We start from the raw sequence: 125000 nt of genomic DNA, 5'->3' as shown, positions 1-125000 counted from the left end.
GAAGGTAAATGACGTTAATTTTTGAGTGTCTTTTAATACTGTGTAAGCATACATATTAACACATGTGCAATTAAACGTGTGCATTTACGGGATGATTTCTCAGGCTTAAAAGCTCGCCTTTTCTCAAACGCGGGAACAAAGGTAAATGACGTTAATTTTTGAGTGTCTTTTAATACTGTGTAAGCATACATATTAACACATGTGCAATTAAACGTGTGCATTTACGGGGTAATTTCTCAGGCTTAAAAGCTCGCCTTTTATTAAAAAAGTAAATGCTAACTGTTTTCATTCTGAAGGGCACAAACCACGTTGGATTTTGTAATGATTGTTGATTAGTAAGGTCTATTAAGGGATACTTACAGAATGATTAGTAATGCCTGTGAATGCCGATGCAAGTAGGAGAATGGGCGTGAACTAAAGAACGATTAGTAACTTGTACAGTAAATGTCTCTAAAGTCTGTCTATTAAAAAGTTATTATATCTTTCAATACTGTGTATTGATTAAACTACGAACCTAACAAGATCACTACATGGTGTCAGAAGTGGCGGATTGGAAGAGGAATCTGAAGAAGAGGTTCAGCTTTTGAACGAGTCGCGTGTCTGTGAGTAACCCGAAAAAAACGTAATCAGAAAGCGCTAAGACGTTCTAGCAAAAGAGAAAAAAAAATATGTTAGGATTACAGCCCCCACCAAATCTCCAGTTAAAGGGAAATGTAGCTGAAAATTGGAAAAGATTTAAACAGAGATTCGAGTTGTATTTTGCTGCGATTGAAGCAGATAGGAAAAGTGAAAAAATGAAAGCGTCTATGCTTCTACATGTAATTGGTGAAAAGGCGCTAGAGGTGTATAACAATTTTCAGTTTGAAGAAGATGGGGACAATATGAAATTGAACAAAATAGTTGAAAAATTCGAAACGTATTGCAACCCAAAGCGCAATGTGACGTTTGAGCGGCACAAGTTTTTTTAAATGTTTCCAGAAAAGCGGAGAAACAATAGACAAGTATGTGACGGAATTGCGTAATAGGAGCTGTTCTAAGAAGAAACCGTCAAGACATCAAAGGACCAATAACCTCTAATCAGAACACTAACACCAGCGAAACAAATATTAACGAGAAAACAAGTATAAATCAGGAAAGAACATTTCAACTGCAAACACAATTAATCAGAATATCAAAATGTCAAGTAAAACCACCAGAACGACTCATTGAGACATGTTGAGGATTAAAGGAACATTTTCAATTAAGAAATGCTGAATTCCTTTAACAGTTGTGCTTTTTATACATAGTTTGAATGCTGGATGTATGCCTGAAATGTTCTGGATAGTTCAGTTGTTTGAAGTGATAAAGAATTAAACGTGTGCATTTACGGAGTGATTTCTCAGACTTAAAACCTCACTTTTTATTAAAAAGTTAAATGCAAACTGTTTTCATTCTGAAGGGCACAAACCACGTTAGATTTCAGCCATTAAACGCGCAAAAATGTCGGTACACCAGATAAATAAGCGCAACATATTATCAGTTGTATTGCATGCTTACAATACATATAGAAATGTGTTAATCGTTAACTAATAGTATGGGATGGTGTTTTTCAACTCGCGCCTTGATTTAAACGATTGCATGTCTTGGTGGGTTTGCATAGCTTATTGTCAATATCTTTAAACCTCTTTTTAAGACTTATTGACTGAAACGGGCTTTCATGAAAAAACTTAGGGCTTTGCTACATGATACACCCTCCACAAGTTAAGGAAGTACAAATAAAAGGTATATATTTCTGTTTTATTTAAACCTTTTAAGTTCGTATGCATAGCCCCATTTGGCTGTTTTAGGTTTTTTTTTTTTCTTCAGTAATATTTAATCTCCTTAAAGAAAAACAACATATGCATTTTAGTTTTTTTTGTATCTCTTTAGTAATATTTTAGTGTAAAAGGATAACGAGTATTTAAACCTTTTATGTTACTTTATAGTTATTTTACACAATGTTGAAAAATTAATAAGAAAGCTACATATTTTGGCAGCTGCTGCTTTTTTTTTCAATGAAATGAAAAAAGCTCTCCAAGAGAAATCCTCAATGAAGAAGAAACAGTTTGCACTATCTAAAAAGGAGAAACCCTCATTTATAAAGGTTTGCTGCAGATGACTTAACTGAAAATAAATGAATAGTTCCTATGTGTATTATACATATTTATCTATTTGACTTATGCCTTTATTCCAGCAACTTGCAACATCTAAGGTACAATTTGTTACATTACTTTGGTTTTTTGCAGCACAGGCAGGTGAAGTGACTTCCTCAGGGTCACACAGTGGTGTCAATACCAGGATTTGAACTGACAAGCTCCGGGTTTGCTGAAATATTACTGAAGAATGAAAAAAAATGAAAACGGGCAAATGGGGCTATGCATACAAACGTCCATCCATTCATTATCCAACCCGCTATATCCTAAATACATGAGCCAATCCCTGCCAACACAGGGCACAAGGCAGGAAACAAACCCCGGGCAAGGTGCCAGCCCACCGCAGGGCACACACACCCACACACACCCACACACCAGGGACAATTTAGAATCGCCAATGCACCTAACCTGTATGTCTTTGGACTGTGGGAGTAAACCAGAGTACCCGGAGGAAACCCAGACAGACACGTGGAGAACATTCAAACTCCACACAGGGAAGCGAACCCGGGTCTCCTAACTGGCACCTTTCACTGCATCAAAACACTGCCCGCATACAAACTTAAAACGTTTAAATAAAACAGAAATATATACCTTTATTTTTACTTCCTTAACTTGTGGAGGGTGTATCCTGTAGCAAAGCCCGAAGTTTTTTCATGAAAGCCCCTTTCAGTCAATAAGCCTTAAAAACAGGTGTAAAGCTAAACTTGCAGCACCACTATTCAATTACACTTGCCTAATGCCTCTCCTAAGGGGACATACTGTGGGATTTGGGCATCCGTCAAAGCACCAATCACAGGCCCGATTAGAAAGCGGGAAGCTGTGATTTGTCGTCTCCCTCCCATGTAACAATCACAGCCCGTGTTACAACGCACTATGTATGTATGTATATATGTGTGTTTATGTATGTGTGTATATGTATGTGTATATATATGTTGATATGTGTATATATATATATATATATATATATATATATATATGTATATATATGTGGATGTGTATATGTATATATATATATGTATATGTAGATATGTATATATGTACTGTATATGTATATATATGTTTACATAACCTCTTTAACACACTACTTCTCCGCTGCGAAGCGCGGGTATTTTGCTAGTATATGTATATACAGTACATGTAGATGTGTATATGTATATATATATATATATATATGTATATATGTGTATATGTACATATGTATATATATGTATATATGTATGTGTATATATATGTTTATGTGTGTGTGTATATTATATATATATATATATATGACAGCAACACTCATAACAGTGACAACACAATTACATATATATATATGTAGATATGTATATATATATATATATATATATGTCAATGTATTTTTGTATGTATGTCTAGATATATATATATATGTATATATATATGTGGATGTGTATATGTATATATATATATATGTACATATGTGTATATGTAGATATGTATATATGTACAGTATATACAGTAATCCCTCGCTATATCGCGCTTCGCCTTTCGCGGCTTCACTCCATCGCGAATTTTATATGTAAGCATATTTAAATATATATCGCGGATTTTTCGCTGCTTCGCGGGTTTCTGCCGACAATGGGTCTTTTAATTTCTGGTACATGCTTCCTCAGTTGGTTTGCCCAGTTGATTTCATACAAGGGACGCTATTGGCAGATGGCTGAGAAGCTACCCAGCTTATTTTTCTCTTTCTCTTGAGCTGACTTTCTCTGATCCTGACGTAGGGGGATTGAGCAGGGGGGCTGTTCGCACACCTAGACGATACGGACGCTCGTCTAAAGATGCTGAAAGATTATCTTCACGTTGCTATCTTTTGTGCAGCTGCTTCCTGAAATGACAAGCTGCACAGTGCTTCGCATACTTAAAAGCTCGAAGGGCACGTATTGATTTTTCACTGTTTTGTTTTTCTTTGGCTCTCTCTCTCTCTCTCTCTCTCTCTCCCTGCTCCTAACGGAGGGGGTGTGAGCTGCCGCCTTCAACAGTTTTGTGCCGCGGTGCTTCGCATACTTAAAAGCAAACAGCCCTATTGATTTGTTTGCTTTCCTGTGTCTTTCTGACAGACTCTGCTCCTGACGCGCACTCCTTTGAAGAGGAAAATATGTTTGCATTCTTTTAATTGTGAGACGGAACTGTCATCTCTGTCTTGTCATGGAGCACAGTTTAAACTTTTGAAAAAGAGACAAATGTTTGTTTGCAGTGTTTGAATAACGTTCCTGTCTCTCTACAACCTCCTGTGTTTCTGCGCAAATCTGTGACCCAAGCATGACAATATAAAAATAACCATATAAACATATGGTTTCTACTTCGCGGATTTTCTTATTTCGCGGGTGGCTCTGGAACGCAATCCCCGCGATGGAGAAGGGATTACTGTATATGTATGTGTATGTATGTATGTGTATATGTATATATGTATATGTGTGTGTATGTATGTGTGTATATGTATATGTATACGCGCAACCCCCGCGATGGAGGAGGAATTACTGTATATGTTTATGTGTGTGTATGTGTGTGTGTATAGCAACACTCATAACAATGACAACACAATTACATTGACAATCATGTTACGTTATTTTTAAAATGTTTGCTTTTCTTTTTCATAACCTCTTTAACACACTACTTCTCCGCTGCGAAGCGCGGGTATTTTGCTAGTATATATATATATATATATATATACAGTATATATATACATATCTACATATATATACACATATATATACATATCTAGATATATATCTATACTAATAAAAGGCAAAGCCCTCACTGACTCAGTCACTCACTCACTCACTCACTGACTGACTGACTGACTCACTCATCACTAATTCTCCAACTTCCCGTGTAGGTGGAAGGCTGAAATTTGGCAGGCTCATTCCTTACAGCTTACTTACAAAAGTTAGGCAGGTTTCATTTCGAAATTCTACGCGTAATGGTCATAACTGGAACCTCTTTTTTGTCCATATACTGTAATAGAGTGCACCTCGATGGCCGTGGGAGGCGGACTTGCGTATCGTGTCATCACGCCACCCACATAATCACGTGAACCGACTGTGAACAAAGTACGTACAAAACAAGGAAGAGCCCCAAAGAGCGCTGAAGAAAACATTCATTACACAATTGAGAAGGCAGCGAAACAATAAGAAGCGAGCAAGTGACGCATACAAGCATATTCATAAGTGCAGCTACTGCGGAAACAAAGCACGGTGTAAACCGTAAGTTTAAATTAAGTTTATAGAAACGCTCCCGCTACCGTTTGCAATACCATATTCGCGACATACAAGTTTAATGAGAAGACACGAGGTATAAATGAGACTTTGGATCACTTTGTAACAGAGTTAAAATTGCTGTAGCGAGAAACTTTTATGTGCCGGGTCTTAGCTAACATTAAATTAAGCCGTGGACATCGCAACATCACACAAGAGAGCGGCTCACGTGAACTGACTGAACTTTGAGGCAAGATTGCTTTTCTCCTGTACAACTATACGTTGCATTCTCAACAGTAAGCTTGCACAGCTTGGTCATATTACAACCGGAGAGCTGAACTGACAACGTGGTATACAAACAGAACTATAACAATCGTAATAAATGAACAAAAAAACAGCGGAGAACCCGTGGATTAAATAAAAAGGCTGCTTCCATGGCGAAGCAAGGAAAAAGGAAGACCTTATATAGCGTTCGTTTATAAAACAGCGGAAAAGCTGTGTAAAGGCTGCTTCACAAAAAAACAGCAGAGCGCCTTATATGAGCAGGCAGTCAGCTAAAGAAGGGAATCAATAAATAACTATAATTGTAATAAACGAACAAAAAATAGCGGAGAATCCGCGGACTACATAAAGGAAATGGGTACCTGAACAGAAAAGTGAGTCTCAAATAGCTACACAATAACTATTACAATCGTAATAAACGAACAATAAAAGAATACAGAACCGCTAAGCAAGGAGAAAGGACGGCCTTATATGGCGTTCGTTTATAAAACAGCGGAGAGGCTGTGTAAAGGCAGCTTCACAAAAAAACAGATCCTTAACAAATTGTTATTGGTATATTTTCCCTCAATTTAAAAAGGTTTTCTTTTCTTCTTAATAAAAATTTAAAAGCAGTACTTCAGCACTGTGAAGCGCGGGGATTTGGATATAAGAAAAGCAATCTTGCCTGAAATCAATGGCAACCTTTTGTAGGTCTATGAACTTAATTTAAACTTTAGGTTTACACGGTACTTTGTTTCCGAAGTACCTGCACTCATGAATATGTCTGTATGCATCAGTCGCTTCTTTTCCTACATTATCAATTGTGTAATGTGTTTTTTGAACAGGTTTGATTCATCGAAGTGATCACTCGTGCTGCGTTCAGTCAGTTCACGTGAGCCGCTCTCTTGTGTGATGTTGCGATGTCCACGGCTTTATTTAATGTTAGCTAAGACCCGGCACTTAAAAGTTTCTCGCTACAGCAATTTTAACTCCGTTACAAAGTGATCCAAAGTCTCGTTTATACCTCGTGTCTTCTCATTAAACTTGTATGTCGCGAATATGGTATTGCAAACGGCAGTGGGAGCGTTTCTATAAACTTAATTTAAACTTACAGTTTATACAGTGCTGTGTTTCCGCAGTAGCTGCACTTATGAATATGCTTGTATGCGTCACTCGCTCGCTTCTTATTGTTTCGCTGCCTTCTCAATTGTGTAATGAATGTTTTCTTCAGCGCTCTTTGGGGCTCTTCCTTGTTTTGTACGTACTGCGTTAACAGTTCACATGATTACGTGGGTGGCGTGATGACGCGATACGCAAATCCGCCTCCCACGGCCATCGAGGTGCACTCTATTACAGTATATGGACAAAAAAGAGGTTCCAGTTATGACCATTACGCGTAGAATTTCGAAATGAAACCTGCCTAACTTTTGTAAGTAAGCTGTAAGGAATGAACCTGCCAAACTATAATCGTTTCAGCCTTCCACCTACACGGGAAGTTGGAAAATTAGTGATGAGTGAGTGGATGAGTGAGTGGATGAGTGGATGAGTGAGTGAGTGAGTGAGTGAGTGAGTGAGTGAGTGAGTGAGTGAGTGAGTGAGTGAGTGAGTGAGGGCTTTGCCTTTTATTAGTATAGATAAACAAGCAAACCATTATCAGCTTCAGGGTGCTGAAGTTATTTTGTGTTATTTTATTAATTATTGGAATCATAAGTGGGCCTGAGATCTTAATGTACACTGTGGTTTGTAGGTGTTGATAAGTTCAGATAAATAAGCAGGGTCTTGGCTCTTTAAGGCTTTATATTTTAAAAGGAGAATTTTAAAATCTATCTAAAACTTAACTGGGATGCAGTGTACGGACTTGAGAACTGGAATTATGTGTTTGTATTTTCTTGTTTATATCATAAGTTTTGCAGCAGCATTTTGTGTTAACTGAAAGCTGCGTAAAGAACAATTTAAATGTTCAGTGAATAATGCACTGCAGTAGTAAATCCTACTAGATCCTGCTTATTTGAAAAATATTTTACATTTACATTCTTTTTAAGATAAAAAAACATTTTTGGACAGCTTTATGATTTGTGTGTTTCAAAAGACATGTCACAGATAACACCTAAATTGAGTGCTGATTCAGTAAAATTAAAGATAAGTCCAACCATTTTAAAATTTGACAGAATGTTGTTGCAGTCAGAATCATATCCCCCAGTAAATACCATTTCTACTTTTATTATATTATAGAGACAAAGAGTTCTCATCCATCCACTCCTTTACATCACTGACAGAACTGCTTTAAAGAAAGATATAATTGAGTATCATCTGCATATGAGTGAAATAAAGATTATGTGTTCCAATGATAGCTCCCAGTGCAAGCATGTAAATTGAAAACAATAAAGGTCTGAGTAGTGAGCCCTGCGGGACACCATATTTAACATCTTAGAAAAATGTACAAGTGCTGTACTGAAACTGAAGTAGAGTACTGAAATTGATTAAATAGATATAAACTAAACAAGACAAGCACAGTGCCTGTGGCTCTAATGTAATTTTCCAACCTTTGTAATAAAATTGAGTGGTAAACAGTATCAAACACTGTACTTAAATCTAACAATATAATTACTGTGGAATTTCTTTCATCCAAGGATAACAGTATGTGCAACATGTGTTAATGCTGTGTCAGACTGGAATTTCTCAAATACTGGATATGTAAGGAGAAACTGAAGCTGTTTCGAAACTGAAGTATTTTAGAGAGAAATAGCACATTTGACATGAGTCTATACTTATTAAGTGTATGTGAGCCTCTCTCTGACCTTTAAAGTAATGGTCTGATAACTGACATTTTCACTTTAGTAGGAACTGTACCATTCAGTAATAAACTATTGATTATGGAAAAAAATCAGTACTTCCAAAATATCCATTGAGCTTTTTACAATTTTAGTTGGGACTGAGTCTTTGGAACAAGGTGTAGGTTTCATTTTAGAAATTGAAGTTATGACTTCATGTTCTGTGACCATATTAAAATTGCTAATGTGGTGTGTGCAAAGCAAGCTAGGGTTTGCTAATTAAGTTTGCAAGGGTTGATGAAATCTGGACTCACATTCTTCTTTCTCATTAAAGAAGCTCATAAAGTAATGCATTGCAAATTTTTGTAGGTATTTCGCACTGTACTTCAGAATTACCCTTTGTTATCCACTGTTTCACACAGTACATGAGGATTATTACTGTTGTTATCTGTTAATCTAGAATAGTAGTCTGAGCAGGCTATAAAGAAAGCTTTTTTAGACTTTTTCACACTACCTATCCATGCAGTTTGGAAGACCTGCAGATTTTTTGCTCTCCATCTTTACTCCAGTTTTCAACATTTTAATTTAAGAGCTTGTGTACTCTCACTAGATAAATACAAGTTTCTAGGCAATTTAACCACTTTTGTTTTAATGGGCGCTACTGTATCCAAAGCCTCTTTCAAAGTCACATTATAATTCAATGTTAGCTGATCCAAATTGTTTTCCACAATTATACTCAAGTTTCTCAAAATATCTAAAATTGTTGATGCAGAGTTATAATCTAGAAGTCCCACTGTCCTTGTTTTAATCTGTGATTGAACTGGTAAAGACAAAACCAAATCCAATATAATTAGGTAGTGATAATTTGGCAAAACACTATGATCATAGTTTATAGGTAAATCAGATAAAATGCTGCCAAATTCTGTCATGAATAATGAATATGGCACTGGTGGTCTGTATACTAGTATTACAACAGTGCTGGAATCTGTTTTAAAATCTCTACCAAGTGCCTCAAAGAATAAATTTCATGTAACTTTTTAGAAGTGGATTGCCGTTAATCACAGAATTATCTCAAGACCACCAACTCGACCAGTATGTCTTCATTAATGAAGGAATGTATAACTGTTTGGTGATGCCTCAGTTAAGGGAATAGTGTCAAATTTACTAAACCAGGTTTCACTGGGAAGACACAACTGAGATTTTGTACCTAATATAATATCATTAATCAAAACAGCTTTATTTCCTTGACTGTGAGTGTCTAGTAAGCAGTACTTTAAGCAGCAAAGATGTGTTTGTACTGGTGTTATATTTTCTGTTTTCATTCAAATTAAATTACCAATACAGATACTTCTAATTGGAGGATCTGATTTGAACTCTTGGCCTAATTATGCCCTTTATTATTTGGTTATCAATTGATTTAAATTTTGTGTTAACACTAAATTTATCAGATTCCCCACAACAAGGATTCTGAGTAGCATCTGCAGGATTGTAACAGGATTGTAACAGGTGGAATAAAACAACAGCCTGTGATTTAAGATCACAAGACTCCTGCTTGGATTGTGCTCTAATTAGTCAGCCAGGCAGTTATGCTTCCACATTTTGTGATAAAACAAAAGATCTACTCCAGGATTGATGAAACCTGTCTCTCTTGAAAAGTCCAGGGGCCTCATGTATAAATGGTGCATATGCACAAAAATGTTGCTTACGCCCGTTTCCACGCTGAAATTGCGATGTATAAAACTTGGCGTAAAGCCACTCACATTTTCACGCTAGCTTAAACCCTGGCGTACACAAGTTTTCCGCTCGGTTTTGCAAACTGGCGACACCCAGCGTCAAAGCAGTGCTTTTGTTCCAGTGTGGTTTCCCTTTCTTTTTTAGATCCACATCCCTGACGTGACTTTATCATATACATTGAAATTGACCGCATATAAACTATTCCAAATACCACAGCTGCTTTAGCGTTGTTACTCTCACTGCACCTTCTTCTTCTTCTTTTTCTTCTTCTTCCTTCAGCTGCTCCCGTTAGGGGTTGCCACGGCAGATCATCTTTTTCCATATTACTCTCACTGCACCACTCAGAGTATTTATATCACTGTATCTGAGTGTGGAATCACAACTCTACAGCAGCTGATTGGAAAGAGAATTATCGGTATACAGCATCAAGCAAACTGCCTCAGTCATGCTGCCTATTTGAACTGCTCCCATACAGGAAACACTTCAGAGCCTTTCCTGTACTGACCTTGCAGTTCAAAAACAGTTTCATCCCAAGAACTATAAACGCAATCAATCAGTCCATCAAGTGCTCCTTGTAGAACTGTTTGTACTTATTAATACAATTACCTCACTGTAAACTTGCAATATAGTTATAATATTGCACAACCTGAGCCACTTTAGAGCATATTTACATGACGATATCATTTTTAAGGTGAAATGTAGCAAAATATGTTTATTACATTATACAGATAAAATGTTAACATCATTTAAATAATCTATATTGTTAATAATTAAACATGTGAGGACACGGTGTCATAGCGCTAGCAAGGAGCTGGTGCCCCATTCAAGGATTGTTCCTGCCTTGTGCTGTATTCTTGCTGGGGCTGGCGCGATACTGGAAGGACAGATGGATAGAATAATTAAACATGTACTACAAAGATATTTCAATGTTCCTTAAAAGTTTTGAAGAATCTGAGTTCTAAGCTTATAGATGGCTTAACGTCTATTACTGAGCTGATTGTGTGGTGATTGGGTATTTGGAGAAAGAAAAGGAAGGACAGGAATTGGGGGTTAGTACATTTGAAAGAGACAGTACTGCTGCAATAAATTATTTTATTGAATGTCACGCACGGCGCAACAAGCATCTTGCAGGAGGCAGGAACAATCTGTGGACGGGGCGCCAGCTCATCACTATCACTGTGCCACCGTGTTCCCATGTGTAATAACATGCTTTAATTCCTATCATCATTAAAATGATATCAAGTATATATCTCAGTATTTAAATTATTCAGAGAGCTGTAATATCACGTATGTAATGGATTCTGTGTCCTGTCAGAGGAAGAGACAGCCCGTTTAAGAAGCATGTAGTGATTCACACACATAGAGGACATAGAAGAACACATAAAAAACAAAGCATTTAACGTGCTACTTTAGTTACGATGGGATTTGAGAAACTAGTAAATTAAACGATTTTAAGATGAAGTTTATGATGTTGTACGTTAATGACAAAATAAACTATGTGATTAAAGTGGAATTTCAAGATTAAAGTTGACATTTCAAGCTTTTTTCCCCACTGTGTGCTTTTTTTTTTTCTCTGTACCCTAATAAGCTTTCATATGACACTCAGACGGTGGGCTACGACTTGCCTTTTCATGGCGACTTTGATATCTGACAACTTCTTTTTTATTTTGGGCACTGTGCGACTTTGTGAACTTGAGCTTTCGAGTTTCTCCGACACTCTATGTCACTCGATCAACTTCCTTCTGTTGTTTATACCACTGTTTAAACCAACAAATAGTACATTTTTTCTTGCCTCCACTTGGTATTCACTGAAATTCTTCTATTTTCCCCCGTGCTTTTGCCATTGCCTTTTCACAGAACGCTGAGTTTAAGGGCTATTTATATTGATTTGCATATTCAAAGAGGTGTAATTCTGGGAGGAGTTGGGGAGTGGCAGCAGACACATGCACGTTTGTTACTTTTCACATTGACCGGGATCTATGGAGCGGAAGAACGTGGAGTCTGGCGAATGCACAGATTAATGCATCTGGATTTTTTTGTGCGTATGCACATTTCCGCTTTCTTCTGTATGCCATGTTTTAGTGTGAATTGTACCCACTGCGTTATGCATGAGGCCCCAGGCCTTTCCAAAAAAAACCATCCCAATTATTCACAAAGGCTATGCTTTTATATGTACAGCAGGTTTCTAACCAGCTGTCTAGGGAACGCAATATGATATTAATCACATTCCCTATATACAATCTTAGTAGGGGGCCATTTTCTTTTAGCTTTGGTGTATAAAGATATGACATACCTCTTTAATACTTCATACTGCTGCAAATTGATATCATTAGAACTGACATGTAGTCGTCAAGTAGCTTCAGTCTCACAATACATATCCCAATTTATGTGAGAAATTTCAATTTGGTTTCCACATCGGCCACAGTCCAGAAACATCACAAACACATGTAAACAACATTCTAATATCTTGTGATGAAGGAAGTTACACAATATTTATATTGTTAGATTCAAGCACAGTGTTTGACACCATTGACCATTTTATTCTATTAAAATTAAATTATTCTGGGACATTAAATTAGACTCTCAGGCACTGTCCTTGTCTGGTTTAATTCATAATTATCAAATTGATTTCAGTATGTACAGAAATGTGCAGACAGTACTCCATCATTACGCTCAGAAGTCCCACAGGGCTCAGTACTTGGACCTTTCCTGTTTTCACTTTAAATGCCTCCACTGGGAACTCACTTCGCTCACCCAGAGGTTGTTATTTTCATGGGAATTGTTACATATGCATTATTTTCACTTTAACTTTAAAACTTTTGTAAAAACAATACTTGTCCTTTATTTCTGGGCCCGGGCTTAGTTAAATCACTTACTCGCAGGACATATAATGCTGCTCACGTTGTGAAGGGGTGGCGGCTGAATGCAAGCTAAGGAGAAAGCGGTTGGATCAGCTGCTGTCTTTCCACTGCTGCTGCTGCTGGCGAGCTGCGTATTCTGTTTGTCACGCTGCGCATCGATCATTTAAAAGCCTGTATAGCAGCTTTCCTTTTTCCACCTTGTGTCTCTGCTGGTCACATTGTGAAGGGGGGGGGGGTTTATGTGTTAGGGGCTTAACGCACACTAAGGAGAAGTGGTCGGAACATCTGCTGGCTTGCTACTGCTGGCGAGCTGCACGTTTTGTTTGTCGCTTGTCGTTGTTTTAAGAGCTGGGAGCACATGAAGTGTGTCTTCCAAAGGCATTCCAACAACTGCTAGGTTAGATGTTCGTGAACTTGTTTTGAATGTTGTCTCACTGCCTTCTCTTGCGGGACGTCAAATTGTCTTCCGAGAAGATCATGTCTCGTCTCCCTAGTCTCCCTCCTAAGATTTTTTTTTTTATAATATATATATATATATATATATATATATATATATATATACAGTGATCCCTCGCTATATCGCGCTTCGCCTTTCGCGGCTTCACTCCATCGCGGATTTTATATGTAAGCATATTTAAATATATATCGCGGATTTTTCGCTGCTTCGCGGGTTTCTGCGGACAATAGGTCTTTTAATTTCTGGTACATGCTTCCTCAGTTGGTTTGCCCAGTTGATTTCATTGGCAGATGGCTGAGAAGCTATCCAGCTTACTTTCTCTCTTCCTCTCTCTCTCTCTCTCTTGCGCTGACGTAGGGGGGTGTGAGCAGGGGGGCTGTGTGCAGCTGCTTCCTGAAGGACAGGCTGCACGGAGCTTCGCATACTTAAAAGCTCAAAGGGCACGTATTGATTTTTTTTATCTGTCTCTCGCTATCTCTCTCTCTCTCTCTCTCTCTCTCTCTCTCTCTTCCTGCTCCTGACAGAGGGGGTGTGAGCTGCCGCCTTCAACAGCTTTGTACCGGCGGTGCTTCGCATACTTAAAAGCCAAAAAGCCGTATTGATTTTTTTTTTGACTGCTTGCTTTGCACTCCTTTGAAAAGGAAGATATGTTTGCATTCTTTTAATTGTGAGACAGAACTGTCATCTCTGTCTTGTCATGGAGCACAGTTTAAACTTTTGAAAAAGAGACAAATGTTTGTTTGCAGTGTTTGAATAACGTTCCTGTCTCTCTACAACCTCCTGTGTTTCTGCGCAAATCTGTGACCCAAGCATGACATTCTAAAAATAACCATATAAACATATGGTTTCTACTTCGCGGATTTTCCTACTTCGCGGGTGGCTCTGGAACGCAACCCCCGCGATGGAGGAGGGATTACTGTATATATATTTATTTGCACACACGTGTGTTTAGGAGACAACTAAAGGGCTTAAATATATGTGATTCCATGCCAGACCAGGGGGTGGCGAAGTGCAGTAATTTTCCCCCTCGATCGTTTGCAGACCATTCTAGGGAAATCCCACCTGGCTCTGGGGCAGCCAATGACGTCACTTCCGGTTCCGGTATTGATGACATCACTTCCTCCACTGGCCTTTAAAACTGCCATCTTGTCTCAAGAGAATCAGTTCTGTTTTGGACTACTCAGTTGTATGAACATGACTTTCATTTTGAATCAGTTTTGCAGCCGGGAACAATTATACAGGTGGCTGCCCCAAACCTTCTCAATGTCTTATGGTCATTTTTGTGACAATATATATATATATATATATATATATATATATATATATATATATATATATATATATATATATATACACACACACACACTTATATACACTCATACAATCAGGTTGGGACTATATATATATATACAGTGGAACCTTTAGATACGAGTTTAATTCGTTCCAGCACTGAGCTTGTATAGCGAATTTCTCGTATCTAGAACAAACGTCCCCATTGAAAATAATGGAAATCCAGTTAATCCGTTCTGCATCCCAAATATATTAACATAAAAATCAATTTTCCTAACAAATAACACTGATAAATTATATATACTGTAGTCTACCTTTAATAAATAACACTGGTAAATAATATAACTGATTATTAAAAGAATCAAAACAGGTGTCCAAAGTGCAGTAGAGCATTCAATAAATCTTTAATCCTTAAAACAGTTGTGAAGTGGAGGTTTAAAGTACATAAGAATAACAATCCTTTAACACGAGGTTAAAACGTCAACAGGAAGCAGTCTTCAAAAAGCAGATGACAATCCCCGGTGCTTCTTCTCTGTTAGCGTCTCACCTGCTTCTCCCATGCGGGCTCTGCAACAGGCGAGACACTTAATGCAGCTGACCTTCTCTACACCGTCCTGCTTCAGCTGTTTGGCTCGCCTGTTCAGCTACACGCGAGCCTATACTCGCTCGCTCTCTCGCACCGACTTCCTACTGCTGCGGATTCCTGCCTCCTCCTGCAACCTCCGTTCTCTCTCCTCTCCTCTCTTTTCTTTTACTTCTTCTCCCCCTTAACCGGCTCGCGCTTCTCTATATATGCGGGGAAGACATGGCAGCTGCTAGGGTTACCACTTTTAATACAAAAAAATAAGGGACGCATACGTATTGATTCAAAATGGGATGCGCAATTTCATTCTCAAATACTGGACGATTCCGTATTTTAAAGGACGGGTGGCAACCCTGCCCAGCCCATCAGCCACAGGACAAATCATGGATGTGGGCAGTTTCCCACCTGTGCACTTAGGTGAGAAACGCAGACACCGCAGATCGCCCTGCGGCTCGCTACAGCTACCACGCCCCCTCGCTAAGCCGCAAGCTATACCCACAGCCTGGCTCGTGGCTCGTTACGTGAGCCAATGCTCGTATTTAGATCTGAATTTTTCGCTCATACTTTCCTCGTATTTTGAATTTCTCGTATACAGAGGTGATCGTATCTCGAGGTTCCACTGTATATATATATATATATATATTGTGAGCTGGGGGGCTGATTGCACCCCTAGAGAATACAGACGCTCCTAGGAAAACCCCTGAAAAATGTTGACAGACTACCTTCACATTGCTCCTTACCTTTCTGGCGGCTCTGTCGCGGTACTCTGCTTACTTAAAAAGCCTGTACGGACTCTTGTCAGATTGAAAAATTGATTGTTTTGCTTCTCCCTCTCTCTCTCTTAGACATTTCCTGCTCCTGACGCATACTCCTTTGAAGAAGAAGATACCTTTGCATACTTTTAATTGAGAGAAGGAACTGTCATCTCTGTCCTGTCAAGGAGCACGTCAAAAACCTTTAAAAAGAGACAAATGTTTTTTTGCAGTGTTTGAATAAAATTCCTGTCTCTTCAACCTCCTCTGTTTCTGTGCAATTCTGTGACTTAAGCGTGACAAGATTATAATATATATATATATATATATATATATATATATATATATATATATATATATATACAGAGAAAGAGAGAGAGAGAGAGAGTATTATTCGTAGTCTCAGATGTTGTTTCTAGGTGACTTCTAAGCCGTGACAGTATGTACATACTAGTTTTTCCTTCACTACAAGGCTGAACAATGAAACCCTACATACAAGTCCCCACCAAGCTTTCATGATCATATATGTCAGAACAGAGTAGAACCTATTTTCTAATTTTCATAGTGTTTTGGGCCTGCAGGTGACAAAAATTCTATCTATAAATTTTCTATGACTGATGTAGCTTTAGAGATCAAAATGGGCACTCATATATATATATGTCATTTAATCTCTTCATCTCCAAAGTAATTCTATTGGCACATTAAGTCTTTGTTACACAGAAAAGTTTCATTATGCTATAAAACATATCTACCAAGGTGTAAGTTTCTTGTAGACTGATCTGGGTTTTCCTTCAGGAATTCCCTCTGGATTACTACATTCATTTTACTCTCCACCCTCTCAAGGCTTTCAGAGCCTGTCGCATAACCTCTTAGCATAAACCTTCTCTTCTACCATTTAACACTCTTTGCAAGCAATGCATCTTCACTGTGTCCATCCCAGATGCTGACTCTATACCTAGGACAAGAAACCTTTACATTACTTAACTCAGCTGCATTGTCTTAACAATTACTGTTTATTTACAGCAATTAAAGTACCCATTAGTCATTTGTTCTTTCCCAAATTATCATTTTGTTACAGATTTTCTGTTCTTAATATGAACAATGTCTCACAACACGTCAGTGCTCGACTACCCCTGGCTGTCAAATAATGGGTAATATAAAGTCATTTTTTCCATAATTTTAGTGAACAAGAATAGACCTTTGCTCAAACACTCTACCCTAATTATCCTGAAAGAACTACAGGGAGAATATGTCATCCAGATGGAGATAATTATAATGAAGAACATATTAAAGGCCCAGGTGTCCTTAGAGAGATGGTGGCACAGGAGGAAATTCCAGAGCAGACAGGCAGAGATAGTTGAAAGAGTGCAGTGTCCAGGTGCATCAATCATAGATTGGGACGTGTCAAATTGTTTTCAGGTTCCCGATGCACTAAAAGTTTCACTTATTAAACTATTAGTAAGAAAGTCAGACTTAGACCCTTACTTAATAAATTATAGACCCATTTCAAATTTCCCCTCTCTCTCTAAGATATTTGAAAAGTAGTCGCTAATCAGCTTCAGTCTCACCTTACACATCACATTTCAGTGAAGAACGGGACTGAGCTGCCTTGAAAGCTTGCATATAGTAATCTGTTCAGTTAGCCAATAAAAGGTGTCATTTTACTTCACTTCTCTTTGCATCCATAATGACTAACACGGTACTACACAGGCTGGAAAATGATATTGTGCTTACAGACAACATCCTTGCTTGGTTTAGCTCTTATTATAAAAATCAATTCAAGAACGTACTGAAATGTGCTGACAGTACAGCATCATTATACACGGAAGTGAGATATGATGTCCCACAGGGCTCAGTACTGGGAACCCTTTACTGATTTCACTTTACATGCTACCATTGGGAACTATCACTAGAAATCAGAACGTTAATTTTCACTCATATACACATGACACCTAGTCATACTTCTCTTTTAGACCAATTAATGTTTCTCTGATGTTGTCCTTAATTACATGTGTTAGCGAGTTAAAGGAGTAGATGGATGAGAACTACTTGTCTTTGAACATGGATAAAAGAGAAATGTTATTCTTGCATTTTGCCTTGATAGTTGTTGCAGCACTCTGTGCTTCCACATGGTGAGGAGTGCTACGCAAGAACAAAGTAGTTTGTAATTTTGTATTGTATTTCTGAGGAGGCAATAATAGACTGGCCATCTTGCTCTCTGAAGAGGATTACTTGAATTTTATATATTGTATTTACCACAATTTTTGACACTCATTGTGTGCCCAACCTATCTGGAAGGGAGTTTTTTTCTTGTCTTCTTAGGGACAGCTGGAAGACTGTCGAAAAAATTCTGTTAAAGCCCATTGAGACATTCCTTGTGTGATTTTAGGCTATACAAAAAATTGTTGCTGTTGTCCTTGTGAAGCTGGACATAATCCCTGAAGTGATAGGAAGGCATGAAGGATCCCAACAGGTCACCTAAAAAACAGTCTCCAGAAAGAGAGAGGTTGTGATAATTGGGGACATACATAAGGCAGGCTGTCAGTTCTCCAATCCAAATTTAAAAAGTTAGGTGCCAGGCTGAGGAACAGAACTGACAAAGTAGTCTCTGAAGTTCTCCCTATGCCATGCGCCAATCCAGGATATACTGAGGAGATTAAAAGGCTTAACATGTGACTTAAATCTTTGTGCAGGATAGAAGGATATACGTTTATGGTCTTTTGGAAGAAATAGAACCTGTTCCATCATTACATTTGAACCGGTGGTACACCAATGTGTTGGGGAAACATACGAGTAGGTTTGTCGAGGATTGTTTAAACTAGGGGGTCAGGAAATTTATGACGGGCCAAGTTTTGAGCTATACATGAACAAACAAATAAATATGCATAATAACAAATTCAAACTCAAAGTTTTAGTGCAAAAGTAAAATAAGTAACACATTAAAAACAGTTCGTCTTAAAGTTAGATGTATCAAGAATAAAACAAGTGAGTTGGAGTTTTATATTGCTTAGCATAATTATGATATTATGACAATATGAAAAAAAACTGTCCAAATAACAAAGATGGAGAGAACTATATGTGACAAGAGGTCTGTTGCGAAGCAGGATTTTAAGAGTCCTGGAGTGTGTAGACTCTGAATAGGTGCAGGTGCAAGTGTTTGCATGCACATACCCCTCCCGGGTAATTGGGATGCTTGGTTGATCGCACATTTATGTGTAAATGTGAGTGGGTCAGTCAGGTGCCTCATGCACACCTCGGAGTAGGTGGAAGATAGCACCTGCACCCAATCAGGCAGCATAAAAGGAAGCTACACATTAGAAAGGGGTGAACAAAAAAAAAATCATAAATAATGATGTCCTGGGTATGACGTTAAACTGCATCAGGTCTTGCAAGTGGTCCTTCAGCTTGCAGGGAAATCATGAGGGTTGGTGGCAGGATTGGCACTCCAGCCACCGTAAAAAAAACTTCACAAAGCTCCGAGACTACAGAAAGGCGTCATTTTTGCTCTCCGCAGGAGTAGCTCTGCTGCAGCTGCCCATAGGAAGGCTGCTCGCATCATGAAGGGAATGGGGAAAAGCCTCGGGAGACCCATCCCCGGAAGAGTTGAAATCGTTGGAGAGCCAATAGCGTCAGGTCTGTTGGGGATCAAAACTGGTGTGGTGCTGAGGCATCACCCGCTGCACGGCAGCACTCAGGTCCCAATTTGAGGCGGCCCATATGTGTGGGCGCATGGAACATCTTGTCTCTCCGGCAAGATGATCATCTTCCTCTGCTGTTGGAGTAGCTGCGTAAACGCATTTCAGTGGCGGCACTCTCTGAGGTGCGCAGACTGGGGACTGGCCAGATCTCTGTAGGTGGATACACCTTTTATTGGTCTGGTCGGTCTGATGGCTGTCATACTCGGGGAGCAGCTGTTGCTGTAGTGGATTGGCTTCTTCCGATTGTGTCCGATGTCACTCCTTTCAACAAGTGTATTATGAGACTCAGATTACGGCACTCTCTGGGTGCCTTGTCTGTTGTCTCAGTGTATGCCCCGACCGCGGTGAGTGATGTCTCAGTGAGGGAGACATTTTATTCACAGCTTCGCTCGGTGGTTGATGGGTGCCCACGAGGTGACACTCCTCTGGTCATGAGTGACTTCAATGCAGCCACTGGCACTGACAGGGCTGGCTATGAGGATTGTCTCTGTCCCCATGAGTCTGGTGACTGTGGTGAAAGTGGCTCCATGTTCCTTGACTTTGCAAAAGGTCAGGGGCTGTGAATCGCTGGATCCTGGTTCCAGCGCCCTGAACCGCATTGTTGGACTTGGTACTCCAATACTGGTGGTGCGGTGAAGGAGATCGATCACATCATCGTGGGCAGACGCTGGAGGCTCTTGCAAAACTGCAGGGTCTATAGAAGTGCCCAGTTTGTGAATTCTGACCACAGACTTGTTGTTGCAACTCTTAGGATCCAGCTTAGGTCCAGTAGGTTACCACCTACTAAAATGAGCCTGGACTTGGCCAGACTCCAAGATCAGACTGTTTCTAATGAGTCTGCATGTAGTTTGTATGAGGAACTTTCAGATTTGGGTACAACTGCTGATCCTAATGTAATGTGGGAGACCTTCCGTGACAAGACCCTGAAGGTTGCTGAGGGTTGTGTTGGTGTTACCGGTGTTCCCAGAAGGAGGTGTGTTACCTCACAGGGCACCCTGAATAACATTGAGAGGAATCGCAGCGAAAGGCTCAATGGCAACTCTGGTCTGTACCGGGAACTGAGAAGGATGGCTGCGAGGGCTCTGAGGGCAGATAAAGAGGCGTTTGTTAGAGGAATCTGTGAGCAAGTGACAGACCATCTGTGGTCTAGCAACCCCACGTCCTGCTTACAGAGGAATCGAAGCATTATGCACATCTGAATCTGTTCCTCGGAGAGTCACAGTCAGGGCAGCTGATGGAATGGTCCTTACAGATGACACCGCAGTTGTGACCCACTGGGCTGGCTACTTTGAGCAGTTGTTCAAAGCTGATCCTCCGGCTAGGACGTTGGATATCTCTGGGTCCATGGTTCTTGAGGCTGATCCTCCAATTAGCTGTGAACCACCCAATCTCACTGAGATTGCACAGGTGGTGAACCAGCTGAGGGGGGAAAAGGCTGCAGGGATCTATGGTATCCAGGGTGAACTTCTCCAGGCTTCTGGTAAGGCTGTCCTCCTGGCATTGCAAGCAATCTTTGCTTCCATTTTGGAGACTGGCATCATCCCAACTGACTTGAAAATGGGAGTTGTCGTCCCTATCTGGAAAGGGAAGGGTGATTGCCCAGATTGCAGCAACTACAGGGGGATAACACTGCTCTCAGTGCCGGGTAAGGTACTTGCTAGGGTTGTCCTCAATAGGATCCAAGATCACTTGCTCACCTACCAGCAACTGGAACAGTCTGGTTTTACATCTAAGTCGTCTACCATCGACCGCATCCTGGCACTGAGGGTTCTCATGGAGTGCAAATGTGAATATATATGTCCCTGTGGACATCCTGAGGATTCCCGGGATGCCCTCGAGGTTGCTGGATATCATGGCTGGCCTGTACACTGGTACTGTGAGTGCTGTGCAGAGTGGAGGCAGGACCTCTGCATTTTTCCCAGTTGATTCTGAGGTTCATCAGGGGTGTGTTCTTGCTCCTACTCTGTTCAATGCTTGTATGGACTGGGTGTTGGGCAAGGTCGTGGGGTCCAGCGCCTGTGGAGCATCTGTTGGTGAAGAAAGGTTCATGGATCTTGACTTTGCTGACAATGCTGTGATCTTCTCAGAGTCAATGGATACTCTGATTGGGGCGCTCGAGAGACTGAGCGAGGAGTCTGAGTGTCTGGGCTTGCGAGTGTCCTGGATAAAAACCAAGATCCAGGCCTTTAATGACCTCTTGGGCACAGCCATCAGCAGTGTGTCTGTTTGCGGAAAGAGTGTTGACCTTGTTGAGAGCTTTACTGACCTTGGCAGTGACATTAATGTCTGTGGTGACTCATCCTATGAAGTCAGTAGACGGATTGGGAGAGCATGGGGGGTCATGAGGTCACTGGAAAGGGGTGTGTGGCGCTCCCGATATCTATGCAAAAGGACGAAGGTCCAAGTCTTTAGAGTCTTGGTGCTTCCTGTCTTGCTATATGGTTGCGAGACATGGAAGCTAAACAGTGACCTGAGACGAAGACTGGACTCCTTTGGTACTGTGTCTCTCCGGAAAATCCTTGGGTTCCGTTGGTTTGACTTTGTGTCGAATGAGTGGTTGGTCATGGAGTCCCAAATGAGGCGCATTACCTGCATTGTGAGGGAGCGTCAGTTATGGCACTGCGACCATGTGGCACGTTTCCCGATGGATGGATGGATGATAAAATGAAATGACAAGTGCAGTGGTGGTGGAGTCCTCCTTAGTGATCTGAGGGACACCAGGAGCACGATAAGGAAAAACGGTCGACTCTGAGCAGTCCAGCAAACACTGATGGAGGCAGCGAAGATGGGGTCAGGAAGAAGGGCCACAGCTGCTGGTGTCTCCAAGAGCTGTGCTGAGGAGAAATGAGAGAGCAAGTTGCACTGGGCTCAATTGAAAAATCAAGGACCAAATGACTTTGTTGTTTATTGCTGCTTTTTTCTCTCGATTATTGAAGATTTAACCCACAGGCTTCCACTTTGATTTTATGCATTACTTGTTAAAGACCACTTCTTGGAAAACTGTTTGGTTTTAATAAAAGCACTTTGCACATTTGCACCAACCCCTTGCTGACTGTATACTGACACAGTGTAAAACAGACTAGACATTTTTTGGAATGATAGATAGAACAGAAAAGGAGAAGGGGGGATTCCTTTGCAGTCAAAAAGAATTTAAATGCAAGTCTGCTTCAGATGGCCTTATTTTTGGAGTGTAACAAGATAACACAGTATGTTAAAGAATCAATGTTCCGGTGGGGCCTTATAGATTTAGTACTTTGTAATACTCAGGATAGAATTGAGGATGCACAGGTCATTAAACAGCTAGGTCTGGTCAAGTGACAATAATAAACAATTCTCAGTGTTCTGAAACAGTGCAAATACCAAGACCAAACCTGTTAAGTTTAACTTTCGCAGTGTAAATTTTGAACAGATGTGGCAAAGTTTAAGGAGTATGGATTGGGATAAGCTTTTCAGCGTGGAGACAGTCGAGGAGCAGTGGAACAGTTTTAAAAACATTATATATAATGCAGAGCAGGTATATTCCAAATTTTGGAATTAGTATCAAATAATAAAAAAAAAGCTGTATAAGATAAATAAATCAAATGAGAATCATAGGGTGCACAAGGGCAACCATTACGAAAAGATATTAGGGATGCTAAAAGGCAGTTAGAGAAGAATATTGCAGATAAGACAAAATACAGTAATCCCTCACTATATATCGCACTTCGACTTTCGCGGCTTCACTCTATCGCAGATTTTATATGTAAGCATATCTAAATATATAAAGCGGATTTTTCGCTGCTTCGAGGGTTTCTGCGGACAATGGGTCTTTTTACTTCTGGTACATGCTTCCTCAGTTGGTTTGCCCAGTTGATTTCATACAAGGGACGCTATTGGCGGATGACTGAGAAGCTACCTAATCAGACCACACAGTTAAGTTCCTGTGTGCTGATTGGCTCAGCGACGGAGTGGTGCATTAACCAGGAAGTCTCACCTCACTCATTCAGCATTAACATGCTCCTGCTACTGCTTCAGGGGCCGTGTCCAAGCGCCAACAGAAGATGCAAATGATTGCAGAAAAGGTAAAAGTTTTGGATATGTTGAAGGAAGGGAACAGCTACACCGCTGCAGGACACCATTACGGCATCACTGAGTCCACGATTCTTTTTATTTAAAAAGGAGGAAAAGCATATAAGATCTACGGCCGCAGTGTCCTTTAACCAGGGCGCAAAACGAGTTGCAAGTGGACGTGATAAGGCAGTAGTCTGGATGGAATCTGCTTTAGGGATTTGGATTGAAGAGTGCTGGAAGAAGAACAACAGCGGTGCTACACAGTCGCCTGAAGAGGCTCCTTTAGAAGAGCTGTAACGCTATCCTTTGTTGTGCAGTAAAATTAAACTCATCGTTATCGGAGAAGTCGTTGTGTCATTGTTGGTGAGTAACCATAATTAATTATCTACGTACAGTAATTACATGTACATAGTTTAGTGTCACTGTACACACATTTTACTGTATACAATTTTTCTTGCATTGTACGTATTTATTGCTGGTGGCCTGTCTGTCGTAATGGCTGTAACATATGTGATATTGGAGACGCTCGATATCTTTAAAATAATATTTAGGTTTTACTGTATATAAACTGTGTTTACATACATAATTTCAACGAATCTTACCTAATATCTAAGAGAATACAAAGGGTTTATGCTGTATAATTGTGCGGGAAATGTTTATAATAGTATGGGAGAATTTATAAGGGCTTAAAATATATAAAAAGAACCATATGAACATATGGTTTCTACTTCGCGGATTTTCACCTTTCGCAGGGGGTCCTGGAACGCAACCCCCGCGATGGAGGAGGGATTACTGTATAACTCAAATAGATTCAGTATTTTAGTAGTAAAAGAACAGTCAAGGAGGAGGTGAAGTGCATCAGGAATTGTAAAAGGTAATTAAAACATACAGACAGTGAAATAGCAGATACCCTAAACTTGCACTTTTCTGAGGTGTTCACATGTGAAGAAGAGGATTACCTCCCAGCAGTAAAAATAACAACTAAAAAGGAACTGAGTGATTTAGAAATTGTAGAGGGAGAAGTACTGTTCATATTAAATAAACTGAAATCTCATTAATTACCAGGACCAGATAATATTTATCTTCAAGTACTTAAGGAAACTTGTGATATATATATGTATATGGTATTATTATTTTAATGTTTAGAAAGCCTTTGATAAAGTGCCACATGAAAGGTTGGGCATCAAACTAAAAGAAGCGGGAATTCAGGGTGTAGAGTCTAGATGGGTGCACAATTGACTCACGCAGAGGAGGCACAGGGTTATGATGCGAAGAACTCTATAAGAAATGGGAAATTTCAAGAGTAGTGTTCCTCAGGGGTCAGTGCTAAGACTGCTGCTATTGTTAATGTATATAAATGATTTAGATAGAAATATAAATAACTAGCTTGTTTGTTTGCAGACAATACCAAGGTAGGAAGACTGGCAGATAATCTGTTACATCACCACAAAGGGATTTGGACAGCATACAATCTTGAGCAGATTTGTGGCAGATGAAATTTACTGTACGGAAATGTACAATATTACACATAGAACACACAATGGAAGGTCTAAAAATTGAAGCTATACCTTATGAGAGGATTTAGAAGTCACAGTGGACAGCCACAAGGGATGCACAAAGCAGTGTGTTTCTTCATACCGGTCCCAAGCCTGGATAAATGGGGAGGGTTATGTCAGGAAGGGCATCCGGTGTAAAATTTTGCCAAATCAATATGCGGACAATACAAATTTCCATACCGGATCGGTTCGAGCCCCGGGTTAACAACGACCGCCACCAGTACTGTTAGCCAACAGGGTGCTGGAGGAAATTGGGCTACTGTTGGCTGAAGAAGAAGAAGGAGAAAAAGAGGGGGGAGACGTGTCCGGAGGAGGAAAGTAAAGAGAGTGAAACTGAGGGTAGGAACTTTGAATGTTGGCAGTATGACTGGTAAGGGGAGAGAGTTAGCAGATATGATAGAGAGAAGGAAGGATATATTGCACGTGCAAGAGACTAAATTGAAGGGGAGTAAGGCCAGGTGGATTGGAGGTGGATTCATAATGTTCTATCATGGTGTGGATGGGAGTAGAAACAAGGTAGGAGTTATTCTGAAGGAACAGTATGTCAAGAGTGTTTTGGAGGTGAAAACAGAGTCAGGCAGAGTACTGATTATGAAGCTGGAAATTGGAGGTGTGATGATGAATGTTGTTAGTGCATATGCACCTTAAGTTGGGTGTGCAATGGGTGAGAAAGAAGATTTTTGGAGTGAGTTGGATGAAGTGATACCCAACGGACAGAAAGTGGTGATTGGAGCGGATTTCAATGGGCATGTTGGTGAAGGGAAAAGTGGAGATGAGGAGGTGATGGGTAGGTACGGTGTCAAGGAGAGGAATGAAGAAAGTCAGAGGATAGTGGATTTTGCCAAAAGGATGGACATGGCTGTGGTGAATACATATTTTAAGAGGGAGAAACATAGGGTTACGTACAAGAGTGGAGGAAGATGCACACAGGTAAATTACATCCTATGCAGAAGAGTTAATCTGAAGGAGATTGAAGACTGCAAAGTGGTCGCAGGGGAAAGTGTAGTTAAGCAGCATAGGATGGTGGTATGTAGGATGACATTGGAGATCAAGAAGAGGAAGAGAGTGAGAGCAGAGCCAAGAATCAAATGATGGAAGTTGAAAAAGGAAGACTGCAAGGTTGAGTTTAGGGAGGAGGTGAGACAGGCACTGACTGGGTGGCAGTGAAGAGTTACCAGACAGCTGGGAAACTACAGCAAATGTAGTAAGGGTGACAGCAAGAAGGGTGCTTGGCGTGACATCTGGAAAGAGGAAGGAGGACAAGGAAACCTGGTGGCGGAATGAGGAAATACAGGAGAGTATACAGAGGAAGAGGATGGCACAGAAGAAGTGGGATAGTCAGAGAGATGCAGAAAGTAGACAAATGTACAAGGAGATAAGGCGCAAGGTGAAGAGAGAGGTGGCGAAGGCTAAAGAAAAGGCATATGATGAGTTGTATGAGAGGTTGGACACTAAGGAGGGAGAAAAGGACCTGTACCAATTGGCTAGACAGAGGGACCAAGCTGGGAAAGATATGCAGCAGGTTAGGGTGATAAAGGATAAAGATGGAAACATACTCACAAGCAAGGAGAGTGTTGAGCAGTTGGAAAGAGTACTTTGAGAGGGTGATGAATGAAGAGAACGAGAGAGACAAGAGGTTGGATGATGTGGAGATAGTGAATCAGGAAGTGCAATGGATTAGCAAGGAGGAAGTAAGGTCAGCTACGAAGAGGATGAAAAGGCCGTTGGTCCAGATGACATACCTATGGAAGCATGGAGGTGTTTAGAAGAGATGGCAGTGGAGTTTTTAACCAGATTGTTTAATGGAATCTTGGAAAGTGAAAGGATGCCTGAGGAGTGGAGAAGAAGTGTACTGGTGCTGATATTTAAGAATAAAGGGGATGTGCAGGACTGCAGTAACTACAGGGGAATAAAATTGATGAGCCACAGCATGAAGTTATGGGAAAGAGAAGTGGAAGCTAGGTTAAGAAGTGAGGTGATGATTAGTGAGCAGCAGTATGGTTTCATACCAAGAAGGAGCACCACAGATGCAATGTTTGCTCTGAGGATGTTGATGGAGAAGTTTAGACAAGGCCAGAAGGAGTTGCATTGCGTCTTTGTGGACCTGGAGAAAGCATATGACAGGGTGCCTCGAGAGGAGCTGTGGTATTATATGAAGAAGTCAGAAGTGGCAGAGAAGTACGTAAGAGTTGTACAGGATATGTAAGTAGGAGTGACGGATGCATTCAAGTTGGATGTGGGATTACATCAGGGATTGGATCTGAGTCCCTTTTTATCTGCAATGGTGATGGACAGGTTGACAGACAAGATTAGATAGGAGTGACCCTGGACTATGATGTTTGCTGATGACATTGTGATCTGTAGTGATAGTAAGGAGCAGGTTGAGGAGACCCTGGAGAGGTGGAGATATGCTCTAGAGGGGAGAGAAATGAAGGTCAGTAGGAACAAGACAGAATACATGTGTGTAAATGAGAGGGAGGTCAGTGGAATGGTGAGGATGAAGGGAGTAGAGTTGTTGAAGGCGGATGAGTTTAAATACTTGGGATCAATAGTACAGAGTAATGGGGGTTGTGGAAGAGAGGTGAAAAAGAGAGTGCAGGCTGGGTGGAATGGGTGGAGAAGAGTAATTTGTGACAGACAGGTATCAGCAAGAGTGAAAGGGAAGGACTACAGGACAGTAGTGAGATCAGCTATGTTATATGGGTTGGAGACAGTGGCACTGACCAGAAAGCAGGAGACAGAGTTAGAGGTAGCAGAGTTAAAGATGCTAAGATTTGCACTGGATGTGACGAGGATGGATAGGATTAGAAATAAGTACATTAGAGGGTCAGCTCAAGTTGGACGGTTGGGAGACAAAATCACAAAGGCGAGATTGCGTTGGTTTGGACATGTGCAGAGGAGAGATGCCGGGTATATTGGGAGAAGGATGCTAAGGATAGAGCTGCCAGGGAAGAGGAAAAGAGGAAGGCCTAAGCGAAGGTTTATGGATGTGGTGAGAGAGGACATGCAGGTGATGGGTGTAACAGAGCAAGATGCAGAGGAAAGAAAGATATGGAAGAAGATGATCCGCTGTGGCAACCCCTAACGGGAGCAGCCGAAAGAAGAAGAAGAAGAGTGGACTTGATACTATCAACTACCAGACAGTGTTCAGAAACCATTAGGAAGGCTAACAGAATGTTAGATTATATAGCACAATGCACAGAGTACAAATCAAAGGAGGTTATGCTCAAGCTTTATGATGCCCTGGTTAAACCTTATCTGGAATATTGTTTAGTTTTGGTGTGCAAGCTACAAAAATTACACAGAAGCGCTAGATAACAACTAGAGAAGAACAACTAAGCTGATTGCACGGCTGCACGGAATGAGTTATGAGGAAAGTTTAAAAGAGTTGAGCATTCTCAATTTAAGCAAAATGAGATTAAGTGGTGACATGATTGAAGCATTCAAAACTATGAACGGAATTAGTAGTGGATTGAGAACCTTTACTTTAAAATGAGTCCATCAAGAATATGAGGACACAGTTTTTAACTTGTTAAAAGTAAATTTTGCATAAAATTAGCAAATGTTTCTTCCCAGATAATCACAGCCATGTGGAATCAGGGACCTTCATAACTAGACTGGATGTTATTTTGGAAGAATTAAGTGGATATGACTGGCAAGCTTTGTTGGGCTAAATAGCCTATTCTCACCTTGATTTCTCTTATGTTCTAACAATAAATGTCATCTCTGCTTACCACTGGCCTGTTTTCCTCCTTTTTATTTATTTTTCTTCCTATAATAGCAGTACCACCTCTTCATTTTTTTCATTTTTCTCTTGATCCCATGATACATGAATTAAAATATGGACTAGTCACAGTCACCCTTAAAATACTAATGCGATGACTGCAATTACGGGAGTTCTTTTATCGTTGAAAATTACCCATTGTTGTTTAGGAGAGGGGGGTGATACTACATTGCTGTGCATTAAAATAAATTAGCCCTTTGAGGAGAAATCATTTACCTCCCTTGCCAGTTCTGTGCAGAACCCATGGAATTACTCTTAATAATTATATTTTCTTAAAGAAACACACAATCCATAATAATAAAATAAAAAAAATGAATTCAACCTAACAGAGATCTGCTAACCAAAATCTTTCTGTTTTAGAAATAATGGGTTCCCCTCCACCTCAGAAGAAGGAGCAATAGATTAAAAATCAGTAGAACAGCTTAATGATGCAAGTTCACAGACAAAAGCAATAGCACATAACATATGCTAAACGGAGTTGTGAGATCAGTACATAATTGACACAAGAGGATACATACTCAGATAGCAGTCTGATATATTTACTTATGCACAAAGTTTATGCAGTGCAACAGATGAGGTTTTAAAAAAATAAAAAGGGAAAGATTTAAAATGTTATCTTCAGACTAGTAAAGAACAGTAAGAAAGTCTATAATCCAATTGCTTTAACCTTCTTTATAACCAGATTAATTGCTTTCTATGTCTGAGCTCTATCCATACTTAAGTCCAGAAAGAATTCCAAAAATAATAAAACAACAGTGGGGAGATAAATCTTTAAATACAGGGCCCTCAAAAATGTGGATTGACCAACTTGCCTGTATAAAAAATGCTCCATTAGTTTCAGCATTTAATTAAGCAGTCTGAAAATCTATGTCAGACCTCCAAACAAAAAATTTGTATGACATAATCCATATTACTAACCGAGAACGGTAAACCGGAAGGCACAGACGCAGGTACACGGCGATGGACCCAGGAGACATAGTGCGCACGCACCTACAGCGCGTCTCATAAACCGCAAGCGAAGTCTGATCCACCGCGAATGAAGGAGTTACGGCTCAAAAACGAAAGAGCTCAACTAACGTAAATAAGACATGAAGCAACAACGCGCTCATAGCTAATGACTAATGACACAGCCACACAGAAAAGAGGATTCTGCACTGCACCCCAGAGTCAAACGGAAGACACTACGGAGTCCGCAAAGTTCCACAAAGATAGTACGGAAGGCGCAAGCGAAGTCTGATCCACTGCGAACGAAGGAGTCACGGCTCAAACACGAAAGAGGTCAACTAACGTAAATAAGACATGAAGCGACAATGCGCTCATAGCTAACGACTAACGACACAGCCACACAGAAACAACGCGCCCATAGCTAACGACTAACGACACAGTCACACAGAAAAGAGGAGGATTCAGCCCGCCGCCCCAGAGTGAAACAGGACAAACTACGGAGTCCACAAAGGTCCACAACACACAGCATAATCAAACCCGAGATAGTACGGAAAGCGCAGGCGCCTACAACGCGCTTCTGAACCATAGCTAACCACCGCAAGCAAATTCTGATACACCGCCAAAAACGAAAGAGCTCAACTAATGGAAATACGAAATAAAGCAACGAGCCCAGACAATACGGAACCCTAACCATCCACACTACACAGCATAGTCAAACCCGACATAGTATGGAAGGTGCGGGCGCCTACAACGCTCGTCTAACACACCGCAGGCAAAACCCCGAGATGGTACAGAAGCCCCAGAGATACGGACTACACAGCATATGTGAATCACATTACAGTAATACAATAATATGAGTACTCACAGAAAAAACAAACACAAGACGCTTCGGCGTCCTGCCCCACAATCAAACCAGAGAGAGTACGGAGTCCCCACACGTCCACAAGACACAGCATAGTCAAACCCGAGATAGTACGGAGGGCGCATGCGCCTACAACGACAACCACAAAACACACACACACACGGCACCGGAGGTATAATATTAATAAACGAACGCTCCGTATTAAATGGACAGAATCCCCAAACGTCCAGAGTACACAGCATATGTGAAGCACATTACAGTGATACATTACTAACAGTACAACCACAGAACACACAGACACGAGACCAGATGGAGGAGTACGGAACCGTACACGCCCACACTACACGGCATAGTCAGACCCGACATAGTAAGGAAGGTGCAGGCGCCTATAATGCATGTCTAACACACCGCAGCCAAAAACCCAGGATAGTACAGATGCCCTAAAGATCTGGACTCCACAGCATATGTGAATCACAGTACAGTAATACAATAGTACTCGTGGAAGTAACAAACACAAGAGACCTCAGCGTCCCGCCCCACAGTCAAACCAGAGAAAGTACGGAGTTCCCACACGTCTACAAACCACAGCATGGTCAAACCCGACATAGTACGGAGCGCCTACAAGGACAACCACAGAGAACACACACACGACACCAGAGGTATAATATGAATAAACGAACGCTCCGTATTATACGGACGGACTCACCAAACGTCCAAACTACACAGCATATGTGAAGCACATTACAGTGATACATTATTAATGGTTGCTAACAATACTGTTCACTTAAACGACGCAGATCTCCCATTAAAGCTGCATTTGCCATGACAATCAACAAATCCCAAAGACAGACCATGGACAGAGTCGGCCTTTACCTCTCTGAGCCTGTATTTAGACATGGACAACTTTATGTAGCCTTCTCAAGAGTTCGGCATTCATGTGACGTTAACGTTAAGATTATAATAACTCCATACCAAGGAAAACTCATTCACGGACAACACGCCATCTATACTACACATATTGTGTATATCTGTACTTCCTATATACGTCATCTACACCTTTACACTCCAATATATCTCATACATAGATCTGCACATCTATACCTACATAACATAACAATTAAACTGCTATTGTCATTTACATATATTACATAGACCTACAGATATCGTGGCAGTAGACATGATACATATGTAACAATCACCAAGAACGACAATACTCTCTATCAAATGTATTTCGGGTTACCCAAGACCAGGGGTTGGCGAGCGAAGCGAGCAGGGGGTGGAGCCCCCTAGTTCATACTAGAACAGGAAGACTAACATACTTCTATTGCAACCAAAGCCAGATAACATGTTTTAATCTGTTCACTTTGTACCTGGTATAGGATTTAAGAAAAAATGACACAAAACACTGTTCCAATAACAAGAGCTAACAGCATCAGGCCCTGCTTCCTCACAATGAACTACTTAGCAGAAAAATAAGGACACATGACATAATTAAACAATGTAGTTCAAGTAACAGGCTACTCAACTATATAGTTATTATTTTTATTTCATAATGAGACTGTAACCTCATAATGAAAAAGAGAAAAGTTATTAGAAGCTTTAACTTTAGTAAGTGTACAAAAGATGAACCATCTGTAATCTGGTAATATCTGCTTTAAGAAATCACCAAAATTAAGATAAAAAAAATAACATTAATGTAATTATCATCATCATCGGTCCATTGCATTTTCTTCACACTGCATATGAAAGCAAGACTTCAGCAGATGGTCACAGTACTGCAGCACTTCCTATAAAGAAACAGAAATAAAAACAAATAAGAAGGGATCAGTGCTGAGCTAATCTTTTTAAAATTATTTTGTTTCAAGCTCACATTTTTAACTGCTAACAATTCTCACTGATCAAACTCCATACTAGAACTCCCTTTAATTTGCACAATAAAATATTCCTGTTGTCATATCAATAATAAATAAATTCAAATTAAGAGCAAAAAAACATTTCCAAAATATTAGGTGTGAGTAGTGATGTGCGAACCCCAATGATTTTGCATTGTCTTGAGTTTAGAGAAAATGTGAAAATCCTCAGGAATTTCAGCAAACTTGGCAAAATGCATTAAAGTCAATGGGGATCAAAATAAACTAAACTAGTTTTGAGTGGTTTACAATGGTGCAACGGTCTTTTAACCCTAGAATCCCTGAAGCCTACGAAACAACTTAGTCCCGGGCCACCTAAAATTCCTTTACACCTCTCCTTCAGAGTATCTTGTTTTGTAAATGTGTCAGTCAGTACAAGCAGCAAGCAGCCTGCTAGTTTGCTGGATCAAGTCCTGGAGCTCTGTGTTTTGAGTATTGAGCGGCTATTTTTATTATTACTATAATATAATAAAAACATACATTTGAGTTGTTGCTGTAACACACAGTGTAAATTTTGGCTACTTGTAAAAGTTAGCACTTTTGTTTATTATTCAGTTTTATTCTCTCCGTGATGTTCAAGTGGTACAATGAACTTGCCGCTTCCTCTCTGAGTTGATATCCTTCTTAATGGTTGCCCTCATGTTCTCATACGCTCTAAGATTCACTTTGCAGTCATCAGTCTTATATGCCTTATAAAGCAGTTTTTTCCTTTGCAGCTTTATTAATCCACTGTGGAGTTTTTTTAATTTCCTATTAATTCCAAACTTAAGTATGTATCTGTCCTGCATTACATGTAAAACATTTTTAATCCTGTTCCACTGCTCCTCGACAGCCTCCACACTTAAGAGCTTATCCCACTCTATCCTCCTTAGACTTTGTCCCAACTGCTCCAAATCTGCCCTAACAAACTTCAACTTAACAATTTTAGTCTTTGCATCTGTATTCTTACAAAATACTGAGAATTGTATTATATTATGGTCAATTAATCCTAGTGGTTTAATCACCTCTACACCCTCAATTCTATCTTATTTCAAAATACTAAATCCAGACAAGCTTCACCCCACCTTGGTGCTTTAACATAATGTGTTAAAAAACAGTCACGGATTACTTCTAAAAACTAATCCATCTGCAGGGTTATCCAGTAATATTTGGATAATTAAAATCCCTCATGACTATAATATCTCCCTGTAAACTTGCCTTTTTGATATTACTAAAAAGATGTGTGTTGAAATTACTGTCTGAATTGGGTGGTTTGTAACACACTCCTAAAATAAGACCGCTTTCCCTAATGTTTTCCAGGTGAACCACATGTCCTCACTAAGATGGGGCTCATCGTCCAACTGAAGAAGACTTACATTTAAATTCTGTTTGATATAAAACAGCAACCCCACCTCCTTTTCTGTTCTGTCTGTCCCTCCTAAAAATGAGTATCCTTCTATGTTACACACATACCCATCTTTGTTATTTAGCCAGGTTTCCATTATTGCTATCATAATTATGCTCAGCTGCATACGGCTCCAACTCACTTACCATATGTTTGATACTTCTAGCATTAAGGCAAGCTATTTTTAACGTGTTACTCCTTCTACATTTAAATGTTGGGTTAGAATTTACATTAATATGCATTTTTATTTCTACACCATTGTTTGTTCCTCCATGTTTAGATCTAAATCTGGCCTCAACTAGCCTACTCATACGCCTCCCCAATACATTGGTGTTCCTCCAGTTCAGGTGTAACCCATCAAGGCAGAACAGGTTCCATCTGTTTCAAATGGAGTCCCAATGACCCATAAACCTATACCCGTCTACCCTGTACCAAGATTTGTGCCATGCGTTAAGCCTTCTAATCTCCTCAATTTTACCTTGACTGGCGTGTCACAGGCAGAACTCCAAAGAAGTCTATCTTGTCAGTTCTGCTCCTCAGCCTGGCACCTATCTCTTTGAATTTGGATCTCAGAACTGACAGACTACCCTTATGTACAGTGGGCAAAAAAGTATTTAGTCAGCCACCAACTGTGTAAGTTCTCCCACTTAAAAAGATGAGAGAGGCCTGTAATTTTCATCATAGGTATACCTCAACTATGAGAGACAAAATGAGAAAAAAAATTATGGTGGAAAATAAGTATTTGGTCACCTACAAACAAGTAAGATTTCTGGCTCTCACAGACCTGTAACTTCTTCTGTAAGAGGCTCCTCTGTCCTCCACTCGTTATTTGTATTAATGGCACCTTTGCTTTGGGGCTGTTTTTCTGCAAAGGGACCAGGATGACTGATCTGTGTAAAGGAAAGAATGAATGGGGCCATGCATCGTCAGATTTTGAGTGAAAACCTCCTTCCATCAGCAAGGGCATTGAAGATGAAACGTGGTTGGGTCTTTCAGCATGACAATGATCCCAAACACACCGCCCGGATAACGAAGGAGTGGCTTCGTAAGAAGGATTTCAAGGTCCTGGAGTGGCCTAGCCAGTCTCCAGATCTCAACCCCATAGAAAATCTTTGGAGGGAGTTGAAAGTCCGTGTTGCCCAGCGACAGCCCCAAAACATCACTGCTCTAGAGGAGATCTGCATGGAGGAATGGGCCAAAATACCAGCAACAGTGTGTGAAAACCTTGTGAAGACTTACAGAAAACGTTTGACCTCTGTCATTGCCAACAAAGGGTATACAACAAAGTATTGAGATGAACTTTTGTTATTGACCAAATACTTTTTTTCCACCATAATTTGCAAATAAATTCTTCAAAAATCAGACAATGTGATTTTCTGGATTGTTTTTTCTCATTTTGTCTCTCATAGTTGAGGTATACCTATGATGAAAATTACAGGCCTCTTAAGTGGGAGAACTTGCACAATTGGTGGCTGACTAAATACTTTTTTGCCCCACTGCATATACTAGCGACTGGGAGCCCGATCAAATCGGGCTACAAATTCTACGTTTGTGAAAATCAATACTTTCTCTGCAAAGAATTGTTTATTTTTTAAGTCCCTGAAATGATTTTGTTATCATGGCACTGATTTGTGCCTAAAATAGACCTTTTCGGCTGATGTAATGAAGAGCTTCCTGTTCAAACGGTGCAATATGTCAACAGGTTCTTAAACCTGTCAGGGTATCTGTAAGGGTTAATTCGAACTCGACCTTTATGGCAGCAATTGTATTCTCCACCTTGCTTGTTCTCACAGGTGAAGTTGAATGAGTTGCAATGTTTGCACAGGTTGTCAAATTCGTCCTCAATAATATCTGTGTGATTGCACATGGCAATGCCGTGCCGCTGAGCATTTTCACGCCGCAAGGCACGGGCTGCTTGATGTCTTTCAACCCGTGCTGCATTTGTGGCTGCTCAAGCTTCTTCAGTCGCTTGCGCACGGCTGGCACGATCTGTAGCGTACGTTCTTCATCTGTCCTTTGTGTCCGATTTGCACGATTTCTTTCAGCGTTAGTAGCATTTGTAGCCGCACGCTGCTCATCCGTTTGTTGTGCACGTTGTGTACGTCTGATCACATTAGCAAGTCTACGTTCCTCGTCAGTCATGTGACTTTGTTTCCTACACATCCTTTCTGCAGCAGCTGCTGTTGTGGCTGCATTATGATCGTCACTCATTTTTGATCTGAGATCGGCTAAAATTTAAACAATGACCGTTGTTAATACCCAGCCGTCATTACTTGTGCTTCTAACTTGTATTGAGTCGAGGTATTGACGCGGACACCATACATACGGATACTATCAAATTATATATAAGGATATATATATATATATATATATATATATATATAGTATCAGACATAGCAGGTACATCTCAACTGTAGTAGTAGTGTCCATTGTCACAGCACTCAATGCAACATGATATTTAATTATTAACTAATTATTAAGCTTCAGTTAACTTTTCTACCACGCTCCTGAATGGATAACAGCAATTTTAGCTTTTCTCTCAGCGTCAAGTCTTTATTTCGGTATCTTTTGCTCTCCTCCTGAAATGCTAACAGTGGTTTAAAACGCACAGACTGGAGAAACTGGTGGTGGGTGTTTTAGGAAGAAGTCCTGTAGGTATAATTTCACTGCCATTCAATAGACACTTTTTAACAGGTTTTCCCTAGATGTTTATTCTCATTTTCAATATATTTGAATTATCGCCAGCTAATGTCCATTATGTTTTGTGTTGTTAAAAAAAGGTAGAACATGAGAAATGGCACACAGACATGACACTGCATGCAAATACAAGAACAGTTTTATCTATGTGTGTACACAAAGTTCAATATATTTGAATGTGTATGTAATTTGATACTTATACCAGAATTTCAATATAGCTGTACTCAAATCTCATTTTTTTTTTTACTTAAAAAGGCACCTTATTTATAGTGAAGTACCACGTTACAGCAGTCCTTACAGTTTCACAAAGAAAATCCACAATATATTCTTGCATTTGTATTCATTGTTGGTTCTGCCATATCTGTGAAAAGTTTGTGAATGAGTCACCATCCTCTGCACTCCACCTACTATGTAAAGATGGCGCAGACTGTTGTGGCTGGCCGTTTGCTTGTCTCGCTAGTCTATGTTTTAACTTTGTTTTTATGTTTTACTTTATCCCAATGGCCACTGTCCTACGATCGCGAGTCTTTACTCAACATATTTTCTGGCTTGCTTTCCTCTCAATTTTCATCTCCTGATGGGATTTTTTGTGAACCTCCACCCTTGTTTTATTCATCTCCTGACTTCTTCACCTGGAAGCTAGTTTTGACCTGTATCAGTGAGTTGAATGTCCCTCGGAGACGCAAACGCACCTGCCGCCGTCGTGGAAAAAGAGCTGGAATTGCTATTAAACAATGCCAACTCAAGTCCCACAGCTTTGATTCCCGATGTCTGCGAGTCGTCTATGACCCATCTTCTGCACAGGACTCCATCCCTGGTTCATGGGCGCTGGACACCGGATTTAAGTTCTCCATTTCAAGGCGGCATCACTTTTCCTCGGTGTGCTCTCGGGGAGTAAACGCCGCTAATCTTCACACGCTCACCCGTGCTCATCCCACAATGTGCTCTTTCTACTTCTATCAAGGCTGCTCTTTTGAACGTGAGACTTTTATTCTGCAAGAGTTTATTACCTCAAATAATCTGGATTTCTTTTTCATCACAGAAACCTGGATTTTAAATGGTGACCCTTCATGTTTTACTGACTTGGTACCATCAGGTTATTCATTTTTAAACTCTCCGCGGCTGACTCGTCGTGGTGGGGGCATTGCCACTGTTTTTAAAAGTATGTTTTTGTGTCAGAGCTTTACAAAGGGTCTGTTTAGCAGCTTCGAACTGCAACTTTTCGAAGTGTGCAGCTCCCTTCTTTGTTGTTTGCTGTGGTTTATAGACCTCCTGTATTTACTGATACCTTCATTTCTGAATTCTCTGATCTCCTGGCTGATATCACCCTCTCCCATGACAAAGTATTTATTGTTGGTGATTTTAACATTCATGTTTGTTGTCAATCGAAACCTTTGGTTAATGACTTTTTATCACTATTGGACTCATTTAATTTTATCCAGCATATTAATACGCCAACTCACTCTCTTGGTCACACCCTTGATCTCGTTCTTACACATGATATTTCTGTTAATAATATTGATTTATGCGATGTTTCTTTCACTGATCACTTTTCTATAATGATGGATATGAATATTACTGTTGATGTCCCGACTACTAGCTGTCCCCCACGTTGCTCGCGCTTTTTAAATTCTTCTATTATATCCGATTTTAAAACCATATTCTCTAGTCTTGATGTGCATGTCCAAAATAATGGTACCTATGATTCTGTCTTAAATTTTAATTCTTCTTGTAAAACGGTTTTAGACTCAATTGCTCCACCCAAGATAAGCAGTAATAAGGGAAGACCTGCTCCCTGGCTAAATGAAACTACGCGATTGCTGCGCCACGCCTGTCGAGCTGCTGAACGGCGTTGGAAAAAAATGGAGGGATCGTTTCTAAACAGATTTATAGGACTTCTTTATTCAACTTCCAGGTAGCCGTTAAGAAATCTAAACTTGATTTCTTTGCTGATTTAGTATCTCCTCATTCTAAGAATCATAGGGCCTTATTTAATTCAATTAATGCGGCCATTCACCCTCATTCTGTGATGGGATTAAATAGCGCTGTTCATTCATGTCAGCAGTTTCTATCATTCTTTGTCAGCAAAATTGATACTATCCGCTGTGGCATTGTTCAAACTGGCTATGAACTTCCTACTGTTAAACAGGGCATTGTCTTAGAATCCTTTAATCTAGTCTCACTTTCACAGTTAAAAAGAACTATTGACACCCTTAAACCAGCTCCCACCCCTCTCGATATAGTACCACCACGCCTCTTAGTGGAAGCCTTTGATGTTTTGGGCCCATCTTTACTAGCCATTATCAAGGATTGTATAAGTGCAGGGGTTGTACCCTCATTTTTTTAAACATGCTGGGGTCCGTCCCTGTCTAAAAAAGGCAGAATTAGATACTGGAGTTTTAGCCAATTTTCACCCAATTTCCCAACTGCCATTTCTGGCTAAAATTCTAGAAAGAATTACTGTACAGTAATCCCTCGCTATATCGTGCTTCGCGGCTTCACTCCATCGCGGATTTTATATGTAAGCATATTTAAATATATATCGCGGATTTTTCACTGCTTCGCGGGTTTCTGCGGACAATGGGTCTTTTAATTTCTGGTACATGCTTCCTCAGTTGGTTTGCCCAGTTGATTTCATACAAGGAACGCTATTGGCAGATGGCTGAGAAGCTACCCAGCTTACTTTTCTCTTTCTCTTGCGCTGACTTTCTCTGATCCTGATGTAGGGGGATTGAGCAGGGGGGCTGTTCGCACACCTAGACGATACGGACGCTCGTCTAAAAATGCTGAAAGATTATCTTCACGTTGCTATCTTTTGTGCAGCTGCTTCCTGAAACGACATGCTGCACGGTGCTTCGCATACTTAAAAGCTCGAAGGGCACGTATTGATTTTTGATTGAAAAACAAACTCTTTGTCTCTCTCTCTCTCTTTGTCTGCTCCTGACAGAGGGGGTGTGAGCTGCCGCCTTAAACAGCTTTGTGCCGCGGTGCTTCGCATACTTAAAAGCAGTCCTATTGATTTGTTTGCTATTCTCTCTATCTCTGTGACAGCCTGTGCTCCTGACACGCACTCCTTTGAAGAGGAAGATATGTTTGCATTCTTTTAATTGTTAGACGGAACTGTCATCTCTGTCTTGTCATGGAGCACAGTTTAAACTTTTGAAAAAGAGACAAATGTTTGTTTGCAGTGTTTGAATAACGTTCCTGTCTCTCTACAACCTCCTGTGTTTCTGCTCAAATCTGTGACCCAAGCATGACAATATAAAAATAACCATATAAACATATGGTTTCTACTTTGCGGATTTTCTTATTTCGCGGGTGGCTCTGGAACGCAACCCCCGCGATGGAGGAGGGATTACTGTATTTATAATCAATTGGTCGATCACCTTAACTCCAATAATTTATTTGTGATCTACCAATCTGGCTTTAGGTGTTTTCATGGTGTTGAAACAGCCCCCCTGAAAGTATTCAATGATATCTCTATTATTACAGACTCAGGTGACACGGCAGTCCTTCTCCTTCTTGACCTGTCTGCTGCCTTTGACACTATTGACCATGAGATATTGCTGATGCAGCTTGAATATCTTGTTGGGATTAAAGGGGCTGCTCTTAACTGGTTCAGGTCATATTTAACTGGTAGACACTTTTCAGTGACTTTAAATTCCACTTTTTCGTTCTGCTCCTCTTAAATATGGTGTTCCTCAGGGATCCATTTTGGGTCCTATTTTATTCCCTATATATCTTCATCCTATTGAAGCTATATTTAGGAAATTTAACATTTCTTTTCACTGCCATGCTGATGACACACAGGTTTATATTCCCGTCTGCAACTCTGCAATAAATCAACTCCACAATTGTCTTTCTGAATTTAGATCCTGGATGGCTAATAATTTTCTTGATATGAATTAAAATAAAGCTGAGGTGTTTATAGTGGGTCCATCAGCTAAAGCCCAAATTGGTCTTTGACTTCTCGGCTCTTTCTCTGTCTTTTGCAAACCTCAAATCCGCAGTCTTGGTGTAATCTTTGACAGTAACCTCTCTTTTGAGAAACAAGTAAATTCTGTAGTCAGAGTTGTTTTTTCCAGCTTCGTCTATTAGGCAAGATCAAGCCTTTTTTATCTTCTAGGGATCTTGAGAAAGCTACTCATGCTTTTATTTTTTCTCGCCTTGATTACTGCAACTCGCTGTATTCTGGGATTAGCAAATCCCTGATACACAGCTTACAGTTGGTCCAAAATGCTGCCACTCGCTTTCTGGTTGCGGCAAGAAAGTATGACTCTGTTTCTCCTATTTTAGCTTCTTTACACTGGCTGCCTATCAGTTTTCAAATTGATTTTAAAATCTTGTTGCTAGTTTTTAAATCTTTACATGGGCTTGCTCCTGCCTATTTATCCTAATTGTGTGTTTTACACCAGCCATCCAGAGTGCTTAGATCTTCTGGTCAGTTGTCTCTTGTTGTCCCTCGTACCAAGTGTAAAACCAAGGGTGGCAGGGCTCTTGCAGCTGCTGCTCGTCGCCTGTGGAACTCTTTACCTCATCATATAAAGGAGTCGTCTACAATTGAACTGTTTAAAACAAGATTAAAGACTCATTTCTATTCACTTGCATTCCGTGATCTTCAGTAATACTGATGGTTTCATCATTGTGATTATATAACATCACTTCTATTTATTATTTATTTTATTTTTATTTATGTCCATATATTTTTATTTCTATTTGTTATTTGTTTCTTTTTTTTCTTTTATCCTATTATTGTAAAGCACTTTGACCACAGCATTCCTATGTTGTTTTAAATGCGCTATATAAAGAAATTGACATTGATATTGACATTGTACCATTAAGCCCACGATGTTCTCCCTTCCAGTCAAATTCATGCTGGCTGTGTGCATTGTATTCCACGACTTGAGACAAACATTCCGATGCCATTTCAAGTTAGATTATACAGGTAGTTGTTTTTACCTAACTGAAATAACTGAAGCACTGACAGTTTTCAGGTATTTTTTTCCTTCCTCACATATAGTAAAACAATGTGATTTTAAGTCATAGTTTTCTTATACCTGGGTACAAAATTTCAATGGCTTTGCTTGTGGTAATAATACGTGCTCTTGTGTTTAAAAAAGTGTTGCAACAACAAGAGTACTTGAAATGCAGTGATTTAAGAAAAGTCAATGAAAGACAGCAGAGTAACTTGAACATTAATAAAATAAAGACACAACACCAATAGACTGTGTCGATTCTAGTTTTAAATTATTTTGTTTCTTTAACTCTCATGCACAGTTAGAGAACCATTGGGTTAGCAATATCCTCATCTGACATTGGCTGCTGGACACTGGCCTTGCAAAGCATCATGGGGTGCTGGGAAAAAAAACATTTGCCAATGCTGGCTGCACAGCAAATTATCAGATTGGCATAATTATTGGCCAATCATACACACTATCATTTGCCAATGCTGGCTGCACAGCGAATTATCAGGTTGCCATAATTGTTGGCCAATCATAATATAGGTATTGAATACAGATTGACGTTCACAGCAAGTGAGAAAGATCTAAATGAGATGGCCACCACCACCAGCTCGCTTATTTTCATGGAATTATCAGGTTGGCATAATTGTTGGCCAATCATAATATAGGTATTGAATACAGATTGATGTTCACAGCAAGTGAGAAAGATCTAAATGAGATGGCCACCACCACCAGCTCGCTTATTTTCATGAATTACATCTTGTGTGTATTTTTGCCAAAAGTATTTGCTACAATTGTCTTGCTAATAGTTCAAAAGGTCAGCAACTTAATTAGAGGTTGTAACCATGCTCTCTGATACAAACAGAAGCTATAAATGTTTCTGTGAAATGCTAGATGCTGCACTGGGGGATTTATATCTGCATAAAAAGGTCAGAAGGAGGATGTGGTTGCAAACCTTTTGAACAATTAGATAGACAATTAGATAAGAAATCCATGTGTACTCAACTGAAGCTAAATGTAACTAAGGCAGCAACAACTAATCAAAGTTATTAATAACAATCGATGAAAAAAAGTTGGGTATAAATTTTGCTATTGATTAATTTCCTTGTTATGTATCATTCTGTTCACATTTTGAGATGCATCAGAAATGAACACTGTAAATAGTGTGGAGGGATGAAAACACAAAGAAGTTTAAAGTGTGGAGTCTTTTCAACTTCACATCTGGAAAAAAAATCTGCACTTTGCAAGATCTATATATAAAAAAAATGAGCTCACTTACTTGTAAAACTGTGAGCATCTGAAAAGAAAATGCAAAGTAAGTGTGACTCCCCTCATATTCACACTTGTGAATAACCCAATAGTTCTGAATGTCACCTTCTTCTGGTTTGTATTTATTATTTTTTTCTGGCGGCTCAAAATCCGTATGACAGTGAAAATTTGGAATCATTAACAATATTTGAAACTTCTTAATACATTTTGATGAAGACAGCAATGACTTAGTTCATCTTATGGTCTTTGCTGCCATCTAGCAGCAAACAAACAATACATTCTTGGCAAGTTTTGTTAATGCTTGGCAGTGGTTCAGTCTCCCACATTTTTAAAATCAAAAACAGCACTGAAAGTGCTGTAGCCTATTAACACTTGAGCATTTTCAAGCATTTTGAAAGAAGTGTTTTGCATGGAAACTATGACATTTCCCATCACCATTTTGTGGGTTGTGACATGACCAATTGTTGTGTCTCCAGATTGGTGCATCTTCTATGACTTTAGTGCTTTAATCATGGCGATCACAGTACTTAAGAGGAGTTGTCGTCCGAGCTCTGAGTGCAGATACTGAGTCCACCCTATTTTGCATCAAAGGGAGTCTAGAGGATAATTCTGGATTCTCTATAAAGAAACCTCAGGAAGCATCCTGAAAAATTCCAGGAGTACAAATGGATGTTGGATGAGGAAGAACCCAAATACTCCAAGTGTTTAAAAAAAACAAAAAAAAACCCAGAACTTTATTATACAACTTACAGCAATTCCATTTTAGCCCCTGTCAAAAGATGAGATGCAATACACTTGTCCCAGTACTTCTTCCATTCCTGGAAACATTTTCAGTACTCATCTTTTGTTACTGTGTCTAGAGCCTTCTACAAGTTTCCCTTGTGCATTTCTTCCACTGTACCAAGTTTTTTTTCGAAAAACAATATATGCACATATTGAAGTTACAATATTTGTTGGAAAATGATACAATTTTTGGTGTTGTGTAAAACTTTAGGATGACTACATCTTTGCAAAGATACGTAATTGAACAAGCAGTTTCCAAAACATCTGTCCTGAATGTTGAGACCAATGGACAAGAATAATTTCTGAAAAAAATGGCTTATTTTCTTCAAAAAGTTGCATTGCGATTGCCTTGTTCCAAGCTCCAACAGCTGGAAGAAGGTCTTAAAATATAGCTTTATGATCATCAGACACTACACATTATCAAAAATTCACCATGAAGCATGATAGTGGCAGCGTCAAGCTGTTGGGACTCTTCTTTGCAGTAGGATCTTGAAAGAAAGGGGGTAAAATGAATTCAGCAAAATACAGGGATATCCTAGAGAAAACCTGAAGTAGTGAAACCTATGCACTGGGAAAATATTTGTTTTCCAGCAAGACAACTGTCCCAGGCATAAAGCCAAAAGTACACAGAAATAGCTTCAAAACAACAATGTCCTGGAGAGATTTACTCAGAATCCAGAACTCAATACAACCGAAAATTTGTGACTGATTGTGTAAAAAGGCTGTTCACTCAAGACCTCCATGCAATCTGACAGAGTTTATGCATTTCTGCACAGAAGCAAGCACGGAGGAAAAATTGCCATGTCCAGATGTGCAAAGCTGACAGAGACTTATGCATACAAACTCAACACTGGAATTGCTGCCAAAGATGCATCTAGGAATTACTTTCTTGAATTAGACAAGTGTTTTATGCAATTGGTAAAAAAAAAAAAAAATTCTCGCTATTTCTGATATTGTTGATAAAGCTAAGTAAAGTATATTCTGCAACCTTTAAAAATGTGCTTGTAAAAGCCTGCCTTGCTCTTTTCAATAAATTAATGGAAACAACATATTTATGGAATACTCTACTGAAAAGATTTTTTTTTAATGCTACTTACCTCAGGTAGTCTGTAGTAGTGTGCAAGGAAAAAAAAATAATCTCATACTTTTGTGGAGAAATTAAATGTTAAAAATTCAAACTCAATAGCGTCAATAAGTGATCAATGGTGGACAGTTCCAAAGGATGTGAAAAACATCCATGGCAAAAAAAAATATCACATAACCTGTGTCAAATAATCCATATGTCCAATATTCTTGATACTTATGTTGTCAAAATATGTAAAATGTGTGCACTTTTGCTAAAATAGTAACAGTTACTCCTTGAAAACAGAAGTATCAAATTCAAACATGGAAGGCATCATTCCCAAAATACTGTTTATTGAAATGCAATACAGGTTTCTACATCAGTAAATGAGGGGGAGAGCCAGATCTTAGAAATGTGAGTGTTGCATTTCTAAATCAATCCAATGCCTCTTGAAGGCAGCACTCAAAGTAGGGGTGGTGATTTTGAACTGCAAACACAGCAGAAGCGCTGTCATCCATTGTTACCTCCTATACCTCATATTTTCAACTCAATATATTCTTCTTAACTGTAAGAATCCTAATCCACCCTCTATAACAATGTAAAAGTAATGTCTTAAATCGTCTAAAACTAGAAAAAGATCTTTCACTGCTGCTTCTTATAACTGCTGTAAGTTGATAATATTAAATGTAATAAAAACCAAGAAAGTAATGTTTAACACAAATTAGTGTAAACATTAGAGAATGCCAAAGGGGGTAATCTAAATTTGTAAGTTAACTTATACTTATATGAAGTTTATACTATGTTTACCTTAGTCCCTGTCTTAATTATTGACACTACACGGGCTACTTCATGATTCTAGATTTAAACTACTATATAAATAATTTACATTTATGCTTTGCATCCCAAACAATAACAGAATGAGTGTATACCTGACATTCTTCTCTTCCTGACAAGTCTTCAGTCTTCTTGTGTAGCAATTCCTCAAGGTGAAGACGGGGAGACTGGCATTCCCTCACACCATTTGGTGAATCGTTCACAAGACTAGTGGGAAATAAACATACCTAGTGATTAACAGTCCCGTAAGAAATAGTTATTAAAACTTTAAACCATTAAAGCTTCCCAAATAAATATTCCAATGTATTGTGCACTTAAAATTTACAATGTTAGAACACTGAAAATACATACAAATTTAATACAGCTTGAAAAATTAAAGAACATTCACTTGAAATATGAAAGTATTAGTGCACACAAATGCATAAAGCACACACAGGAAAAGAGGAACTTTACGCTGCCTACTGTTCAGTTCTAAATGTATTTTGCATGACTATTTGGATAAACTATATTATTTTCAGGTAGCGCTGCTGCCTCGCAGTTGGGAGACCTGGGGACCTGGGTTCGCCTCCCGGGTCCTCCCTGCGTGGAGTTTGCATGTTCTCCCCGTGTCTGCGTGGGTTTCCTCCCACAGTCCAAAGACATGCAGGTTAGGTGGATTGGCGATTCTAAATTGGCCCTAGTGTGTGCTTGGTGTGTGGGTGTGTTTGTGTGTGTCCTGCGGTGGGTTGGCACCCTGCCCGGGATTGGTTCCTGCCTTGTGCCCTGTGTTGGCTGGGATTGGCTCCAGCAGACCCCCGTGACCCTGTGTTTGGATTCAGCGGGTTGGAAAATGGATGGATGGATGGATATTATTTTCATGAATGTTATTATAAATGTCTTAAGACTTTCATCCTACTTATTTAGGTAGGCATTAACTACCAGTTGACAGAGGTTGTTGCATTTATAGCATAGTATAGAGCTATATATGGTTTTTGCTTATCCCCATGGAGTCATTGGCCATAAAATAACAAGATGAATAAAAACTGCATATGAAAAAACGCAATCTGGATACAATCAGAACCATGAAAAAGAAACTGAAATTATATACATAGGTATATTTTTTTAATTTTAATATTCTTTGTTTATTTCATGGTTCCAATGGCTACATAAAAAAATACATACTGTATATATGCTGTAACACTTCCGGTAAACTTGATAAAACAGGTTTGAGAATGTCATATTTTGATTGTTCAGCAAAACATTACATCTGACTTTATGGATATCACAAGAACTGATACTTCATTACCAAGTTGATTCCAAAATTCAATAAAAGTCATAGTATGTTTTTGTTTTCCTTTTTTCTAACAATATTGGTATTTGGTAATGTTATAAAGATGACTTAAATCATTTAAATTTGATTTAAAGTAAAACAAATCAAAAGACACTTTGGTATCACTACCTAAAATCTGAAATATCTTGTCATATTACGGACTTGAATGAATCTCTACCAAGAAGAAATAGTAACATTACTAGAGCAGTTTACTTTTACTCATTCAAACCCCCTTACTCAGGTGTTCTCTTTTTCTGCCATATTCTCAAGAAGAGCAACTCAGCATATGCTATAAATGTACTTTGACAATTATTTTGTGACACTTCATTCTTTTTCTTAACTGTAATGCACCATCGTTTTCATTTCTTCAGCAGTTTTTAACTTGCATACACAGGACAATAAACGGAAAGTGCATCTATCTATGTATGAATCTTTTTTCTTTTTTACCTGACCTAAACAGTGTTTGTTGGGATTTTAAAATATGTGACTCAGAGCTCAACTTGTGTCATTTTAACCTCCTTAGCATTAGGCACAAGCATCACTTGGACTGTAAAAATAGTGCTAAAAGCGTTAGTCTTGAGTGTCACTCGGGCAATGGTATAGACGTGTCTGGCATAAGACCCAAGGTTTACTTGGACTGTAAAAGTGCCAACGGTATAGGCATGTCTCGTGTAAGCATTGGGCCTGAGCGTTACCCAGGCAATGTTGTTCTACTAGCCTCATAATGGCTTCTTGTAAGAACGCCTCTCACCAGCCGTGAGACAAAGTGAATCTGTCTTCAGACAGTGAGATTGAAACAGTCAGTGAAACTGAAAATGATTCTGGGAATCTGAAAGTAATGCTCGTGTCCCTTGCATAAGCGCAGTGTGCTATTTATGTTATTATTATTCATCATCTTTATTATTATATGTATCATTATTATACTTTCTACACTTCTGACTTTGTACTTTTAGTGTTTTGCATGTTTTTACAATAGAAAGAAATGCAATACTTTTTACCGGTCTTTGAGAAAAATTGCAATGCTAAGGAAGTTAAAGTTGTTTTTGCAAGAATGAAAACTGAAAAAATCATATTTAAGATTTTGATGTGTTCTATTCTAACAAGTTCACATTAATGACCAAATATTGTGAGTTTACAGCATGATCAAGGTGGTTACTCTGACAGTTCATAACATAAAGCATAATCAGTGGACGTTTATTGGTTTTTGTTTTTTTTTTTCAATGGCACTTCTATGGTCATAAATAGAAAGCTGTGCAACAGAATGTTCATGGCATTTTGATATAAATGGCAATACTACTATACTCAGATGATAGTTTGGAAAGTACCTGTAGGCTATATAAACATTTTAAAGCTACTGTTACCTTTAACATGCCCTTAAAGAATAAAAGCACAATATTGTTGAGTTGAATGATGGATGTACTTTTAATAAAAAGCAACTGTAAGCTAAGTAAAGGCTGAATTGTTTGAATTTTAATTTGTCAAATAAAGTATTTTCAATGAAGGAGACTACATTGAATCATATATGTTTATGCTGTAGTACTGAATGTGTACTGAGTATAGTGAAACTTCACCAGTATTGGTATCCATTACCTCTAGAGCTTTTTGGGGCAGAAGTTTAAAACTTCGAAGAAACATCTTGTCTACCTATTGTGATAGAATCTCAGGGCAAATTAGGAAAGAAGATAAACATTTTACATATGATATATCATTATGCCAATGCAATAAAAATAGGCATTTTTAGGTGAAGGAACTTGTCTTTTGTCTGGTGGCAACTGGGAGGGGCACCAATAAGACAGACATAGAAAGATAAGTGACATAGAAGGAATTGGGCAATGTTCACCCAGGATGAATGGAGGACAAAATATAGGTAAGGGGCACACAACCTCTTGGCCAATACACGGTAGGAATGGAATAAATGCATGAATGGAATCATTTTGTTCTTTTCAACAGTACCTCTGGCCCAATAGAGAGCAGGAATATGGTCCAAATTTGTGAGTGTAACATTTTTTTCTTTTTAAAGGCAAAAGCTGGGAAGACTAGCCATGGACTAGATGTTTCCCTCCAGGTCATTAGGTCACATTTTTTAGTCCCTAAGTGTAATTATTAGAATTATGAGGTAACCCAAAGAATGCCAATGTGACCTGACCCTTGTGTGTACAGTGGTCTCAGTAGATGCCAGAAGGCAGGACACTTGCTTTGTTAGCAATAACTTTACTTTAGTACACATCCATCTTCTGTTCATTTAATAATCAGTATAAAAACTATGATTCACATGAATTCTTGCAAATCATACACTGAATTAAGCTTTTTCCAACATTTCTACCATACACATCACATGGCCATGCACCCATCTGCTTCATGTAGCACACCCCATACCCCCTTATTACCAATTACAAAAGTATGATGGCTTAATGTGACCCATACTCTAGTGGATGAGCTTTCTTTTATGGACTGGAATGAAAATACTTGTTTCCCAGCCTTTAGATCATCAAAATTTTGACAAGAACAGTCCATTCAGCTCAACAAGACGATTCAAATCTATCCTATTAATTTCACCAAAATACCATAAAGTTAAATTTTGAGTGTCCCCAGTTTATCACGTTACTTGGTAACTTACTCCATGTGTCTATAGTTCTCTGTGTGAAAAAAATAAACCTCCTAACATTTGCATTAAATTTACCCTTAACAAGATTCCAACCCCCATGTTCTTACTGAACTTATTTTAAAGTAACATTCTCTGTCCACTGTACTAATCGCTTTCAGTCTTCTGGAATCCTCTCAATATACAATTGGGTTTGCTGCTTTTCCAGTATTTATTTTCTTCAACACTTTCACAACATTTCCTTTTGAAGACCTACGGCTACCTACAGCTGTTTTGTCACAACAAACTTCATTATCCCTTTTATTCCCTCACGTGGCAACTTTTTCATATATTTCCAAATAAACTTAATCCCATTACTATTAATCATAAACTTCCCATCAGCATTTTCAAGCAATTCACACCTAATGCATCTTGTGATTTATCTGCTTCACTATCCTGAATACATTTCTCTTTCCTTCCTCACTTGCAAACTTTGCTTATATGCTTCTTACACTTACGCATCTGCTTTTCTAGTATTCCCTTACAGATAGCTTTATCACCTCCCACCTTCATTTTTGCCAGTCTTTATAGCAGGTCTTCTTCTTAACTGTGTTCTGTACATCAGCATTCGCCTACTTGTGTCTCTGGAGACCCTAGTCAAACCACTGAGTTCTTTACTGTTTTCAACCAGTCACTCGCTGTTGCTTCCCACATACTATTCACATCTGACGCTTCTAAAACCTCACTTGTTCTTGCTCTCACCTTCTCAGAAAATGTACTTTTCACATTCTTCTCCTCCTTCAGATTCCAGACCTGTCACCACAATACATATCTCCTCTTACTGTGTGTTATGGATTTGGCTGAAAGATCACCTAAAACTAAGTAATACTGTGTCACAGTCACACACCCTTCATTTGGGATCATCTTCACATTTTTCATCATGTCCAGTTAACCTTTTTTCACACACAACTATATCTATCAAGCTCCTTATACTAAAAAATGCCACCATGCACCATGTTCACTGGGCTGAGGGATAAGATTGTACTTTCACATCAAACAGGCTGTAAAAGATAAACTTAAGCATCTCACCATCAGTAGCAGACTGACCAGACAGTGGTCCTGATGCTTCCCTTTTATAGGATGCAGCTGCTTGGTATTTTGATGGCTCGTTTTTTAAACAAGTTACCCAAGTACTGCTAGAATTTTTTTATAGTGTATTGAAATTCATCTTGTTGTCTTACAAGTCTCTTTTTTTCTTTATAGTATGGCATCAAATACCCACTGTTGTGATCACCAAAAAAAATAATATAAATAAATAAAAATATAAAAAAATCTTTGCATATTGTTGATGACTTGGATTCTGCACACTCAGATAAGGATCTTAAGCTACCAGAAGAAACAGCAAGTGCCACTGAGAGTGTTAGTGGATTATTACCAATTGTGAGTAAGAGAGAGATCACAATTACTTCAGTGGGTTTTCTTTTTGTTTGCTCCCACACATCATGGATGTGCTCCTGTACCTAGTGAGTTCATTTTAACAGATCTTGCAAAAGACAGATTTCTTACTACATATTAATTTGAAGTGAGTCAACACTTTTAAGTTATTTGGTCTTCATCTTTCCATCCATCCATCCATCCATTGTCTCCTGCTTATCCGAGGTCGGGTCGCGGGGGCAGCAGCTTGAGCAGAGATGCCCAGACTTCCCTCTCCCTGGCCACTTCTTCTAGCTCTTCCGGGAGAATCCCAAGGCATTCCCAGGCCAGTCGAGAGACATAGTCCCTCCAACGTGTCCTGGGTCTTCCCTGGGGCCTCCTCCCGGTTGGACGTGCCCGGAACACCTCACCAGGGAGGCGTCCAGGAGGCATCCTGATCAGATGCCCGAGCCACCTCATCTGACTCCTCTCGATGCGGAGGAGCAGTGGCTCTACTCTGAGCCCCTCCCGGATGACTGAGCTTCTCACCCTATCTTTAAGGGAAAGCCCAGACACCCTGTGGAGGAAACTCATTTCAGCCGCTTGTATTCGCGATCTCGTTCTTTCGGTCACTACCCATAGTTCATGACCATAGGTGAGGGTAGGAACATAGATCGACTGGTAAATTGAGAGCTTCGCCTTGCGGCTCAGCTCCTTTTTCACCACGACAGACCGATGCAGCGCCCGCATTACTGCGGATGCCGCACCGATCCGCCTGTCGATCTCATGCTCCATTCTTCCCTCACTCGTGAACAAGATCCCGAGATACTTGAACTCCTCCACTTGAGGCAGGATCTCGCTACCAACCCTTAGAGGGCACTCCACCCTTTTCCGGCTGAGGACCATGGTCTCGGATTTGGAGGTGCTGATTCTCATCCCTGCCGCTTCACACTCGGCTGCGAACCGATCCAGAGAGAGCTGAAGATCACGGCCTGATGAAGCAAACAGGACAACATCATCTGCAAAAAGCAGTGACCCAATCCTGAGCCCACCAAACCGGACCCCCTCAACGCCCTGGCTGCGCCTAGAAATTCTGTCCATAAAAGTTATGAACAGAATCGGTGACAAAGGGCAGCCCTGGCGGAGTCCAACTCTCACTGGAAACGGGTTCGACTTACTGCCGGCAATGCGGACCAAGCTCTGGCACCGATCGTACAGGGACCGAACAGCCCTTATCAGGGGGGCCGGTACCCCATACTCTCGGAGTACCCCCCACAGGATTCCCCGAGGGACACGGTCGAATGCCTTTTCCAAGTCCACAAAACACATGTAGACTGGTTGGGCAAACTCCCATGCCCCCTCCAGGACCCTGCTAAGGGTATAGAGCTGGTCCACTGTTCCGCGACCAGGACGAAAACCACACTGTTCCTCCTGAATCCGAGGCTCGACTATCCGACGGACCCTCCTCTCCAGGACCCCTGAATAGACTTTTCCAGGGAGGCTGAGGAGTGTGATCCCTCTGTAGTTGGAACACACCCTCCGATCCCCCTTCTTAAAGAGGGGGATCACCACCCCGGTCTGCCAATCCAGAGGCACTGTCCCTGATGTCCATGCGATGTTGCAGAGGTGTGTCAACCAAGACAGTCCTACAACATCCAGAGCCTTGAGGAACTCCGGGCGTATCTCATCCACCCCCGGGGCCCTGCCACCAAGGAGTTTTTTGACCACCTCGGTGACCTCAGTCCCAGAGATGGGGGAGTCCACCTCTGAGTCCCCAGGCTCTGCTTCCTCATTGGAAGGCATGTTAATGGGATTGAGGAGGTCTTCGAAGTACTCCCCCCACCGACCCACAACGTCCCGAGTCGAGGTCAGCAGCGCACCATCCCCACCATATACAGTGTTGACACTGCACTGCTTCCCCTTTCTGAGATGCCGGATGGTGGACCAGAATCTCCTCGAAGCCGTCCGAAAGTCGTTCTCCATGGCATCCCCAAACTCCTCCCACGCCCGAGTTTTTGCCTCAGCAACCACCAAAGCCGCATTCCGCTTGGCCTGCCGGTACCTATCAGCTGCCTCCAGGGTCCCACAGGACAAAAGGGTCCTGTAGGACTCCTTCTTCAGCTTGACGGCATCCTTCACCACCGGTGTCCACCAACAGGTTCGGGGATTGCCGCCACGACAGGCACCGACCACCTTACGGCCACAACTCCGGTCAGCCGCCTCAACAAGAGAGGCACGGAACATGGCCCATTCGGACTCAATGTCCCCCACCTCCCTCGGGACATGGTCGAAGTTCTGCCGGAGGTGGGAGTTGAAGCTACTTCTGACAGGGGGCTCTGCCAGACGTTCCCAGCAGACCCTCACAACACGTTTGGGCCTACCACGCCTGACCGGCATCCTCCCCCACCATTGAAGCCAACTCACCACCAGGTGGTGATCAGTTGACAGCTCCGCCCCTCTCTTCACCCGAGTGTCCAAGACATGTGGCCGCAAGTCCGACGACACGACCACAAAGTCGATCATCGAACTGAGGCCTAGGGTGTCCTGGTGCCAAGTGCACATATGAACACCCCTATGCTTGAACATGGTGTTCGTTATGGACAATCCGTGACGAGCACAGAAGTCCAATAACAAAACACCGCTCGGGTTCAGATCGGGGGGGCCATTCCTCCCAATCACGCCCTTCCAGGTCTCACTGTCATTGCCCACGTGAGCATTGAAGTCTCCCAGCAGAACGAGGGAGTCCCCAGAAGGTATGCCCTCTAGCACCCCCTCCAGGGACTCCAAAAATGGTGGGTACTCCGAACTGCTGTTCGGTGCATACGCACAAACAACAGTTAGGACCCGTCCCCCCACCCGAAGGCGAAGGGAGGCTACCCTCTCGTCCACCGGGGTAAACCCCAATGTACAGGCTCCAAGTCGGGGGGCAATAAGTATACCCACACCCGCTCGGCGCCTCTCACCGGGGGCAACTCCAGAGTGGTACAGAGTCCAGCCCCTCTCAAGGAGATTGGTTCCAGAGTCCAAGCTGTGCGTCGAGGTGAGTCCGACTATATCTAGCCGGAACCTCTCAACTTCGCGCACTAGCACAGGCTCCTTCCCCTTCAGAGAGGTGACATTCCACGTCCCAAGAGCCAGCTTCTGTAGCCGAGGATCGGACCGCCAAGGTCCTCGCCTTCGGCCACCGCCCAACTCACACTGCACCCGACCTCCTTGGCCCCTCCCATAGGTGGTGAGCCCATGGGAAGGGGGACCCACATTGCCTCTTCGGGCTGTGCCTGGCCGAGCCCCATGGGTGCAGGCCCGGCCACCAGGCGCTCGCCATCGAGCCCCACCACCAGGCCTAGCTCCAGAGTGGGGCCCCGGTGACCCGCGTCCGGGCAAGGGAAAACGCCATCCAAAGTTTTCATTCATCATAGAAGGTTTGAACCGCTCTTTGTCTCATCCCTCACCTAGGACCAGTTTGCCTTGGGTGGCCCTACCAGGGGCATAAAGCCCCGGACAACAGAGCTCCTAGGATCATTGGGACACGCAAACCCCTCCACCACGATAAGGTGGCGGTTAAAGGAGGGGCTTCATCTTTCCCATTTCTGACATACAGTATTTCTAAATGTGATTAATATTACTTTTAGTCAATGAAGTGACATGCTTAATGTGTACATGAATTCCCCTACTGAAACAAAAAAACAGGTTGACCATGGGGTTTACAAAAAATATGGTCATCATGAACTACCTGATTTATCCTAACATGTTTAAGTAAAAAGGTGCTCATTGGAAGTTTCTCTGAAAAAAAAAATACGGCTTCAAACAATAAGCACTAAAAATAAAATTCAAACATTAATTCATGTGTCAATGACATGATAATGAATACCAAGATAATTCAGGATATTCAGTTACACAAACTGTTTTGTAACAATACACTTCCAAACAGGTTTCTCAGAAAATGACCTTTTTGTTAATTTTTTTTTACGTCAGTATATGGAGAAGACATTAGCTGGTCTATAATACTTATCAAACATAGTATTTAAAAGACAAGTTAAATTTATTCAAATTACAATTGTTATAAATATCTGATATTAAATTTTTTAAATTACTTTTTTTAGATTTATCCCAACTTTAAGGATACCTTTTTGAAATAAAACTTGATCATTTAAAGTGATTGTTGTTATTTAAGAATTCCTATAAAACAGCCTTTGTTCTGTTGTTTTCAAGCTACCTCACCTAAATGATCCAGCTTTGCAGTTGCTTATGCCAGTGCAATAATTCAGAATTAGCCACTGGACTAAGATCGTATCTAATTCAGATAAATTTTAGTTGTTTCACTAATAAACATTACTTTGACTTCAACAACCCAACAAATGACAGAAATTTAGTATGCTGTTTAAGTAACCCTGCTACATAGTTATATAACTGTATAATTCTGCAATCACAGACTTTTCCTTCTTATAGTTTCTATCTAAATATTTATACTTTGAATTTATTTCTTTTGTTTCATTTTCGAATATATATATATATATATATATATATATATACTTACACACACACACACACACACACACACACACAGAGTATGTTTAATTGTTACTACTTATCCAATATACAATTATTTATTGTTATATTTCTGTATGCAGTATTTGCCATATGAATACAAAATTCATAAATCAACTGTTTTTCTCTCCTACAGAACACTCATACTGTACACTAAATAATACGGTGCCAAATTAATCCAAACATGTTTTTGGAATATGGACAGAAAAAGTGTGGTATATGGAGAAAAACCTATGCAATTATAGATGAAATGTGTAAACTAATGACAGACAGTGATGGAGCCAGGATTCTAGCAATTCCCTTGGAGATGTGAGGATGCAATGCCAATCAGTGTGCCTTCAATTCACCATGCCAGGAAACTCGACTCATACATTTCTCAAGGGAAGGACTTTTATATGAACAAAGCTATAAAACAATACAGTATGCAAAACATCGAGATTGTATTTCTTAAGCCTGTGTCAACTCTATTTTAAGAAAATTCAGGATTAATGTCTAAAGCAATGTTTATAGAATGTCAATGTGAATGAAAACATCAAAAAAATCAAGAGTGGCAAATTTCAGCAAAAGCAAAAAGGGAAGGGGTTTTTAAGAATGAGTGAGAACCCCAATGTGCAAGTTGTTGTGTGCCCAATCACCTACCATTTTATAACTAATTTATCCAGTTCAGGATTGTTGGGAGCTGTTGCCCATCCCGTCTGCACGTGGTAGGTACGTGGTAGACAAAGTTGGATGGTGTGTCACCTTTGCACCCATTTCCCTGCAATATTAACAAAATAAGCTGCTCTATACATTTAATCCAAAATAAAATTTAGTTAGCGCTTCAAAATGTTCACATTTTTCAGACAGTTTTGAGGCAAATCTTCAATGATATGACATGCAGTTTATTAAAAGAACCACGCAATCTAGGAAACGCATTGCTTTCAGAGCTACTTCAATTGAATTGGCATGCACTACAGAAAAACAAGAAATAAAACTAATGCTTATTACTATAAAAAACTAAATTGTGCCAAATGTGCTGAATGCAAAAATGAAACATACTTGGCAGGTACAAGAGTAAAAGAGATGCCATCTCCAGTTATGAATAATAACTGCTGCCAAATTCACTGGCAAATTCTTGATTAGCAGTAACAATAATACAGGTGCATCTCAATAAATTAGAATATCATCGAAAAGTTAATTTATTTCAGTAATTCAATTCAAAAAGTGAAACTCGTATATTATATAGATTCATTACACACAAAGTGATATATTTCAAGCATTTATTTCTTTTCATTTTGCGGATCATGGCTTATAGCTAATGAAAACCCAAAATTCAGCATCTCAGAAAATTAGAATATTGTGAAAAAGTTCAATATAGTAGACTCATGGTGTCACACTCCACTCAGCTAATTAACCCAAAACACCTGCAAAAGTGTCCTGAGCCTTTAACTGGTCTCTCAGTCTGGTTCAGTAGGCCACACAAGGAGAGTAAGCCACAAAAGGTCATTGCTAAAGAAGCTGGCTGTTCACAGAGTGCTGTAACTAAGCATATTAATGAAAAGTTGAGTGGAAGGAAAAAATGTGTCAGAAAAAGGAAAAGATTAGGAAAATTAAAGCATCAGGCATTTGTGAAATGTGGAATTTAAATTAACTTGACTTGTCCATTAAATCTCCCAGAAGTGCTACTAACAAGCTCATATCTCCTCCATAAAATGTCTCAAAGCTAAAGAGATTATTTTCTGACAAACACATGCATACACACACACACACACACACACACACACACACACACACACTATCTGGGGAATGGAAGGTGGGAAAGATAAAGAAATATCACCTTTTGGCTTACCTGACAAGAATTCAGTACTTAACAACTTAAGAGCAAAATAAAAGTTGCACTTTGAAACATTTTAATTTTGGGGGATTTTTAGAATGCTAAGAAATCAGGTTAAAAAACCCTGTTCTAAAGTCCAACAAAATGCTTGATCATTTTGCTTGAATAAGTTTCTTTGTAACAAGACATAGGAGCACAATGAATCCTTTGTTCAAATCCCACACCATTTGAAGCCTGAACATTCCCTCCTGGTCTGCATTGGGTTTCCTACCACACCCTTAAGGTGTGACTGATAGGTTGATTGCGGATTCCACATTGGCCCTGTGTACAGTATATAAACTCATGTATCCATGTGTGGGCCATGTGATGATTTAACACCTTGATCAGTGCTGTCTCCTGATAAGAGCTGTTGAGTTAGGCTCCACTCCCTGCAATCCTAAATTCCATAAATCATACTTGAGAATGCAGTGATTTAAACTTGTTAGTTGTGTAAGATTAGCTTTACGAAATGCGTATGGAAAACAGGAAGGATTGTGTAGTAAAGTAAATTTACTCTTTCCAAACTAACTAGGAAACAGTTACAGACGATGTTAGCAACCATTGTTACATATAGACTCTTGCTGACAACCACAGAAAACTAGAGTACCCAGAGAAAACTTGAGAGAACTACCAGTTTTTGCAATAAACCATCATTGTGCCTACATGTTCACTCAACACTGAGATAGCACCCTCTGTGCATTATCAAGTAATATCTCAAAACATGTCCAAGTGGTTTGTAAAGCTGGGACTCTACTCCTAACCCCTGCTATAACATTCATTATTGACTGTCTATGACTGCTGTCAAGTTTGTGAGGTTTGGACTGCCATGAATGAACAAAGTGTCACCTACAGTAAGGTGTTTTACATGACTCTTGGAGCTGATTGTCACAAATGGCTGATGTACACATCACATGCAATTGCGTAATCTGAGGAACATTCTACAATGGCTCATGCCAGAAATGTGGGTGCAATGGTATGGGGTCCCAGTGCTAAGTACCTCTTCTTTTGGCAAGTTCAAATAAAGTACATATGACCTTTTGTAACCAGAATATTTGCTGCTTTTTATGTTCCACACAATACACATAATTATCCAGTTCAGTTAAATTAATACTTTTCCCACTTACCTGATACAAGTTATTTTTACAATAAAGTACAAACCTGCAAAGGGCACCAAGTACATATTCATGAAAAGACTGGTGATCCATCCTAAGCACAGACACAAGTTGCTGAACCATTCCCATTGAAATCAGTGTATCTAGGAAACACGAAAAAATGTAAAATGAAAATTTTTTTTATTCAGACTGACTCTTATATTTAACTTTCTTTTAGTCCATAGTTTAATATTCTGGGAAAAGAAATAAATTCAAAAAAAGAAACTCAGAAGGCACCTTTGAGAGAAGGGAAGCACATGTTATTTAAATAAGTTCAACTTTAAATCATTTACATTTTTATCAAGGGCCACTTAATAAACAGCAGGACTCACAATTCTTGGTACGTACTATAATTGAAATACTGTGTGGAATTCATAAAGCAAGAAAAAGACACAGCAACATACAATGTGACCCATTTTCTAGGTAGAATTAATCATATTTAAAATTTGCCAAATTTTTGGAAATTGTAAATTATGCAGGAATGAACATACACGTACTTTGCAATGTTCACACTCATGTTTCATTAAGCTTGTAAAAAAAGCAACAAATCACATGTAAACTTTAAAAAAAAACAAATTACACATGAATATATCTAAAGCAAAACTCAAATTACAGTAGTACTTCAATTTACTTTTCTTGAATATACATAAATGAAATTAACCTAAAACGTTTTGTAAAAGCACTACCTATGCTTTTTTGGGGGGTCTGTTTCAGTATTTATTTATTTATTTGGGTGTTGCTTTTATGGCAACTTACAACTTTACAGATATAACTTGTTAAATTTTTTGTGCATTTCCAATTGGAGCACAGGCAGGTAAAGTTACTTGCCCACAGTCAAAGTGTCAGTTAACGAGATTTTAACTCACAACCTCAGGAAAGAAGTTTAAAGCTTTAACCTCTACGCCACACTGCCTAAATTGTAAGTTTAGACACTCCAGAAAATTCTGTTACAGGCTAATGGCCTAAGCACAGCAAGGATAAAATGATTTTAATTAACATTTACAGCAGTTTAATTTCACAAATAAATGTTTTAAAGAAGCTGAGTGCTTAGAAGGGATGACACAAAAGTCAATACTTCGAGACCAAGTCAATACCAAAATTCCAGCTCACGGTTCTAGCTTTCATATAGTATTAGTAGTAGCGAATGAAAGTCAGCACTGTACTCATTTGTGACTGCATGCAGACAAATTACTTCAGAAGGCACAATGATATATGCGTAAAACTAAATATAAAACTGGCTTACCACTGCATCAACACATGTCAAAAAGAACAATTGCAGAAATAATACTCCTAGTGTTCTAGGAAGGAGAGTTTCAGAATGTGATTTTGGAAATTATGCTTATTATTAAAAAACATAAACACACACACACAGGTTTTCGTATTTGCTACTTTTATCTCATTATGGAGTTTGTTCACAAAAGCATTTGTGTGTTCTTTCAGAGAGAAATAATGTGATTGATTAGATGAATTGTAATTGTTTAACTTGTAGTATCACTCATTTATTAAAGATGATGAAATGTCGGTGAGACTAATCGCTTTTTAATACAGAGTCCTACAGTTCCTAAAAAGGAAAGGAGGCTTTGCATTTATTGTTTTATTGTAACAAGACTGTCTACAGATGTTCGGCCAAGCATCCATTGATTTACTAAGTGGCATGTACAGTTCAGGGACATGGGGAAAATTTCACATGCAGCCACAGCTGCATTTGCACAACATGCATTTAGGACTGTGGGATGTAAGAGGAAAACTGGCAATTCTAACAGCAGTTGTAGCAAGTAAAACAAAGTTGAACAAAGTGTCTATTTGGCTTGTCTGCACTGGTGATGAAGTGACCTGCTCCATTTTTTTACTACGAAAATAAAATTAATTTAGTGTTTGAATGCGTCAAAGCGCAAAGCACATCTCTGTACTAATACAACACATACTGTGTTAGAAGAAATGCATAAGTGCTAAGACATGCAGTTAGCAGGACAGGCAATACAGCATACTTCATTGCTGAATATGAATATGCGAACTCTAAATGTGCAAATTTATGTTCATGACACTATTAAAATGTGACCTAGTAAAAATACAATTTGCCATATTTGAATGTTTAATATCAATTGACAACATATAACGTCAGTCCAGTTAATTTGCCAATTCTGAATTAGTACACTAACTAAACAATATAAAGTCTTATCACTCATATAAGATACTTTGAGAAATAACACCAAGAGTTTATAAGATTTAACACTAGAATCCCTGAAAGAAAAGAAAAAAACAAAAAAAACTTGTAATCCTGGGCCACCTTAAATTCCTTTCCACCTCTCCATTAGCGTCTTTTGTTTTGTAAATATGTCGATCAGCACAAGCAGCTTGCTATCCCAGCCTCCCACCACCACAGCTCAACTCGGGCAAAACGTTCTCCCAGCTCAAGGCTCGTTTATCTGGGTGTGAGGTGCCTAGAGTTGTATAAGGTAAATAATACATCGTTATTTGGAACACATGCATTTCATGTGTGTTCCATGTCTACAACAATCAATGTAAATATACAATGACAGGAAATGCGAGAAATGTTGAACACATACCTAAAACAGAAACATTTTTCATGTTATAGTACTAACAACAAGATTTTGACATGAAGTATATAATGTGAGAAGACTGAAGTCCAAAAATCAAATAAACACTTTCATAAAATGTACACGTACAAGAAAATTAGTGCACTTTTATTCAAGCATTTAACCGAAGAAAAAGAAATTGGGTTAGGATACGACTTTGACATGACTGTTTGAGTGGTGCAACGGTAAGAACTGCTGACTCATAATCAAGTGATTGCGGGATCGATTCCGGGCGTTTCCCAGAATTATAGTTTTAAGTAGTGAGCTGCTCTTATTGTTACTACTATACAATAAAAACATACATTTGAGTCTGTAATGGTCAGTATAAATTATAAAGGTTAGTGGTTTTTTTTTTTTTTTTTTTTTTTTTTTTTAACTTTCATTCAGTTCTATTCTCTCAGTCACGTTCACCTGCCCCCGATTTGACACTGCTGTTTTCAAATAAAAACGTGCTATAACAGAGGTGAAATCAGATGAGGATGAGGGTTGTACATCGGCGAAAGAGAACAGAAGCCTGATCCGCAAGAAACGTCCACTCAGACATATGAACAACACAGCTGTACCATTTGGATGCAGCAATAGGTCGGGCATCATCCTGCCAGTCAATCTGCCACACACATGTCCTTCAATTGAAAATCAGGGCATGACAAGCTCACTAAGGCATTGTGCAAAATTCTGTTTTTGATTATGTTTTGTGATGGTCTTTATATGAAAAACATTTATATATCAGTTATATAAATGCCACATGAAATGTTATTTATCTGTATTCATTTACTTATCTTCCTACAGCATAAAGTCACAAGCTGACTGCAGAGCTTCCTGTGTTTGATCGACAATTTGTCAGCATGCCCCTTTCTGTTTTAGGTATGTGTTCAACATTTCTTGCATTTTTCACATTTCCTGTCATCCTACATTTACATAGATCGTTTTAGACACGGAACACACATGAAATGCATGTGTTCCAAATAATGATCTATTATTTCCATTCTAAAACTCCAGCACTTCACTCCCAGATAATGAAGGCTGGAACAGGGAGAACTTTGTGACCTTTCTGCGGCGGTGGGGGGATGGAATAGTAGGCTGCTTGTCTTAATTGGCACATTTACAAGACAAAATACGCTGACTGAGAAGTGCAAAGGGATTTAAGGTGGGCCAGATTTACGGGTTTTTTAGTAGGCTTTGGTAATTCTAGTGTTCATGACATTGAACATCGACATTCGGAACTCCTGAAGATGAAGTTCACATCTCTAATTCAGGTCACAAAGAACAGGAACCCAGTTGTGAGAATTGCTGTATCAGGCACACTTCCCACACTACGCAGATCAGACGAAACATGCACCTGGCCATAAACACATGGATGAGAACCCTCTGCGAGATGCAAAACATCAGCTTTTTTGACAGCTGAGACATCTTCTGAGAGAGAACATTTTTGTTTTTAAACAGATGTGACGTCCTGCATCAGATTTGGCACTCGGGTCAATATCTCAAAGGCAATAGGTCTTCCTTGGCTACGTAACTTTAGTCCTAATATGCACTATAATCCCGTGTCAGAATGTGATAATTCTGTAGTGGTTTTATCTACAGATGTGCACTGTATTAGCACTATAATAATGGACCATATTTTAACTAGAAAACCCAAACAAAATAGTATAATTGTGAATAACTTATTTACCATTTCACCTAAAGATGTGTAATGCATTAAGGCTATCACAGACCACAGTTTAAATAAAAAAATCAAGACAAAGCAGCAGAAACTTGAACAACTTAATTACCATTTTGCGCTGCAGTAACATTCTGATTCAGTTGTACTCTTCTGAGACCTTAAATGTGGCACAACTAAATAAATTAATTAGAGTGTTAACCAGCAAGTCTTTTTAAATTAATGACCTTATCAGTGATAGGAAAATACTTTCTTGCATTAAATGAAAGGTGGCTCAGCTGTTAAGGAGTGGCAATGTTAATTGAAGCAGCACCTCCAAATTTTAATTTTGTTTAGTTTGTCAGGGGTAAAAAAAAGGTGGTTGCAGAGTATAAACTCATGCTGATAAAACTCTTAGTACTTTGGTACGTCGAGTATCTTGCTGTGGTTATTCAAGGAGTTTCATAGTCTTCCGATACTGACCATTTATATACAGTACCTCGAAAAAATAATGCATCTTTTATTGAGGAATTCTCAGGCTTAGTATCTACAATGATAAGTAAGACAGGTTCCTAATTTTAGGCAATTTCAATTTTTATGTGGATTACCAGTGTGATCCGAAAGCAAGAGAATTTATAAACTGCATTACTTTGATCTTAGTCAGTACGTCAACCAGCCCACACATAAGGGAGGACACGTGCAAGATTTAGTCATTTCAAAAGGATTAAAAGTTGATGTAAGGCAGGATGTGGATATCTGTATAGCTGACTATTTCTGCATATTATTTTATGTAGAAATACTGGTAACTACAAGTAATGAGTAAGGTATTGTTAAAAACAACATTTTGATTCATTTGCAGCCTCAAGGTTTGGTAATTTTATAAACAATCAGTCCAAATGTACTTCTTACCTTAATACAGCTAGTAATGTAACCAAAGGTCGTAAATTTGAATGCTAAGGGCTGCAGCTGACATAGTGGTCCCTGAAAAAATTGCTAAGAAATCCACCAACACTACAATACCCAAAAAGTGATGTAAAGAGAAATTGCCAGAGAGCTGAGTGTATATGGACAAAAACTAAACTAATAGTCCACTATGAAATATTGAAGGAACTAATAACAGTATATAACAAAACAGTCCACCTTGAAAGGCTGTCTTATTTTTCTAAAAATTGGAATGATAACGCTGGAAATCAAAAAGTTTTGCTGTCAACTATTGATCGTCTTCTAAACCTAGCTAATTCATTGGAATGCTTCCTAAAAACTACTAGTGAAACTTGTGAGGCTTTTGCCATATTTTGTAAGCACAAAATAAATGACATTAGAAATAATAATACATTCCTCCAAAGTTAATCCTGTCAAACCCCAGCATGATGGTTTAATCAAATTAAATGTTTTCATTGAAATAGATCTACCTGAACTGTATAGAATAATTTCTGAAATGAAACCCTCTACTTCTTTCCTAGACCCAGTAACAAAAGGTTTTTTTTTTTTTTTTTTTTAAAGAAGTCTCAGATGTGCTAACTGATAGTGTACATAGTGAAGACATCATCAGACATTCCCTGTCCGTCTAAAGACCACATCTGTTAAATCCATGCTCAAGAAAAATAATCCTGACACCTCTGGTTCCCTGATTGTATTTGTCTTATTTGTATTTCTGAATGGATGAATAGTAACTTTCTGTGGTGTTGTAGGTCCACAGCTCTCTCAGCAAAGGCCAGTTTTTAAATAATCACCGCACTCGCGGCTTAGTGAGGGGGCGTGGTGGTCGTGGCTGTAGCTAGTGATGGGCGGAGTGAAGCCTCATGAAGCATCAACACGTTTGAAGCAATTGTGTCGGAAATCGTATCGAAGCATTTGACACTCACCTCTCTAGGGACACCTCCTGGCCATTTGTATTAACAGCACATTTTAACAGTAAACTCTTAGAGCATTGTGGACGAATACCGAATCTCTATGAAGTTGTGATATACACCTTTGAAGTCAAAAATTATAATTGGCAATAATGTCAAGCATTGTAAATCGACATACGCTTAGCAAGTAATTATTTTGCAGTAATCGGATCAACGTTGACTAGTTACGTTAGGCGCCAGCACGGATTACCGTTGTTTAGAAGTAAATGTATGCGTAACGGTGGCTTGAACAATTACGCCAGTCAGACAGCGCCAGGTCTCGTGTTCAATAACAAACCTGGTCAGCATCTGTCTGGGGATTGCAGATTTCCGTTGCCTGGTGCGTTTGATTGATAGTTCCGATTATACGGCAATGCTCCTTGAAAACCTGGTTGGTGTTAGACTTCTAATCGGGAATTTAATCTGCATAATGTACATTCATATTCTAATTCCAATGTAAAACCAGCATATATCAGTATTTGAATTAAACTCTTCAACCAAACTAGACTACACCTCGTGGAAATGAGATTGGTCCATCACTAACTGTCACTAAATTTTGCAATAACTATACTGATACGAACTGGCGCTACACATCCACATCATCACGTGCATTGGAAATGAGACGCTGAGCTTTTGACGCACAAATGTTTCAAAACGACACATTGAAGCTTGTTTAAAAGTGCACGTGAGATGATGAAGGGGAGGTAAAGCCAAATGTCACTGAGATATGTCGTGTGTTTACTTTTATCAGCACTGTCAATTACTTCACCCCATGTTAGCCTTGTTAATGACGACGCTGTAGACTCTTCATCGATTGATACAGACGCCGACATGAAGATCTACTAATGCACTGGAAACAAAGAGCAGGCAGCTATCCATATTTATAATAATTTCAAAAAAAATCTGTCTTTGCCAGAAACATTTATTCTTGTTTACCGTAAGAGCAGCCCATACTAATCATTTATCTCGAAGCATGCGCAAATAAGACTTGATACACGTATATCACCTAACGTTCAAAGTACAAGACCTGCAGTTTACATATTGTAACATAATATAGCTAATACAACTAATGAAACTACGTTAGCTAGATCTACCATTTCATCATACACATGAAACAAGACACATATTTTCATTAGATACATCTTTATCACACTGCTGCTTCACAGTAAGGAGACCCGGGTTAATTTCCCGGCTCCTCCCTGCGTGGTGTTTGCATGTTTTCCTCGTGTTTGCATGGGTTTCCTTCGGGTGCTCCGGTTTCTTCCCACAGTCCAAAAACATGCAGGTTAGGTGCATTGGAGATCCTAACATGTCCCTAGTGTGTGCTTGGTGTATGTGTGTGTCCTGCGGTGGGCTGGCATGCTGCCGGGGATTTGTTCCTGCCTTGCGCTCTGTGCTGGCTGGGATTGGCTCCAGCAGACCCCCGTGACCCTGTGTTTAGATATAGCAGGTTGGACAATGACTGACTGACTGACAGACATATTGAACATTAATGCAGTAATTATAGCAGTAATAATGAACCTGAGGAAGAAAAGGAATATTTATGAGAAGGGACAGAAACAGTGATATCGTAGCAAACAGTATAAAAACAACATATAACACAGTAAATAGAACATATAGAATATCAAACAAGATATTACACTTCACCAGCAACCACCCGGTATCTCATAAACGGAGCTGTGTTAAAACTCTATTCAGAAGAGTCCACACCCACTGTAATACGAAGGAAACAAAAATGAATGAGAGACGCTATCTCTTCCATCTTTTCACTTCAAACGGATACTCAAAAACATTCATTAATCGGAGCTTACACATAAGACGCCAAAAAACTCAGCAAACAATTGAACTGAATCAGAACCCCCACCTCACCTGGCACTCACTCCCTTATCACCACAATGTGTCAGAAGGTACAGCGGGCATCCTGGCCAAGTCAGGCGTCAGAATAGCACACAAACCCACGAACAATCTGCGCACGGTCCTCTTTAATGTTAAAAACAAGAAATCGATAGCAGAAACACGAAACGCAGTTTATAGTATTCCACGCAGTTCTTGCTCAGCAGTATACATAGGACAAACTTCAAAAAGAATCGCAACACGTATAGAGGAACATCGCAACGCCGTCAGAAGAAAGGACTCACTTTCATTGATCTACACGCATACTAAATCAACAGGACATTCATTTAACTGGGACAAGTCAAATTTAAGGCTAGTACTAAAAGTGGCAGAGAGCTGGCCGAATCTTGGCTATCAAATGAGAACGCCATCAACAGACACTTGGACGTAAATCCAGCATATGTAAACTTAAGGAGAACATGTTCATAATAAATAAACTGTATACCCAATACCCCCCCCCCCCCCCCAATCACACTGATTTAGCCACCCCCCATCCACATAATGTTTTGCTATATATTGCGTTTGATTCTTGCAAGTCTAAGCATTATCCTCTGATGAAGACCCCTGGCAGGGGTTGAAAGCTCAGGAATAAAAACTACTTTATGATACATGATACATTTTTTCTCCCTTTGTGGATCTCCAGCTGCAAATATACAGTAATCCCTCACCTATTGCGGGGGTTACGTTCCAGAGCCCCCCGCGATAGGTGAAAATCCGTGAAGTAGCGACCTATATTTATTTTATTATTTATACATATTTTAAGGCTTTATAAACCCTTCCCACACTCTTATAAACCCTTCTCACTCTCGTTAACCTTTCCCACACTCTTATAAACACTTCCTATGCTCTTAAACACTTTCTACATTCTTAAACACCGCAGACCAACACTGCACACTGCCTGCACGCAGCGATCAGACGTCAATGTGTCTGCACTCGCTTTGTGAAGGGGGGCAGATGAACTCACGCTGAGCAGAAATGGACTTTGTGCTGCTTCTGCCAAAATGCCTGCTTGTCGCTCTGCGCGTTCGGAAGGAGGAGGAGTGTGTGTGGGGTGGGGGGTTGGGGTTGGGGGGAGTTGGGCTGAACGCACGTTCGCTCAAACCCCCCTCCCCGGAGGCGCAGTTCCCATTGTCAAGGGGGTGGGGAGCTGAATGAACGCTAAGGAGAAGTGGACTTTGTGCTGCTTGTCGCTCTGCGTGTCAATAATTTAAAAGCCTGTACATCACCAATTTTCCTGTCTCACTGTCTTGTCTTGCGTGAAGTTAAGATGTTTTATAATAGTGAGATGTTACTCATATCCTTAGCCCGACATCCACATATCATATGTGTTAACGAAGTGTGTTTTATAAGTTTACATGTGTTTAAAGCATGTGGGATGGGTATTTTTAAGGCTTAAACTATAAAAATGTTTATTTATATGGTCTTTCTATATCGCGGATTTTATATATATATGTTGATTTCTATATTCAGTGAATACACGCATAACACTGTTCACTATAGAAGTGAGGCAGTGCAACACAGAGACTGGAATATTTATGAGAACAGCCAGAGTATTATGGTGAAGGAAGTGTTTTGAACCATATTAGTACAGCTGTTCTTATGCATTCTAATAGTCAGCATTTTAATATGCAAAATTTGTCATTTTATATTTTGACACTAAGTAATCTACTGCACAATAATTTCAGTTGTGTTGATGATCCAGAAAGATTTGTTTCACCAATCACAACTCTGTTGAAATTTTGTAACCTGGTGGTGGAATATGCAGTGTACTGTAATTAATATAACTTCCTAACTCTCGGGTCGAAGCAGTAAGCTGACATGAGGAGTGGAAATGTCCCGCCCCCATGCATTGCGGTTCGATACACTGAGCAGACATGCGTAGTACTGAGATTGCATCCTGATGGGGTGCTGAAGCCTCAGACATGCTGAGTACTGAGATCGTGACGCGACTCCGAAGCCTCTGCCATGCGCACTAGGTTAACTGAGGCTTCGAAGCGTCGAGCAGATTTGAAGCCTCAGACATGCGCACTGGGGTAACTGAGGCTTCGAAGCGTCGAGCAGATTTGAAGCCTCAGACATGCGCACTGGGGTAACTGAGGCTTCGAAGCGTCGAGCAGATTTGAAGCCTCAGACATGCGCACTGGGGTAACTGAGGCTTCGAAGCGTCGAGCAGATTTGAAGCCTCAGACATGCGTAGTACTACTGAGATTGCGTCATGACGGGCTTCAAACGGGGATTTGAAGCCTCAGACATGCGTAGTACTGAGCTCATGACGGAGCTCTGAAGCTTCAGACATGCGTAGTACTGAGCTCATGACGGAGCTCTGAAGCCTCAGACATGCGTAGTACTGAGCTCATGACGGAGCTCTGAAGCTTCAGACATGCGTCGTACTGAGATTGGATCATGATAGGGCTTCGAAGTCTGGAGCAGACATGGTCACTGGTTACTGAATCTTTGTGAAGCCTCAGCACACTCAAAGGCATTGACCTCTATATTCTGAGAGTCTATCTGACACTTAACTCTCTAGTTATATTTTGTAATTCGTATTGACATTACACACTTCACTTAATATAGTTAAACTACAATTCAGGTAGTTGCTGAGAAGTAATTATTGTTCTTGTGGATTGCTGTGATTTCCTTTGTCTGATACATAGTGTCAAAGATATATTGTCATATATCAACTTTATATATATATAAAAAGATTAGGTAAATCGTGCAACCTTTTTATGGAACACTTAATTTTGTTCAAAACCGTACATCATATAGTATACATCTATAAATATAATTTTTTTGTCTTCATTAGGAGAATACAACAATGATACTCTCGTGTCAATTAAACCAATTTAACGTGCATATGTCAAGCAACATATTTCCACATCCGCCGCAGTAAGAACAGTAGTAGTAGTTCAGTTGTGCGAAGCTCGTTAATTATCCTGATTAGGTGGCTCAATGGTATCGCAACTGTCTCTCGGTAAAAACACCAGCGGTTCGCGTCGTCGATCCTCCACTTCATAAAGGTTTTTTTCAATTCCTCCATTTAACAATATTTTCAGCTTGGACGGATAGCGAGCGAATCGAGCTGTCGAGGGAAGATTGGGCCGCCATAGACGGGCAGGGGGCACACGTCCCTAATTATATTGTGTATGTAAAGAGTTTCACTGTAAAACGTAATAAGCTTCATATTTGTGTGTTTGGAGACCCTGGTGTCGTACTGAATTTGTATTGTAGAAAAACAAACTACTGTGCAGCATGCCTAAATGTGTCTTTTCGTTTCTGATCGCTATACGGCACTACCAATTTAAGACAATTCGCTATAAACAGTTTCAGCCAATCAGCGCCTTCTAAACATGCAGAATGACAGTGTGAACCTTTATTGTAGCGGCGCAGCATCTTCGTTTCAGTCAGTCATTGTCCTGTTAGACTATTTACTGTTAAGTGCTGCTTGAGGTAGCGTTTATAGTACAACAGGTAGCCTACGTAGTTCTTAAATTGATATTGAAATGCACACACAAGTCTCCTAAATTATTTATTGAAATGCCTACATTTACAGTGTCCATTTTAGGAAGTCGTAGTTTTTACTTGTTCCCGTTATTAGGGATTACAATTTCTCAGTGTCATATATTATTCGTTACTACTCGCGAGTCCCGCATCATTGAGATTCTGATTTATATTCGGTATAAGCAATTTTTTTAAAAGGAGCGTTAATTGAACTGACTATAGCAGACTTGTCATCTTCTTAAAATGACTTTATTGATTTGATGTTGACAATCATAAGGTCAAAAACCAAGGAGGCGATGAGTTTGCACGGACTGTGCTGTTTCTTTTTTTTTGTGACATCGCATCAGTAGAGAGTGCATGATGTTAACAATGCATTCTGTCCTAAATGGCAGCGCATACGCTTTTTTATATTTCCTAAAGGCCAATGTGTCTCAGTTTGCTCATTAATATATTTTGACAGTGTATTTTAGTGAGAATGATTATAAACATATTACCCACGTTCATTTCCCATGTAGATATGTAACGTTTGGTGAGAATAAATAAAAAGTAACAACACATATAATAGTTATGTTGCATTGTTTATGATTAAGAAAATTCATAGTTTATCTGAAATGTTCTACTTATACAGTCGATTTATTCCACTTCTGAAGGTGTACATTGTCGGTATTCTCCATTGCAATTGCCCCAGAGTGTAAGGTGTGCCAGTGCAACTGAAGGGTGGCAGACGAGCTTACGTAATGGGTGACAAGGCACATCCTCACCCTGATGCCGAGGCTCTTGTCATGAATATTCCCATCTTGTGCTTTTTCTCGTTCCTGCCAGTTTACTATTATTATTGGACACGTATGTAGAGGGAATGTGTGTCTTATTTTATGTCTATGAAAGGAAGGACGGTAAAGCCTTGAATGAAACTGAGTGTTGATGCTTTGGGTGACACAACAGGTGAGGAGCAGGGAACGTTAAATGTGACAGTGACTACGGGGGATTGTGGGACTGGAAGATGGTTTAAGAATACAGAAACGACAAAAGCTTAGTCTTTCAATATTTTTATTTACATCAATGACTTACTCCGTTGTGCTGCAGTTCGGAAGATTACTTATTTACCCCCCGGCGCAGCCTTTGATAAGATGCATTCAGAAGGAAAGGATGTTGCTGACAAAGTCAGGTGCTTTTTTGAAAGTTTGGCTCCAGATGTGCTTATCCAGCTGCTCCTTCTTGTCAGTACTTGAGTGATCTTTATGTTCACCTCTGGATGAATTCGCAAAGTTTCTTTACAACGTTTTTGTCTCATTAACGCAGAACTCCCGAAACTTTCCTAAAATTGCAGAAGACAGTTGTGATTAGTTATGCAGCACACGCTTTTACACACATTGCTTTTTGGAAATCAGTAATACAAATCAGCTACAGATCTGGGAATCACTGAATAGTAAAAACGTTTAATGATAGTGTCTTGCGCATATACTGGTGTAATGACCACGTCGGCTTTAGTGAAGCGTTTCTTAGCCTCTCTGATATGATCGACATGGCGTAGAGTAGATTCTGGATTGTTATAATACGTGCTACCTTATGCAAAATATGCTCATTAATTTGTTACAGATTCTAGGTGGACACGATTCCACACCAAGGAAAAAGGTGCCCCATGTAAATCGTTCATAATGTCTCCAAAATATATTTGTTAACTTTCAGACAAGTACTACTTAACTTTTATACAAAATCCTTATTTCAACATATGCAAGCCTAAATTAGGATTTGATCTCGGGTTAGCGAACCTTATCGCTGTAGCAAGAACAACTGCTTTTACGCTTTGAGCCAAAGCACTTTAACAGACTAGTGAATTACCAAATCGACTGCTGACTGCGCAGATATCAATGACGTCATTACGCAAGCGTGACTCAAAATCACGTGATGGGCGCATTTGAAGCAAGCCTCGAAGCGGCGCTTCGATCTCCAGTGCTTCGAAAGCTCGACACAGTGTCGAAACCTGAGTATCGAGCGGCCCATCACTAGCTGTAGCATCTCAGGGCGATCTGTGGTGTGGGCGTTTCTCACCAAAGTGCACAGGTGAGAGACTGCCTACATCTATGATTGTTCCTGGGGATGCTAATGGGCTGCAGCTGCTATGTCGTCTCGGCATTTATAGAAGCGTGAGTCGGCTAGGAAAAAAAGGAACGGAAAGAGAAAAAGACGGAGGTTGCTGGAGAGTGAGGAACAGGAGAGGAGAGAGAGAGCCGGTGCGGGCGAGCGAGAGAGTGAATGCTCGCAGGCAGCTGTATGGGAAGCCTGGGTGTTAGGCCGACACCCGGGAGTTGTAATAATGGTTGCTCCTGCCGAGTAAGCATATAGCGAGAGTGACCAATGAAGAAGAGAGACTGTCCGTGTAAGGCTGGGACGGCAGCGGGAGTCGGGAGGCTTGGAGGAGAAGTTCTTGTCGTGAGCGTCCTGGACTGCAAGGACTCCAAGTATCAGGCCTGGGATGAGAGCGCGACCGAAGCCAGGATCGGGAGGCCTCCAGACCTGTTTAGAGAGGAAAGACGGACAGCTGCAGAGAGAGTGTCTCGCCTGCTGCAGGGCCCTAATGGGAGAAGCAGGTGAGACGCTAAAGTAAAAGAAGCACCGGGCTTAATTGTTTTAAAGGACTGCTTCCAGCAATGTTTTAACCTCAGGTTTTAAAGGATTGTTTCTCTCTATATATAAAAGGAAATCCTGGAATGGAAAACAAATGCAAGGCTACGATACGTGATAATCTCGAAAGACATTTAAAAGACCCGCGAGACCAAGGAGACTTGCCACGGCGTGTCTCGCGGGGACCGTAAACATGAGACCTGGTGCCAAGAGACTGTCCCAGGGCCGTAGCAAAAAGGACAGCGGCTGTACAGGCTTTAAAGAGATCGAAGGGCAGCGCGACAACAGCTATAACCCCCCCCCCCTTCCGAACGCGAGCAGCGTTATACATCCTGCAAGATTTAAGGGCCAGTAATAAAAGACAGGTATTGCTTTAACAACGTCACGTGAGACCAGGCAGTGAGCCATCATTTAAAACAAGTCAACAGACCTCTAAGCTAGCAGTTGTTGGATTGCTTTTGGCAGGCAAGCATCATGAGCTCGGAGCTCTTAAAAGAACAACATGCGGCAGGCAGAAGAGGCAGCTAGCAAGCAGCAAAAAGACAGTAAATGATCCAAAGGCATATCCTTAGCGTACGTTCAGCCGCAACACCCTTCACAACACGAGCAGTATTATACATCTGGGAAGAAAGAGATGTAACCAGGCACGTGGCCGAAAATAAAGGACAAGTATTGTTTTTACAAAAGTTTTTAAAGTAAAAGTGAAAATAATGCACATGTAACAATTCACAAGAAAATAACAATCTCTTTAAATTGTAGATTGCCTGCCTAAGGTACAGTCATCCCTGATGAATGGGGACGTGGGAATGAGGGGTCCTTTCATCGGATTAGCGCTATTTCAGATGTGGAATGGCAAAATGGGGGAGGCAGCTTGATGAATGAGGTCTCCAGGACTTAAAACAAATCCAAATCATATTATGTGATATCATCTAATGTGAAATTCTACTCCGTACTTCTAGAATTTTTATTTTTATATTGTATTGAGGATTTATTCTGTTCTATGTATTGTACTGTAGGGCTCAGAATTAAAAGAGAATGTGTAAAATGACAAAGTAGAACTTCATAATGACGTTTACAAATGTTGGCGCTAAACACATGCAGAGCAGGTTAGAGACTATGAAACCAGTGAAATTAGAAAGGTTCAAAAAAACAAAAAACGGCACTATACACATGTGGAGATAGTTAAAAGGATATGAAAGGAGGAAAATTAGAAAATATAAAAAAAGAAAGTAAAGATCGCAGTAACGCAAACAAACAAACTGCCTCATTTAACTATGCACCAGTCTAACTTTGGTTTTGCACAATAACTACTACACTATTGCACCTTAACACTTAATTCTACTTTATTCACATAATTATACTTATTTATTATGTTCTACTATACTGCTATCTTTCAATCTATGACTTTTTGTTAATCTAACTGATATTCTTCTAACTTTGCACAGTTTTTGATAAGCGGATCAGGATGCATTTCACTGCGTGTTGTCCTGTGTAACTATGCATGTGACAAATAAAGAATCTTGAGAATTTCAAAAACGGAGTTAACCGCACATGCATTTATTGGTTACTTTGTTCATGTATATATATTTATCTGTCTGCTTATTTAAAAAGCTACATTTACCCCAGGAGTCAAAAACCTTCTGTCTAGCCCTTGTACAAAAACCTAGACAAAAGCTGGGGTATCACCTTGGTAACCCCATGTACTTTTGGAACTGTGAGAGGAAAATAGCACGACTTTACAGACAGGAGTCCAATGCAGAACTCTACTTACTTTGTTACTTTGTAAAAAAAAAAAAATAATAAATGTTGATGATGTAGATTGTTTTGTCTGTGCTGAAATTCCAAACAGTCAAACCTGTCCTGACCTCATTAAAAAGATTCAGCATATTGGGACTGGCAAAATTACAAATATTGTTTTTACAGAAGTTCTGAAATAAAAGTGAAACTAATGAAATAGCAACAATTCAAAGAAAAAAAAAATCTTAAAAGTGTGTACCCGGAAAACCAAACACGAGGGTTGGTGAGCGAAGCGAGCAGGGGGCAAAGCCCCCTAGTTTTCTAAAATTTTAAACCTCCACTTTTGTTTTTATGGATTATTTATTGAACTTTGGACACTGCACTTTACTTTGAACACTTTGTTTTTGATTGTCTGTGAATAAAAGAACTTTTGCACATTTTCATCATCCCCATGCTGTGCTGTTGCCTCACTGTCTAGCTCATCTTGGTAACATTATCGATGGTGTTGGGTTCAAGGGCTCCCTAACAGAAGATGGGAGCATGGAGCAGAACCCGCATCGTCACACTTTCTCAAACTAAATAAGGAAAGAACAGAAATTTTTGTGGCTGGCCAAAATCTAACTAGCAAGAGTACTAGAAATAAAATTGATCCCTTAGTATTACACATCAAGGAAGAGGTAAAGAATTCAGGTGTAATCTTGGGCTCTGGTCTAAAATTTAAATTGCACATTAACCAGATTATTAGACGGCCTTTTCCCACTTAAGGAATATTACAAAAGTTAGACCTCTTATAACACTGCAAGACGCTGTCTGCAATGAGTTGCAATTAGTGCAGAATGTAGCAGCCGGAATCTTAAGTAGAAAAAGAAAGTCTGAGCACATCTCACCAGTTTAGCATCACTGCACTGGTTACCCAGGTCATTTAGAATTTACTTTAAAATACTAATGGTGTATAAAACCTTAAATAATCTTGACCAATCCTATATTTTGGAGTGCCTGCCTCCCCTAAACTCTAAGTCATAACCTTAGGTCTTCTAAGGGTTGTCTGCTTATAATTCCAAGAACCAAGCTTAACAGAAGTGGTGAGGTAGAGTTTTGCTGTTATGCACCAAACATTTGGAATACTTTACCAACATAGATTTGCCAGGCTAATACTGTAAAACATTTAAAAAAAACTGCTAAAACCCCCTTTTAAAATTTGGCTTTTTGGTAGCTACATTTTAGTTGTACTCTTAATATAAGACTACATAGACATAGAATTATCATATTGTTCAGGGATATCCAATATTTATTTACCAATTTTCTCTGCTTTCTTTTACGGTTCTTCTGTGGTGACGCTTTCTGCAACCTCTACCTAAACAAGGCACTGTGCAGCCACCTGTGTTGTTCGAATGAAGGTGGGTGCTCAAGCTGTCCACAAGACCGACTGCATCAAATCCTATCAGTTGAAGCAGGGAAATAATGAGGATTGACTTAAGAACATTTATGTTACGTAGAATGCCCAGTGGGGGCTGGGTGGACTTTTGGCCTTGGAACCCATGTAGATTGTTTTTTTCTCCAGCTTAACTGGAGAATTGTTTTTTCTGTCCTCCTGCCTATGTGACCTTATCACATTTTTAGAGACATACATTATGATATTGTACATAAGGATGCTACTTTCTGCTAATTATATATGTATGTTTTAAAAAATTGTATTGATTTATTTACTTTTTCTTTGTTACTTATTGATTAATATTCTTACCTAATTTTATTTATTTCTTTTCTTGTCTTCCTTTTTGACATATAATAAAGCTAAATTCTTTGCAAGAAAGTGTACTATATAAATAAATGTTGTTTTAACTCTTTTTCACATGGTTAGCATAGGTCTTGTATTTGCTTCTGTGAGATGGGGTACACAGCAAGACACAGATCAATATTCAATAACTGTCTTAAACGTATTCAGTAACTTTATAAGCTTTTATTTTCTAGTGATGCCCAATATGTCCCATTAAACTCCACTGTAAAGTGCTAGTAAGGTCAAGATATTTTTTAAAATGTACAGAAAATAGATAACATTCAAATTCAGTTTCATGTGGCAAATGCATGTATATCATGCTTGTAAAGAAATAATTGACTTGAAAGAAATAACAAACATCCCTTAAAGCACCTGTCCATGTGTAGATAAAGATGTATACATAGGGCTATAAAGCCGACATGCATATTATTCATACATGCACTATAGTTAGCTATAACTATGTAGTAAAGGTGAACCAAAGGAATTTCCATAATAGTATATGATGTCAATCACATAAATGATGAAAAACAAATAAAAAAGTAGCACTAATATGAAATGGGAAAAAAATCTTGCGGCTTCAAGAGAATATATTATTATACCAGGATAGATTATAAAGAGAGTTATTTGAATACTTTGGAAATTTCAAATTTGCTTTAAATATACTACAGATGCAAGAACAGTACTTACTCCTAAGTACTTGTATCAGGCCAACACTGCCTCCCTAAATACTTGTACTCAGTATTGGCCATGGTGTTCCATTACATGGTGTTCTCTGAGTACAAAACAAGTATTCTTCCCTTCAGATTTAAAAAAAAAATCAATCTTAGTCCCAATGACTAACATAAACATTAAACTTTCAAAGCTAGTACAAGTGGCCCTTGAATTATGAGAAAGTACCTTTCCTGCAGACATTTGTAACTCAATTTTCTATGAAAGTTGAAGTATGCATAAGACTATTACTTATTTTACAGAGAAACATTTCAAATGTATTAACTACATGACAGTGAAGCATTATTACTGATTTAAATCACAAAATACAAATAATTTCAACTAAACGTCTGAACCATGGATATGTACAGTATGTCATCTTTATACGGAAATATCTGCACTACCTCATGGAGGTGGAAAAAAATCCAAAACTGACTGCTGATTGGGAGACAAATGCTGTCTCTGTTGAGTAACTGCTCAGAGTGTAACACAGACTTAGGACACTGGGAATTACAAGCAGCAGCTCCTACCACTCAGCTAAACAAAACACCTGCTTAACTTTGACTAGGCTTACTGAACAGCAGTTTACATTTATATGAGAACAAAAAACACAAAATGACTGAAAATGTTGCCCAAGTAAATACTATATCATACTACAGGTGGAATTCCATTGTAATGAAATTCGTGGGACCATAAAAATATTTAGGTATAATGACTATGGGGAAAAATACTATTGTGACCGGGGTCACTGGTGATTCACCATCTCTAATGGCAGTGGCGCAAGGACAGCTTCGAAGCTGCTCTGCTGCATCTGGTAAACAGTAAACCAAGGTCAAAGTAATTGGTTGTCCTCTGTAGTACCAGGCTTACTGCAAAGTATGTTTGTTGCATGATGTTTAGAATATTTAACACACTCTGACCTGCTCTTCCTCACACTGGTCTGCCACAGCAGTGATTCTGAGTTGCTGATGTTCTGCTAATCTGAAGATGAGAACTAAAGCAGAACAATTACCTATGTCGGGCCCCCATCGCATGTGCTCAAGTACTGAAATAACAGCTCCTATTTTGAATGAAGTCAAAGACTGTACCTACCTTCTCTATATAGTAATCAGCGTCAGATTAGAAATGGGGGGGGGGGGAGGGGGGGGTTTGGAAAGAGTGTGAACGTGACTGAGAGAATAAAACTGAAAAAAAAGCTAACCTTTAACAAGTACCATAATTTTACACCCAATCTGAAGCTGTTAGTTTTCAAATAATTTTGCATTAGTGCAATGATGTTTTCTGATTGGTACTATTCAGGTCAAAAAATGATTTCTTCAAAATCCCACATACATTTGTCTCTCTCTTTTTTCCTCCAGGGATGCACTGACATCATGGACCAGAAGGCGTGAGCTTATTCAGTGCAAACAGGAACACACAGGTGGCCGGGTGCTGTGTTCTACAACATGCTTGACCTGGCGACGATGAATTCACATGTACTGTACAAGGCACACACGGAGTCCACTGAGAAGAGTGTTCTTGGCTCACCTTATAGAGGAGTTTCGTCGTCGCTTCTTATAAGAAAAGGCGATGGAAAAAGAAAAGAGTATGCAACATCGACAAGCTACTGTTCCAAGACCTCTGTTTCCTCCAGAAAAGAAAACTCAGTGTCAGGTGTCACTTCAATGTAATAGGAACCACAGCACAGAGAGAGGTGTGTACATTAGAAAAGGTACGTCGTAAATGTTGGAAGGACGGTCCTTGGGTGTGTGGGAACATGTACAAAAGGAACACCAACATGCACCAAAATGTGGAGATTGGGCAAGATCGGGGTAAAAAAAACAAAAAAAACGCGGTCACTGATTACAACCACATTAAAGTATGCGAATGAATATAAATAATATGAACAATGTTGTATAGTATATTTCAGAAAACATTGTGGCACTGATGCAGGTCATAAAATGAATTATTCAAAATATCATATATATCTATGTCTCTGTTTTTTGTCAGTCTGGCTTTGACATCATGGACCATAAGGTGCATACTAATTCAGCGTGAGCAGGAATACTCAATAAAACTGAATAAAAAAATTCAAGTGACAATGAGATACCAAGAAGGCAGATTCAGAGAATTTCCAGTTCCATTGTCTCAAAACACCACTCACATCCACAGTTATTCCCAGTTTCACATAAAAACTAAGAGCATCAGATATGGGGTAGTGGGGAGGTTATATCGTGATCATGACTGAGAGAATAAAAGTGAAAAAAAAAAACACTCACTTTTACGAATACCATACGTTTACATCGGCTGTTACAGGTTCAAATCAAATGTATGTTTTTATTATATAATAGTAATAAAAATAGCAGCTCACTACTCAAAATGGTAACTGGTGAACCCGGGAATTGAAATGGTGACCTCTTGATTATGAGTCAGCAAGTCTTACCACTGCACCACTCAAGAAGTCGTGTAATTGACTTCTTCAGTTATATTCTTGAATAAAAGTGTACTTGTTTTGTTATACTTGTACCTTTTGTGAAAGTGTTTATTTAATATTTCGACTTCAGTCTTCACACATTATACACTTCATGTCTACATTTTGTCAATTATTACTAAAACATGAAAAACGTTTCTGCTTTAGTGATGTGTTTACATAGATCGTTGTAGACACGGAACACACATGAAATGTACAGTATGTATGAAAAACGTTTCTGTTTTAGCAATGTGTTTACATAAATTACTGTAGACATAGAACATACATGAAAGGCACGTATTTCAAATGACGATATATTATTTACCCTCTACAGCTCCAGGCACTTCACTCCAAGATAGACACTGAGCACTGAAAACCTTCTATGTGAATTGAGCTTCGGCAGTGAGCAGGGGATGGGATAGCAGGCTGCTTGCTGCTTGTGCTGATTGACACATTTACAACACAAAAACGCTGATGGAGACATGCAAATGGATTTAAGGTGGGCCAGGATTATGAGATTTTTCGTAGGCTTCGGTAATTCTAGTGTTAAAACAAGAACACTACTTAAGACTATTCAGTATAAGGGTCTAACTGTTGATCAGTAGATGAGCCAAAGAAGGGATACTATTTCTAAGTTTCTGTGGTTCCTATTGCCTGATTTACTTAATTTACATCAAAATTAAAATGGAGCATTTAGCTCACGACATTATCAATACCTCTATGTTCTGGATGTGATATCAGCAAATTGTGAAGAAGAAAAGCAGATTTGGTACGTAGCTTGTCAAGACCCGACTGCATTCCTCGAAGCAAAACCGAAAAACCATCAAGTTGGAGGAATTCTTGAAAAGCCGTTTCTTCTTCTCGGACCAGACCTGTGATGAGATAATTTATGTGAAATATCTTCCGGTTCTTAAATGTTTAGTACAATACTTGTTTCATTCTTAGATAGCCATGGATAAAATGCAACCTTCCAGGTTGAAATTCTGAAGCTATCCATCCTAAGGTTATGCGTGTAAAGGAAGTTCACTTGCAGAATACTACTAGTGTTTTTTTTTTTTCTTCGACCAGAGTATACATTTCCTCAGGAACACAAACAAGAAGGTGCAAGCTTGTTACATATAATCACAATTTTCCAGAAATACATAATTTTATCAAGAACTACCCATATAATTTTCTTTAATATTTGCCATTAGATCACCCAGGGTACACGTTGAAGAGTAATGCAATAAACATATTATTGTGACGTAGTACATATTTTGTTAGGTAAAAACATTATTAAACAAACTAGAGAGCATCCATTTGTCTATTAACAAACCCGCTTAATCTAATATTAGGGTCATATAGCCATTAATTTCAAGCAAACTTAAGAACCTCCAATTAAACCAGCACACACCCTTGGGATGCTTAAGCCTGAGGACCATGAATGGACATGGGAAGAATCTGCATACTCCAAAACAGACTTTGAAACCAGAGCTCTGGTACAAGATGCCACAACACTGGACCCCTTTGAAAAACAACAACTTACTTGTAGTTGATCACTAGGTTCTTTCATAGTATAATTATTCTCAAAATAAGTGAGACTAGTGAGAAAGATACATAGAACATAGTCTCTTTATTATAAAAAAAAATCCTGCAGAGAAACAGGTGTCGAGACGTGATCTTCACGTGACGTTAAACATGAGACTTTGTGCCAAGAGACTGACCCAGGACCGTCTCGCGATGACATAGAACATGAGATTCTTGCAAGACACGCCCTATTTACAACCAAGTAAGAGCACAGGCAGCAACACACTCAGCCGTGTTTTGGTTTTGAGCACACACAGATCCATGGCTCTCAGCACATATAAAGCGATAAGAACAATACTTTATAGATTAAACATAAACGACTAAGCGAAGAAGAAAGCAGCACAGAGGAAAGAGACTCAAAAGCGTTGGAGAGACAAAAAAGAAAAAGAATAATCTAGGTGCAAATTCAGAAAATAAGGAAGGTAACTTATCAGCCCAGAACAAGTGGAATTGAAAAAAAGCAATTCCAATCCGGACGTTGGCGCTATACAAATGCAGAGCAGGTTAGAGATTATGAAAGCAATGGAATTCGAAAGGCTCAAAAAAACAAAAACAAAAAAAAAAAAAAAAAACATTGGCACGACACACATGTGGACAAACAAACGGAAATTATTAATTGAAAAAGGGAAAATAATCACCACGGACCAGGTGTCATTGAAACAAAAGCAGGATAAAGCGAGGGCAGAAATAAAAGACAGAGTGGAAAACAAAGTAAAATGTCATAAAGAGGTTAAAAAATAAGGTGACCAAACACATGCAGAGCAGGTTAGAGATAATGAAAACTGGAATTCAAAAGCCTCAAAAAAAACCGTAGGCACACATGCAGAGCAAGATACAGAATATGAAAGCAGAAAAAAATGACAACTTCAAAACAAAGAAAGTGAACATCACATTAGCGCAAAGAAAGAGAAAATATTACTTGGAGAAACAACGAAAAGGCAATATGGACATTGGTGATATGTCAGAAGTATGTAAATATTGTAAGGCTTTGAAGTTTAAGTCAAGAGAATTTTAAAAACGGACTTTACCTCACATGCATTTACTGGTTACTTTGCAAAAAAAAATATTAACTGCTGATGATGTGGATCGTTTTGTCTGTGCTGAAATTCCAAACAGAGAAACCTATCCTGAATTATGCTACGAAGTCATTAAACATATGTCTCACTGACCTCATTAAAAAGATTCAGCACATTGGGACTCGAAAGATTCCAAATATTGTTTTTACAGAAGTTTAGAAATAATAGTGAAACTAATGAAATAGCAACAATTCAAAGGAAAAAAAAATCTTAAAAGTGTGTATCCGGAAAAACAAAAACAGGGGTTGGCAAAAGACAGCAAAAAAAAAAAAAAAAAAAGTCCCATATGTTAATCACTTGCATAAGTAAACTAACAAAATTACATAAAACATATAGCATTGAGATATTTAAATATTAGAAGGTAAACATGAAACATAAGAAAACATTAATTAACGAAAATAATATATACTCACAGGAAACAGCATAAAGAGCTTTGATGCGCACAGTATCATTTAGATCCTTGTCCACTAATTCCAAAAGATTTGGTAGTGCTTTGAGAGTTAGAAGATGACTCTGAACAGCAGGCATGTTCTGACAGGCACAGCCAATTAAATGAGCTGATCTCCAACGGATACCAGAAGAAGGATCATTCAATAAATGCGAGACAATAAACTCTAGGCCACCTAGCTTTACCAAGTCTATTAAAAAAGACAATTACAAAGAGGTTATGTTTGGGTAGCACTGCAGAAATATAATTAACTTTAGTTTTACAGATAGTAGAAACAGCAAAGCTTAGTGTATAGAATGTTTATTTTATAAGTTATAACACATACATATGATTAAGATTTTTAAAATTGCAATTACTACTAATTCAGTCAACTCCAACACTAATATTTTAGAAAAATTCAACAACTCACATGTCTAAAATTCTCTTCTGAATTAGGAAGGCTGCACATCAACTATGATTTCAGCAGTGAATGACATTCATTTGGATTTAGTGAATGATAACTAAGAGTCAGTTCAAGAAATTTCCAAATGAGAGCTTTATTTGAAAAAATTATGAAGCTTCCCCACATATAAATACATACATTGAATGTATATTTATACTAATTTTGAGAGTAGTGTTTACTTGTATTGTTTCTTGGATAAGTATCCTAAACTTGTAGTTAGAGTACTCTACACTTGACAATAGTACTACTGCTACTTCTCATCTTCCTGGTTTTGTGTTGGTCCTTATTCAAAAATATATTCCTATAACTTTGATTTTGGCAAGTTCAAAGATTTTAAGTTAGATGAGACATTTTTTTATACAGCATTCAATGGAAACTGCCTGATAGACAGAGAACCCTCATTTAATTTAAAATTAAATAATTATTTGTGGCATCTACTCATGCATATTACAATCAATGCTCCTATTAGGAGGTTACATTTTACACTGCAGAGTTAAAAAAAACAAAACAAACCTGACCAAATACACAAAAACCAAAAGCAAAATCTGAGAGCAACTAAACTTTCTGTAATTAAACAAACACAATGTTTCACACTGAAACTTCAGAAATCTTAAATTTAAATGGTTATCCTCTGTACAAAAGCCTAGAAGTTAAAATGAATATTATATCCTTAGATTAGTTTTTTGAACAAACTTCACTAACTCTGCCTACAACTGTGTAAAAATACTCTTCAAAGATGACCATGTAATGTTTTAAAATCATCCACCTTATGTGCCAGAGCTTATTTCTTCTAATCACCGACCTGCTTTTATGTCAATGCTTTCATCTTCGTCAGGTGTGCATGGTGTATTCTTCTTATACAAGTAGCTGGCAGCAATAGTATTTTGATGAGTTTGATTTGGTATTGTTTCCACTTCGCCAGGCATGGTCATTAGTGATTTATCCTTCTGATTCTACATTAAAAACTCCTCATGGATAAATGATCTCAGACGGCCTGTTCACAACTTCCCCCCACCCTGGAACATTCACATTTTTACTATGTTGTCCTGACAAAGTACCAGTGTCTTATTGCTAGAAAATCTTTGCTAGTAGCAAAACTTTCTGCCATGCTACTTGGAATAGGTGACAAAGTAGACTTGAGTCTTCACTATTTTAAGTGACCACAGTATTTTAGCAGTTAGCATGGCAATCATGGACGCAGGAACTATGATCAATGATCCCATGTTAGCTGTAATTAGTTTTAACAGTTTTACAGTTAGTGGCTGGAAAATAGATAAGTGTTTAGGAAGTAAAAGGTACAAGGTGATTTTTTTTTCTTATCTATGTACATGGATAAAACTACTTTTCTACGCAGTGTATATTTATCCAGGGCTTTTACGTATGTTTTTAACCCTGTTTCATCAATCTCTCTATTACTGATGCTCTGACTGATCAGTAATCAAACTGAATCGGCCAATTTTCATTACCAATAACTCAAATAGGTAATCAATAAATCTCAAAACCAATTTTCTTTAGTATCTACTTTGGTAAGGTTTAAAGTAAGTCACATGTACTGTTCCTTTACGCAAAGTATCACGGTATTAGATTAAGTACATGTGCAGATTTGTAGTAGAAAACTACAAATTAAAAAGAAGAGTTGAATCTGAATACAGTTTAAGCATGCAAGTATTATAGAAATAGTACTACCATTTGATAATATATGTATATGAATAATTCACTTAAGTGACTCACCACATGCATTATCCAGATTTTCACAGAGATCTGCCAAAAGTTCAAGAGCTCCTTCTTTTTTTCTTAACTGTTCATCATCTCTTTCCTCTTCTTCACTACTCCTTTCTTCAGAAGTGTTCAGAATCTCTAGACACTCTTTCATTTGCTGAACCTCATCCAGTTGTCCTCTACAAAGATCAGAAAGTGCTTCCTGCAACCAAGCCTTCCTCTGTAAAGTTAAACAAGTTTTTGTATTTGTAACATTTTTTCAATATGAACAATGTGTAGATGCATATACAGTATTTATGGAGCATATTTAGTTATTATAAAAAACCTGTTTGGGATGGGTCAACACAGACTACAGGCACTGTACTACTTTCAGGTGTGATCTACTTTTAATGTGAAGGCAAAGTCACATACTGTATAGTCTAAGCATTTATGTTCCATTTCAAAATAAGTTCTACCACAGATAATGAAGAGTATGTTTACTATTGTGTAAAGAAAGGACAAAGCACCAAACATTTGCTGGCTAAAGTGAAATAGATTCTAGCTTAGAAAAGAGTCTGTTGAAACTTGCATTGTGCACAATTTGTACACACCAAGTAAATACTTTTACAAATAAGGCTTACCTATTGTATGAAACCAAGAGTTTTCTCAACAGCACTTACCTCCAACTTTAGGGATCACACCATTTGTGTATGCAACAAACCATGCACATTTTGGCAAACTCTCTGGATTTTGATCAACTCCAAATTCTAGTGCCTGATTGCTACCACTTCTGCCAATTGCTGATTTAATTATTGAGCCCCATTATCAATAGATCAGATGGGTCACATGATTAGTCGGTCAGGCTCTAATCTAAATACTGTCTGAATTCACTGTATGATCACGAAAGCCAGTGGAACATGGAGGGAAAGGTCCCTGGGCTAGAATCATTGTTTTAGCCACAGAAAAAAGGGTATGTAGTGTCAAGGCTTAGGAGTATTCAAGAATTGAATAGCCACTGAGAACTGCTAACAGTCCATGAGCAGTGACAGCAAGAGCATGCAAGAGAAGAATGGAGGGCCATAAAAACACAGATACAGCATGTGTGATTATAAGCAATACATTCACCTTAATAAAAGAACAAGTGTCTGTGTATCTATATATCTGTCAAGAGCTATGTCTCTGTTACAGGCCATTTGGTATGGAATTTGTAAAAGCAGTGCTAATGTTTGTCAAACATCATTTGTTGAAATGAAATTATTACAAGCATTACATAATACATTCTAATTGATGGTGCACTGGACATCTATGTTGATCACTCAGATTCAGCCTGTTTTAGAACGGTTATAATTTAATAATATATGACATGTCAAATGTTAAACACAAAGAAGAGTAATAGAAAAGTTCTTCACCAGTTTGCAGACTCCAGGCAATTTACTCAAACTAACAATAAACTTTGCCCGTTGTTCAGTAAAAGATACTGCTAACTCAGTACCTGCACGAAGTTTGTATGGCTTAATTGCCATAAAATCTTTCAAAAGCACAAGCTATTTACCAACAATAACAACATTCTGTTCAGGTGTTATGGACTCTAGTAAATATACCATTATCCATGTATCAGAGTAGGGTTTATTTTTACCAAAAAAAATTGTTGTCAACAAAATAAAAGACTTTTAAGTAGGGAAAAAAATATCTTCACTTTTCATTCTGTGTCCATAACAAAGACTTTGCTGATCGATAAATTTCAACTTCCGGCTATTGAACTACACTTTGATACACAAAACGTGCACAGAAAACCAGCAATTGTCATGACTGACATTAGACCACATGTGCACTAAATCTGGCTTCAGTATTACCTGCTGAATCAGTTGCTGCATATGTCTTACTGCTACATTTAACATGTTATCACTTACGAAGAGACATAAGAGATAATCTGTATCTAATACATCTTGCCTAGCACTCTTGAGATCTTGAAAGTTGACCGGCATTCTTGTTACACGATGTACATTCAGCACTTACATTGTGATTTACTGGTTGAGCAAACTCATCATCTTGGCATGCTGCACTCTTACTAGAACAAGAATATATAATGCTACCAATATCAATTTCTAAATAATTATTAGTACACAATAATACAGTGTACCAAATAACCAAAAAAATAAATTGCTTACTTTTTCACATGCTTTAATAAACTATGATAGCCCACATTTGGTTTTCCTGTTGCACAAATGCTGTTTAACCCTTTAAACTCAGTCCCACTGTTTTGGATCCGCCGACAAGAATCCAAAAAAAAAAAAATCCTTCATAAAACCTTAAAATTTAATGCAAAGAGGGATTTCAGACTCCTGGGAGATAATGTGTTGAGTGCGAGGGGTTCAAAAATCACACATTTTTGATTTTAGAATTTCAGACTTTTTAATGTCACAATGTATTCTTTCTGATGTTTACAGTAGTTTATAAAATAGTAGAGAACACTGAGGAGACAATTATCAGTCAGTCACTCAACTGACTTGTTATTTATGCTGTTTTAACTTTAAATATTGCTTTAATTTTGCATGTAGAGATTTCCAATCATATTTTGGCCAAAAAACACAGACTTGCCAAGGAAATACTGTATCACTTGGGTAATTTAAAAAAATCTAGAGAATGTAAAATTGACTGACTAAAATAAATGTTTTTTTAAACTATTCCCTACTGTTTTTCTTATTAGAATATAATTTTCTGCAGCTTTAAGACAGTAGTCATAATAAGGCTGTAAGTATGAATACTGTTAAAGAAATTTTAGATTGTAGCATACCTACAAAACACAAAAAGTGGGTTGGCTTTCTGGACTGGCTGTCACTATATTATATGGCCTGGAGGTTGTCTAAGAAAGATCCCTTCAGGCGTGATTATGGATGACCAAGTTCTGGTAGGACCCCACCTGGTAAGGACTCCAGCGGCCTAGTGCAGGCATCATGTTGCTATGACATCTAAACAGGAAATTGATGTTTCCAAGGGAAACTTTTCTTTTTAAGGGGAATACAGGCCCGAGGAAAAGAGAGAAGCAAAAGGCAAGGAGCTCGGCTATCCATGCTTAAGAATATATCATGATCAGACTTCATTCAGGCACGTCCGCTATTTGTGGGTTCCACCCCGAAGTTGGAAACAGTGAGACGAATCCCAGAGAAGAGGCAGGGGGTTGCGGTACATGGACCTGAGGTTTTCCGGGTGCTCCCGTTGATGAGTTGGACTCGTATTTTTGAATTCCTCGGGATAGCAAGAAGGAAGCCGTATTTGCCTGAGGACTGTTTTTTTTCCCCTCCATCATGCAGTAAGAACTGTACTACAGGATTCTTCGCCATTTCATGGACGACGTTTATTCTTTCTCTTTTAGATATCCTTTTTCCTTTATGTGTGATTCAAACCGGGATTAAGATTTGGGCGCTGGGGGTAGGGAGGCTGGGGAGGGCATCCTGGGGAAAAGGATCACTAATGAACACTCGGTCATCTGGTATGCAAAAGTATCATCGTTGGATTACAATACACTTGCTTATTTAACCAATCCAACTACCATCTGGTTTCTTTCAAGTATTGACAGGCGTGTAAAGGGGAGGAGGACCGTATATTTTATTCCTACTATATCCTTCGAACATTGTCCACTTCCCTCTTGGGTGGTGAAGTGTAGTGATTGCGCCCCGTATCGGGCAATTGTTACAGGGTGGTGCCCTCTCTGAGGAGGTATAAGAAGCATATTTCATATATTGGTTCCCATTAGCCCATCGCTTAAATAAAGTTAAATCCTTTATGATGTCTGTAGGGCAGTCAGGGCAGGCGATCACTCTGTCGAGTAACTCCTTGTGTGAAGAAGTGGTAGCTGGTAGCCACCACCTTACAATGATGGCACATTCAGCCGTCCGAGGGAGAGAGAGCCTGTTTCAATCGATGCACCCGAGTGATTTGCCCGGACCTGATAAGGTGGATAACGAAGGTGCTTCTCCCCTGCTGGCCGAGATGATGGAGCGGATTGATGCGCTTCATGAGCGGATCTTGTCCATGGCTGACAGTATCCTTTCTCGTGAAGAGGCTTTGCGCAATTATATCGATAGCTTGGTGGTAAAATTGCGAGAATATACGGAGGAGCTGATTAATGGGTGGGAGCATGATATTGTGTAGTGCCTAGAGAGGTGCAATTAGCTATGGAAAGAGCATCTTTGGCATGAAGTGCGGAATAATCTGCGTTCATTTGAATTAGTGGCCGCGAATTCCACTCTCCGGGAGGCAGTCCGCACTGTGCATTTGTGCGCTCCACCGGCAACCCCGTCCCTTCACATTGAGTTTCCTAAGTTGGGAGAGTTCTATACCTCAGAGGACATAATTAATTTCGTAGAACAGGTAGATACCTTTCTGTCTACTGTTCTAATGGGATAAGAAGAGCCCCTGGGGCTGATTAACGCCTCTTTGAAGGGATCTGCAAAAAGTTGGTGGCAGGTGAGCAAACAGACCATCCACAGCTGGGATGCTTTTAAAGCGGCTTTCCTGGAGGCATTTCTCCCAGAAGATTATGAAACCGAATTAGAAGAAAAACTCCGGTCCAAGGTTCAAGCGCAGACACAGTCTGTCCGATATTTTGCCTATGATTATAGGGCTCTATGTTTGAGATGGCGACCCGAGATAAAGGAGGGGGAAGTGGTGCGTTGAATATTGAATGCCTGTAACTCCCACCTGGCTGGAGGGCTGAGAGGGATAGTGACCACCGTGGATGGTCTGCTAAAGGCAGTGGAATGGGACTGGATGTCTAATAAGGGCTACTGGGAGAGACTTCATGCCAGTAAAAAGGAGACCCAATCCACAAAATCGATCAAGCAGTCTAAGGATGGCCAGACTAAAGCAGGTGTCTCAGTGGTTTCCACTGTATCTGCCCTCTTAGTGATTCTAGTCCATAATCGAGGCTGGTGTGTGGACACAGTAGTAGATACAGGTAGCCACGTCACGTTAATGTAGAAAAGCTGGTGGAACAAAATAGTCAGACCAAACGAAAGACTCCTTGCAACCTCAACCATTAAGTTCATCATGGTCGATGGTATTGAGCACCAAGCCCTGGGTAAAGTCTCGCTGGGGTATTTAATCCATAATGTTGCTTGGAGGATGGACACTTATATCCTGGAGGACATGCACCCATCATTGCCTTTGCTCTTTGGTCTAGACTATCACTGCTGTAAAGATGACCATTTATTTCCATCTCAAAAAATACATGGTACCTGGGGGTGGGGAGCATTCCTTTGTAGCGAAGGCCCGGGAAGAACTGCATGGGGCATATCTGGGATTTCATGCTGCTGAGTTGGAAGCCGGCGAGTCCACAGATCCGGATATTATTTCAGACCAGCTGGATGAGGTTAAATCTTTGCTTCGTAGATGGCCGAGTGTATGGACTGAGAAAATGGGGGCAACACGGGTGGTTACCCATGACATCCAAACACTGGATGAGGTTCTGGTGCATCATCGCACCTATAGAGTTTCGCCCTTAAAGAAAGGGATTATTAAAGAACATATCGGCAAGATGATGGAACAAGGAATCATCAAGCCTTCATCATCAGCCTGGGCGGCTCCTGTAGTATTGATAAAAAAAGCAGATGGAACATACAGATTCTGTGTTGACTACAGGGGACTAAATGCCAAGACCCACTTAGATGCATACCCTATGCCTCAGGTACAAGAAATGTTGGAATCACTGCACGGGGCGGCCATATTTAGTATGTTGGAATTATAGTTAATTCGTTCCAAAACTCTGGACGCAACCCAATTTGGTTGCGACCTGAACATAATTTCCCCATAAGATTGACATGTAAATACAATTAATCCATTCCAGACCGTACGAACTATATGTAAATATATATTTTTTTTAGCACAAAAATAGTTAATTATACCATAGAATGCACAGTGTAATAGTAAACTAAATGTGAAAACACTGAATAACTCTGAGAAAACCTTGAACAATAGAGAAAATTAACATTGTTAAGAGTTCGCGCTTGACCCTTACGAACCACTCGCTGTAAACACTTTATGAGTTTTAAGCACAGGGAAAAAACATTAAATGCCACTTCTCTTGCGAAACTTTTCAAACCATCCTCTACTGGCTTTAAATTCCTCACCTTTGCCACTCGAAGAAGGATTTTTTTTTCAGCAAATCGCCATGAATCTTCCTGGCTTTCTCGCATATGATCGGCTCACTTACGCTATCCCCTGCAAGTTGCTTCTCGTTCAACCACACTAGCAACAGTTTTTCCACCTCTGCTTGGTTAACATTATAACATTATAACTCCTTTTGCAACATTAGCTGCTTTGATAAGCCCTGTATACGCAAACAAAAGAAAAAGGGAAACAGAGAATGGCAAATCATTGGTGTGTACTAACACGCATAGGGAAATTGGCCGCCAGTGTTTTTGTTCGCCACCAGAGCGTGTGGCCGTGAACAGATGCAAAATTTTGGCAAAATTTTTTTGATCGTAACCCGATTTCTACGTGTTCGGAAATGTTCATGACCAGAGGTTCTACTGTATGCAGTGGGTATTGGCAAGTGCAAATGGGAGAAGGCAGCAAACATAAGACCGCAGTCTCCACTCCAGAAGGTTTGTTCCACTTTTGGGTCATGCCTTTTGGCCTGAAGAATGCAGGGGCAAGTTTCCAACATTTGATGGAGCAGGTCTTGAGAGGGTTTATTGGGAAGGTATGTTTCGTCTATACTGACGATATTATTGTCTTCTCCCCTGATCTTCACCAACACCTCTGGGATTTGGACCTCATCTTTCAGCGAATGGGGCAAGCTCATCTGATGTTAAATGTGAAGAAGTGTCGCCTCGCTCAACTGCAGATTGATTTTTTAGGGCAGTGGTTCTCAATCTGTGGGGCAGGCCCCCTTAGGGGGGCGTGAACTAACAAAAAAGGGGGTGTGAAGATGTGAAAAAAAGAAAACAAGAATCGAAAAATACATCTATTGAAACCAAAACAAATTAACTTAAACTACATTCTGATACAAGAAAAATAAATATAGTTAGATAAATGTCGATAAAAGTTAAGCAGGTATAATAAAATATGCATCTATGATATATCATTAATTAAAAAAGAACAAATTGGTATTAGTGGGCTCCTTTCAAAAAAACCTTAGGGGGGCGCGATTAAAACTGTTATGAAAACTCGGGTCGCAAATACTTAAAAGTTGAGAAACGCTGTTTTAGGGCATGTCATATCTGAAAAGGGCATTGAGGTTGACCCTAAGAAAACCTCAGATATTCAAAACTAGCCCCCACCCTCTGACCTTAAAAGTTTACAAAGGTTTCTTGGGCTTGTGAGCTGGTATCACAAGTTTATCCAACGGATGGCTGATATAGCTGCCCCACTCAACCAATTGATGCCAGTAATGTAGGGCTCGGTGTAGTACTCACACAAAATAAGGATGGCATGGAGAAACTGATTGCCTATGCATCTAGGAGCCTGCGAGGCCCTGAAATCAACTATTCCGCCTCTGAAAAAGAGTGCTTAGCAGTAGTTTGGGCTATTGAGAAATGGTGTCATTTCTTAGAAGGGGTGGAGTTTGAGGTATATACCGATCACAATGCCCTGACCTATATTTTTAATCAACCATTTAATCAATGTCATCACTCCTTACCCGGTGGGTGTTGCGCCTTCAGTCCTTCACATTTAAGGTATTCTACCGGAAGGGATGCAGCAACATGTTGTCACAGATGTGTTGTCAAGAATACCAGAGATGACGGGTATGGTGTGTGTGGCTACAGCACAAAGCCAGTAGTGTGCCCTGCCTCTAAGTTTGCAGGATATAGCACAAGCTCAAGACACCTGTCCTGCATGCTTGGAGCTTAAAGAGAGTGTTGCTATGGCTGAACCCGGCTGCATTCATTTCGAGGAGCTACAAGGGGTGCTATATAAATTCGTACCATCTAAGAGCTGGGGCACCAAGCTCCAACTGGTGCTCCCAGAAAGGTATATACCTGAATTTCTACACTATTATCATGATAGCCCTTTTGGGGGACATCTGGAGAAGGTGAAAAACCCTACTGAGGACACTAGAAGTGGCATGGTGGCCGTCGGTCCACAGAGATGTGTGGGAATACGTTAAAAAAGATTTATCAGAAGTACAAAGCCCCACCTGGTAAACCAGCAGGGAAGCTTCAATCCATGATACCTTCAGAGCCAGGAAAAATGTTGGGGATAGACTTGATGGGACCACTGCCGTCTTCTACCGCCAGAAAAACTGTATTGATGGTAGTGGTCGACTATTTTTCTAAATGGGTAGAGCTTTATGGATCTGCACCATTTTAAAGAATGATATTTTCACTCGATGGGGGGGGTTCCCAAGTTCACTGTATCAGACTGGGGTCCTCGGTTCATTAGTGAAGTAATGAAAAAGTTATATTCAGCTTTTGAAACTAAGATTGACAACAGCATACCATCTCCAAAGCAATCTAACAGAGAGGGTGAACCAGACCCTAAAAACAATGGTCACATCCTACATTGGAGATCGTCATCAAGACTGGAACAAATGGCTTCCAGAACTATGGTTTGCCATCAACACAGCGGAGCACGAGGCTTTGGGTGAAATCCCTGCTGTGGTTGCCCTTTAGTCCGATTAGGGGCCCACTTGATCGATTGATAGAATCCGTCCCTTTGCCAGATACACCCCAATATCATACACTTGTAACCCTAGAGCAATTACAAAAGAAAGTACAAGCTAGATTGGTAAGGTCAACTTCAAGACAAGCCAGGTATTACAATGCCCGTCATTGGAAAGTGTACTACGAGATGGGTGACTTGGTCTGGGTTCAAACTCGTCACCTGTCTGATGCGGCTCGTAAAATATACCTCTAAACTTGGTTTAAGCAGATTTTAAAATGACAATGGGGTATTTTTCGTACGTGGATTACTCGTTTAGCCGGATGTAATTGTTGACGATTTGGCATGAGCCTGGATCTGTCGGTTTTTCGAAACTCTTGCTGGATGTGTTGTCATAGCAGCACATCCAAATCCTCAAACCTGCTCGGCGCTGCATTCAGTAAGTACAATGCACACTACTTAGTGTTTAATTTGTCGGCTACTTTTTGCCAGCCGTCTTTTCTGGTTTGGGCTGTTTTTTCAGTGTTACCCCTTGTGCTTATTAAATCTTGAAATTCTTCATATCCTTCAAGTAAAAGGTCCTGCTCCGCTTGTGTGAAAAAATGCGCCTGTTCTTTCATCATTTTGTTGACTTGCTGATCATGTTTTCTAGACTCAATATATATGGGCTTTTCAATCAGCGCGGGCACGTGCAATCATCTTGGATGTTTGGATCACTAATCTACTATACAGCTGCGTTTGAAAAACCGATTTATCCCGGATGAGTTTCACCGGCATTAACTTTATATCAGGAATTGGGGTAAAGTGACTATTACTGGAGGACTTCTGTAATTTAGTCCTGTCCTAATTGCCCATATCAGTAACTTTTCACAGATGGCAGGTTAACATTTCAATAAAAATTTCAGACACTTTTACCTTCTGTAAAAAGTCCATAAAAAATAATCCGTCATCTGAGTGATCCAAATGGAACTAAATCTACAGAAAATCGCTGGTAATATTTCCTTTAATCAGTAGTACCTGCAATTGAAAAAAAGTATTTTTCTTGTACTCCTTTTGGTATGTGTTGAATAACAAGGAGGTGAGTAGGCATGTGTGGTTATTTTTTTGGGTGGGCATAGGGTTATACTCCCTCAGAGGCTGAAGGCACGCCAATATACATGATTCATATAGAAAAGTGGGTGGGTGCGGAGCTTTTCCACACAGAGGTGTGAACAGACATATTGGTATTATAAAAAGGAGCTGATAATGTGGACTGAAATATCGGTATGTACAGTATGCCTTAACTACAGGAAACAGGGGAAATGCCAATGCAGGGGCACAAGAGCATCACTACCCCGTTTTAAGCACTGATTTTATATCATATCTTGATTTAAAAACTAATCCCATCTGAATAGTTTAAAAATTACATAGGCCCTCCTGTAATTGTTACTTTATGCCACCTCCTGGGGTAAAACTAATCCCATTGGAAGGTCTGAATTATAAAGGGAAGATTAAATAATGGCACCCACAAGCCCATGACAGCAACTCCTGCTGTACACTTAAACAGCTAATTGTAATATTCCACAGTTGCACTTTCCAGTCAAGAGCAATGGCAACAGGAGGATGACATCATATGGACAGGACCTTAACAAAAAGTAAACAATGAAAAAACAAATAAATTCCCAAGTAAAATTTTGAATATAAAATAGTGTTTAAAAATTATACGGACTATTCTTGCAATAAATTTCCAAACAATATGTGCAGAAAATTTGCCCCAAAAATTTAGAAATTGTGGGAATTACTACCTCTATGCAGGATATACGCAACCCTGCACCAAATTTCAAGCCCTGCCACTATTATAATTAAAGTAGAGTGTTTTGCCATTAAAATACTAAATCGTATAACCCGATACTACATTGCAGTGTCTTCCCTCAAAGAAGGCCAAACTGATGTATCTCAGCAGCTTCAATCCTCAACTAAACACACACCAATGGAACATACTGTTTCAATTGTGTACAATTTGACAGACAGACTATCTCCTAAAAAAATTAAAAAGAAAGAAAACTGACTTGGGAGTCACAGTGGGGATATGCAGGCATATTGCTGTTGGTATAAAGGAGCCGGAGTAGAGTTTCTTGACACACTTTTGCCAAATAACTAGTTGGCTGAAAGTACTCAGTGTTAGTGAGTAAGACAGAGGAAAGTGTCATTCTTCATAATGGCACTATGTTTTGCTTCAATTCTCTCCTTTACTTCTACCTCCAGGGGGGTCCAGAGTGTGTCCCATAACTGTGCCTGCTATTTTAATTAGCTTGTTAATTTGGTGGGCCTCTCTTGAAGTGATGTTACCAGCCCAGCACACTACAGTGTAGAAGGATCACAGAGTTGAAGATGTGAAGGATGTCACTTCCCACATTAAAGGAACACAATCTCCTAAAGAAGAAGAGTCTGCTCTGCCCTTTCTTATATACAGTTAGGTCCATAAATATTTGGACAGAGACAACTTTTTTCTAATTTTGGTTCTGTACGTTACCACAATGAATTTTAAATGAAACAACTCAGATGCAGTTGAAGTGCAGACTTTCAGCTTTAATTCAGTGGGGTGAACAAAACGATTGCATAAAAATGTGAGGCAACTAAAGCATTTTTTTAATACAATCCCTTCATTTCAGGGGCTCAAAAGTAATTGGACAAATTAAATAACTGGAAATAAAATGTTCATTTCTAATACTTGGTTGAAAACCCTTTGCTGGCAATGACAGCCTGAAGTCTTGAACTCATGGACATCACCAGATGCTGGGTTTCCTCCTTTCTAATGCTCTGCCAGGCCTTTACTGCAGCGGCTTTCAGTTGCTGTTTGTTTGTGGGCCTTTCTGTCTAAAGTTTAGTCTTCAACAAGTGAAATGCATGCTCAATTGTGTTAAGATCAGGTGACTGACTTAGCTTCTTTGCTTTAATAAACTCCTGGGTTGCTTTGGCTGTATGTTTTGGGTCATTGTCCATCTGTATCATGAAACGCCACCCAAACAATTTGACTGCATTTAGCTGGATTAGAGCAGACAGTATGTCTCTGAACACCTCAGAATACATTCGGCTGCTTCTGTCCTGTGTCACATCATCAATAAACACTAGTGTCCCAGTGCCACTGGCAGCCATGCACACCCAAGCCATCACACTGCCTCCACTGTGTTTTACAGATGATGTGGTATGCTTTGGATAATGAGCTGTTCCACGCCTTCTCCATATTTTTTCCTTGCCATCATTCTGGTAGAGGTTGATCTTGGTTTCATCTGTCCAAAGAATGTTTTTCCAGAACTGTGCTGGCTTTTTTAGATGTTCTTTAGCAAAGTCCAATCTAGCCTTTCTATTCTTGAGGCTTATGAGTGGCTTGCACCTTACAGTGCACCCTCTGCATTTACTTTCATGCAGTCTTCTCTTTATGGTGGACTTGGATATCGATACGCCTACCTCCTGGAAAGTGTTGTTCACTTGGTTGGCTGTTGTGAAGGGGTTTCTCCTCACCATGGAAATGATTCTGCGATCATCCACCACTGTTGTCTTCCGTGGATGTCCAGGTCTTTTTGTGTTGCCGAGTTCACTAGTGCTTGCTTTCTTTCTCAGGATGTACCAAACTGTAGATTTTGCCACTCGTAATATTGTAGTAATTTCTCGGATGGGTTTTTTCTGTTTTTGCAGCTTAAGGATGGCTTCTTTCACCTGCATGGAGACCTCCTTTGACCGCATGTTGTCTGTTCACAGCAAAATCTTCCACATGCGAGCACCGCACCTCAAATCAACTCCAGGCCTTTTATCTGCTTAATTGATAATGACATAATGGCGGACTTGCCCACACCTGCCCATGAAATAGCCTTTGAGTCAATTGTCCAATTACTTTTGAGCCCCTGAAATGAAGGGATTGTGTTAAAAATATGCTTTAGTTGTCTCACATTTTTATGCAATCGTTTTGTTCACCCCACTGAATTAAAGCTGAAAGTCTGCTCTTCAACTGTATCTGAGTTGTTTCACTTAAAATTCATTGTGGTAATGTACAAAACCAAAATTAGAAAAAAGTTGTCTCTGTCCAAATATTTATGGACCTAACTGTAGTTACTCAGTGTTCCATGACCAGTCCAACCTGTCAATGATGTGGACCACCTCTACATCCACTTGCGGAATAGTGACTGGGCAAAGAGGTTCTTTGGTGCGGTGAAAGTCTATAACCAGTTGTTAAGGTGCAGACAATATCTTTGCACCAAGAAATAAATTTCTCCACCTTACTCCTATACTCTCTCTCTCATCCCACTTATCAATAGCTCCCATAAGTGCAAAATCACCTGAGAATTTCTGCAAGTGACATGACCTGGTGATATATTTATATCTGAGGCATACAGAGTGGAGAGAAAAGGAGACAGGACTGTTCTTTGTGGTGTTCCAGTGTTGCTGACATCCACATCAGAAACACAGCCCTTAAGACTCATAAACAGAGATTTGCCTCACGGTCCATTATCCAGGCTCAACCACCTGCACATCTCTGAGTTTACCCCTTAACAGGGATGGTATTGAAAGTGCTGGAGAAATTAAAAAAAAAAAAAAAACAACAACATAATCCTCACAGTGGTGCCAGCTTTATCTAGGTGAGAATAAGCCTTTTGCAGCAGATAGACAATTGCATCATCCACTCAACATGAAGGAAGGCTTTTAAGTTTGAGGGCATGCTGGGCAGAGAGAGAGGGACAACAGCAGGTAGAGCAGAGCAGTAGATAGAAAAGCAAGGAGAGCTGAGAAGGAGAAGAGCCCAAAGAAATTGACAAGGACCTCTGAACACCAATCTGAAGCAACTCTGCACTCATGCTTTAAGGTGATGGAAGATGAGCCTTAATTTTCTGCAGAAGTATTTTTAACAAGACTCTTTTTCAAATACATTTTTTAACCTTTAAAGTCTCCTTTCGAATATATTACCTACTTTTACTACCATTGGTTTTACTGTGTTTTAACTAATGTTGCCTTATAATAATATTAATTTTATACTGTTTGATTGGGTCACGGTATATTGTTGAGAGCACCTGGTATAGGTGATTGCCATATTGCCACAGGGGTTAGCTGCTGAGAAGAGACATCTTCAATACATAGCAATCTGATTGGCAAAGGTGTAGCTTAACTGTTTGGTCTGCTTATGTTAAGCCAATAAGTCACTTTGCTTAAAGCAACTGTCCATGTTCAGAAATGACTCTACATGTGGATGCTATAAAGAAGCTATCCATCCATCCATCCATCCATTTTCTAACCCGCTGAATCCGAACACAGGGTCACGGGGGTCTGCTGGAGCCAATCCCAGCCAACACAGGGCACAAGGCAGGAACCAATCCCGGGCAGGGTGCCAACCCACCGCAGATAAAGAAGCTATATTAAGGCAAATTTCCATGATAATACACACAGGTAGTTTTCAAATATAGTTAATTAACTGTTCATATAAGTAACAGTTTAATATGTCAACAATTTTTAATTCTGACAAAAATCTCATTTTATTTTAGAGCTAACAAATGATTTTAATTGATGGTTTTAGAATATGTATTTAAAGCTTCTGGACAACATCATAAAATCTATGTCTGTGATTTTACATACCTCCTCGGACATTGGTTCAGAAACCACAGGGCTATCTGATGATGTGCTGGCTTCTACAGCTAAGCGCAGCACACCCTGAAGGTTAGGAAGATGTGAATTGGATCCATTGTTACTCCCTTCTGCCATGTTACTGTTCTGGGGGAAAAAAGGGAAATGTTAAGGGGAGAGCTAGAACAAATTAGTTCATGTGTTTGCCAGAAAATGTATTTCATAAATTACAGATGGTCAGCACAAGCACATATCTGTGAAAAAAGTATGTCTTAAATTATGAAAAGGAAGAAATTACGATATCTATCTATCCATTTTGAAAATCCCACACACATTTGGATTTATATGGGAGGTGGGAGCTTTCTCTGGTGACATTGGACATAAAGATCACTATAGACAGGGTACCAATAGATCTCAGGTTAAAAAAAAATAATCTGACAGTTTTAGGAACTACAAAAACAAGGTGAAGACATACTTCCAAGAAGTTTGTAACTGATAATGTAGAATCCAAAATGTGTGCCAACTTCATCATTTACTGCACTGGTGGGGTTTAAAAAATTTAACATCCCAAGGAAATATTATACAAGTTTGATATAATAATTTTTATTACAGTGTGTTTTGACAAAATTCTTCAGATAAATGGGAAATACAGTAATCCCTCCTCCATCGCGGGGGTTGCGTTCCAGAGCCACCCGCGAAATAAGAAAATCCGCGAAGTAGAAACCATATGTTTATATGGTTATTTTTATATTGTCATGCTTGGGTCATAGATTTGCGCAGAAACACAGGAGGTTGTAGAGAGACAGGAACGTTATTCAAACACTGCAAACAAACATTTGTCTCTTTTTCAAAAGTTTAAACTGTGCTCCATGACAAGACAGAGATGACAGTTCCGTCTCACAATTAAAAGAATGCAAACATATCTTCCTCTTCAAAGGAGTGCGTGTCAGGAGCACAGGCTGTCAGAGAGATAGAGACAAAAGCAAACAAATCAATAGGGCTGTTTGGCTTTTAAGTATGCGAAGCACCGCGGCACAAAGCTGTTGAAGGCGGCAGCTCACACCCCCTCCGTCAGGAGCAGACAAAGAGAGAGAGAGAGAAAGAGAGACAGAGTTTGTTTTTCAATCAAAAATCAATACAGTAATCCCTCGCTATATCGCGCTTCGCCTTTCGTGGCTTCACTCCATCGCGGATTTTATATGTAAGCATATTTAATTATATATCGCGGATTTTTCGCTGCTTCGCGGATTTCTGAGGACAATGGGTCTTTTAATTTCTGGTACATGCTTCCTCAGTTGGTTTGCCCAGTTGATTTCATACAAGGGACGCTATTGGCAGATGACTGAGAAGCTACCCAACTTACTTTTCTTTCTCTCTCTCTTGCGCTGACTATCTGTGATCCTGACGTAGGGGGTGTGAGCAGGGGGGCTGTTTGCACACCTAGACGATACGGACGCTCGTCTAAAAATGCTGAAAGATTATCTTCTACCTTCTGTGTGCAGCTTTTAAGTATGCTGCACGGTGCTTCGCATACTTAAAATCTCAAAGGGCACGTATTGATTTTTTTATCTGTCTCTCTCTCTGCTCCTGACGGAGGGGGTGTGAGCTGCCGCCTTCAACAGCTTTGTGCCGCGGTGCTTCGCATACTTAAAAGCAAACAGCCCTATTGATTTGTTTGCTCCTTTGAAGAGGAAGATATGTTTGCATTCTTTTAATTGTGAGACAGAACTGTCATCTCTGTATTGTCATGGAGCACAGTTTAAACTTTTGAAAAAGAGACAAATGTTTGTTTGCAGTGTTTGAATAACGTTCCTGTCTCTCTACAACCTCCTGTGTTTCTGCGCAAATCTGTGACCCAAGCATGACAATATAAAAATAACCATATAAACATATGGTTTCTACTTCGCGGATTTTCTTATTTCGCGGGTGGCTCTGGAACGCAACCTCCGCGATGGAGGAGGGATTACTGTACGTGCCCTTCGAGCTTTTAAGCATGCGAAGCACCGTGCAGCATGTCGTTTCAGGAAGCAGCTGCACAAAAGATAGCAACATGAAGATAATCTTTCAGCAGTTTTAGATGAGCGTCCGTATCGTCTAGGTGTGCGAACGACCCCCCTGCTCAATCCCCCTACGTCAGGATCAGAGTAAGTCAGCGCAAGAGAAAGAGAAAAGTAAGCTGGGTAGCTTCTCAGCCATCTGCCAATAGCGTCCCTTGTATGAAATTAACTGGGCAAACCAACTGAGGAAGCATGTACCAGAAATTAAAAGACCCATTGTCTGCAGAAACCCGCGAAGCAGCGAAAAATCCGCGATATATATTTAAATATGCTTACATATAAAATCCGCGATGGAGTGAAGCCGCGAAAGGCGAAGTGCGATATAGCGAGGGATTACTGTAATCAAGATGATTTAGTAGCTTAAAAAACTTCACATTAATTGATAATGGAAATTGGTAAAAAGGTTGATCACACAAATTGATATTTTCAGTCCCAAATTTTCTAAGCATTACAGAAGTTTAGTTCCAATACTCCTTTACATGAGGTAATACAGCAGTATTGTTTTTCTATTGCAGCAAACTTCCTTGAGTGTAAACAAATAGCAGGTAGTGGAGGCTTATTTTATCAATGAACAAGAGGTGATTGGTATATTAGGTTTTACATGAAAGAAAGTGGAGTAATTAACAGAAAAAAGTCGAAAACCTACAACCACACGCTCATTCAGGAAGTGGTCCCCTGAGGCAGAGAAGGCTCTGTGAGACTGATTTGGAACTACAGACTGTGATATCCTGCAGGGATCATATAGTGAGAACATTGAGGAGGTTGTTGACTGCACTACTGACTACATCAACTTCTGTATGGACATTGTAGTTCCAGTAAGAACAGTACGCTGCTATGCTAACAACAAGCCATGGATTACAAGTGACATCAAGGGTCTTTTGAACCAGAAGAAATGGGCTTTTAAGGCGGTGATCAGCATGAGCTCAAGCACGTGCAGAAGGAACTCCAAGTCCAGCACAGGACAGCGAAGGAGCAGTACAGGAGAAAGCTGGAGCAGAAGTTACAGAATAACAGCATGAAGGAAGTGTGGAATGGAATGAAGATCATCACTCGCTGCAGCTCGAAGCGGCGTGCCACTATCGAGAGAGACATGGCGAGAGCAAACCTGATAAACAATTTCTTTAATAGGCTTGACCACCCTAACCCACTCTCACCTAAGAGTACTGCACCCTCCACCCATCCTTCTGCTGATGCCAGCATAGGAGAGAGTTTCTCCCCACCCACAATTACAGCAGCCCAGGTAAGCAGAGAGCTGAGGAGACTTCGTGCCAGCAAAGCAGTGGGTCCAGATGGAGTATCGCCACGACTGCTGAAGGCCTGTGCGTTGGAGCTGGGGAGTCCTCTACAGCGTATCTTCAACCTGAGCCTGGAACAGAGGAGAGTCCCGAGGCTTTGGAAAACATCTTGCATCACCCCAGTCCCAAAGGTATCACATCCTAGTGAGCTGAATGATTTCTGGCCTGTCGCCCTGACGTCACATATGATGAAGACCATGGAGCGGCTGCTGCTTCACCACCTGAGGCCATAGGTCCGCCACGTCCTTGACCCTCTGCAGTTCGCATACCATCCCACTTAGACAGAGGCTGTGGTGCTGTAAGAATTATGTTTCTGGACTTCTCTAGCGCCTTCAACACCATCCAACCTCTGCTCCTTAGGGACAAGCTGACAGAGATGGGAGTAGATTCATACCTGGTGGCATGGATCGTGGATTATCTTACAGACAGACTTCAGTATGTGTGTCTCTGGAACTGCAGGTCTGACATTGTGGTCAGCAGCACAGGAGCGCCGCAGGGGACGTACTTTCTCCGGTCCTGTTCAGCCTATATACATCGGACTTCCAATACAACTTGGAGTCCTGCCACGTGCAAAAGTTCGCTGACAACACTGCTATCGTGGGCTGCATCAGGAGAGGGCAGGAGGAGTATAGGAACCTAATCAAGGACTTTGTTAAATGGTGCAACTCAAACCATCTACAACTGAACATCAGCAAAACCAAGGAGCTGGTAGTGGATTGTAGGAGGACCAGGCCCCTCATGGACCCTGTAATCATCAGAGGTGACTGTGTGCAGAGGGTGCAGACCTATAAATACCTGGGAGTGCAGCTGGATGATAAACTGGACTGGACTGCCAATACTGATGCTCTGTGCAGGAGAGGACAGAGCCTACTATACTTCCTTAGAAGGCTGGCGTCCTTCAACATCTGCAATTAGATGCTGCAGATGTTCTATCAGACGGTTGTGGTGACCGCCCTCTTTAATGCGGTGGTGTGCTGGGGAGGCAGCATAAAGAACAGGGACGCCTCACGCCTGGACAAACTGGTGAGGAAGGCAGGCTCTATTGTAGGCACGGAGCTGGACAGTTTGACATCCTTGGCAGAGCGACGGGCGCAGAGCAGGCTCCTATCAATCATGGAGAATCCACTGTATCCACTGAACAGTATCATCTCCAGACAGAGGAGCAGCTTCATCGATAGACTGCGGTCACAGTCCTGCTCCACTGACAAACTGAGGAGATCATTCCTCCCCCACACTACGCGACTCTTCAATTCCACCCGGGGGAAGGGGGGAGTAAACGTTAACATTATACAAAGTTACTGTCTGTTATACCTGCATTTTTATCACTCTTTAATTTAATATTGTTTTTATCAGTATGCTGCTGCTGGAGTATGTGAATTTCCCCTTGGGATTAATAAAGTGATCCATCCATCCATCCATCTATCTATCCTATCCATTTAATTCTTTGAAAAAACATCAATCTAGTTCTGAAAGTCCCTAAAGTCTTACTGTCTACCACGCTATTTCATAGCTTATTACAAGCATCTATTGTTCTCTGTGTAAAGAAAACAGCATCTTTTTTTAACTCTTTATTAACACATTGCCGCATTTTTGCAGTTTTTTAAAATTTCCTATTAATTCTAAATTTAGGTATGTACCTGTCCTGCATTACATATAAAATATTTTTAAACTCAGTCTATCCTCCTTACACTTTGCTACATCTGCTCAAAATTTAGTTAAACTTAACCATTTTAATTATTGCATCTGCACTCTTAGAAAATACTGAGAATTGTATTATATTATGGTCACTTGACCCTAGTGGTTCAATTACCTCTACATCCTCAATTCTATGCTGATTATTTCAAAATACTAAATTTGGATAAGTTTAACCCAGTGTTGGGTGCTTTATCATACTGTACTAAAAAACAGTCACTGATTACTTCTAAAAACTCCTGCTCTTGTGCTCTACCATTTGCAAGGTTATCCCAGTTAATATTCAGATAATTAAAGACCCCCATATCCCCCTCTAAACTTGCCTATTTAATATTCCTAAAAAGATGTATATTGAAATTACTGTATGCATTGGGTGGTCTATAACACACTGCTAAAATAAGGCACTTTCCCTAATGCTTTCTAGGTGAAGCCACAGTTCCTCACTTAGAATGGGGAGGGGGATAAAAACTAATATGAAATTCCTGCTTGGTAAACAATAGGCTTTTTTTGTAGATTTGTACTATGCTCATTATTTGTTGCTGTGCGACAGAATATGTTTTGGTAATAAACAAGTACTACATAATTAAAATGGTAATCCATATTTTATAATTACATCTAAAGAATTATGTCTAGCTGAAACACTGAAGGAGAAAAAAAAAAAACACACCAGTATAAACATATTAAATGTACATTTTAACAGCAAAAAACTGTAGTGCAATTAATGATTAAAACCGACAAGTGCATGTATATTTACATTTAAGCAGTGTTTAGTTGCCAATATCAATTAATTGACTGTGTGAGAATATATATACACATTTTTGTTGTTAGAGAAATGGTGAAAACTACTTTTTTTTCTGTTAAGCCATGTTTCAGATAGGTACATTACAGAAAAAAAAAATGAAACAATATGACAGCTTGCAATTATGAGAAACATTCTAATTGTTTATGCCATATGTATTATGAATACATATTTTATTAAAGTATGTATTTTAAGGACATTTTATTTCTTTTAGTATTTTATTGTCACTAAACAATAAGCCTACAGAATTTAATTTTGTTAATAAAAAAAATGAAAAGTTAACACCTGTGGTCTATACAGTAGTTTAATTATAAAAATACACTTTAATATAGAACATAAGGCTAAAATGCATAGGTTATGCAGGATCTTAGTGTAAAAAGTTTTAAAAGAGATAAGGGAAAAAAATTAAAAAGTAAAAAAATAATCAGAATCGGACGATCGAGTGACATGAAAATCAGTAATCGGTTATCAACCTTAAAAAAAATCTGATTAGAGCATCCCTACCAAGAACACTCTCTGTGAGGTAGACCTATCAATGCCAAAGTCTACAATCAAGAGAAGACTTAATGAAAGTAAAGACAGAGGGTTTACCACAAGGTGCAAACCATTTGTAAAACCTCAAGCATAGGAAAAGCAGATTAGACTTTGTCAGAAAACATTCTTAAAGGCCTGTCCAACTCTGGAACGATTTTCTTTGGACAAAGGAAATGAAAATCAATATATTCCAGAATGTTGGAAAGAGTATGGAGAAGAAATGCCTCACGATCTGATGAATAAAGCATCCTCTGTGAAACACGGTAGAAGCAGTTTTATGCATGACCATGCATGCCTGCGAATGGAAGTCACTAGTGTTTGCTTTTGACAAAGTACACTAAGATAAATATATACCAGAATGTTGTACAGAGAGGACTATGGAGAAGAGAAGAAATGGCTCATGACCCAATGCATACCACATTATCTGTGGTGGAGGCAGTTTTATAGCATGATCATGCAGGGTTGCAAATGGAAGTCAGTCACTAGTGTTTATTGACGATATAACTGCTGGCAGAAGTAGCAGGATGAATTCTGAAGTGTATAGGGCAGTGGTCTGCAACCTTTATTATCAATAGAGCCATACTTGCCCCCTTTCCCAACAAATAAAATTCATCTGGAGCTGCAAAACCCATTTGATCCTTAAAATAGTTAACACAGTTTATAGAATTTTATAAATAGTTCTACTCTATATAAAAAACTATCACAGTGTATTTATGAAATTACAGAAACACAGAACATTCTTGACATTGTATTATAAAGGACAAAAGATAACATCAAATATTCAACTCTTATGAAGAGGAAAAAAAAATGCACTTTCATGTGCAGGCCTTTGAAATAAATTAAACACAACGCTGAACAGACCTATTCGAGTCCTTCTCATATTTGAGGAAAATAAATAAAACAAGAAGTAGCCCACTGTGAAGTAAACAAAACATATAGGTGCAGCCTAATAAAAAGAATAAACATAAAAGAGTCCAGTTTGTAGTCTGTATAATTATGACTTGAGACCATTTCAGCGTGATATCATCCTCTTTTGTTTTTTTAAAACCATTTTTTTTAACCATTGCACCCGAACACAAAACACAACCATATCAGCTCAGAGTCTAAAATAAATGTTTTTTGCAAAACAACAGGCCAATAAATGATAGTTTAATATGATTTCTGTTGCTGAACTTCACTTCAGGGCTGTAAGATGTGACACTGATCTTCACACAGCATTGCAGACTGTCATCTGTTAGGCAGATACTTTGATTTTATGTAGTTCATGCTTAAGAAAACCTGCTTGCATAAGTATATTGATCCAAATATGGACAAAACTCCAAATGCATACTTTTTCATGTTTAAGTTCATGTCAGGAATGGTATTCCATAATTCAAACTGTAGTTTGTTGGGTTTGGGGAGGTTTGCAATATCTCCTCATCTTTTCTCTTGAGTGAAAGTGGCCATCTGCAATTCATGTATTCTCCATCTGCAAATGGCTTTCCACGCCTTACTATCTCTTGAGCTGCCACAAAACTAGCAGCAGTAGTTGAGTTTGGAGACCTGATCCACTTCTTGAAAGGGCATTGTTCTGCTCAGCTTGCTCATCTCCAGCTTGGTATTTTTCAGCAAATGCTGTGCGCTTGTTATAGAAATGTCTTTCAACATTAGATTCTTTGCTGTTTGGTAATTTCTCGCCACATATCAAATATACACGTAAGCCAGCATTATTGGCAGTGAAAGCAAACAAATCTGCCCACACAGAATTAACACAAGAATCCCTGAAGCCTACAAAAAAAGTCATAATTCCGGGCCACCTTAAATTCCTTTGCACCTCTTCATCAGTGATTTTGTTTTGCAAATGTGTCAATTAGCACAAGCACCAAGCAGCATACTATTCCATCCCCTCCTCCGACGCAGCTGAAGTTCTACCAGCTCAAGTCTTTTTATCTGGGTGTGAGGTGCCTGGTGTTGTATAGGGTAAATAATATGTCATTATTTAGAATACATACATTTCATGTGTGTTCCATGTCTACAATGATCTGGGTAAATGTATGGGAGGCAAGAAATGCTGAACACATAACTAAACAGAATTGTTTTTCATGTTATAGTAAAAATTAATATGTGAAGACTGAAGTCCAAATATCATATAAACACTTTCACAAAAGGTGTAACAAAACAAGTGTGCCTTTATTCAAGAATATAACCAAAGAAAAAAAGAAATTATTCAATTTACATATTGTTGTCAATATGTAAAAACGGAAGCCCAAATATCAACTGCTTGGTTTGTGCAGAGTAGGAATGGCTGCTTCTAAATCAAGAGGTTGCGATCCCAAGTCTTTCCCACATTTACCAATTTGAGTATTGAGCTGCTATTATTATTACTATTATATAATAAAAACATACATTTACTTTGAGTCTGTAACAGTTGGTCTAAAGTTTTGCTACTTGTAAAAGATATCGTTGAAGGGATATAAGCAGACACACAAAGGCTGGTGAATCATGTGTTCTTGGTATCTCGTTACTTGATTTTTTTTAATTCAGTTTTATTCTTGAATAAAAGCACACTTGTTTCGTTATACCTTTGCGAAAGTGTTTATTTTATACTCCAGTAACCACTTAAATAATATCAAATCTGTCTCTGCCTCTCTCATGAACGCACACACACATCCATGCATGAAAATGCAATTATTTGAAAGCGCGATGTCATTTGAACCCGATTTGTCACAAAAAAAAAAAAAAAAAATCAGGAGTGGTCTCCCCTAGACTTTCGTGTATACTCAGATATGGGGATGGAGAGTTGAGGAGTAAGCATCAAGACAGTAATTATATTTTTATATTATGTACATAAAAGTATCATCGACAACAAATCAAATCAAATTAATAATATATTGAACAATTATTATACAAGTTGAATAAATCGGACACTGCAGCTTCATGAAGAAAAGGTAATGTACCACTTCTGGTTAGCAGAAAAAGCCCAAAAGTTGATAGAAATCTACATTTTGTACCTAATACTTGTATGCAAAATTTGGTTGACCTGAGTGAAAGCATTCTCAAGTTATCGTGTTTACAGACAGATAGACACACAGACATAATTCCAAAAATTCTAATTCCAATTCCAATAGTTTTCCTATATACGTGAAAGTCAGGAAGGTCTAAAATGATGAGATTTATCAGAATCTCGACAATGAATCTTTGGAAGATTGCAATACTTTCCCTACACTTCGGATACAAGAAAGTAAAAACAATCTTTGGGTTATGGTGCATGGTACTAGGAAGGCAGACAGACTTTTTTTGGGCTACATACACCATCAGCATGGCACTGCCAGATCTAAATACTAGTGTGGAGAATTGCATGCATACTGAATTGACTTCAGCTACAGGCGGAAGTTCGTGTCCCACTTTATGGTGCCAAGCAGTTTTGTTGCAGTGCAGCTGTTTATTAGGCAGCGAAGGCGACGTGAAGAAGTTTTCTGATGTTATGGTTCTGCCTATGTCCAGAAACGGCTTCACGACCACAGTCTCGGAAAGTCCTCCTGTGGGACGACTGGGATGTTTTAATAATAATAAGGAGTGGCTTTGCACATGTACATGCAAATGTGTCATTTTTCACACGTTCTGCATGGGTGTCTTTGTCGTCAAAGCACAAATTCCACATGATAGTCTGATAGCGGTCACGGGGTATCGTATCTTTGATTGCCGGTACAACAAAATACTTTTGTCCAGGCATCAACCACTGCACCAACTGTGGTCATTGCTATTCTCGTGAAAAGAATGGAGATAAACGCCATCAACTCAGAGAGGGAGAGGCAAGTTTGTTGTACCACGTGAATGTGACTGAAAGAATAAAACTGAACAAAAAAAAACTAACTTTTACAAGTAGCAAAAATTTACAACTGGTATTATGGACTCAAATCAAATATATGTTTTTATTATATAATAGTAATAATAGCAGCTCACTACTCAAAATGGAAAATGTGAGAAAACCCAGGATCGAACCTACAACCTCTTGATTTAGAGATAGTCATTCTTACCTCTAACCCACCCATGCAATTAATAAATGGGCTTGGGTTTTTACATTGTCACACACGCGTGTTTAGGAGACAACTAAAGGGCTTGAGTACATGTGATTCCATGCCGGACCAGGGGGTGGCGAGGTGCACTAATTCTCCCTTTCGATCTTTTGCAGACCATTCTAGGGAAATCCCGCCCAGCTCTGGGGCAGACAATGACACGTCACTTCCGGTGCCGGTCCTGATGACATCACTTCCTCCACTGGCCTTTAAAGCTGCCATCTTGTGTATAGAGCATCAGTTCTGTTTTGGACTCTGTTGTGTGAACATGTCTGTTCTAAGAAATCAGTTTTGCAGCCGGGAACCCAAACCTTCTCAGTATCTTATGGTTGTTTTTGTGACAACATACTGAGAGCAACATGTAAATTGAATCATTTCTTTTTCTTTGGTTATATTCTTGAATAAAGGTGCATTTGTTTTGTTATACCTTTTGTGGAAGTATTTGATATTTGAACTTTAGCCTTCACACATTATACATTTTACGTCAACATTTTATTAATTTTTACTATAACATGAAAAAAGTTTCTGTTTTAGTTATGTGTTCAATATTTCTTGCCTCGTATTTTCTGTCATCCTACATTTTCCCAGATGGTTGTAGACACGGAACACACATGATATGTATGTATTCCAAATAACAATATATTATTTACCCTATAAAATTCCAGACACCTCTCTCCCACATAAATTGAATTAAGCTAGGAGAACTTTAGCTATGTTGGTGGGGGATGGGATAGCAGGCTGCTTGCTGCTTGTGCTATTGGCACATGTGCAAAACAAACATGCTGATGAAGAAGTGCAAAGTAATTTAAGGTGGCCCGGCATTAGAACTTTTTTCATAGGCTTCAGGAATTCTAGTGTTAAACACTATCTATCTATTTTCTTCCAACACTTTTCTTGGATTAATCCATGATAGTTTACCAAGTGGAGTCAGAACTGCATATTATTCAACTGCATGGAAAAGTGCCTAGAAGTGTACCTACATAGGATGTGACACATACTTTAGAGGACGAAATAATAAAACTTTTTTTTTATTATTTCCAAAGAAATTAAGAAGGGTTCCCTATGAAAAGATTAACGACTGTGCACCAAAAATGAATAAACATAAAAATAACCATTATTTATTTCCACGTCATATTTGTTCAAAGCTACATAGAGCCATTGCTGAGGGGCTGTTCCAGAGCCACGGGTTGCCAACCCCTGGTATAGGGCTACACTATCTGCTCAGATTCAGCCAAATGTTTCAACACTGGTAGCGCAACACTTCACAGTACAGATGATCCATCCATCCATTTTCCAACCCACTGAATCCGAACACAGGGTCACGGGGGTCTGCTGGAGCCAATCCCAGCCAACACAGGGCACAAGGCAGGAAACAATCCTGGGCAGGGTGCCAACCCACCGCAGTGTACAGATGATTAAGGAGCTAAAACATACTGTGAAAGCAAACCAAGAATTTTTCAATGCAAAGTAGTGGAATATTCCTCAAAGACCAACTGACCTCAACCCAGTTGGACATGCATTTCACTTGCTGAAGACAAAACTGACAGTAGAAAGTCCAACAAACAAGCAGCAACTGAAGACAGCTGCAGCAAAAGGACTGGCAAAGCACCACTAGGATGGAAACGCAGCACTTGGAAATGGCCTGTTTTCCAGACTTCAGGCAGTCAATGAATGTAAAGGACTTTCAACCAAATATTGAAAATTATCATTATATTTATTACTAGTCATTTAGCCCGTTACAATAACGGGCGCTAGAACAGTAGTGCATAAACATTAGTAGGAACAGTCTATATTAAATGGCAAGGGACTTTGACCTCATTCTTTTTGTTGGTCGTATTTTTCTTTCTTTCAGCCTTTCTTTTGTTGATGTTTACTTGCTGAGCTGACCGTTCTTCGTGGGCTGCCGCCATGTATTGTGTGTCTTTAATTTTCTGTGACAGTAATACGGTCTTGTACGGCTCTATTCAATAAGGGCGCGCACAAAAAGGCGAGCTTCAAAAGGGTGACCTCAATTGAGCGCGGCGAATAAAGGCATTCGTAGATAATTTAGTTCAAATGGCTCTGGAATATGTGAAGAGCAACAAAGGTGCAGATCTTTATTTACGCGCACCTTTATTCGCTGCACCCAATTTAGGCCGCCCTTTTGAGGCTCGCCTTTTTGTGCGCGCCCTTATTGAAGGATGCCTGTGCGCGCCCTTATTGAAGGATACCGTCTTGTACGTCCGCTGGCTTGTACGTCCGTAATATACCTTTAATTTTCTCTGGTGGTAATACTGCCGTGCGCGTCGGTAATATGCCTTTAATCTCCTCTGACAGTAATACTGGCTTGTATGTGGCTGTAATATGCGCCACTGTATTGTGTACCTTTAATTTCCTCTCGCAGTAATACTGGTTTGTATTTCCGTAAAACGCCTCTAACTTTCTCTGACAGTAATATCGCGCATCGCACCGTGCCCCGCGCATGCGCACTTCATCAGAAGACACCCACACACGGACACCTGGACGCACATAGGGATTTTATATATTTATTATTATGTTTGTTTGACCAAATACATATGACCCCTTGAAAATAAGGGAACCATACATAAAAATGTCTCTCTTTTCTAAACAGCTCATATGATATTTTTGTTAAACCTCTTGAATTAAAGATGAATGTCTATACTTCAATCACATCTTGATTACTTTGTTTCAAATCCACTGTGGTGGCGTACATAGCCAAAATCATGAAAATCACGTCAGTGTTCAAATACTTACGAACCTGAATGTATTGCATATCGGCAAAATGCTTAAAACTACTGAGATATTACAGCCATGTGAAGAAATATGTACACTATATGTTTATTCTTTTATAACATGTATACATATCAAGGTATAACAAACTTAACAACACATTTACATTTTGTAGTCCAGTGTATAATTTAAATAAACATAAGTGCAAATTTTGCTTGAGAAAAATGTAAGCATTCTTCTACATTTATCACATACTCCAAATACATAAAATTAAACGTAGATGCGCCAGATCAGGCGCATCTGATTAGAACATGATTAGAGGATCCTGGAGGAACCTTATTTTGTAGCCACTTATGCATGAAGTGTCATGCCGGTGGGACAAAGACATATTTCAAAGTTGTATATGTATGCTGCAGTAAACTCACAAGTTAATCAAAAACAATAATGTTATTTTTTCATACCCAAGAATGTCTCCTTCTAAATAAATCATAAGTTTCCATGTTGTCTGCTCTTTCTCATCATTAAAATATGCAATCTGCACTCACATACCCCCAATACAATCACTGCATTTCAACTGAGTGAATCTGCTTTTATCAAAGACCTCATCTAAGTCAAGCCCCACACAGCAAAAAGCTCACTACCATTGAACAGCTGAGTTTCATCCCATTCTCATTATGTACATTTGTCTATGATTGGTCATTTATATTACATATCACACCTGTGAATAAAATTCAGGAAATGAATGGCTTCTGTGACAGCTCATCTTTACGCACTGTTACAGAGAAACCTTGAGTCAGATTCTGATTACAACTTTGACTCTAATGAGATTGGCATGTTAGATGAAGGGCTCAATGCTATGCTTAACTTGTAAATACTACTTTTAGTACAACTTTGAAGCATTGCAGCATACAGTTTTACATTTTAAGCATTGTACGTACAAGTTTATCAGTCATTTTCTAACCTGCTTAGTCCTGAACAGGGTTGTAGGGGTCTACTGAAGCCCATACCAGCTAGCATAGGGCGCAAGGCAGAAACAAACCCTGGACAGGGCACAAGGCAGGAACAAACCCTGGACAGGGCGACAGTTCATCACAGGACAAAGGAACACACACACAAACACATACAGACACACATCCACCAACCACACTCTAGGGACAATTTCAGGATGACCAATTGACCTAACCTGCATGTCTTTGGACTGTGGGAGGAAATCAGAGAACCCAGAGGAAGCCCAAGCAGAACATGCAAAGTCCATGCAGGGAAGACCCGGGACACAAACCCTGGTGTCCTTACTGTGAGGCAGCAATGCTACCACTGCACCACCACATTGTGTATAATTTTTTTTTATTATTTAACTGTAACTGCAATACTTGCTTTGATCGCATAGGTGAAAGAAATTAAATACCTGTATTTCCAAAAAAGAGACACTATGTCACATAGAAGGGTGGCACGGTGTTGGAGTGGTAGCGCTGCTGCCTCACAGTAAGGAGACCTGGGTTTATTTCCCAGGTCCTCCCTGCATGGAGTTTGCATGTTCTCCCTGTGTCTGCATGGGTGCTCTGGTTTCCTCCCACAGTCCAAAGACATTGAGGTTTGGTGCATTGGCGATCCTAAATTGTCGCTAGTGTGTGCTTGGTGTGTGGGGGTGTGCTCTGCAGTGGGCTGGTACCCTGCCCGGGGTTTGTTCTTGCCTTGCACCCTGTGTTGGCAGGGATTGGCTCCACCAGTCCCTCATGACCCTGTGTTAGGATATAGCAGGTTGGATAATGGAAGGATGGATGGATGTCACATAGGGTGCTTAAGGATAAAGTGAAGCCATCTGCCAGAAGACTAACGCTCAGCAGAAAGTGGACCTTGCAATATGACAATGACCATATGGAAACCAATAAATTCACCAAGGAATGGCTGAAGAGAACGAAATGGAAGGTTCTAGAATGGCCAAATAAAAGCCAGGATTTAAATCACATCAACATGCCTGAGACTGGCAGTTAATTTTAGGAAACGCCAACTTGAGGTTGTTTCTGATACCAGGTTTACAGCCATGGGTGCACTTACTTTTTCCATAGATGGAAATGGCACATCTGTTAATTTTTTGTTGAATAAATTATTGCAAAGTCAACTTCCAAAGATACTGTTAAAATGAAGATTAAACCTTGACATATCTATATACAGTCAAAGTAAAAAGTATGTGAACCCCTAGGAATTATCTACATTTACCCTGTATGTCTAATTCCCATATAAAACATGGTCATATCTTCATGATATGATATGAACAAACACAGTCTCCTATAACTAAAGGCAGAGTGGTGGCTCTGAGGCTAGGGATCTACACTGGCAATCGGAAGGTTGCTGGTTCGACTCTCTGTTGGGCCCTTAAGCAAGGCCCTTAACCTGCAATTGCTGAGTGCTTTGAACAGTGAGAAAAGCGCTATATAAATGAAAAGAATTAAAGATACACAGATTTTCAGAGAATTTCTGACCATATTGAATAAATCATTCAAACTGTGAAGCTGAAGGTTGGAAAAAGTAAGTGAACCCTAATCTAATGTCTTTTTAAAAAGCTCATTGCAGTCAGAATTTAGCACACCTGGAATCCATTTAATGAAACAAGTTCAGAGGTGTGGCCTTTGATTGATAAAAAAAAACACTATAAAGTTTGAGTTTGGGCTTTTGACAAGAAGCATATCCAGATGGGAATCATGCCTCGCACAAAAGAGCTGTCTGAAGAGCTACAATCGAGAATTGTTAATCTACATAAGGCTGGAAAGGGTTACAAAGTGATCTCAAAGATTTTAGATATTCATCAGTCTAATGTTAGGCTATAAAAGGAGACAATTTGGTATTGTGGCTACTCTGCCTAGAAGTAGGCGCCCTGCCAAGATGACCCCAAGAACACAAAGCAAAGTCAGCAATGAGGTAAAGAAGAACCCTAGAGTGACAGCAAAGGAAGTCATTAGAACTGGCTAACATCTCTGTTCATGAGTCAACTATACGCAAAACATTGAACAAGAAAGGAGTCAAATTGCAATACACCAAGATGGAAGCCACTGCTATCAAAAAAGAACATTGCTGAACGCTTGAAGTTTGCAAAAGAGCACTTGGACACTCCACAACAGTACTGGGAAAATGTTTTGTGGAGTGAAGAAACCAAAATTGAACTGTTTGGGAGGAACAAGCAGAACTTCATTTGGCTAAAAAAGGGCACTGCATATCAACATCAAAACATCATCCCTACAGTAAAGTATGGTGGAGGGAACATCATGATTTGGGCCTGCTTTGCTGCATCAGGGCCTGGACAGCTTGCCATCATTGAGGGAAAAGTAAATTCATAAGTTTATCAACAAATTCTCCAGGATAATGTGAGGGTGTCTGTCCGTCAACTTAATCTCAAAAGAGGCTGGGTGATGCAACAGGACAATGACCCCAAACATCACAGCAAATCCATAGCACAATGGCTTCAGAAGAACAAACTCCACCTTTTGGAGTGGCCCAGAGAGAGCCCAGATCTCAATCCTATTGAGATGCTGTGGAATGACTTGAAGAGAGCCATACACACAAGACAACCAAAGAATATGGAAGAGTTAAGGCAGTTCTGCAGGGAAGAATGGGCTAAAATTCCCCCCACACAATGTGCAGGTCTGATCTGCAGTTACAGGAAGCACCTGGTCGAGGTCATTGCTGCCAAAGGAGGGTCAATCAGTCATTAAATCCCAAGGTTCACTTACTTTTTCCACTACCACTGTGAAAGTTGAATGCATTTGGAAAACAAAAACGTGAAAGAGTAGAATTTGTGTGTCATTGGCTTAAGCTCATTGTGTATATCAGTGCCTGTGACTTAGATGAAAATAAGATCACTTTTTACTACCAATTCATGCAGTAAACCAGATAATTCCAAAGGGTTCACATTCTTTTTGCTTTGACTGTATATTAACAAAGAACAAACATTTCACTGGGTGTTCTTGCTTTTTCACTTTTTTATTTTTACGAGCTATATTACCCTGCCGGGCGGCACGGTGGCGCAGTGGGTAGTGCTGCTGCCTCGCAGTTGGGAGACCTGGGGACCTGGGTTCGCTTCCCGGGTCCTCCCTGCGTGGAGTTTGCATGTTCTCCCCGTGTCTGCGTGGGTTTCCTCCCACAGTCCAAAGACATGCAGATTAGGTGGATTGGCGATTCCAAATTGGCCCTAGTGTGTGCTTGGTGTGTGTGTGTGTCCTGCGGTGGGTTGGCACCCTGCCCGGGATTGGTTCCTGCCTTGTGCCCTGTGTTGGCTAGGATTGGCTCCAGCAGACCCCCGTGACCCTGTGTTCGGATTCAGCGGGTTGGAAAATGGATGGATATTACCCTGCCCTACATTGTGGTTATTTCATCACCTTGTGCCTTTGCAGTGATACTATAGCAGAACTAATTTTGCACTGTTCATTTCTCTGCTACATATTTAGTCTAAGATCTCAAATTAATCACCCATCCTTTTAATCTACTTACTTCAGCATTGCAAGCATTATTATCTATATTGGCAACAGTGCAAGCAAGACTGGAACCAAACCTGAACTGGCAACATTTCATATGTACACACTGACTTATTAATTTCACTTACAGTCACTGTGTGTATCTTTGCACCCAATGCTGCCAAGGATTGGCCCAATCAAACAAAACGGATAGATAAATATACTCTGTAAAATGGGACACTCTGGAATTCTACTAAAATGTTATTTTTACAGTTATGGAATTAAGAAAAAACTATGAGCTGAAATTGCAGAATAAAATGTGCAGCTCACATGGACTACTTTTTGTCCTGATAAAGCATTAATACTGCATTCCAAATAACACAGATTGATTGCCCAGTACAGTGAATAACAATCTATGACATACCCAGTCAGGTATAGTCATACTTGAATCATTGTTTCTGTCTAAAGTTCTTGAGCATGTAGCAGTCTGCCACCTCACTAGTTACTTAACTTAAAAGTTAATGCAACCCTTTCAGTCTGGTTTCAAAGCAGAGAAAAGCTGTGAAACTGCTCTGTTTAAAGTAACTAATTACAGTATTTGCATAAGGTAGCATACTCTGAGCAAATCGGTATTTTAATTCTGTTAAACATTAGGGCAGCATGTGACACTGTCAAGTATTACAATTCTACCATCCAAAATAGAGACCATCTTGGGTATCTCTAGCACTGCCCTCCAGTAGTTTAAAACATATCTGTTCATTTTGGCAACAGCCACGCGAGGGGTTCCTCAAGGGTTTGTCCTCGACCCTCTCCTGTTCTGCATCTACATGCATCAAGCTTGGCCATATTATTCATATCTTTGGACTGGGTCGTCATATTTATGTGGATAATACTCCAATCTGTTTCAGTATTAAAATGAAAATTTTCAGAGTTTTTTTCACCTTACAATCTGCCTCAGTGAAATTTAAACCTGGATGGAACAGAACTCTTTAAAATTAAACTGTAACAGAAGAGAATTAACTTTTTTTAATAACTTGGGGATTATATAATCAGACCTCCTTCTACTTCAAGGAATCTTGGTGTCATTTATGATTCCTCCCTTTCTTCCTAAGAAAATTTCCATCTTCCACATTCCACCTTCATAAAATACCCCGTGTTCACTCATTCCTCTCTTTTTCAGATGCTGAAAAACTTACTCATGCGTTTATTACATGCGGAATCGACAATTGTAACTGCTTACTGGCAGGTGCTCCTTCTAATCTGTTGTCACAGCTCCTACTGGTTCAAAACTCTGCTGACAAATTCCTTAAACAGATCCACAACAGTGAGCAGCTAACACCCATCCTGCTGTACTACATCCCACTTGTGATCACTGGTAGCCAAGCGAGGCTACTTTGAAGGATTAAAAACGTTTTTGCGCAACATAATTACAAGCCCTGATGATGAATGATTTGACATACATGTTTCACGTATAAACAAAACTTAACTTCATGCGCGTTAAGAACGAGTTAACGTAACTTGAGCTGTGCCTCGTTTATATTAAGATCCTAATCCTTTAAAATATTAGCAGCGATTTACCTGTAATTAATCTTAATTTCTGTGAATTGACTAATAATCTTAAATCTATATACCTCGACACTGCTGGTATTCCTTTCCTGCCTTCGGTGAATATTCCAGGAATCACTCTTACATTACTCTATGGACGTCGCCATCTTGGAAGCTTGAAAGACCACGACGCATGCGTTGCTGCAAACAGACAGGGGTCTCAGATTTGACAGGCACTTTGCCATCCAATCACAGTCATAGTCCCGCCCAACCCTACAAAATCGAGCTGCTGCCCACAATACCTATGCCGTTAGACACGGAACGCCCTTCATATCACGGACTGCCCCTAACGCCAGTCATGGAACGCCCTTTGATGTCAGGTTCGATTTGCCAATCATCGTTTTTGTCGGCGCTCGAAGGAATGGTGGACTGAATAAATATTTATGAAAGCTTTTTGAGGAAAGAGGAATAAGACAGAGTTTGAAATCAAGATGGCATTGAGTTTGTTGCAAGTTTTTTAGATAATATCATGCTTTACTGGCAGGGTACGAATTATACTAGAGTGTAGTGATGGGCGGAGTGAAGCCTCACGAAGCATCAACACATTTGAAGCAATTGTGTCGGAAATCGTATCGAAGCTTCGAAGCATTTGACACTCACCTCTCTAGTGACACCTCCTGGCCATTTTCATTAACGTTACAGAAACTTATGATCCACTTCAGTGACGTCTGTTAAAATTCTTATTGCTTTTATTTTTTCGCAGCTACAGACTGACAACGAAGAGAAGGGATCGTCAACAGCTTCTAGTGTCTGATGTCTAAAAAATATAAATATAACTAACGCCGACAGGCAGAATGCACTATACGATAGCAAGAGTTAAGCAAAATAAGACGCCTCACCTCATGGATTCCCGGCTCTTTCAATTAGCATTTACTTTTGCATTTTATCATTATAATCGCTCCTGTTACTAATATTGTAATTAACCCTGATCTTTTCTTGAGATCACATTTAATAGCCTTAAATGTTTTCTTTGGTCTGACTTAATTAAAAAGGAGTAGACAGAAAATAAAGGTTTATCCCTGTACTTTGCCATGATATAGGTAAGCACATTTGAGAAAAAAAAATGTGAAATCCTTAAATCACAGATGTTATTATTCGATCAAGTATTAAACTATTTCATTTATTAATACTTTACAATATTTTTTGCAGCTCAAATGTAACGAGTTCGCTACGAGAAAAGATACCGTCAGTGGCTCAATTAACTAAGGTGGTTGCTTTTCAAATTCTGAGCATAGTGCTAGCCCGAGTTCGATCCGAACTAAAGACTCATCATAATTAATAAAAATTTAAAAAATAATCTCGAGTGAAATCTTTATAACCAATTTGAACTAAATAATTTTGAGAGATACTGTGGAAGGATCGCATAAGAGATCTGTTCGTGAATCATCCCCAATTAGAATCGCCATCAAAATGCGATGACTAATTGCGTAAGGCAGCTCACGTATTTACATTAATTCATCTTCTATTCATCGCCATTTGACGTCCATGAACCCCTCCATTGAATAAGGTGATAACAAACCCACTGTAGTGGATCAGGTTGAATTTGCTCTGCTGCACCAAACATTCAAAGGTGTCAATCCGGAGCACATCAGAGAGGCTGAGAGACACGGCGCAGATCAATCACCGGCACACAGACACACACGGGACACTCCAAGATGAGCAGTGCATGTATCAAGGTCGGCATTAAAGATCCTCTTGAGTGCTGAGGCAACAACAAAAAGCAGCGGGATAAACACATCTGGACCTGCTGCCGAAAAAGCATTTGCTTTTAACAACAGCATCCCTCCCTCGTGAACACATCTTCAAGGTCCGGACAGACGATCAGGAAAAAGTTGTCTTAGTCACAGCACTGTGCAATAATAAAACATTTCCTAAAACATATAGTCGTCCAGTCTGTATCATTCCTAAGCAATCTTCCAGTTATAGAGGCACAATCCCAGTTACTAACACATTTATCGTGTAGCTCCCCCCACCCCCAACACTCAAAGTAAGAACACATTCCACCTTATTAATTTAATATTTAAAATTTTAAACCGCTAAACCCGCCATCAACAACTACAATAACAGTTGAAATCGTCACTCACATAATTTTTTTTGTTATAGACATAAAACAAGATGCCCATTTCCATTTGATATACTGTATCTTTACTAGTGTTCTCGACTTGCTCACTCTCAGTCCACGGTGGAATTTGCTGTTAAATGGAAAAAAAAAAGAAAAACAGACTCTTTTGGGTCACAATTCACAATGGGTGGACGTGGGACCCAAACCCAAGCAAGCCTTATTATGGAGCGGCAACGCTACCGCTGCACCACTACTATTTTCAGCAGAGTGGATGTATATAATGCATGTTTTGTATGTATGTATGTAATGAAGACAAAAACAATGATATATAGATGTATACTATATGACATACATTCAGTGTTGCATGAAAACGTTGCATGAGGTGAAGAATGGATATTTATGAGAGTATTATAGTGAGAGATGTGTTGTCACCGTATTACTAAAGCTCTTCTTTGCAGCATTATGCATTCTACAAGTCGGAATTTGTATGATGTATAATTTATAATTTTATTTTTTACCACAAAGTATTATCGGGCACAATCATTTAACATGTATGGATCATCCACAAACATTCATTTCAATGGGAATTCTGTCGAGTTTTTGAACTCTGTTGATGCCATATGTACTTCAAACGGGAGCTCGTCAGCACCAAGCAGACATGCACACTGGAATAATCAAGCTTGGTTAGAAGCACTGAGCAGACATGCATACTAAGATTGCATCATGACGGAGCTCTGAAGCCTCAGACATCCGTAGTACTGAGATCATGACGGAGCTCTGAAGCCTCAGACATGCGTAGTACTGAGATCATGACGGAGCTCTGAAGCCTCAGACATGCGCACTGGGTTAACTGAGGCTTCGAAGCCTCGAGCAGATTCGAAGCCTCAGACATGCGCACTGGGTTAACTGAGGCTTCGAAGCGTCAAGCAGATTCGAAGCCTCAGACATACACACTGGGTTAACTGAGGCTTCGAAGCCTCGAGCAGATTCAAAGCCTCAGACATGCGTAGTACTGAGATTGGATCATGATAGAGCTTCGAAGTCTTGAGCAGACATGGTCACTAGTTACTGAATCTTTGTGAAGCCTCAGCACACTCAAAGGCATTGACCTCTATATTTTGAGAGTCTATCTGACACTTAACTCTCTAGTTATATTTTGTAATTCGTATTGACATTACACACTTCACTTAATATAGTTAAACTACAATTCAGGTAGTTGCTGAGAAGTAATTATTGTTCTTGTGGTTTGCTGTGATTTCCTTTGTCTGATACATAGTGTCAAAGATATATTGTCATATATCAACTTTATACATATAAAAAGATTAGGTAAATCGTGCAACCTTTTTATGGAACGCTTAATTTTGTTCAAAACCGAACGTCATATAGTATACATCTATAAATATAATTTTTTTGTCTTCATTAGGAGAATTTAACAATGTTACTCTCGTGTCAATTAAACCAATTTAACGTGTATATGTCAAACAACATATTTCCACATCTGCCGCAGTAAGAACAGTAGTAGTAGTTCAGTTGTTCGAAGCTCGCTAATTATCCTGATTAGGTGGCTCAATGGTATCGCAACTGTCTCTCAGTAAAAACACCAGCGGTTCGCGTCGTCGATCCTCCACTTGTGAAAGGTTTTTTTTTTCAATTCCTCCATTTAGCAATATTTTCAGCTTGGATGGATAGCGAGCGAATCGAGCTGTCGAGGGAAGGTTGGGCCGCCGTAGTCGGGCAGGGGACACACGTCCCTAATTATATTGTGTATGTAAAGAGTTTCACTGTAAAACGTAATAAGCTTCATATGTGTGTGCTTGGAGACCCTGGTGTCGTACTGAATTTGTATTGTAGAAAAACAAACTACTGTCCAGCATGCCTAAAGGTGTCTTTTCGTTTCTGATCGCTATACGGCACTACCAATTTAAGACAATTCGCTATAAACAGTTTCAGCCAATCAGCGCCTTCTAAACATGCAGAATGACAGTGTGAACCTTTATTGTAGCGGCGCAGCATCTTCGTTTCAGTCAGTCATTGTCCTGTTAGAGTATTTACTGTTAAGTGCTGCTTGAGGTAGCGTTTATAGTACAACAGGTAGCCTACGTAGTTCTTAAATTGGTATTGAAATGCACACATAAGTCTCCTAAACTATTTATTGAAATGCCTACATTTACAGTGTCCGTTTTAGGAAATTGTAGTTTTTACTTGTTCCCGTTATTAGGAATTACAATTTCTCAGTGTCACATATTATTCGTTACTACTCGCGAGTCCCGCATCATTGAGATTCTGATTTATATTCTGTATAAGCAATTTTTTTAAAAGGAGCGTTACTTGAACTGACTATAGCTGATTTGTCAACTTCTTAAAATGACTTTATTGATTTGATGTTGACAATCATAAGGTCAAAAACCAAGGAGGATATGAGTTTGCATGGACTGTGCTGTTTCTTTTTTTTCGTGACATCGCATCAGTAGAGAGTGCGTCAAGTTAACAATGCATTCTGTCCTAAATGAGAGCGCATACGCTTTTTGATATTTCCTAAAGGCCAATGTGTCTCAATTTGCTCATTAATATATTTTGACAGTGTATTTTAGTGAGAATGATTATAAACATATTACCCATGTTCATTTCCCATGTAGATAAGTAACGTTTGGTGAGAATAAATAAAAAGTAACAACACATATAATAGTTATGTTGCATTGTTTATGATTAACAAAATTAATAGTTTATCTGAAATATTCTACTTATACAGTTGATTTATTCCACTTCTGAAGGTGTACACTGTCGGTATTCTCCATTGCAATTGCCCCAGAGTGTAAGGTGTGCCAGTGCAACTGAAGGGTGGCAGACGAGCTCATGTAATGGGTGACAAGGCACATCCTCACCCTGATGCTGAGGCTCTTGTCATGAATATTCCCATCTTGTGCTTTTTCTCGTTCCTGCCAGTTTACTATTATTATTGTACACATATGTAGAGGAAATGTGTGTCTTATTTTATGTCTATGAAAGGAAGGACGGTAAAGCCTTGAATGAAACTGAGTGTTGATGCTTTGGGTGACACGACAGGTGAGGAGCAGGGAACGTTAAATGTGACAGTGACTGCGGGGGATTGTGGAACTGGAAGATGGTTTAAGAACGTGTAGTACTTAGATTGCGTCATGACGGGCTTCGAACGGGGCTTAATCAACTCAGTCTGAGCCGGAAAGAGAATTGATTAATTCATCTCTCGAGTCTTCAGGTTTGAGTCGTTCGTTCATCACGTGACAGCCCCATAAGCTTAACCTATGCAGTCTGAGCCGGAAAGAGAATTGATTAGTTCATTCCTCGAGTCTTTCGAGTCATTCGTTCTTTTGTCACGTGACCACTTACCGGCTCAGTAGTAGCGAATCATAGACTAAAGACCCAGGTAAACAATGAATTAATATTTTCTGTTTCTTATAGCATTATAGTTTTGTCTTGTTTGTAGTGTGATCAACATTTGTGTAAGCAGTAGATGTGTTAGGGAGGTAACAGGTAACATTTTAATTATATTTTGCTAAAATGAACGAAATGACTCGAAAAAAGATTCGTTCATTTTGCTGAACGAGACTCAAAGGTCCGAGTCGGTAAAATGATCCGAACTTCCCATCACTAGTTAACAGAGACCAACACCAAGAGAGAGCCCCACTAAAAGCCAACACAAAACAAAACTTCCTCCTTTTTCATCTATATTCAAAACTCCACCCCTCAAACACCGACAACTCCACCTACATCCCACATTCAGTACGATTGGGATGTCAGGCTGTTATTTTGAGCTCTGATCCCAACACAGTACATAACAGAAAATTTTAACAAGTAGCTACAAACAGAGGTCAAGTGTTAAAGCAATATTCAATTACCTCCTGTTCAAGAAAGTTCAAATTAGAATCTAGACAATGGGTAGAAGAACAGCCAGTTATTTATTATTATTATTATTATTATTATTATTATCCATCCATCCATTTTCTAACCCACTGAATCCGAACACAGGGTCACGGGGGTCTGCTGGAGCCAATCCCAGCCAACACAGGGCACAAGGCAGGAACCAATCCCAGGCAGGGTGCCAACCTACTGCAGGACACACACACACACACACACTCATGCACCAAGCACACACTAGGGCCAATGTAGAATTGCCAATCCACCTAACCTGCATGTCTTTGGACTGTAGGAGGAAACCGGAGCGCCCAGAAAAAACCCATGCAGACACGGGGAGAACATGCAAGCTCCATGCAGGGAGGACCCAGGAAGCAAACCCGGGTCTCCTAACTGCGAGGCAGCAGCGCTACCACTGCGCCACCACAACATTCAATGTCTCATGCATTCTTCAAAAATACTGCTTTAGAAGTTTTGTTTTTAATTTAAAGAAAAGCCAAGCAAAATGACACCAAATGTTTGTTCTTGTGCTTGTTTGTCAGTTTTAAGAACTTTATATCTATTTCATATTCACCAGAGACACATAAGTATATTTAAGTCCACAGTGGAACCTACAGTTGTGTTTGGTGCTCAGGAGTTTGCTTGTCTATCTATACTAATAAAAGGCAAAGCCCTCACTCACTCACTCACTCACTCACTCACTCACTCACTCACTCACTCACTCACTCACTCACTCACTCACTCACTCACTCACTCACTCATCACTAATTCTCCAACTTCCCGTGTAGGTGGAAGGCTGAAAGTTGGCAGGCTCATTCCTTACAGCTTACTTACAAAAATTAGGCAGGTTTCATTTTG

The 125000-nt window shown here is 39.6% G+C and overlaps 1 protein-coding gene across 1 annotated transcript; it reads right to left on the bottom strand.

The window, feature by feature from the left end:
• Window positions 1-32521: 32521 nt before the first annotated feature.
• hspbp1 (HSPA (heat shock 70kDa) binding protein, cytoplasmic cochaperone 1) lies at window positions 32522-118371 on the bottom strand. Its single transcript, XM_051933713.1, has 8 exons — window positions 118216-118371; window positions 98990-99124; window positions 84818-85025; window positions 82610-82834; window positions 80271-80426; window positions 58756-58852; window positions 45990-46101; window positions 32522-32780 (listed from the first exon to the last, which is right to left on the bottom strand). Exons 2-8 carry the CDS (start codon window positions 99113-99115, stop codon window positions 32703-32705), a joined length of 1002 nt encoding a protein of 333 aa, XP_051789673.1. The 5' UTR covers window positions 99116-99124; window positions 118216-118371; the 3' UTR covers window positions 32522-32702.
• Between the last annotated feature and the right edge of the window lie 6629 nt (window positions 118372-125000).

This window comes from Erpetoichthys calabaricus, chromosome 11 (genome assembly GCF_900747795.2).
Source record: "Erpetoichthys calabaricus chromosome 11, fErpCal1.3, whole genome shotgun sequence".
Lineage (NCBI taxonomy): Eukaryota > Metazoa > Chordata > Cladistia > Polypteriformes > Polypteridae > Erpetoichthys > Erpetoichthys calabaricus.
Note: the sequence above shows the minus strand (reverse complement) of the source record. Positions and strands in the feature narration are given on the sequence as shown.

Coding starts and splice junctions, on each gene's coding strand:
- hspbp1 (XM_051933713.1), bottom strand. CDS start 99,115: ATGGCAGAAGGGAGTAACAATGGATCCAATTCACATCTTCCTAACCTT. Junction 82,835..84,817: donor AAATCTGGATAATGCATGTG/GTGAGTCACTTA, acceptor CTTTTTTAATAG/ACTTGGTAAAGCTAGGTGGC. Junction 32,781..45,989: donor CAGGAAGAGAAGAATGTCAG/GTATACACTCAT, acceptor GTTTCTTTATAG/GAAGTGCTGCAGTACTGTGA.